This window comes from Dermacentor variabilis, chromosome 1 (assembly GCF_050947875.1).
Source record: "Dermacentor variabilis isolate Ectoservices chromosome 1, ASM5094787v1, whole genome shotgun sequence".
Lineage (NCBI taxonomy): Eukaryota > Metazoa > Arthropoda > Arachnida > Ixodida > Ixodidae > Dermacentor > Dermacentor variabilis.
In genome coordinates, this window is record NC_134568.1 from 269,999,614 (window position 1) to 270,111,939 (window position 112,326).

Consider the following 112,326-nt stretch of genomic DNA (forward strand, 5'->3'; position numbering starts at 1 on the left):
TGATAATCCGACAAAAAATGTCCGTTTTATCCGAGGTCCATAATATCGAGAAACGCCTCACTTCAGAAACTTTGGTCGCGATGTGCAACAACGTTATTGCAAAGAGTGAGTGACGAACGTCCAAAGTAAAAAAAAAAAAAAGTCGCAGTTTCGCTGGAAAGGCGACGCATCGATTGTGATAGCAAATTAGTAGACAGCTTTGAAAAAGTAAGGATATTAGTTTTATCGGTCGTATGAAGTTGCGAACATTAGCTTACTAACTAAATTAACAAGCATATGCACCGTGTCACGCGCGCACGGGTAAACATGAATACATCTCGGTCGATGACCGCGGAAAGCCGCTGTCAGTACGTTGGAGTGAGGAAGCGCGGCAGCAACAGCGAGCAAACTGACCTTCGTGCTATCTCTCAATTCAACGCGAACTTAACGTCGAAAGCACAGCGCATACGAAGGTACGGCACTGCGTGCTTTGTCCACATTGCAGATCGATTTCAAGATACGGCGCCCACATCGCAGATCGCTTTCAAGATACGGCGCCCGCGCGGACGCCTACTTTGTTCACGTCGCAAATCGCGTGGATCGCTTTCAAGATATCGCTTTGATCGCTTTCATCGCTTTCAAGATCGCTTTCAAAAACGGAGTACAACCCCCCTCTCTCTCGCCACCACCCGTGTCTCGCGCGCGAAAGACGGCGCTTGCTTGCGCCCCGCTTTCCTCCCTCCCTCCCGCGCGCACGATATTGAGCCGCGATCGTCGGCTGACCCTCGCAATTCAGTTGCCAGCCCGAGTCGACGCGGCCAAAGTCCATTTTATACGCCCGATTTTGACGAAAATTGCCGCTAATTTCGTCCGCTGTATACGATAGTCAGTTGTAGCGCGGTCCGTTAAAAGCGAACTTCGTTGCATTAGAGCAAACTAAGGTTGAGATATGGTCCATTATATCCAAAAAATCTGTTTTTACGCGGGTCCGTTGTAAGGAGCGTAGACTAGTGCACTCAAACGCGGCATTAAACTGCATCGACTAATGAACCCAACCTTTGTGCGAAATTTTAGTGCCAATGACCTCTAGCGACGAGTTAAAAATGGCATTGACGATGCAGTGAAGCATTGAAAAGGGGAGATATGGTGGCTAGAAGTGGCGTACTAACACTGATGCTTGGGCAGAAAGCTCATCGTCATCATCAGCTACACCGTGTCATCAGCCTTTTTTGTGTCCACTGCAGGACGAAGGCCAATTATTACCCCTGTCCAATTACCCCTGTCCTGTGCCAACCGATTACAACTAGCGCCCGCGAATTTCCTAATTTCATCGGCCCACTTAATTTTCTGCCGTCCTCGACTGCGCTTCCCTTCTCTTGGCACCCATTCTGTAACCCTAATGGTCCAACGGTTATTTAACCTGCACATTACATGAGCTGCCCAGCTCCCATTTTTTTTCTCTTAATATCAATTCCGATTCCGATTCAAACCACTCTCTTTCTGTCTCTCAAGGTTATGCCTAGCATTCTTCGTCCCATTGCACTTTGTGCGGTCCTTAACTTGTTCTCAAGCTTATTTGTCAGTCTCCAAGTCTCTGCCCCATATGTCAGCACCGGTAAAAATGCACTGATTATACACCTTCCTTTTCAACGATAATGGTAAGCTTCCAGTCACGAGCTGACAATGTCTGCCGTGTGCGATCCAACCCACTTTTATTCTTCTATGAATTTCCTTCTAATGATCAGAGTTCCCTGTGATTAATTGACCTAGGTAAACATACACCTTCACAGACTGTAGAGGCTGACTGGTGAGCTGAACACTTGTTCCCTTGCCCCGCTATTGATCATTAACTTAGTCTTCCGCATATTAATCTTAAACCCCACTCTTACACTCTATCTTTTAACGTCCTCAATCCTTTGTTGTAGCTCGTCTCCAGTGTTGCTGAACAGGACAATGTCGTCTGCAAACCGAAGGTTGAGATATTCGCCGTCGATCGTTACTCCGAAGCCTTCTTCCAAGCACACAGCTGTGAATAGCATTAGAGAAATTGCGTCTCCTTGTAAGACCCCTTTCTTTATAGGTATCTTTCTACTTTTCTTGTGGAGAATTAAGGTAGCTGTGGAATCTCTGTAAATATTTCCCTAGATGTTTACATAAGCCTCCTGTACGTAATGCCTCTATGGCGGCTGGTATCTCTACTGAATCACATGCCTTTTCGTAATCTAAGAAAGCTATATAGATAGGATGATTGTAGTCTGCGGATTTCTCGATTACGTGTTTGATGACATGGATGTGATCCATTGTAGAGTATCCCTTCCTGAAGCCAGCCTGTTCCCTTGGTTGACTAAAGTCCTCTGGAAGGCTACAGCGCCAGAAACGACGGTGACAAAGGAGGCACACAATGTACACAGACACAACGCTGTCTTTCACCAAAATGTTTATTCTGCCGGTGCGCAGCTAAACTTAAAGGGAACACTTGGCAAAAAAAAGAAAGAACAAGTAGATCACACATGAGCTCAGAACCTGCTCGTACCGCTATCGCACCCTTCCATTTGAATGAAGGTAGGCCAGCTCTTTTTCACACAAGGCTATCGAGGAACAACTGATACAGTTACTTCCCGCACGTGAAATTGCGACAGCCTCGATAATTTCTATAGTAAGGCTTGATTTTATCATAGATATAATCATGCATTTGTCGAAGAATGGTTTGCACCCACAGTCACGACAGTGCACGCCCAGATGACCTTCAATAGTGTTGCTAACATTGTTGTGGTGTTCTCCAAGCCGATCGTAATGCATCGTCCGGCTTGCCCGTTGTGGACTTTACCACATGAGATAGGTCTCGCATATACGACACACTGGACACCCTGTGTGAAGCGCTTTCTGTGATTAGTTTTACACTGGGCCTTTTCTTGGAAGACAACGCAAGTCTGCTTGCTCAGTGACACCAGTTTTCTAGGCACGGAAAATACAACATCAACGTTTGCACTCCGGCCAATCTTAAGGTTCTGCGAGATTCCATGAAAATATGGAATAACTGCCTTCTTTACGTTGTCATTGCTTTGTCCTTCTGTGAACGGTGTCCTTGCGAGACCAGCTTTTCTAACTTTCTTAAAGGGGTGGAGACATGACAATTTTCGTTCATGCGTTCCTCAATTCAAGCGTTGCGTACTGCTTCAGGAAGCACGATACACAACGCGGGATTCATACATACCCGATAAATAATTTAATAATATCATTATTATGCCGAGCGATTTCGGTTTCGGTTTCGGTTTCTGGGCTCCGGGTGATGCTATGACGTCATAGGAGAGGAAACGCAACACGGCTTGGCCACGTGGGTCACAAAACTAGTGACGTAAAACTATGCTACGTCGTCTGCTCGCGCATACGCGTGCTCTGCCAGTAGATGTAAACAACTGGCGATTTGAAGTGCATGTCGCGATTATTATAATTATTGCGAAGAGCGACAACAACGGTAACAAAATATTGCGGCTTGTGAGAGTCGGTGATTCATTCCTAAGCGCCATAAGCTTTAGCTTTGAAGTGAACCGGGAAAGGCCTAGCGACGATATCGGCGGCGCTGAACGATCAGAGAGGCTGCCGTCGGTGCCAGAGTGACCACTCCTCGGTCGCTGATTGGCCGCTTCGCCGTACGGCTGCCGCACAAATGGGACCCGGGCCCGTCCTCCCTACGGCAAGGAAATCTCGCCGTTTGCGAGCAAAACCGCCGTCGCACGGGGCTTGCGAACGGCAAACGGCGTGTGGCGAGTTTCCGTGCCGGTAACGTGGGCGGGCCTTCACATTGAGAAAGGTCAAGCGAACGAGAGACCGCTCCAAGCTGCCGATCGAACTATGCGACTATGCGAGGAGAGAAGCGGACAACACGGACGCCTCATATCCTGGTCCCTTTCGGAGTCGGCCGGCTACCGCACGGCAACTCGCCGCACGCAGTTTGCCGTTCGCGGGCCGGCGTTGGTGTTGTCCACTTATCTCCTCCTGTGTCCGTGTCTGCACGCCTTACTCCTTCTTTGCATTAAGAAAGGATTTCTATATGCCTGTAGCTCGGTCTTAGTGGCCGAGGACCGAGCATAGCGCTAGGTCGCTCGGCTCAGCAGGCTCCGTAATCGGCATTTCATCGCTACTCATCATACGTCACGTTTTTGTGCTAGTGTGCTATGACGTCAATATTTTCGTTCCTCCTCTGTGACGTCATAACTGCCGCGCTAGCGATTGGTCTCGACCACGAGAAGGAACTTTTAATGACTTTTTGGAGCTGAATTAAAATTATTTTGAAATGTTTGCAGCATCCAATACCTCGTTCTGGGTGTCCTTGCATGCGGAAGCAGCCTACAACATGCTTTTTATAGCCTCAAAATTTGGTGCCCCAACCCCTTTAAGTAAGCGTTCCGCGACACTAACCTGCAAACATAAGGTATATCCAGCTGCGCTGAGGCGGGATACCTGCGACCGAAAGCTTTCTTCCGCCTTGTGCACACAGGATTTCTTCAAGACATTTGAAAGGCAGGAGACAACAATACTTCTCTTCACGAGTTTAGAGTGTGCAGACCCAAATGGAAGTAAAAGCTTGTTCGCACTTGGATCAAAGATCCAGCACACATGCTGTGCCAAAAACTGAAGGCGCAGGTCTAAACACCGAATGTTATTTTTTTCAGAAAGCTCATGCGTCAAAGTTAGGAGACTTAAAACATCTATAGAAACATCAAGCACACTTTTTACTGATACAGTGAATTCACTGTTATTTGGAACGTCAAGAACTAAAATATTGTCGACCTTTCTAAAAACATGAACAACGTTTAAACCATGCAATTGTAAGTAAATATCCCTATCACATTTGGCTAAAAATAAGTCACTGAGTACAGGCGCTATCGAGGAACCAATACAGACATCGTCCTTCTGCAGGTAAGCTGCTTTGTCCCAGGTAGCATAGGTTGACTTCAAGCACACGTTCAACAATTCTAAAAAGCCAGTGGCACTGATATCTGCGTCATTTTGAAAGTAAACAACGCCATGTTTGTCAATTGCCTCTTGTACGCAAGACAAAAGCCCATTGCGGGGCAGTGAATAAAAGAGGTCCTTTGTGTCGACTGAAAAGGCTTTGGCACTAAGATTCTTACGATTTGTCAGGCATCGTACAACGTCGTCCGAACCACGCACTAAAAAAGGATCCTCTACTTTTAATGTATTAAGATTTTGTTTTAAGAAATCCGCAACCACGTTTTGCCATGTACCTTTTTCAGATACAATGAAGCGAAGAGGGGCAATCAATCTTTTGCGTCTTGGCAGTGAAAAACAATTGTAGACTGTCCTTGCTGGCACTATCCATTTTCCGTAGAACACTACTCAGTTCCAGTCTATATAGTCACAAGCTTTTTTGCATCATTCCTGACTTTTCGTAGGGACACCGAATCTTTTTTGTTAAAAATGGACGAAATGGTCTCGGAACCTTTCCTATACGTAGTAGATCATGCGGCAGAACAGCGAACCCACCTTCCGCTGGAACTACACACAGCTTGTGACCCTTAAGGTCATCCAACGTCCTATTTAGCGGCAGTTTGCTCCTTAGACCAACATTACGGTTGAGCACATCAACGCCACGCGAGACACAGCTGTCATTTTCACTTTCCAGCCCACATTTCGCGGCTTCTCTGACAAAAGTCAGGGGATCAGGGCCGTCTTTGTTAGGTTCCACGGCGAGTTCTGGCCCGAGCTGTAAAACTTCACGCCCAACCTCCGGTAGATCCACGTTGTGATAGTTGTGCACGCTGTTCCTTGTGACGAGACCCTTCGGAGGACGGAGTCTCCGGAGCAGAGTCAGTATACGTTTCCAGTACGTAGAATTCCATCGTCTGTGCCAGGATGCGAAGGAAGTCTCTCCTTCTGTTCACTGCGTTTGGGCTGTAGCCGCCCAAGTTTACCCTTGCGTACGAGCAGTCCTTGAAGATACGGGCTTGCCTTCTCCACCAGCCCAGTGAAGTATTTATGTTCCACATATGTCCATAGAACATGCTTTAGACATTGTACACATCCTATGCATATCTATATTTCTCCAAACAACATTACGAATACGTGTCATGGATAATCTAAGTCCCCTCCAGATCACGTTGCTGTAACGTTGAAAGGGTACCACAGCTGGACATATAAGTGACCTCTAACAGATGGCCAATTTAGGGATGCAGAAGGTCCATAGAACATCTAATGGATATTTCCTGTTCACGCTATGATGAACTGCATGCCTGTAAGTTCCGCAGTAGATGTACTATCGAATACAAATGAAATGCTAACAGCAGAGCGTGTGGCCGAAGCATAACTGAAAGCAGTCAGCGGCACTGGCCAGCCATCATTGTACGCACGCACGCGCACGTGGTTTCAACGCAGAGTGCGGGGCTGCTTGTCCTACCGCGATTAGGTCACCTGTATTTTGTATGAAGCTTGTATTCTCACCCCGCCACTGCAGTGCCGTTCCTATCTGCGATTACTGTTAAGGTGGCTAGAACTGTTGTTGCTCCTCCAGTGCAATACATTTTCGGTGCTATTCAAGTTACAATTAGACACTGGCAGCTTTGATGGGGGAAACAAAAGCAAAACAACACACGCTAGGAAACTGGGCGCGTGCCAGCTATATCGTGCAACAGATGCGGAGATGGTGCTAGGAACCATAACAGTGTACTGCCAGGTGGGAATGGCACTGCCGCGGTGGGATGAGAAGACAACTTTCGTACGAAATTCGGGTGGCGTTTAATGGAGTACGGTGAGCGGCGCAGTTCGCATTTCACTTGTCCTCATTTGTCGTGATCAGTATGAATTATTGCAAATATTGCAATGGCTACATGAAAAAAGTGAGTTCAGTAAGCACTAGGTAAAGCATACAGGTGAGACTCACAATGTCATATCAACGTTACTTTTTATTTATACAATTTATACAATTGATAAAGCTTCTTTACAAAAACGATTGGCCCTCAGACAGGCACATGTATGAAAATATTCATTGCAAGTTCTTAATGTACACAAACGGGTTAAACGTAGATGTAAAAAATAAATTAAGAAAAATTATGAACTTCAATAAAAAGAAGTTCTTGAAGATTCAACTACTAAATAAAGTTACTAAAAATGGTGTTAACGCTTAGAAAATGATGAGCAGTCAGAATGCCACAATTATATTTAAAGACATTAAAACTGATTAGTCGGAAGTATACTAATGAATGTCAACAAAAGTACATGGCCTGCATGCCAGCACCTGCTTCTGGGGAAACGAGATTCAAGATAGAAAGCCAGTACTTTCTAGCCATTAAAAATATATATACTAAAAGAAAATCCACGCAAGCAGAATCCAGAGGTCCACCTTGATAGTCAACTTGCTCAGGCAGCTTATCACACCACAAAAATGCCACACACATAACGCAGCCAGATACTTACAAATAAGCATTGCAAATGAGAAATATCCCTGACACTTGAAGAGGAGCTCCAGAAACCAAGTGATACAAATATGTCTGAAAATGAACAACCAAATCGTTGCCCTCATTATATTTCTGTAAGCGCTCCGCAAGGTGAACAAACGTAGAACAAAAAGCAATCAGAAGCGCAACTGTACGGCTATGCCTAGTATATACGTACAGTCACATGACAGTGAACACGGGAGCGCGTGCCGCACGGTGCGTGCAGAACGCTCTGGCGAGCGGCTAGCGCACTATCCTAGTTTGTAGGTTTTGCGGATCCACGCACTGCGAGAGTCCGTGTGGTGGCGGCGGTAGCAGACGACGAGGGAATGGTGCATCCATTGAAATCGCGCTATAGCTGCTCGTTAGGGTGTTCTGCGTGTACTGTGTATGAGAGGAAATTACGTAACCGAAACCGAAAGTTTTGGCTTTTGACGCATGGTGTCAAGAGTGCGTGCAGAAGTCGTGCAAAATTATTACTCATAACCACGTTGCAAAGAATAAATGCGGTCATAACTGTAATTATTGGCTGTAATACCGCAAATTGAATATTTTCAAAATGAACAGATGGATATTTCGCAATTCAGGAACACATTCTGCCTCTCGCAGGTCTCGAAGATGCACAGTGATGTTGATGAAACACACACACACACACACACACACACACACACACACACACACACACACACACACACACACACACACACACACACACACACACACACACACACACACACACACACACACACACACACACACACACACACACACACACACACACACACACACACACACACAAACACACACACACACAAACACACACACACACAAACACACACACACACACACACACACACACACACACACACACACACACACACACACACACACACACACACACACACAACCCGTCGTGGTTGCTCAGTGGCTATGGTGTTGGGCTACTGAGCACGAGGTCGCGGGATCGAATCCCGGCCACGGCGGCCGCATTTCGATGGGGGCGAAATGCGAAAACACCCGTGTGCTTAGATTTAGGCGCACGTTAAAGAACCCCAGGTGGTCGAAATTTCCGGAGTCCCCCACTACGGCGTGCCTCATAATCAGAAAGTGGTTTTGGCACGTAAAACCCCATAAATTATTATTACACACACACACACACACACACACACACACACACACACACACACACACACACACACACACACACACACACACACACACACACACACACACACACACACACACACACACACAGAGAATGCCCCGCCACAGTGCTGTAACAGGCAACAGCGTGACTTTTCCTCTCACAACATCCCATTGTTAGGCATTAGAGACAATTTGCTTATATTTCTGCGGCATGGTGCGTTCATCTAGTCACAACGCACAATGTACAATCAATGCGCGAAAGCTTTGGATATGCAAGATATGTCCAAATCACAAACACATTCGACGTCCTTCATATGTCGCAGTTTGTCTAGAATAAGCACTTGTGCCCCTCGCAAAAGCTGTTTCCTTTAATGTATGGATGAACCTCCGTCCCGCTTTATGTCTGGAGTTCCTAGGCGTAGACCTTGAATTCCTAGAAGATACCGGCTGAATCACAAGGCAACGTCAACTGCGACTTAGTGGCGACTCGAGAGGCTGTCAAGCACATTTATTTTGAGCTTTTCAGACATGGATCATATTATGCGACTAGAAACTAATGCTGCTATTGCTTGAATGTCTAACGAGGAAAAACTCTTATTTTCTGGCTCTGTAGATGTTGCTGAACTACAAAGAGTTGCTGAAAAAAAAAAGAAAGAGAAAACACCGTATTATTTACCAGTGGATCTCTGGACACTGCGCACTGTACGGCAATGATCTTTCTGATGCAACATCAAAAATGGCCCTCAATGACGGCATATACTTGTCACCATCTCGTCATCACTGACACACTGCGTTTCTTTTTTCGCCGAGGCTATGCGAGCGGAAAGCGATAGCAAGACATGGGCACAAGAAAGTCGTCGTCAAAAAAAGTTATTTTGATAGTTCATATTTAAAACAGCTCCAAAAAACACGGACAAGGGAGGATACAGGACGAGCGCTGTCCTCCCTTGTCCGTGTTTTTTTGGCGCTGTTTTAAATATGAATGATCCGTATCAACTTGCTCGCACCCAAACCCTTCTGAGTCATTCTTTGATAGGCTTGATGCCTATAGGAAATTTCGGAGGCCGTGTGGCACCCAACGTAGCCATGCAAGCCTATAGCTCCTGCACAAGCTGCGACTAGGTGTCGTCCTTACGCGACAACATTTGCATTGCGTCCAATGCGCGGTCTCGCCAGACTGTGATACTTGTGTAAAGTGCACGCCTGAGACAGGTGGAGCACATACTTGTTGCTTGTCGCCAACATGACTGCGAACGGCGGGCACTGACATCACAATCAATCAATCAATCAATCAATCAAGCAATCAATCAATCAATCAATCAATCAATCAATCAATCAATCAATCAATCAATCAATCAATCAATCAATCAATCAATCAATCAATCAATCTTTATTCATCTCAAGAAGAGAAAGACGTTGGCGGGAAAAAGCTGCTTAACTGCAACTTGACTATAAGCCCGGTCCCCTGTATTGCAAGTGTGTATTGTAATTGTGCGTCACTGGGTGCATCTGACTGAGAAAAAAGCCCCACTTAAAAAAAAAGTGAGATATCACAGTTCTAGCAACTCTAATTACACAATTTATCTAGACTTCGTGCCGTAGACCATTGGGTTTCCCTGAAATTTCGCTTTTCCCCCTCCTCAAGTGCAGGGTAGCCAACCGGGCACGTCCTTGGTTAACCTCCCTACCTTTCCCTCCTCGTCTCTCTCTCTCTCTCTCTCTCGCAAATGTCCACACGTTGCGACATACTATACGATTAGGCCGCACCTTTGGAGCCTGCTACCAAAGGCAGGCTGCATGTCACATACAGGACATCCGGCTTCGAAAACTTTGTAAACATAATTCACGCACTTAGGACTGAGAATTAAAAAAATTGGGGTAGCAGGATCTACTATCACAATCTGTTTTCAAGATACAATATGATACTAATATGCAGAGTTCCTGATAGAAGACTTCGATATATTACGAAAATATACAATAGGGTTTTCGCTTTATTTTCTCGTTAGGATGCACAAAATATATATTTGCTGCGCCCAAATCAAAATTCGCACCAGAAAGGATGAACAACAGGCCGTTGAGTGTCTTGACCGGACATCATCAGCGAAGCGAACCATCGCGGACTTCTTAAATATGTTCATTAACGCAAGTTTACGTGTATAGCCGATCGCATCTTGCTATGTATATCCTCCATCACTCCTCATACCCCTCTTTTTCTCTTTTTCCCTCCGAGAAGAGACCTTTCCGAGTTTCCTTCAATGAATTCTCCTCTCTTATCTCTAGGCGTCAGTCGGGCATGCGTTAATTGTTGTTGATACGTCTTTATTGAGTTCTTCTCCCACTAGAGGGCTGAGACAAGGGGTACTTGTCGTGAGCTAAGACTTATGACGCGCTGTGTGCCCGTGCCCGACAGGGGATATATATTTTCTGAATTACAGGTTTTTTTTGGACATCTATAGACACTCATACTCGCTAACGCTCAGACTTTTCAATATATGCTGTCTCAGCAAACACGCCTCAAAGTGCTCGAAAGAGTATCGTAAAAGCTTCTCCGTCGGCTTTTCCCTGGATTCACCTTCTATTCTTCAAATCGTCTTTATCCTACCTCCAGCCGCACGAAGATAACATGTTTTCTATTTCCGAGGCCCGACTATCTTCTAGGACCTATAGCTGTGTATCCGTCACTGCTTCTTCCGAAGAAGAGCTGTACGTGTTGTTTCTCGTGTCTCGTCATTGCTTTTGTTTTGCAGCATTGCCATTTGTTGGGCGTGTTGGTAAACTGAAAGCATATTTAGCGCCAGCAAACAAGGACGGAAGGCAGACGACAACACAATGCGCTAACTTCAACAACTTGATTTTCAGGAAGTACACCTATATATAACCCATTCACAGTGGCGCCACCTTATCCAAATCTTACCCACCCAAAAAAGCCGTCTCCTTGTCTAACAAGTCGATTGAAGGGGCACTAACACACGTGTCTCTATTCCGCCAGATAGCCTGAGCTTCGATGATCTCTCGCATGTCTTTATCTTTGTGCTTCGCAAGAACCCGGCAGGATTCATACACCGGCGCACAGCCGCATTCTTGACAGTGGGTTGACAGATGACCGTATTGCTTATTTTTCACAGTTTGGCAATGTTCCCGTAATCGGTCATTAAGACATCTCCCTGTCTGTCCGATGTATTTTTTCCCACAGGACAGCGGAAGCTCATATACAACAGCCTCTACGCACCACTGGCGCTTTTCGATGATTCGTAGAGCATCCGGCAGCTGGCTTACGGTACGGGTCCGTTAATCGACATATTTTTGCCAGCTTTTCTGGTGCGGAAAAGATCACTTTTGTGTCCACCCGGCTAGCCATTTTCTTAAGTTTATGTGCCGTTCTATGCAGGTAGGGCACTACCGCTACCTTCCTTCTACGTTCCGTCCCTTGATTTGCCGTGTCCCGAATTGTGCTATCTGACCTGCACCTTTTTAGCAGCCCCTCGACGACCGAAACTTGCACTGATTCCGGAAACCCTGCTGCTGATAACCTTCCCGATTGATCCATAAGACTCGTATAGATCTTATGGTGGCAAAACTTCTTTAGAGCATTTCCAAAGCATAAGTTGGCAATGCTGTTGAAGTTAAGCATAAGTTGGCAAGTTGTTGAAGTTAGCGCATTGTGTTGTCGTCTCCCTTCCGTCCTTGCTTGCTGGCGCTAAATATGCTTTTGTTTTCTTTTCTTTTTTTGTACGAAACAGAGAGGCGAGGCAGCGGACCAGTGTATTGCACATAAACTGTTAAAGGCACCGCATTGATGATGAAAACGTTTTATTGACAGGAAAAGGGGAGGGGAGTTAGGAGAAGGGTGGCCGGATTCTTATTCCGGAATTCCGTTGGCTAATTAGGCCGCCACCCTGGCTCTTTCCACGGGGGCTCGCTGGTCTTCGAGGGTTGAGCTGGACAGGGCTGCCTCCCATCCTTCCCACGTTAGCTGTTGTATAGTCTCTAAGGCGCTATCAGCCTGGCAGGCCCATAACCTATGGTACAAACCTGCTTTCTGCCCGCAGAATTTACACTCGGCCGAAAAGGATTGCGGCTCAATAGCATGTAGCTTGACTGGGTTATTAAATGACATGGTTTGTAATCTTCGTAAATGACATTCTTCTAATTTATCTAATCCCTTGGTCGGTCCTGGGTTTGGACAAACTTCAGAAAGCGGGTGATGAATATGCATGGCACATTCTGGAGCGTATTTGATGTAAAGCTATACAGTGTTATAAAAAAAAATCTTGCTAAAACAAAATCGGTAGCTTTTTTAGATAGACATAGCCATACCGCAAGCAGTCAACGGGAGATAGCCAAGTACCGAAGCTAGCGAAACCTGCGACGCAGTACGCAGTGTCGTATACGTGTCACGAGGCCAATGTGAACATTTGCGAGGCTAACGGACCACGAATTACCGAACAATCGTACAAAAAAATATTTTGAAGGGTGATCATGGCCTACCTTTCCTTCAACAATAGTTTAATTACTATAGCGCTGTGTTCCATGTCATTCTCGCCGTTTGTCTGTGCATGCGCCCCAGTACTACATCGTCACATTGTACGCTCTTTGGGAGCGCTTGGCGGTGCGATCCACTTGCCCGCTCACGCCACAGCCCACAGTTATGCCGACCACGCACCGCAACTCCGTATCTGCACGTCGCGTTCCAAGCGGCGGCTGCGGCGGCTCCCCGCTCCCCGCCGCGAGCCGGCTTATCTTATCCGCGCAGCCTAACCTAGCGCATGGGCGTCGTTGCCTTCCTCCGGCCGCGAGCATTGTCGTTCTGCTTCGGGAAGCGTTCGCATTCGCAGCAAGCAAGATGGAGCCTTTAAATGTGAGCGTGGCCGCCTTTTTTTCTTTCTTGTCGTGTTGCGTACCGATGTGCTTGGAGTTCGGCTGTTCCAAGAAAGTCTGCCGAATGACTCCAGTGCATAGGCCGTTTATTTATTTTCCTAGTCTTGACCTTTGCGCGACGTGCATACTATGCCTGCTTCGGCATTTCGGCTGCTTGTTAATGAGGTGCAAATGTGCTTTTATACGTGTCTACCAAAATTAATTCGTCTTCGATGGAAAGAAAAAGAAAGAGCGGAGAATAATAATTGTAATATCAGTAATAATAAAAGAAAGCAAGGTGGCGGTACTGTTCACAGCGAGGCACTGACAGCTCGCAAAAGCGGAAGTGTTTTATCAGTTTGGCGAAATTTTGTCGAGGCTTGCTTTGAATGCATCCGGAACTATACCTTACAAGAAGCGCTCGCGCGTTTACTGCAACTGCTTGTTCAAACTGTTCGGCCATAGGCAAATACTACGGGGGGCAGGGGAGGGGCTCCGGGGCCCGAGCCTCTCCCCGGCGATGCCGAAGCCTACTACCTCCCCCCCCCCCCCCACCCCTACAGTGTCATTACCACTTTTGTCACCCACATCATTTGAGGTTTCTTTTGACCCACCTTTACCTTTTCACGTAAAATTTTATTGGGGCTAAAAGCTTTCTGCATCATTGTTGGCGCGGACGTGCACGGCTTCTATTTCATAATTTCGCTTTATTTGTTAAAAACCTGACAACAGGATGTCAAGTGCATTAGAAGCATCAGCGACGGCTGGATCATCTGTATTCTCTCACTTCAGCATTGTTTTAAATTTACACTGTAAACACCATGCACATTGTTGCCACTGGGGGTCCGAAGATGTGGAATATACTCTGATCGGGGAGGAGTAAAGGAACGTGGGGGCTGGACCCGATATCCAAGACGTTTTACAGACAGGTTTATATTTACATATTTACAAGAAAATTCAAAGTAGTACAGGAAAAGCTCATGAAGAAATTGTAGCAGCCGATCACTCTAGCCGTCCGTCGCTCATTTTATCTCCTGCGTGGTCATTGTTCAGTCGCCTCCCCCACACTCCGGCCTCAGGAGACAGATGACCTCAGGTCCCACCAATCCGGAGGCTCGCTGCCCTTTCCCTCCGATGGGTGCTTTCTCGGAAACACGTGCACGCACATCATCGGGCACAAACAGGGGATAGGGGTTAGCACACTGACCCCGTCTCCGGCGTTGACGTGCCAATTGGCGCGGCTGACAGGTGAAGGACCGTAACCTCGCACTGGAAAGTCTTGTCCCGCCGGTGTAGGATACCGAGCAGTATGCGTATGGTTCTCTGTGGACCAAGCGTCTCACGTTTTCTATATTCATTCGGTAGCCACATTAGGTGCCCAAAGTAGGCATTCGATTGTGGCCAACATGTTTTCCTTCGCGTTTTCATATCGGTAACTCTCCCCCCCCCCCCCCACACACAAAGACATTGTTGTGGCGCAGCGAATTGTCGCATGGTGAAAGTTCGATTTTGTTACTTCTTCTTTTGCGCAATGTAATGGGCCATGGGACGCTTCAGTTGCTGGATGTCCTCATTATATTATTACGATAATAATTATATGGACACTCTAGGCGCATTCCTGCCGTCGCCGTCGCCCTCATGTTACGTATCAAGTCCAAGGGCGATAAAAACGTGACCGCGCGCCGCATGCTGTATGTGCGAGTGAAAGGGCGTGGAGGCGGTGGCATGGGTGAGCCGACGATGGTGGCTGTCTTGTGCGCGCAAGGGAGAAAAGCGGGGAGGAAGCGCAGTGCCTTCCGTCGCACGCGATACATAAGGGGTAGTGCATGGAAAGGGGGGAGGGGGCTTTGGATTGTGTGATCTGTGAATATGATTGCGCAACATGTTTATTTGCCTTGTTTGACGCATTATATACCGTGACTTTTTCTTAGATACGTAGATTTTTTGGAGACTTATACGTATATTTAAATATCTTATTGCGAGGTTTTGTGTATACGTGCAGGGAATTTTGTTGCTAGAAACACTTTCTTGCCCTTTATCAAGCTGTTTCTTCGCATTTGTATATTCCATTGTATCTTCGAATTTCTAATGTACGAGGACGAGTCAAATGAAAGTGAGCCAATTAACCCGGCGCAATACTGGTTCTGTTCGTTATCTGCGAAGTGTGCGCGTAGCACACAGACATCTTGCATTTACGGAGGTGACACGTAGGTGTGTGGATAAATGTTCTTTAATGCTCCCATACACAGGGTTGAACATGGTTGCGCGACATGGTGGACACTACAAAAGTTTAGCAGCGTGGTGTCGTGAGGTTTTTGACAGCTGAAGGTGTTTCCCCAAAAGAAATTAGTCGCCGTAGTAGCTGCCGTGCACGTTGAACCTTGCATTTTATTGGCCACTGTGAAGCGTTGAAGTAAACGGTTCAAAGAAGGGCGTGAAAGTTGCAAAGACGATTCAAGACCGGGTCAAAGCCACCGTGCAATTACCCCCAACACAATTGCCCAGGTTGCTGAGCTGATTAGACAATAACGGAGGATAATCATTGATGAACTGGCAGACCGTGTGAACATCAGTCACGGTTCGGTTGACACCATAATTCCTTAACACCGCGGCTATCGGCCCTTGTGTGCGCAATGGATGCCCAAGATTTTGAACCACCGCCAAAAAATGAAGTTCGGCGCTGCCTTGACTCATCTGATCCGGTATTACAATCAGGGTGACGACTCCTTGTCTGCAATTGTGATCGGAGACGAACCATGGTGCCATTACTATGAGACTGAAACACGACGGCAAACCTTCCAGTGGAAACATTCGAATTCACCACCCCCAAAGAAAGCAATGGCTGTCATTTCCGCCGGAATGGTGGTGTCGACTTTTTTTTTTTCGAACGTCAGCGGCCTATACTGATAAAATTTGCTAAACCTATAGAGAGACTATCAATCTTTTCCGATATTTTGAAATGGCGGATCGGCTGCGTGTCGCAATCAAGAACAAACGACGTGGAAAATTGACGAATGCGGTCATCATTCTCCACGACAGTGCCCGTGCCCACGTCGCTGATGTGGTTAATACAAAACTGGCAAAGTTCAAGTTGGAAACGTTGCAACCTCCGTCATACAGCCCAGACCTGTCGCCTTGCGACTTCCTCATTTTGGGGCAACTGAAAATACAGCTTAAGGGAACCAAATTCGTGTCGGACGATGACATGAAAGTCAGACTTTTTGAAGCAGCAACCCAAGGACTTTTATGAGACAGGAATCACGTGGCTCGTTAGTCAGTGGGACAAATGTCTAAATGCTCACTGAGACTATATTTAAATAAAGTACCCCGTTTGTCGTATATTCACATTGGCTCACTTTCATTTGACTCTCCCTCGTATATTTTGCAGAACTCTTGCTTTTTATATCTGCTCTCTGTTGCGACTATAAATCCGGTGCAATTACTCACAATACACGACCGGTGGCAGCTGCCCCTGCGCAATACATTGGAACAAATCACACCGTCATTGAGATTTTTCCCTGGCGGTTGTATACGTACAAAAATGTAAATAAGGTTCTTGGCTGACAGTTTCATTAAAACATTTGTCCTCAACTTGTTCATTTCACGGCATTTACATTTTTCATATCAGCGGCATACACTGCTTTGCTGGTTTCCAACTGATAGAGTTCTAAAGTTCGTGTGATATTTTCTTTACTTGTTAAATAGCAAAAAAAAAAACATGGAAGCATTGATATCAGTTATTTCGGAGACAATTTTTGGGACATGCGAGTGTATTCTTTTATGAAAAAATACATATTTTACTTGTCTTGACAGTACGTAGCGTTCAAGAATTCGTTTGCAGCATCTTTCGCAATGGCAATGCAGTGATTATTCATCAGTGGCGTAGCCAGAAATTTCGTTCAGGGGGGGGGGGGGGCTCACTTTGCAGCTCGGCCTCCCCTTATAGAATTAGTCGAGGAATCAATATATATATATATATATATATATATATATATATATATATATATATATATAATCATTCAACAACCTTGTTTACATTTTCGTACATATGTAACGACCAGGGGAAAATCTCAATGACGCTGTCCTTTGATAGAATGTATTGCGCAGGAGCAGCTGTCACCGGTTGTGTATTGCGAGTAATTGCTCGGAAATTATAGTCGCAACAGAGAGCACATATAAAAAGCAGGAGTTCTGCAAAATATACGAGGGCGAGTCAAATGAAAGTGAGACAATGCGAATATATGACACACGGGGTACTTTATTTAAAAGTAGTCACCATGAGTATTTAGACACTTGTCCTACTAACGAGTCGCGTTATTCCCGTCTCATAAAACTCCTTGGATTGCTGCCTCAAAAATCTGTAAATGACTACACGTCATCTTCCGACACGAATCTGGTTCACTTGAGCAGTTTCTTCAAATTTTACCAAATGTGGAAGACGCAAGGCAACAGGTCTGGGCTGCATGAGGGATGTTGCAGCGTTTCCCACTTGAACTTTGCCAGATTTGTATTAACCACATCAGCGACGTGGGAACGGGCAATGTCGTGAAGCAAGATGTTCCCAATGCTCAATTTTCCACCTCGTTTGTTCTTGATTGCGACACGCAGCCGATACGACCTTTCACAATATCTGAAACGATTTAGTCTCTCCAGGTTTAGAAAATTCGATCAGTAATGGCCCCTAACGATCTAAAAAGAAGTCAACACTTCTCCGGCAGAAATGACGGCCTTTGTTTTCCTTGGGAGTGGTGAATTCAAATGTTTCCACTGTAAGCTTTGCCGTAATGTTTCAGGCTAGTAGTAGCGGCACCATGAGTCATCCCCGGTCACAATTGCAGACAAAGGCGTCACCCTCATCTGGGGTTCTTTGACGTGCACCTAAATCTAAGTACACCGGTGTTTTCGCATTTCGCCTCCATCGAAATGCAGCCGCCGTGACGGGAATTCGATCCTGCGACCTCGTGCTCAGCAGCCCAACACCATAGCCACTGAGCAACCACGGCCTTTTCAATTGTGTTGGGGGTGATTGCACGGTGGCTTTGGCCCGGCCATGGATCGTCTTTGTAGCTTTCATGTCCTTTAAACAGTTTGCTACAACGCTTCACAGTGGCCAATGAAACGCAATGTTCAACGCATATGGCAGCCATACGGCGAATAATTTCTTTTTGGGAAACATCTTCATTTATCAAAAACCTCACGACACCAAGCTGTTCAACTTTTGGAGTGTCCATTATGTCACGCAACCATGTTCAACCCAGTGTATGAGAGCATTAAAGAACATTTAACCTCACCTCTGCATGTCACTTGTAAATGAGATGCGTATGTGCTACGCGCATGCCTCGAAAATAATGAACAGAACCATTATTGCGCGGGGCGGGTTGTCTCACTTTCATTTGACTTGCCTTCGTACATTAGAAATGCGAAGATACAATGGAATACACAAATGTGAAGCTACAGCTTGATTCAGGGCAAAAAATTGTCACTGGAAACAAAGTTCACTGCGCATATACACAAAACCTCGCAACAAGACATTTAGATATACGTATAGGTCTCCAATAAATCTACGTACCTAAGAAAAAGTCAGTATATATAATGCGTCAAACAAGGCAAATAAACAGGTTGCGCAACCACAGATTCACAGATCACAGCACCCCCCCCCCCCTCTTTCCACTCCCAAAATGTATCGCGTGCGAAGGAAGGCGGCGCGCTTCCTCCCCGCTTTTCTCCCTTGCGCACACAAGACTCATCGTCGGCTCCCCCCCTCCTCCTCCCCCCACGCTTTCATTCGCACATAGAGCATGCGGCGCGCGGTCACGATGTTATCGCCCTTGGCCTTTATTTATACGGAACATGAGGGCAACGGCAGGAATGCGCCTGGAGTCTTCATATAGCTTCTATTGCAATAATATAATAGTATCCGGCAATTGAAGCGTCCCGTGGCCCATTACTTTCCGCAAAAGAAGTAACAAAATCGAACTTTCACCATGCGACAATTCGCTGCGCCGCAACAATGTCTTTTTTTCTTTTGTGGGGCGGGGGATGGCGAAATAGAATAACGCAAAGGAAAGCATGTTGGCTACAATCGAATGCCTACTTTGGGCACCTAGTGTGGCTACCGAAGGAATATCGAAGAAAACGTGTGACGCTTGGTCCACAGAAAACCATACGCATACTGCTCGGTATCCTACACCGTCGAGACAAAATTTTCCGGAGAGGTTGCGCTCAAGCGAACGCGTTGCAATCCGTCGAGTCCCCGCAGTGCTGGCGGCGAGCGACTATGCATTGTTTCTTTTTCTCGTCTGCTAGCCAGAAAGCGTCCAAAACTCTGCCGTGCGGAAATGCAGTCGGCCAGAGAAAAACGAACGCGCATCCAAGTGCGCAGCGCGGTTGTCGATGCAGCACGAGAAAAACGCATGCGCTCTGGCTGGATCGGCAGCCCGCGGGTTACAAGAACAAAAGAAAAAAAAAAGAGGCTCAATGTATCCTCGCGAATAAAAGTCTAGGTAGAAAAATAAATAAGAACTTAGTTACAATGGTGGATTTAGTGTCTTGACATGGATGCTTTGGCGCAGGTGGAAAAAAAAATGTTCATATTCTTTTCTGTGACCTGACGGCACAAATGAACCACCACAACGCTTTGTCTCATCGGCCCTCGCTGCGTGCTTTGTCGACTTGTCTGATAGTATGTTGATTTGGCTTGTCTCGTTGTATGGCCCGATGTACGACTTTAGAAAAGTCGATGCACCTTTGGCGTCAAATGTTTACAACTGCTTTAAACCCACAGTTCCGTAATTGAAGATCAAAAGCACGACTTTGGAAATGTCAATGCACCTTTCGCATCAAAATGTTATGAGAACTTTATACCCACAAAGTTTGAGACTTGAAATCCAAGCGCTCCGTAGATTCCGCGGCCTCCGCGAGATGCCGAGACGAGCCCGCTTGCCATCAAAGCGCCCTTGAAATTTTGTGCTCGGTGGGGCTCCTTGCGTTACGATATGTGACTCCCGAAGCATGGGCGTTGCCGCGAAATCCAGCCCGATTTGGCAATGGTCGCGCTAAAATGTCTTTTCGAGCGTGAATTAAGGTCATTCTAGACAAAATCGAGCATGATTTCCGGCGCCGGGAGTTTTTTTGGTCGGCGGCGCATGACAGCACGAAAGTATTTGGGGGGGGGGGGGCTGAAGCCCCATAAGCCCCCCCCCCTGGCTACGCCCCTGTTATTCATGTATTTGATCCCTCGACAAATTTTATAAGGACGAGGCCGGGCTTCTACGTGAGCATATATATATATATATATATATATATATATATATATATATATATATATATTCAGAAAGATGGTCCCCCCCGCCCCTCGAAAAAACTTTCCGCCTTTGTGTGCGGCTCCTCCACATGCGAAAGTGACTATGGTGCACTGGGACGCGATCGGAGATCTTTGTACGGCGCGTTCGTTCGGTTACCGGCGCGCGCGAGTGGCCTACACCGCGCCGACGTCGCCAGCCACGGGGCGCGGCCACGTTTTTGGTGACGTCAAAATGACAACACGCTCCTGTCAATCATCGTGCAACCGAGCACGTAGTCTGCTAGGCGCCGATCCCGGTGGGAGTTGGGAAGTTTGGAGCCACCATCTCTCGTCACGAGACCGCCTTCACATGGCACGTCTGGTGGATTGGATGCTAACGGCGGCTTCGGCAGCTGATTAGCACGTTCGGATCTAATCTATAGTTTAATTTGAGAAAAATGGCGCTTGCGTTGGGAACTTCGGTGTTTCCGCTGCCATTGCTCGAGGAGGACGGAGAGCGGATGGCATTGCGAAACGCGCCTGAAGAAATGGCAGAAACCGATTTCCGGCGTCGCTTTCGTTGCTCGAAACAAATAGTACGTTTGTTGTCCAGCGAAATCATCATCATCATCGGCGCCAGCGAGCCACAGGAATGTGGTTGCTGCCTCTTGAAATGTGCGCCACTACTCCCGTTGTTTCGTTTTTTCTTTCTTTGTTCTCGCTGTGCGCAACACCACGTAGGGACGACGCAGAGAAACTAATAGTTATAAATAGTAGTATTCACATTTACTGCTATTTGGAAACTTGCTTAAGTTTGAAAAGACAAAAATAATTTTTAGATAAAGATTTTATTCATTGGAAGACGAGAAACATTCCGTTTTCTAGTGTACTGTCTGCATGCAGACGACAAACGAGGGAAGTAAACTTCCGGGGAGTTCACCGCTTGCCGATTGGCTGCTCCCTCCGCCGTGTTTTTAGAAATTTTGCATACTGCCACTTTGTGACGTTGCAGCAACCGAACAGAACGTGTATCGAACAAAGATCTCCGATCGCGCCCCTGAAGAGTACTCGTGCACACGTTCAGTGCTCCCATCTTCCGGAATCATTCTAGGAACCGACTTCGCGACTGCATAGTTTAGGATGTTTTACCGATTCGCTGTGTTTCTCTAAGGATGTGTTCATTTGAGCGTGCAACGCCAAAAGAAGGGCATTTGTGATTTCAGTCTTACGCGAAAGTGAAAAAAGGAATGCGGAGCCATTCCACTCTGGGAGGTGGATGACCTGCGGAACTGTATATATATGGCGATGAATATGTTAATAAATATGTTGATTGAAAATAAACGACGCATACCACAATGAATTTCGTTTTGTCACGATTGCTTTTGTTTTATTAAATTGCATACTCAATGCTTTTATGATTCTAACCTTCTTTTGTTTTGTTTTCTGGATTTATTGTTTGGTCACCAAGGTGATATCGCTTTATGATCGCTATGATATACGGCCAGTGGCTCTATGGGGACACTGGCAAGGTTCTTGGCCAATGTGAGGTCTATATACGACCGATGACGCGTCGTGGGCACACTGATACTTGTGTAACATTGAGTGCCGAACCTTTCCAAGAGAAACGCCACGAACCACTTTTCGTCTGGCCGAGACACGTCTATGTTGAAATCACCCACAATTACGATGGGAGTGGAGTCGGTAGGGGTGATCGCCAAGCGTATGCAAAGGTGCATATGCGTGGCGTTTGCGCCACCATCTTCGTCCGTATTACGTGCCACCAGCCGTCGCTGCGCACATTCCCGCTTCTGTTCACGACGGTGTTCTTCGTAAGCGCGCTGTTCTTCCGCAGGCCTCACCGCACGCGGCCTACCCATTTCACGGGTGGAAAGGAACTGAGATTACGTGGTTTAATTGCGTGTAGAACAATTCGGGTCGTTAACAATTGGGGTCGCCTACCATTTTTGCCTACGCACACAAACCGCTAGAACATAGCGTATAACAGCTCCGTTGTCGAAAAAAAAAATAAAATTAAAGGATCTGCATTATGCGTATGTACTATACTATGCACGGGGGGGGGGGGGGGGTGGACTCCGGTTCCCGAGCCACCTCCGAAGTTTTCCCTCTCCCCCCCCCCCCCCCCCGTCCCAGAGGGTGGTTACCAGAGTTTTGTTACCCACATCATTCGCGGTTTTTGAACTGCCTCTATCCTATCCCCTTAAAATTTTACTGTGGCTGAAAGCTCACTGCGTCATCATGGCGTCATTGTCTGTGCAACGTGCAGAGCTGCCGGCTTGGCGCATGCGCTCTCCGCAGCTGGGTCGCCGCCTGACCACGTGACTCGCCGCGCGCCTGGCTAAAGCCTGTTTCACATGCAAGCGATTGAGCGAACGGAGCGAACAGCGGCGCGGCGCTGCGAAGCTTTTCGCGAGGTTTCGTTTCACATGCATTGCCGCCGCGCGTTTTCTGCCGCAGCGAATAGCAATGTTGCTGGAAAAAAACACGGGACTTTCAGCCAGTTTCGGTAGTTTGCGACTACCAACATAAGCATTGCTTTGTCCCTGCCTCTCAAATTTTTATTTTATGAATACATATACTGCGCTTAGCAATTAAAAATTCGTTGAAAAGCTCTCTGGGCATGTTGTTCGTACCCCGTGTAGCAAGTAAATAAACATCGTCCTATGCGCAGGCTTTCCCGCACTAGTCCTCCACTGGTCACGTGTCGAGGCGGGCCGTTCGGAAGCGGTGCTGCCGCTCTGCCGCTGCGATGAAATTCCAACCTGCCCGAACCTCGCCGCTCCCGCCGCTAGTGCCGCCGCCGCCGCTCGAAACAGATTTCTGCGGCGCGGCGGCAGGATTCGCGAGCATTTTCGCTTGCATGTGAAACAGGCTTAAAAGGAGCGCCGCGCTCGCCTAGTCCCTGCGAGCTGGCCATGGGTGAGAGCGAGGCCGAGCCGTCTTCTCCGAGCGTTGCGGGGCAGCCGTTAAGGCACGTTTATAGTCCGACGTTATCGGCGCGCGGGCGAGCGTTGTTCGCGGTCAGTCACGCTACGTCTGTTGCGCTGCGCCAGCCGAGATGCCATCCCCATATATGGCGGCGAGGAGTTACGGAGTCGCCATCTATCGGAAGCGCCTCGCTGGCGTAGTATGAGGGATCACGTGGCGCGCTCCTCATAGGTTTTGCTGTCAGCGCTCACTGAAAACACCACGCGCGAGCTCTCCCGGACATTTCTGTAAGCACTTTAAAAACGAGGGAAGTTTTTTTACTGTCTAAATAATAATCTTGGGCAAACTGAAAGCACACAATCGTTTATAGACGCTGTCTCTTTACCGAATACGTACAGTGAACGCCACTGCGCGCGGTCGCCGCGATGAAGTATCCCGAACCAGCTTCTTGCGGGAAAGGTAGGTAAACGCTGAGAGCAAACTATGTGAAATATGTTCCTATAGTGTTTGTATAACTAAATGGAGCGTAATAGAACGAAGCCTCAATGCAGCGATCGCGCAGATTCGCAGCGACCGACTGCGCGTCTGCATGCTTGTCCGCGCACTGTTTCGCTTTCCCACGCGCGCGTTTTCGCTCCGTGCCATGAGCTTTAGGCCGCAGAATATGAGCATTTGACAGTATACAAGCAACCATTGTTGCGTGGGCGCTATCAGAGCTGTTCAAAAATAATTTCATTGTAGAGACTTCGACGCCTACACGGACTGTGATGTCCCGTCGCGGCGATTCAATATTTTTTTTCTTCTAAGTTCTTTGAACTTTCAATATTATTTCTCGAGTTGCGTCGCACTGTATGTTCATCGGTGTTCTCAGCGTGCAATTTCCCGCTGCTTCTTTTTTGTAATCCGGTGCATTAATTCATAACATAAACAAGACCATATGCCATGCTTTCTTTAAATGTGCTTCTTACCGCTGCCTTTCCACCCCACTGAACTTGCCAGTATCTATACCATCGACAAGTTCATAGACCAAACCATCATGACATTAGTCGAGCAGCGGACTCGGGCGAGCGTCTCAGTGCGCGTTTTCAGAACATCGCAGACCGGGCGCCGTAGCAGAAATCTTCCTCGCGTCTGTGCTTGCTGCATACCCGAGTTGTAGCCGATGACTGTTTGCCGGTTTTATGTTTCGCGAGCCAAGCTTCACGCAGCTTCTTGTCCTGCGGCTACGTGTGAATGAGGCTGACACCGGCCTCCGTTACGTGCATCCGGCCCTGCGGCACCGAGCAGTAGCCTACCATGTTGCGCGCCTTCAAAGGCAGCCACTACCTATTGTAGTGCTTTCAAGCGTTCTAAAGGAGCCACTCGAAGGGGGAAAATTTCACCACTAAATGAGGACCGCAGCGTACGAGGGAATTTAAACTCTTTTTCAGCTCGCTTCGGCGCTCCCGAAGCAGCCGACGCTGCCGCTATGTCCACGTGATCCCTCCTAGCACGTCACGCCGACGGTGGCGCCAGCTTTTCCAGTGGTGGAGCTCGAGGCCAATACTTCAACGCGCGCGCCGTCGGCTGCTATCTTCGGAGCATGCGCAGAACGTTCGCCAACTCGCGCGCCGTCCGCAAAAGCCGTCTGAGGAGTTGTGTTGGCACCTTTTTTCTTCGCGCGCAATGCATTGTGGGTCGACGCGGTCGGCGGCGCCGGCGCGCGAATGGAGCAGGAGCCAAATTTGCGCCGAGCCCGTCGGGGCGCGCTGGCAGCCGCCGGTTGCGTCGGCGCTGCAGTGCGTCGGACTATAGAAGGAGTTGTTTTCGCCAACGTATACCGTAGCGTGCGCGCGCGCGTTACGTCGGTCTATCTTTGGCTTTGAGCCGTCGTCGCCAAGCGGCGTCTGACCACCCCGCAGATATCGCCCGGCGAACTGCTTCATTGGAGAGGGTCCGGAATGCAACAGGCGTCGCACCGTCGAGATCAATATGTAGCGACCGCGCTCACACCCTGTCCATTCGTGCTTCGACGCTGCGCATGTTCGCGGCGTCTCTTTGCATGTAAAAAAAGATTTTGGAGCCCATTGAGGCCGTATCTAGCACTTGCGCTTTCCCTGTGGCACAACAGGCATCGCGCCGTCGAACGATGCGTGTCTGCCCAAGCCTAATCAGTCATGTCTAGGCACAGCCGTCATACTTGGCTTAACGATGACTGTATACCCAAGTATAAGAATTAGTTAAATCAAAGGTTAATCAAGTGAAACCAAGACTTAACCAGGCTAAACCAAGCTTTCGCATTGCATATCCAGGGTTATCTGGACTAAGCTGCAGCCATGTTTTTTTTACTGACACCATGCACAAACAATATATTTACGTACGTACATAGGACAAAATTTATAGTTTTTAAAGAGAAAGAGGTAGCCAGCTAAAATTTTTTTTATGGTATGGATAGCCTATGCCTAGAGAATGGATATGTTGTCTTATCTTCACCTCGTTTCAAACTGCTTCGCGTGCTTTTTCTAGCCTGAAAAAAAAAACCGGCAGACTTAGGTGACCCCTTCTGCAGAGTCTTATCAACCGTATGCAGCTTTTCTGGACACGAGGGTTTAGTTCGTGTGAGTGCCACCACGTGGCGTACTGTCCTTAAACTTTTCAAACTTCCCGCGGTGACGAGTGATGACGTCAACAAAACAAATATAAAATTAGAAGCTATCCCTGCGCATTGAACTTCGCCACAATGCTTGTCCCGCTGGCGTTATCAGTGTTCTTGATAAAACGTAGCCGCTCGTCGTCTGGAAATGGCTTATCATCCTAAGAGCGTTTAGTCGAGACGAGGGACAATTGATTCGGGGCTTTTGACTTTTCCTTTATTTTGGTACTAAGGAGTAAACAAGCTAGGGTAATCGTCGGAAGCACCCCGCAGCAGCGTTTCTTCAGTCGGCACACATTCTTAACGTTCGAACATCGCACAGCGTCTACGAGAGACGCCATCGTGAACTGCTTTTGATTTTGACTTATCGATTTCGTTAAGGTGCCCCCAATTATTTCCCTAGCGACTTTGATATCCGCACACATGGGCTACCGCAGCAGCTGCAAGTCGAGATGTGCATAACTCTTTAGATGGATACATGGATAAGTTGGTTTTGCACCTTGAGGCAGAAGGCACTACACAAGAATTGTACCAGCTGTCTCTGTGTGGTCGTGCGTTAACATGCTATGGCCGAAGCTGCTCACAATATTACGTCCCATTTACTGACCACCGGGCCAGGTACACTTTTGGGTATTACATATATAGTACTTCCGGTTAGTTGTGAAAGTACTGTCATGTCACGGTTATCCACGTGCGTGAAAGAAGACCATTATTGAAGATTATTGTGCAGTAATATATGCGGGATTTGTCTATTCTATATAACATAGCAGCAATGTAGACTAGCAGATATCGAATGCCAAAATGGCTACCCACATACTCAAAGACCTCGCGCACAACTCCTGACACTTACTTGTATTCAAGAGTTGTGCGACTCTCAAGGACATCCTTAAGGAATGGTAAAAAATTAATTATGGGGTTTTATGTGCCACAACCACGATCTGATTATGAGACACGCGGTAGTGGGGGATTCCGTTATAATTTGGTCCAGCTGGGGTTATTTACCGTCCACCTAAATCTAAGTACACGGGTGTTTTCGCATTTCGCCCCCATCAAAATGTGGCCGCCGTGGCTAGGATTGGATTTCGCGGTCTCGTGCTTAGCAGCCCAACACTACGTCCACTAAGGAACTACGGCGGGTAAGGAATGTTGGCAGTTCGAGGAAGGTGACAGTCGGCACGTGAGACAATTTGTTTGCATCGTCATGGCGCGAGAATCGGTACGAGCCGTCGGAGAATGACCATAGAGTGCATTGGCATTTAATGTGATGTAATCCGCGCCCAAAATTTTATCCCCGAATGACCCTGTAACGAATGACGACCAGGCATCTCGCTTATACGTGCAGTAGCTTGACAGTTGCCGGGCGCTGGCGTCGGCCAAAAGACCTACTTGACCTATCTACAACACTTGCCGATGTTATCGCCTTATTTCGCACCATCGAGTTTCGGCTGAACTCCTTCAACAGCCAATTTACTTGTCCGGAATTTTGGCTACCAACTTTAAATTTTTTTATCTTTGTCACCTTTTATGTTTAAGCTAGTACTGTCCTGAGATTTCCAGCGGGTTCACTTTTCCCAAAATGCCTGCAGTTTTGTCTGCCTCTGTTCATATTTTAGGGAATTTTTAATAGACGTTGAAACCATAGCACGGCCCCTTGACGATGCTGCTCAAAAAGTCATCTTATTTTCCCGAGGTCTTGTGCAAGCTTCTGTCTTCTTGCCATTCGCCAACTTCTTGATTTCCCTGTCACTTATATCCCATTTTTGACGACTGCGATCCCACGGAAGTTGGAAATGATGTCATGGCCATGGGATTGAAGCCGTTCTACCGTGGACACTACAGCCGCTTTTCCTCACTGCGAATGAAAATATTGTATTAATGAGCACCAATGTTAAGCATATAAATTCACAGCCTAAAAAATTACGGATCCCACGCACTGTGGGAGTCGATGTAAGCGAAGCTTTTGTGTTGCTTGCTTCTATTGACGGTAATTAGCGGTAATGCTGACTGCGAATGTATAATTTCTTCAGCGTTTAGTGCAATACGAGAGTAGCGAGTTGATGGCAAATGCTACCTTGCGTGCACCACTGCTTTTTGTCTGCACAGTACACAACACAAAGCGAGACGTGTTTGCTTGAGGCGTTGTTGTGCGCTATTTTTTATTTATTATTAGAGGGTTGAGCATTGTCATTGCTTCATATGGCACATCACATCGCGGCAGACGTGTTGGCAGAACTATGAGGCTCTACGTGCTAAAACTATAATAAGGTTATGAGGCACGCCGTAGTGGCGGACTCCAGATTAATTTTTACACCTTGGTGTTCTTTAACGTGCCCATAAATCTAAGTGCACGACTGTTTTTGTATTTAGCTCCCGTCGAAATCCAGCTCCCGCGGTAGGGATTGAAACCACGACATAGAGCGATGCCATAGCCGCACAGCTAGCGCGGCGGGCACAGAAACGTTGATTTGACGTGCGACCGCTTCCTTAGTGTTGTATAGACCCTACGGTTATTTAATGTGGCTTTGAATCTGCAGGCTCTGCGTCAATAGTCCGCTTGACGAATTTGCATTGTGTTTGCTTTTGAAGATAGCAGGAACGTACAGTACCGTACCTTCCATTTGGCCGGCAACTGTTGTCGTGTCTATAGTAGTAGCGTTTCCTTATCTTCGTTTCCTTAACGTAACCTATTCCCTGTCACGACCTTCCCTCTTGTATGGGAACTGCGAGCGAAGAGTGGCAAGACTGTTATTCCCTCCTTTCGCGATTGCGCTGGTTTTACCCATTCTCTGCCTCATCTCCTTGCTCCCTCTCTACCATTCTATTTCCCTCTCCTCAGGACTTGCACATTATAGTAGACCGGTAAGCGCTGCAGTTTCTGCAGTGCTTTTGCGGGGGGTCACAGATAATTACAGCTCTGAAGAGGCTAGTGTAACGACGCCCAGGGAGCTCCAGAGAGCACTGTGAACGTGTGACGCAATGAAAAGCTCCAAACGAGTTTCTCACATCGCCATTCCTCTCTGCTCCGTTCCTTTTATGTATATGCACGCCCCGCCCCCCACGCGGCGTGCAAGGCAGCAGCAGCAGTGGAAAAGTCGAAAGAGGCAAGGAAAGCTTTGCATTAAAAATAGCTTTATTTGTTGGCGCAATGTCGTGTGTCGTCGTGGCGTTATCGCGTCCTTTGCGGGGTTTCATCACTGCGAGAGCCAACTGTCCGATTTGCCCACTAGACTTTTCGCCTTCAGGAGCAACTTGTATCCCGTTGCCAAGACGCGAATGGTCTATCCGGTTTACTACAGACCTACAATACTTTGTTTTCAGTATGTACATTACTTTCGTCATCCACAGGTATACTGTGGAGGCACTTGCTTTTTACTGCACTGTAAGAATAAGTGAACTTGTTTTCGAATTATATTCTCTTATAATGTTGTATTCTTGCTATCACTGTCGTACGTAATCTACACAGAGTACTCAGGCACCCTCTAATCCTTTCCTTATGCCCGCCATTGTAATGCAAATAAACATAGCTTGAACTCATTTTCTCAGAGATAAACGCTGAATAAAACGTTGACGTCATGCTGAACAATATCAACAAGGGCCGTAGTACTCGATTTTCTGATGTCCCTGTTCGCAAGCTCTTTCCTTTTTTTCAGGATGTGATCTTGTATCGTAGAAACGTCCCTCGGACGTCTCTGATGTGCTCGTTTTTATTCTCAAGTACCCAGTGCCCTGTCATCGCCCTAACTCCATGATGTCCTGATGGCAGGCAACCATGGCGTGTCGCGCAAGTATGGCCACGCTGAATCGTTTGGGTTGGCATATTCTATTTAGCTTGAAAAGGCCGTCCATCTAACCTAATTGTCTTCTTCAATCTCTTACACACCACACGAGTTCTCTCATTAAGCCAATTTTCAACTCACCCCGCAGGGGCGTCTGTGTCAGCAGGCGTTTGGTGTGTTGCGACACCACGTACCCGAGCACACGAGGGTTGGACCCTCCCGCGTCTAACCGTGCGCGGCTTAGCCGCGTTCGGGGAAAGGGGGATCCTGGAGGTTGAGCCGATGCTGGGTGTTCGGACCTTTAAAGCCCCCCGGCGGAGGCAACACACCTCTTTGGCCTCTGCTTCACGTAGACGGCACCCCCGGACTGACCCACCCGGGGGAAATCGGTGGTCGCCTCTTCCTCTCTCTCTCCTCAAACCTTCATCTTTATCTCTCACTTTTTTATCTTTGCTATCTTCTTCTCTCTTCCAATTACTTCCTTTCCCCACGGCGGCAAGGGTTAACCTTGTGTGGCTATTGTTACGTTTCGCCTACGACGCGCGGTATAGCCGGCGCCGATGCAACGGACGCCGGGGCTTCGTTCAAAGCGGCGGACATTTTGGCCCGTTCAGCGCTGCCGCAACGCTTCCCGCCAAGCGCATCCCGGCATGTTTCAATGCCACGTGTCTTCGTGTGTGCGTGTGTGTGTGTGTGTGTGTGTGTGTGTGTGTGTGTGTGTGTGTGTGTGTGTGTGTGTGTGTGTGTGTGTGTGTGTGTGTGTGTGTGTGTGTGTGCATGTTGGTGCCCACGCTTGTCAAAGCGCGGCAGCCGGGGAGAGGAGCTCCCCAACTGTGAAGCGAGGAGGTCTGACCGGCGCCGGCCCGGCGGATGCGTCACTTCTCGTCTCAACGTGTCCGCGCGCCGCCGTCACGTGCGCCTCATCCCGAGCCGTTCCTTCTTGCCCTCGACTCCGAGAGTATAAAAGCAGCTGCCCCCGGACGCCAAGAGAGAGGCTTCGAATTCTTCCGTCGAGTAACGTGCTCTCCCGTCTCTCCACTTCGGTCGACCTGACCGGCCGCTCTTTTGCGATGCTAGAATAAACACGTTGTTCTGTTAACAGTCGACACATGCTTTGCCAGGACCTTCGGATGCTTCCAGCTGTGCCCCAGGCCGCCAGGCCAACGCTACCCTTGGGGCTTGCGACCCAGATGCAACAACTGTTTGCCAGCGGTGAGATCGCGACAACGGAGGCCAGCAGCGAAGATATGCGGTCGACTGTATGCTGAGCAGCACAACGACCATCCGGGAGCAGTGCAACGAGCCCTGTGTGATGACTGGTTGCCTGCAGCGGAACGACTGCGCTGAATTCTTGGCTGCGAGGTTTGGTGAGTGCGGGACTTTCTTCTTCTGAGTTTTGCCAGGCTTTTGTTAGTGTCAGAAACAGAGCTGGTAATTGTGGTGTTCGTTGCTGCCGGGTTAGTTTGCGGCAAGACAATAGTAGGCAGTAGAGAAAGCAGCATTCAGAGCAGCCATGGATTGGAAGTCATTGCGCAAACCGAAATTGCTGGAGCTTGCAAGAGAGTTGGGTCTGAATGTCTCAAACTCAGAAAACCAGAACTGCTAAGGGCTATTCTTGAGTTAGAAGCTGAGGATGACGAGCTGTCGGAATGCTTTGAGACCATTGAGGAGAGGGAGACGGCAAAAAGAGAAAGACAGGAGCGCGAACGTCAACACGCTTTGGAAATGAAGCGTCTCGAGGTAGAGATGGAACGCGCTCGTAATGGAAGTCAGGCACACGGTGCAGGAGAACGAGTATCGTTCAAAATGACTGACCTGATGCGGCCGTTTAAGCTTGGAGAGGACATTGGTTTGTTCCTGGTTAACTTTGAGCGAACGTGCGAGAAGCAGGGGTTCTCTCGGGAAACGTGGCCACAGCGCTTGCTCACTTTGTTACCCGGCGAGGCGGCCGACGTAGTCGCTCGCTTGAAGAGAGAGGAGGCAGAGGATTTCGACCAAGTGAAATCGAGTCTGCTAAAAAAGTACAGGCTGTCAGCCGAGGCGTTCCGTCGGAAGTTTCGGGAAAATGAGAAAGGCAGAAGTGAGTCATATACAGAGTTTGCCTACAGGCTAATGTCAAACATGCAGGAGTGGCTCAAAGAAGAGAAAGCGTTTGGTGACCACGAGAAAGTTCTGCAGTGTTTCGGGCTGGAACAGTTTTATATTCGGTTACCTGAGAACGTGCGGTACTGGGTCTTGGATAGGCCAGACGTTCGTACGGTGGCTAAAGCCGCCGAGCTAGCCGAGGAGTTTGTGACGCGTCGGGCTCGCAGAGCTAAGGACGGTCAAAAGGGTGAATTTGGCTCCAAGTTTGAGAGGCCGAAGTTCACACCCATGAGAGCAAGGGGGGACACACGTAGTGCGGATGCGAGTGAAAGCAGTCCGACCGAACGTAAGGAGACGGCGGAAGCCGAACGCAGAAAGCGGTTCGAGACGAGGCAAGCGCGCGTGTGTTACACGTGCCAGAAGCCGGGTCACTTTTCGGCGCAGTGTCCAGAAACAAAAACAAAAGTCGTGTTTTGGTCATTCTGCAGAACTGACTAGAACATGAAGCTTCTCGAGCCTTACATGCGAGACCTCCTTGTGAACGGGAAAGAGTGCCGAGTGCTTCGTGATTCCGCAGCTACAATGGATGCAGTTCACCCCTCTTACGTAGAAACCGATATGTTCACGGGCGAGTGCGCATGGATCAAGCAAGCCGTGGAAGCTCATAGCGTGTGTCTGCCCGTAGCAAAAGTGCTTATTGAAGGACCTTTCGGAGCACTTGAGATGGAGGCCGCAGTGTCATCTATGCTGTCCCCCCCCAGTACCCGTACCTATTTTCGAACAGGTCCGATCACCTCCTGCGCGAGAAGGGGCTTTTATTTGGTGAGGCTAGCGTTCAGGCCTTAACCAGATCGAGAGTTCGGGAGCTCGCTGCAACGGCGGTAGTTGCGGGGCCGACGTTGTCGAACAATGAGGAAGGGTCGGAGGCGCAGCAAGCTGATATTCAGAGCACGTCCGAACTGAATAATATTGAGCCTGTAGCGTTGAAGGCACCAGATACTGGAGAGGAAATGCCCGACACGGGAAAGTTAGAAGAGCTATCTGCAGATTTGCTCATCGCGCCTACGTCAGATGGACTTAATAGGTTGCTAAAAGTCAGCCGGTCGGCTTTGATAGCCCAGCAAAAAAAGGATGGCAGCCTTGAAAACATGCGCTGCAATGTGAAGGAAGGTATCGCCAAGAAAAATGCTCGTTTTGTGGAAAGGAGTGGGGTCCTGTACCGGAAGTATCTAGACCGCAGGGGAGTGGAGTTCGATCAGCTGATCGTACCTCAGTGCTACCGTCAGGATCTGTTGCGCTTGTCGCATGGGGGTTCGTGGTCCGGACACCTAGGAGTTAAGAAGACTAAGGACCGTCTCTTGCAAGAGTACTATTGGCCAGGGTGTTTTCGTGACGCAGAACACTTTGTGAGGACATGTGACACCTGTCAGCGGGTGGGAAAACCAGGGGACAAATCGAGGGCGCCGTTGAAGTTGGTACCTATCATTACGGAGCCTTTTAGACGGCTCGTTATTGATACAGTGGGACCTCTGCCGGTAACAACCACGGGGTACAGACACATTTTGACTGTGATCTGCCCAGCGACAAAGTTCCCTGAAGCAGTGCCGCTTAAAGAACTCAGCTCAGTTGAGATAGTCAATGCATTACTGTCCATATTTGCGCGAGTTGGTTTTCCTGCGGAAATCCAGTCAGATCAGGGCACAGTGTTTACTATCGCTTTGACGACAGCCTTTCTCGGAAGGTGTGGGGTAAAGCTGTTACACAGCTCAGTGTACCACCCACAGTCGAATTCCGTTGAGAAGCTCCACTCCGTCATGAAGCGCGTGTTGAGAGCATTGTGTTTTGAACAACAAACTGACTGGGAGCTGTGTCTGCCTGGGGTGATGTTTGCATTAAGGACCGCGCCGCATGCGGCTACGGGGTTTTCGCCAGCTGAGCTGGTGTACGGTCGCTCGCTGCGGTCTCCGTTTCGCATGCTTCGAGACGGATCACTGCCCTCTCCAATGGCTGCAGACCATCTCTTCCAAAAATGGCCGCCTCCTGCGCTGGAGCCTCGCTTTGCAACAATATTCCTTTGAGGTGCGTTACAAAAAGGGGAGTCTCAACGGTAATGCCGATGGCTTAAGTCGAGGCCCCTAACGTAGGAATCAGCCTCAAAGTTGTTTGTTACTGATGTTTTCTTCCTGAGGCAGGATTTTTAACATATTGCTTTTGTTTAGTGTTTCAAAGTTATGACGTGCTTTCTAGTGCAATTTTCCACTTTGTGGACGCGTTCTGAGTGCTGCTAGACTACTGTATATATGTAAGGAACTAGGCAGTAGTATAAAAGGGGAAAGAGCCTGGCATGGCTTAGTGAGGGTTGTGTCGTGCTTGCTGACTCAGCGGTTGAGTTTCCGCGTAGTTCTAACGCTTGCTGGGAACGAGAGAAAAATGGCAACTCTCCCGAAGACACTTTGCAGTGTCCTGTGTGAACCTGAACGTGAGAACGAGGCCTTCTCTGTGCGCTGCGCTCAAGAAACGCCGAGGGACGACCGACTTCGGTCATGAGCATCATCGAGCGACATCCCTCCGGACAGCGGATGCAGTCCCCTGACCATCGGGATCTCCTTCTCCCGGCGGGGCGGTCTGTTACGTTTCGCCTACGACGCGCGGTATAGCCGGCGCCGATGCAACGGACGCCGGGGCTTCGTTCAAAGCGGCGGACATTTTGGCCCGTTCAGCGCTGCCGCAACGCTTCCCGCCAAGCGCGTCCAGGCATGTTTCAATGCCACGTGTCTTCGTGTGTGTGTGTGTGTGTGTGTGTGCATGTTGGTGCCCACGCTTGTCAAAGCGCGGCAGCCGGGGAGAGGAGCTCCCCAACTGTGAAGCAAGGAGGTCTGACCGGCGCCGGCCCGGCGGATGCGTCACTTCTCGTCTCAACGTGTCCGCGCGCCGCCGTCACGTGCGCCTCATCCCGAGCCGTTCTTTCTGGCCCTCGACTCCGAGAGTATAAAAGCAGCTGCCCCCGGACGCCAAGAGAGAGGCTTCGAATTCTTCCGTCGAGTAACGTGCTCTCCCGTCTCTCCACTTCGGTCGACCTGACCGGCCGTTCTTTTGCGATGCTAGAATAAACAAGTTGTTCTGTTAACAGTCGACTCATGGCTCATGCTTTGCCAGGACCTTCGGATGCTTCCAGCTGTGCCCCAGGCCGCCAGGCCAACGCTACCCTTGGGGCTTGCGACCCAGATGCAACACTATCCTACCTTGGGTACACCATATTTGGTTACAGTGATGGCGTACGACTGGCGTCTGGCAGGCTTGTATGCAAGCTCTGCCACGTCCCCTCGTTGGGCTCCGTGGTGGGCGGTCGGCGTTGTTGCCGAACAAACGAATTTTCTTATGGCAGCGCAAACTTCTGTCTATGATCGGCGTCTGAAAAGATGCCGCACCGAAGCACCGTTCCAGTTCTCCTTTCGGAGCAACGCCCCGTCATTTCCCAAATACTATGTCGTCCGCAGTGAAAATAACATACCAGTAAGAAAGCTATCTCCCTTTCTGGTGGTCAAGTGTCTCAAGGACAAAATCGGAACTACATATAAAGCTTCAAAAATGTCTAGCGGGGACCTACTCTTAGAACTAAGTGATAAAGATCAAGCGCAAATGCTATCGGAACTTACCACTATTGGCGACGCCACCGTGACAATTTCACCGCATAGAACACTGAACACAAGCCGGGGTGTGATATCAGAGGAAGACTTCATTGGCCTGAGCGATGAGGAACGCCTTGAGGGTTTCCAGGAGCAAAACGTGACAAAAGTACAAAGAATAGTCATCCGCAGAAATGACCAAGAGATCCCAACAAAACATGTCATACTTACATTTGGAACAAGCGAAATGCCTACTTCTCTGGATGCAGGCTATGTAAAAGTAAACGTCAGACCATATATCCCGAACCCAAGACGGTGTTTCAAGTGTCAAAGGTTCGGACATGCTTCACATTCATGCCGAGGCCGAAAAACCTGTGCTAAATCCAGCTCAAACGATCATCAATCTGAAAACTGCACTTCTTCCCCACATTGTATTAACTGCAAAGGAGACCATCCAGCCTACTCGCGGTCTTGCCCATGCTGGAAAAAGGAAAAGGAAGTAATCGCATTAACTGTGAAAGAAAAAAATATCGTTCTTTGAAGCCAGAAAGCGGCTATCGTATCTTCCGCGAAGAAGTTACGCCGATGTGACGCAGTCGGGGGCAGCGTCACAGAGGCCTCCGGAGTCCTCCGAGCCCACGCGCAGTGGTGCTGCAGTGACTCCTCCCGCCCCCATGATGGAAGCCGCCGACGCTGCTCCATCCTCTTCCAAGGCCCTGCAAACACCAGTCCCGCAGGGCCCTAAGATCAAGCGAACTCCAAGGCCCGAGGCACGTGTCTCGGCGCCAAACTCTCGGTCCTCCAGCGCCTCAGAGAGCGATGGAGGCCGACACAAAAACTCCGGTGTCATTGACACCGAAGGACAAGCGCTCTCTCGAGCGCGGTAAGAGGGACGAAATCCCAGTAACCATTCAAAATAAGAAAGCGATAACCTAAAGGTTATCGCTCATTTGTATTAGCCTTTTTAATCCATGTCACCTATAATGCCACCTCTTACTTTTCCGTAGTGCCATTTCTGACCTTTCAATTCCAATATGACTTTTATTATCCATTGAAATTGTAGAGGCCTTTTACACAACTTAGGTGACATCAAAGACTTGTTAAGTAACTTCTCTCATGTGGCCTTGTGCTTACAAGAAACAAAACTTAGGCGGAAAGCACAAAAACATTTTAAAAGGATTCACTGTTGTACGGCGCGACCGTACTCAGGCGAACCGGCTTTCGGGTGGCGTAGCTATAGTTCTACGGAACGGCATTGCAGCTAGAGAAGTTGCCATTAATACTCACTTGGAAGCCGTTGCTGTCACGGTTTTAGCACATAAAACCATTACCATTTGTTCAATGTACATTCCACCACGTTCACATTTTGCTGTAGGAGATCTGGAGTTAGCTTTAAACCAGCTACCCAAACCTTTTTTAATAGCAGGTGATTTTAACGCTCATAACATATTACGGGGTAGCAAAACAACTGACACCAGGGGACAAACACTTGAAAATTTTATCCTGACTAACGAAATATGCCTTTTAAACACTGGTGCGCCAACCTACTGCTCCCCAAGCACAGGATCTATGAGCTGTCTTGATCTGGCGCTGTGCACTCCATCTCTGTTAATCGATTTTAAATGGAGTGTTAACAATCCTTATGATAGTGATCATATGCCCGGCATTATTAAAAAAAATATCTCCTTTTCCTACAGTACCATTAAGACCACCCCGTTGGAAACTCCATCTAACAGACTGGCCTCTCTTCAGCGAGAAGGCCAGTCTTGATCACATATCAGATGATCAAACAATAGACGAAATGAATGAAACGATTATTGCCTCCATACTTGCTGCAGCAGAACAGACGATCCCGCAATCCTCCGGCTTCTTAAGGTAAAAAACTAAAACCCTGGTGGATGAATGAATGCACTCAAACTAAAGAAGTACAAAACAAAGCATGGGGTATCTTTCGGCGATATCCAACACAAGATAACCTCCTGTATTTCAAAAAAAGCAAAGACGAAAGCCAGGTACACGCGTAGGCAAGCCGAAAGACAATCTTGGCAAACGTATGTATCCTCCATCAATAGCTCAATAACATCCAAAAGAATGTGGGATCAGCTTCGTAAGTTTAGAAGCGAGTACGCTCCTTATACGATCCCCATACTCTCACCTCCAGGTACACAAACGAATTTAAAAGAACAAGCAGACATACTAGGGCAGCATTTACATAACATATCAAGGTCACTAAACTACTCCACTGAATTTCAAAAGCATAAACAATCAGCAGAAAAACAAAAGCTTCCGACAGCAGGAATTTCCGAGAAACCATATAATGCCCCCCTAACACTTCCCGAAATCAACAGAGTACTCACTACTGGCAAAAAAACAGCGCCAGGTCCGGACAGAATACATTACACAATGCTCGCACACCTATCTTCAAAAGCAGCTAAGACATTGCTCCGCCTTTTTAACATAATCTGGGAAACAGGAAAAATGCCAAATGAGTGGAAAAAAGCCATTATAATCCCTTTCTTGAAAGCTGGAAAGCATCCTACAACAGCTACCAGCTACCGACCTATAGCACTCACAAGCGGTCTTGCCAAGTCCTATGAATCCATTATAAACATCAGATTGCCATACGTCCTCGAAACTGAGAACCTGCTCGATAATCATCAGTGTGGGTACAAGAAAGGCTGCTCCACAACAGATCATCTAGTTCGGTTAGAACACGAGATACGTGCGGCCTTTCTACAAAAGCAATATTGTCTCACAGTTTTCTTTGATCTTGAAAAAGCGTACGACACAACATGGAGGTTCGGTATTTTAAGGGATTTAGCGGATTTAGGGATCCGCGGCAGAATGCTTAAATGTCTAGCTGATTTCATGTCCGATCGAACATTCCAGGTGCGTTTAGGAACGGTGCTGTCCAGCGTATTTATTCAGGAAAACGGAGTACCTCAGGGATGCGTATTGAGCACAACACTGTTTGTGGTAAAAATGAACTCGCTCAATAATGTAATTCCATCTTCTGTAATGCATTCACTATATGTGGATGATCTTCAAATTGCATGTCGTGCATCGAACATGGCAACCTGCGAACGACAAATTCAAATTACACTAAACAAACTAACGCAGTGGGCATCTGAAAACGGCTTTCGCTTCTCAAGTGAAAAACTATTAGTGTTGTCTTCACACAAAAAAGAGGCCTACAACCAGATCCCATCCTTAAACTACAGGATGCCACACTACCCGTGAAACAAGAACACAAGTTTCTGGGTGTTCTGTTTGATAAAAAGTTGAACTTTCTCGCACACATCAATACTATTAAAATCAAAGCGAACAATGCACTTAACATTCTAAAAATCCTCTCCCGGAAACGGTGGGGCTCTGACCGTAAATACCTGCTACACACCTACCGCACTTTGGTGCGTAGCATATTAGACTATGGTAGCATTACATATGGTTCAGCCAGACTATCTTACGTCCGACGACTTGATCCAGTCCACAACTTAGGACTACGACTAGCATGCGGTGCTTACAGAACATCACCTATACAGAGCTTACATGTTGAATGTAATGAACCTCCTTTACAGCATCGCAGAGCGCTACTAACTTTTTCCTACATACTCAGAATCCGATCCTCACCACAACACATATGCTACAACATCGTCACAAAGTGCAGCTCACGCTTACATTACACAAATAAACCAAACATGATTAGGCCGCTTATCTTGCGATACGAGGAATACTGTCGGGATTATGACATCCCTCGGGAAGTCCTCCAGGTTGCCAGAAAGCCAGAACGTTTACCCCCGTGGTGTGATTTCACAGCGTTATGTGATTGGACACTAACAAATCTAAAGAAAAGAGACACACCACATCAACACATTATACAAGATTTCCGCTCTCTTCAAGACAAGTACATAAACTACATAGAATTTTATACTGATGGCTCTAAAACGGAAAAACACGTGGGTGTAGGGGCTGTAACAGAAAATTGGGAAACATGTATTCGATTACCTCAGCATGCCTCTGTCTACACAGCCGAAGTGTATGCGATATGGACGGTAGTTCAAAAGATCATTGCTGACAAACTTGAAAACACTGTCATATACACAGATTCATTAAGCGTACTGAAGGCTCTACACATGAAATCCCAAAGTGAACCCTTGTTAGGCGATATTCTGAATGCATTAACGTCAAACAAATATGGCAGATCAATTAAGTTATGCTGGGTACCAAGCCATGTTGGAATATTGGGTAACGAAGCGGCGGATAGATGCGCATCAATGGCAGCGAAAAACATTCAAAATACAGCACTTCCATATAAAGACAGTGTCAATGCGATTCGGAAGGCCTTGATGTCAAAATGGCAACGCGATTGGGACACTTGTTTAAGCAACAAGCTTCATCTAATTAAACCTGTCATTGGAGAGTGGAAATCATGCAGTCACCGGCAACGATTCTACGAGGTGATCTTGTGTCGACTTCGAATTGGACACACACATCTGACGCACAATTTCCTTCTCCGAAAAGAAAACCCGCCAACTTGAGAAAAATGCAATGAAGCTCTCACAGCCATGCACATCTTAATAACATGTGCACACATCGATACACTGAGACGGAGGTTTTTACACAGCCTGTATAATTTGCACATTCCATTACACCCTGCCCTATTACTAGCAGACGACCCCCTAGTGCCATTTCCTAACCTCTTCGACTTTTTTTAGAAAAAACTGGTTATTTACACCAACTATAATGTAAAGCAGGTTTACCTGCCCTAACTCTCCGTTTTATTTCGTCTTGTGACTGGCGCAGCATGGACTTAGTTGCCTTTGTGCCATTAAACCCCAGCTAACCAACCAACCAATTTTCAACTCACTCTGCCCTATTCCTCTTTTCGTTTGGGCCAAGTGTGTATATCGTTGTGTTTACCAAATACGCCCAACAGTATGCTACCACTCAAACCTTTCTGGCGACCTGAGCAACTGAAGTAGCCGGTTTTATTCAACACGGCGTTGACCTTCAATATGGCTATCTTAAACTACTTTCCGCTGACTTCGCCTCACCGCTTTCTCTTCAGAGTCATCTGTTACACTACTCGCTCGTGCTACACACAACACAAACACGCAACGCCCTTAATGAAGTAACACTTACACGCTAGTTGACATGCTGTTGATGTACATTACCTCTAATTACAGGGATAGGAGCGCTACCCTGCCTTTGGTGACATTATCGGTCTACAACGTCGCTCAACAACAGCGTTCGTTATTCACTTTTTTATTTATCGATAGGAGCGTACTGGGGGTATTTCCTCTGAATATACTTTCGGCTTTCGATGAGACTTTGCACGCCCGCTTATTCTGTTACGCTGACGGCGACCGTTGTCGTCAGGCCGCCACCTCATCCTGAGCTTCGTCATCATCAGAGCACAGAAACGTGTTTTCACAAACAAGCCACGTGATTCGAGCCCCTGTATCCGCAGCGTTCTACATTTGGGAGCTGGGCACGCTAACCACTACGCTACCGCATTCCCCCGCCACCTTCAACTTATCGGCCTTCCCACTTCTCGTTTTCGTCACTGACGCAGGCAGAATGGACGCAGAAACGAAAAAAAAGTGAAGATTGCTTGAGCCGCTAGGTAACACATGACTAACTCTGGCAGGCTACTCTCATCGGAGCGCATGTGGACTTGCGGCTGTGTGCAGATCATCGCCTTAGCTTTATTGTAAATTTCTTCTTTTAATCTTTCCGTCCCCTTTCCCTTTCCCCAGTGTAGGGTAGCCAACCGGGCTCAGTCCTGGTTAACCTCCCTATCTTTCCTTTATCATTTGCTCTCTCTCTCTCTTCTTTCATTGAGTCTTTCCGGTTAAAACTGAAATGCATGCCGGACAAAAATGAGACATACCGTTGTGTTAAAGCCTACGCCTTTAGTGGCCCATGAGTGTCTGGGTGCAGTCCGTGGTGGACGCAGGAAAGCGGTGATCACCGGTGAGGGGAGAAAGGAGAGGAGGCGCCATGGCCAGTAGCGCTGTGCGAGTGGGCGCGTGGGAGAGCGCGGACATGTGCGTGGAGGTGTGCGCACATCGGCGACAAACCTCGCAGCCATATGGGTGTTATTGCATCCCATCTCGCGGCCACGGCAGCGTCCGTTTGCAGAACAGTTCAGACAACAGCAACAGAGACAGTCATAGGCTATCGCAGTTTAGCTCAGCAAAGTGCCCATAGATTTTTTTTTTGCGTATTTTCTAGAGAGAAAAAAAGAACATAATGTCTTTCACAGATTCCGTAATATGTTTTAATGCCACGGCTAACACGTTTTAAGCGGACGCCCCCGTCACTACTAACCACGTGTCTCAACGGGCAGCTCGGGTCGCTCGCGCTGCTTTCCTGTTTTCCTGAAGGAAGCAGAAAAGAAAAAAAGAAAAGCGAGTTACGCATTCCGAGAGTCCTTGTCGCAAAGTTGGGAAAGAGCGTACGTGGGCGTTCTGCGGGGTCTCGCGATGAGCGAGAGCCCGCGCACTCGGCGACCACCTGGTGTGTACACGCGTGATTGTACGTGTACGCAAACGCCCGCGTACCGTGAGGTCGGAGCCCCTATAGCTTCCGGACGGGCGTGTAGCACGCCTGTTCACTCGTGGTGTGACCATAGCGAGTTGCTTGTTTGGTGTGGGGTGGCTCACGTGAACGAGCGATCAGTTTCGACGCAGTTAAAGCTGCACTTTATGCATGTGTGGGGTCTGTTAAAGACAGATTCTATTATTCTGTGCTAATAGCTAGACTCGCTTAACCAATTTAGCCTGATTGTTGAGCTCTGCGTGCGGGCGCGTTTATAGTATGTAGAACATTATTACTTTGGTTGTGCAGCCAGTTTTCAGGTGATTGCGGCGATGAGGAAACAATTCATGGTCTGTGGACGAGCTACCTCTACTGAGCTTCTTGAGATCGACGAGCTTGTGTGAACGCCTGTAATTGGAACGCCCTGTCTGTTATCTGTCCCTGCTCTTTTTTTTCTCTCTCCTTTGCGCTCTTTCCAACCCGTATATGCCCCGCCGACGCGAGGGCAAGTGGTGTTATCCTGGAGATTATGTTAAAGTGGCTACGTCTTGCAAACTCACCGGCTACAATTCATAAATTGGAATTTGTGCCATAAAGTAATTAAGATAATTAGTTGATTTTTGTCAATTAGTTGAAAATGTGTATTGATTTATCGTGCTAGTAATGGCCGCCTCTTCGAATAATCTAGCTCAGTGAGAAAAATTCTGCTGTCAGCCACAGGCGAGCTTTAAAAATCCCGGAAAACTTTAAAACTATCTCCCCGTATAAGTGAGACACACTTGCTGGTGGCGAGTGTTCTGGTTGGAGCGCGGAGGTTCCCCCGACCTTTTGCTCCCTCTCTTTATTTCGCGTGTGCATTCCTCCCTGTTGCGCGCGGCTTCTCGGTCGTCGTCTCGGCAGTCGGTAAACATTTTCTTGGACGCGTTTCTCTATAGAAGTACGAATTGCAACGGCATGCATCCAATAGAATGCTTCTCGCACTACTGCCAATTTGCGATATACGGCGCGCCCACAGGGCGCTGCGCTGCAGAATGGCTGTGAGGTTCGAAGTACCGGTATGCGCGGCCCCTTGTTTGCGTAGCTGCCGCCACTCACAATTAAATGTTGTCTTTCAAACCGAGGATCAGGAAGCACGTTGGCCGCCATGCTCTGCTCCGTTCGTGCAGCTTGTTCACTTGTCTCTTTGCGCTGTTAGATTCTTTTACATAAAACCTCAAGCCATTTAGAAGCCAGTTGCATTTCCTTCTCTAACAAGGAAGCTGCTTCGCGAACTTGTCCGTACTTGTTATATTTCGTTCTTTTGACGTGCGATCTATAACGTGGCGCCGATTTGATAGCAAAAGTGTGCTTTTTCTTCTTGCAGGCACAAATGAAACGCATGGCGGGAATAATTACGGTGAGAGAGAAAAAAAGTCATTGCTTTGTACTTATTTTGTGGCGTTAAGCGCGACTAAGCGTAATTATATACCAAATATTCTTGCAGGAAGATGCTCGACAGTACACCAACGATGGAAAAGTGCGCTGCATTGACGTCGGCATCTTGGCAGTTCTACTGATGAAAATGGGCTGGGATGAAGACAAAGCGCTGTCCGCTGCCAGCAAGCACAAGTCGATCACTCACGCGTTGTCATTCCTCAAGACTGCTGTTTTCATTGATTGCACGGTGTGCACTTTCAGCTTTCCGGAGAGTGTAAGAGTTTGTCTTGCTTTCGTCAAACCTTGCGACGACGCGAGAAGCGGCTTTCTTTTGATAAGCCATCGTGCCAGAGCTGACTGTCTGCCGCGTCGTTTAATATACCGCTTCTTTCGCTTTTCTTCATTTTCCCCAGGCAAACAGTGGAACCTTATTGATGTGATTCTGCATAATACGTTTTTTGGGATGATACGTTTATCTTTTGCCGGCCAACGTCCCATAGGAGCAATGTATTTGCATACGGGTATTGTGATCGCGTTTTCACCTGAAATTGGATAATGAGACTCTAGAAGTGAGCTTTTACTGGCCCTTCTAAAAATAACAGCTTTAAATTCCAGTGCCCTCGCTTAAAGGACATTCCATCGACCCACGAACTTTTTAAGCGCCAGCCACACTGGAGGAATAACGCACGTGGCGCGCCGATGGCGGTAAAATGCATCAGCGGCAGTGCGGCCACACCGACTCGCGATTCGTCGCTGCTCAGTTGAGTGAGCAAATGGCGACTTGTTAATTTAACTTCCAGAAGAACTTTTTTTACTGATACTGAAAAGAAGAAAGTTCAGCACAAACTGACTAGCTAGTTCAACGTTGCTGAATAAAATATGCGTCGGCTGCGGTTCACTTGACGCCACACGAACCTTTGCTATTGAGTTTGGCACCGAGTACGTCTATTTCAGTACTTTATGGAACTTTCTTTGGATAATACGATTTTCGGATGATACATTTGTTTTTCGGTTCCCTTGAAGGTAGCATCAACGAGATTCCATTGTATGTGTGCAGTTGTCCGGTACGCCTTGAAACTGCGCTAATCAGTAGTTCGTGTCGGGCCCGCGTCATCTTTGGCTGTTTTCAGCCGAGTACGTACGCGTGGCTGTGTAATTCCTCCGTCCTGTGGTCGCGCGTGTATAATAATATATCACAAACGCGCTCCAGCTTTTCGACGCTGCCCTCGCAGCTGTGTAAGACATCTGCGAAAGCTGGAGATCATCGTTCAAATTGTGGTCTTCGCAATCTTTGGGAACAGTTTTTCGTGCCTGACAATCGGCCGTGGTTACCTGTGCAGCGATATATGTACGAGTCTCAGGTGCTTTCCGGTGTTACATCCTGGCTCAAACTGTCGCCCTACTTTCAGGACTTGTCTCAAAACAGATTGAAACCTTGCGGGCACGCTGCATGTGCGGTTTGCTTGAAGAAACATTTTGACAGAGAATCATATAAAGGAAAACTCACATGCATGGAATGCACGGCGGAGGTTCCGCAAAACATCAATCTTAAGTTGGTAAGTACGTACACAAAACACGGACTTTGCCCGTGGGGCTGTTTTCTTTCTTCCTTTCTTTCTTCCTTTCTTTCTTTCTTTCTTTCTTTTTTTCTTTCTTTTTGGCCGCTCAAAATTGTGTGTACACGTTAACAATTCTGCTGTTACATTTTACGTGTGCACAGCGATGACTGCGAACAAGTGAAACGAGTACATTTCATTCTGCCTCATCTTCAGTATGTGCTTCCATGTGCAACCCATGCGCAACCAGCTAAGCAAGAAGTTCGCACATTTGTGTGCTGCGAGACAAATAAGAAAGCTTTCAGGAGAATGTTAGGGACTGCCTCCTTTCACTTCGAATTTTATTTTTCATGAGGCCCCTTGCGTCGCCCTCTACATTTGTTGAAATCTTTTACGTCTAAGCATGCCTCTGTTTATCGCCGATCGGCGTACTAGGTAGGGGCACGAAAGGTAATGAATAAGCTTTATTTGATAGGGATTCGCTTTATCTTATTGAAGAATTAGACGGGATAAAAACGGCACGGATACCACATACAACGTTGTATATGAGACGTGGCACGCCGGATTCGCGCGAACGGACGGAAAGGACGAGCGCTCTGACGTCCCACGTACGTTGTTCGCCTATAAAAAAAAAAACCCAAAAGATCGCTGTGTATTACTCGTAACGAATTTAAGTCAGTTTCTCTTAAATTTTCAGCTTTAGAAAGTGTATGTGTATGTCGACATCTGCAAGGAGGCGGGATGCTCGCCAATTTCTATTTAAGCAAAAATTTGCGGCGCACTTGCCTGCACTAAACTTCTTTTGCGCGCCCGACGCTAAGCGCAACGCTTTATATTTCAGCGCAGTTTTAACGTTTATTGTGCAAATGGCAATGCACCGTACAAATGCGTCAATTTAGGGCACTTACATTTATTTAGATGTAATGCGAATCAAATAGTCCTTGCCATTCGATTAGTATTTCATTTAAGAATTCAATATTGGATATTATCGACTATTCGTCCGTGTTCAACTATGAGGCTTAGCAAAATTGAAGGCTGTCCCGAGGGATGGAGGTCGGCGAAAGTGAGGATTGTTCCGAATGATTCGATCTGCTGCGTGAGGGCCGCGATTTTTTTTTTTGCAGAGGCACCAGTTCCTGAGTAAACACACATACTCAATGAATTCTAGTCATTCGATAAGAATGCCTTGCTTTTAGGCAGCCTACTTAGGAATTTGTCTCGGTTAAGGCAATTAATTAATTAGTTAATTAATCTGTTCTTACGACATTTCCATTGCTCTCAGGCAATGTCCGGTGCTCTACTATCTTATGCTCTCCTTCAACGAGCACAGCATTTTAAATGCGTCCGGTGGCCTGCTGTACTCTGATTTCATTAGTCATTGCCAGGGTGCACTATAGAGAACTGAAAGCAGTTGCCCATTTAGAAGCTCCTTAGTTGACCACATGTCCATTTGGTAACAGTATTACTGCATGTATCAATAATGTAAATATGCCTCTTTTTACCAAGCGGACTCCACGCAAAATGTTTATTTTACTTTGGATATCAAACACTTTCTCGTTTTTAAAAACTACAAAAAAATTGGAACCTTTGGGGCGTATCTTGTACCACAATAATCGTCACCTGTCTTGCCCGTATTTGTTTTTTTTTAACGCTGCGAGCCCGGTACTTCCGAATCCCGAACGGCATGCACGTTATCGGCGTGACATAGTATTCTTGACAGGAAAGTAGCTAGCGCAGCGTCTTCAAGAAAGGAAACGCAAGCAAGGCAGATGACGATTATTGTTTTGGGACAAATATACACCCCACAGGGTGCAGTAATCGTATTTTGCTAAAGAGTGCACTCATTGTAGCATTTTTGAAAAGTAAGAGTGTAGAAAGGGTGTTCTCATTATACGTACCCACGAGGGTGTGATATTTTTGGTGTGCATAAACTACGCGGGATGCTTAACAAGTGTTAACACGGGTCAGATTCTGATTGCGAAAAACATTTTCTGGTCGCACTTGCTTCTCAACAGATCACCGACAATACTTCCGCAGATAAAACTCGCCTGAATAACAGGTGTAACTTGAATATGGTAAAGGAACTGACTTGTCCTTTTTCAACAGCTGAAACGCATCTTCGGGAAAGATTACGGTTCGTTTGACGAGTCTTTGCTTCGCCATAGCTTGGAACGTGAAGAAGAGCTCAAGTACTGCGCAAACAAAAAGGTTTGTTTTAATTTCTTCCGTTTTCACCGTTTTCATCATCATCATTGTTGTTAGAAGCGACTGTGCCAGTCTCTCTAGCTATTTTTTAATCTTCAGTCCAACTACACAACTTGGGCAACGGCTTTGATTGCATATCCTTCCTGGTTCACATCGTGTTAAAAAAAAAAGAACATTGTGGCCTTACTTTGCCGCCCGTGGCTCAACTCTTGGGTTCGCCAACGCCCACACTCTTAATGTTTACACCCTTTGGGCCTTGTTCCACAACGATAATGGTCATCTGCCTTGCTTGCGTTTCCTTTCTTGAAAACTCGGCGCTCGCTACTTTCCTGTCGAGAATGCATGCCTTGTCACGCTGATAACGCGCAAGCCGTTCGCTACTTGGAAGTATCGAGCTCGCAGCGCTGAAGAAAGGAAATGCGGGCACCACAGATGACGATTATCGTTGTGGGACAAAATACGACCCACAGGGTGCAAACTTTCTAAAGTGTATTCCTTCTTAAGTGGCGCATTTTTAAAAAAGAAGCACACCTTTGGGGCATATCTTGTCCCAAAATGATCATCATGTGTATTGCCCAGATTTCCTTTCTTTAACGCTGCGAGCCCGGCATTTCCAAGTCACGAACGGCTGACGTGACACAACATTCTTGTGATGTGGGACGAAATAAGCCCCAAAAGGTGTAAACTTTAAGAGCGTAGCGCGAATGCAAGTGCACTCTAAAAACAGTTGCACCCTTTGGAGTGTATATTTGCCACACAACGGTAATCGTCGCCTGTCTTGGAGGAATTTCCTTTCTTTAACGCTACGAGCCCGGTACTTCCAAGTCACGAACGGCATGCGTATCATCAGCATGACGGAGCATTCTCGACAGGAAAGTAACGAGCGCAGCGTTTTCAAGACAGGAAACGCAAGCGAGACAGATGATGATCATCGTTGTGTGGCAAATATACATCCCAAAGGGTGTAACTGTTTTTAAAGTGTGGCGTGACAGCCATCTCGGTTGTCTTCTCATTTGCCTTTCCTTTCCGCCCGCGTAGGACCAACTATCAGGGTGTTTACATGAACCCGTAAGAAATGGGTCGAGTCGGCTTTCCGGGGTGAAATTGGCCTATCGAGTTCATGTAAAAACCAATTCACTTTATTTTCCTTAAAGACCCCTGTTGGAGTGTTACATAAGGGGTGGGTTTTACATAAAACGCTTGTCGGGTCAGGCTAAACGAGCATCGAGTCGGACTGAGTCAGCCCGACTGCATGGGTTAGGTTGACACAGCCCAACCCGCTTGCAGCTTGCATGTAAACGGGGACGGGTCACGACGGCTAGCGCTGAGACTTGCACGGGACCCCTGTGACGTCAGCGTTTTATGCACTGGCAGTGGGAATGGTATCAGGACAAGGCAAAGACAACCAATCTGCAGTGCAGCGTCTTTCTAACAATAATCGCCATGAAATAGAGCTGTTCCAGATGGCTACGCGAACGAGAAGCTTGTTTCGAACCCGATGTCTTCTCTCGACACTGCGTGCCACCATTTCCCAGACGCGTCAGATGCCAGTTCATGTAGATGCGGTCACATCGGGCTCAGCTAGCCCGATTTCTGACTCGATTAGCTAGAATCATTTAAACGTAGCCTACTCTCAATCCTGGTTAACCCTCCCGACTGTCCTTTATCCTTTACATTGTGAGTGAAAGCGCGAATGATAGAACAGAAACGGTATATAGGTTTTGTTTAATGCTTGCTATATTTCTTTATTTTTCACATGATGCTCTTTCCTGGGGATGAAAGCTTCTTCGTATTAGCCGCTGAATGGTGTGGGAGGCGGAACTCTTTCAACAGTGTGCATCCTTTACTCAGAAATGCCTTGTTTCTCTCTGAGAAAAAGAGAAGACAGGCTCTCCTTCAACAATTTTGCATGTCATGTCTAACTACGGAAACCTGGGGGTATTCTGTAAGAGTCCACCTAGTGGACACGTCCATTTTGTCTGCTGCTCAAGTTCTGATTGGCTGAGCTGGGGCACGCGTCAGGAGGAGACTGGCGCATCCCGCCAATCAGAACATGAGCAGCACACGAAATGGACATGTCCACCAGGTGGACACTTACAGAATACCCCCTCCCCCACTGTTGTGGCGTTCGTAGGCTGCTTTGCTCTAGCATGACTTGTGACATCTGATCTTGAGATAAAGTGGTCATGGTATGCGAGCCCCTGTAATACTAAATGCGGCAGAACAGGGTCCTGGTAATACCGGAGACTTTAAAATGGAACAGGCGTGCGCATTTACAAGTGGGGACGCGAATAAATAGAAGCCTTTGTTGACATGGGAAGCGTACAAGTTGTATTCAGAGAACCATTTCTAATTTCAATAAATTTTATTTTACTTTGTTTGCCGGAAGGTTTGTTTCAACGCTAATCTTTCTTTCTTTCTTTCTTTCTTTCTTTCTTTCTTTCTTTCTTTCTTTCTTTCTTTCTTTCTTTCTTTCTTTCTTTCTTTCTTTCTTTCTTTGCCTAATCTCATAAATGCAGTGTGGAGCCAGCTTCAGCGTGCCGAGAGACCTGAGGAAGATGCATTGCCCTTACTGCAAAACACTTGCATGTGCGAAATGCGGGTTCCCAGTGAGTGCTACATTTTAATGTTATATCATTACAGGCGGACTTCACCCACATTGGAGGTACGTAACAGAAAATATGGGCAGACCCCGTAGGTAGTGCAGTCTCATACAGGGTCTCAAAGCGCTCGCTGTCCCGAGGAAAGAATGCGGAAACGTGAATGCGTGACGCTCATGCCAGACGTTTCAGACGCAGACTTTGACACGAGCGGAGCATGCGTGCGATCGTGACCTAATGATTACGAGTATGAGGCTGGTGTATTGCAAGACAGGTTCGATCCCGTCGTCGGTCACGCATTTCTTTATTGCATTATAGGATCAGTGCGTTATAGGCATTTCTTTATTGCATCATAGGATATTGCATTAATTGCATAAAGGTATCTGGGTTTATATCTTGACAGCGACCTTCCTTAGAATACCCACCTTGCTTACGTTTGCAAAAAACTTCGCGCCTTGTCTGATGTACAATACAATATATTACCTGCCATTATTGGTAAGAAAAATGGTAACACACGCTTTAGGCTACAGTCTGCTGCGACATGGAATAACTCTTTAAGGGCACTGTGGTGTTCGCTGGCTCAACAGAATAAATGCTATACTGCGCTCCCTCTTAAAGAACATATGAGCCTGAATGCTGACGCACACCGTTTTCAAAATACTTTCGATGTCCAATTTCAATGATATTTCGATGTAAACGACTGTTTTAAAACAGTTCTGGTGTAGTGAACTCCTAGTTGCGAGCGTTTCTTCCCGCTGTAAAGCCCAAAGACCGCTTTTGGAGGCCACGTTGTTCCACATGGTACGACACTAGAGCACGCACTAATTATGTTACAACCTCAATAAATTACCCTCCAACACCTTCTATACAAAAGCTAAATAAAAGGTGCAGAGGCTGCTAAGGCATATCTGGGTGTAAAGGCGTATTTGCTTCTTTTTTTGCTGTTATTGCTTGTGTTTGTGCATGTGCAATACTTTTGTACCATTTTGTTCACACGCATTGCTGTGTTTCTGTGTTTCATTATGGTCAATGAAAATTATTTTCATAGACAGTGTATAAATATAATTTTTTTTCTTGTCTGCTATAGTCGAGCTCATTGCTTAATATTATTCAATTGCAGACCAATTGCACTCACTAGCTGTTTACTTAAAGTATTTGAAAAATTATTAACCGTCGCCTTGTGTTCTTTTTGGAATATAATAGTATCTTGGACCCTCATCACCTACCCGCCGTGGTTGCGGAGTGGCTATGGTGTTGGGCTGCTGAGCACGAGGTCGCGGGATCGAGTCCCAGCCACGGCGGCCGCATTTCGATGGGGGCGAAATGCGAAAACACCCGTGGTGCTTAGATTTAGGTGCACGTTAAAGAACCCCGGGTGGTCAAAATTTCCTGAGTCCTCCACTACGGCGTGCCTCATAATAAAGTGGTTTTGGGACGTAAAACCCCATAATTTAATTTAACTTTTTTTTGGACCCTCATCAATCTGGCTTCCGAAGAGCAAGGTCTACAACCGATAATCTTGTTCTCCTTGAGTCATATATACGTGATGCATTTGTACACAGCCAATATTGTCTATCTGTATTCTTTGATCTTGAGAAGGCATATGATACTGCCTGACGATACGGTATTCTGCAAGGCCTGTCGTCCTATGAAATTTGTGGTTATATGCTGAACATCTTGCGAAATTACCTATCTGAAAGGAAGTTCCGCGTAAGAATTGGCAATGTACTATTGCGCACTTTTGTTCAAGAAAACGGCGTACCGCAGGGAGGAGTGCTAAGTTGCACACTTTTCCTAATTAAAATGAACTCTCTCCGCTCTGCTATACCATCCATGGTGTCTTATTCTGTCTATGTGGACAACATCCAAGTCAGTTTTAAATCATGCAATCTGTCCATATGTGAACGCCAGATACAGTTGTGTTAATCGGCTCGCGTAATGGGCAGACGAAAACGGGTTTAGATTCAGTGCAGAGAAGACTACCTGTGTGCTGTTTTCCTGACGAAGAGGGGTATGTCCTGACCCATGCATTACGATGAATGGAAGAACCCTGGTAATTAGAAAAGAACAAAAATTTCTGGGCGTAATCTTTGATAGTAAGCTAACCTTCATGCAGCATATAAAACAGTTGAAGCTGAAATGTCTTAAAACAATGAACCTTTTAAAGATTTTACCTCACCAGTCGTGGGGAACAGATAGGTATTGTCTCCTATCTCTTTTTAATAGCCTTGTGTTGTCACGCATAGACTATGGATGTATTGTTTACCAGTCTGCTTCAAAGACAGCACTTAAGCTACTCGATCCTATCTATCACTTAGGTATCCGCCTAGCACTTGGTGCCTTTCGTACGAGCCCTGTCCAAAGTCTCTATGCAGAGTCGGATCAGTGGCCACTGGATTATCAGCACACATATCTCGGAGTCACCTATGCAATAAGAACGATGTCGCTGAAACAACATCCATGCAAAGCGTTCATAAATGATCAGTCCACAAACCAGTTGTATTTCAACCGGCCTTCTCACGCCCCGCTGTTCCCATTAGCAGTAAAGTCTGTTGCGGAAAAACTTGTAATCGTTTTCACAGATCTACAGGAAAGTGACTATGCTGAACCCATCCCACCTAGGGAGGAATGTTCAGTCACTTGTGACTTGTCCTTTACGGAGCTTAACAAAAAGAGTTGTCCAAGTGCCCTCATCCAGCTACATTTCATGGCTCTTGAAGACAAGTAAAGATCTATTGCATTTTTCACTGATGCTTCGAAGTCTGAAAATTCGGTATCATGTGCAGCCCCATGGCCCAGACTTCTCCAACTCTAAAACATTGCATAAACATAGCAGCATCTTTACAGCGGAAGCGTACGCTATTCTGATCCCTGTTGAGTATATAGTACAGCGCAAGATACAAAAGTCTATAATATACACAGATTCTTTAAGCGTTGTCACAGCCCTGTACTGTGGCAAAGCAAGCCGAAACCCTGTATTAAACAAGTTCCTTCAAACCATTCAAGTAGCGTATAAACATCTTGTTCTTGTTGTATGCTGGGTGCCAGGCCAATCTGGGATCGCAGGCAATGGAATGGCGGATAAAAATGCTGGACCAGCGGCTCATCGGGATACAATTGATGTAATCTGGGTACCTGGTGTAGACATGAAACCTTCGGTACGGAAGGCCCTCCGTAATCATTGGCAAGCTGAATGGGACAAGCAAGTTGAAAATAAGCTGCACCTGCTTAAACCGAAGTTAACCAAATATTTTCTACTGAAGCTTGATAGACACACCGAAGTCACCCTGGCACGACTCGGAATAAGACACACTTATGGCACACACAAACACCTCTTGACTGCAACTGACCCACCAACGTGCCACGTTGCGGTGAGAACTTAACCGGCCTACATGGCCTCATTCAATGTACTCAACTTCACCGAGAGCGAGTGGCTCATTTTAGGAAACCTCACTCACACCATACACCCCATCCCTCAATGTTCTTATCTGAGGATGCACTTTTTAACTTTAACAGAGTGCTTAATTATCTTGCACAAGTTAACTTTCTAGACATCATCTCATATCATCCTAACCATCAGATTGCACCTCACAGGTGAGATATGGTCTGAGCTCTCGCTCTTCTTGTGTAAGCAAGAATTGTACAGCTAGGGACTCGGACACTCCACAGTAATTTACCATGTGTGCCTGTAACCAATGCATTTAAGGCCTTAATAATTATTTGAGAATTGATGCACAAGTACTTATAGACATATCTTACGTGTAGGCCTCTTTACAGCCTTTATTTTAAGTCATAGTCCTAAACTCACAATTTTGCTAAACGTTAAACGTGTGGTAAATTTTACCACACGGTAAAGAACCTCAAGTGGTCAAAATCAAACCAGAATTTCCTACTACGGTGTGCCTCATAATCATATCGTGGCTTTGACGCACAAAACCACAGATTTTTTTTCACAAGGTTCTTTTATGTCGCGCTGCGTTGGCGGTATAGCGCACCGCATTTTGAGCATTATTTTGACTTCAGAAATATATGGCTCTCACACTAACCTTCTTTGCCTCAAATTTTAAGATGGAACTTTGACTTGAAAGGAAGTAGTTTCGTTGGGTAGCGCCTTAATTTGATCCGCATATGAGAAAAAAAGTAAAAGCTTGCCACCCTTGGGGACTTTCTTAAAACAACTTCTCACTCGCCAATGCGCCACTTCATTCGAAATGGTGCTAATTTTCAGAAAGGATAACGCTGACCTGCATCTGGGGCGTAAGTAGTGTTACAAATTTTACGTGTTCTGGAACACAGTGGCATTGTCTTCGCTCTAAATGGCTGAGGGTCTTTTGAAAACGTTCTGTAACGCAACGGTATAGTTAACATTAAAAAGGGGGACACTGTGGCTTGAGGTGAACTTTGTAAAAGCTCGATGGGGGCAGCAAAGTGCTTTGCGATAAGCTAGTAAGTAGAGCAAACAACATAAATCCTGCTGCTAAGACAAATGAAAGGAAAGAGAATGTTTGAAAAGACGGCAACGCAAAAAATAAAAATAGGGACGTATACAAGATGACAAGAACAAGCGCTGATACGGAATATGACTCAAGAGAACGTGCAATTGCTTGTTGCGAATTTATCTATTCGGCAAGGCTCAAGCGTTATTCCAACTATAGTAACTTTTGAAGAAAGTGACGTCACTCAACATACTAAGGGAGACGCATCTCGGCACTCGTTGCGACAGTCATGCACTTTCGTCTGCTTAGACTATAGTCTGAACATACCCTCAGACGCCATGGCATCGAACATTCCTATAGAGTAAATTTTGACCTCTATTTATCAAGATTGATTTGCTATATTCGTCTGTATTAGAGGAACACAGATTGACGCGCCTGCCAATCTGACGTTTATTCATATTCGCATCCACATTTTTCAGTGGCGCAAGGAGCACGAGAACAGATCGTGCGAGGATTTCAAGAAGTGGAAAAGCGAAAATGATCCGAACGATCCTGAATTTCAATCGCAAGACTTGATCAGGAAGACTGCCATCCGTAAGCACTCACTTTGACAGGAAAGTTTTTTGCTGAATCGAGTTGTGTGCGCAACTTTTTCTCCTTCTTTCTTTTTTTATTTACTTCAAGCTTGTCATCTTGAATCACCTATACCTTTTACTCAGGTACATGATAGCCCTGCTACCTTTACACTGGCTAAACTGATTTTCCCTCTTTTTCTTCCTGCCTGCCCTAAGCTATCGGCGTGAAGTAATAACGTGAAGCAAGACTGCCTAGATCCTTACCAAATTCCTCAAATGGAGCTACATGCGGTTCTTTAGCCACCTAAAAACACATCGGTCTTTCGACGGACTCTGAGAAGAAGACGAAGTGTCTTTCAGGCAGAACGCCGGCTCTTCCAGCTCTACTCATTTTGTAAATTTCTTAGACTTTGCCAGTGGACCGCTATTTCCTCCTTAACTACGATGGAGATGGAGCCTCACGCGCGTCCGCCGGACTCGGCAGTGCCCGCGGCGGCTGCCTCCAGGAAGCGCAGCGGCACCGAGAGCGACGCTGACAGCGACGACACCATGCAGTACTATGTCAGCGGTGAAGATTCTTGTGACGACACCTTCGAGCTGGTGCGGAGTCGTAAAGCAAAGCGAAGATTTCTCAGCGCATCATCGAGTTCGAGTGAGTCCACCGTGAGATCTTCGCGGGATACCGAGGAGCTCACCATCCTGTTCTCGCCAGTTCTCGCCACTGACAACCTGAGACGTCTCAACAGGCAAGCCGTGTCTTCTCATCTAGAGGCGCTGGTTCCAAACGAAATCAAAGACATCAGAGTGAACACCCGTAAGAACGTGCTAGCGATTGACGTAAAACACGCGGCTGCGTTGGATTCCTTGCGCAAGGTGACGGAACTTGGCGGGATGAAAGTCCGCACTTATATTCCGCTGGGCAAACAAGTCCGTACTGGCGTAATTTACGATGTTGACGAGACCATTGTCGACTCCGATCTGTCAATCTTAAGCCAGCTACGGAAAACACCATCATCACAAACGCGTTTCGTCTCGGCACGTCACGGTGTGTGAAGATCATATTTAAGGGCGAATCCCTCCCATCGCATGTAAAGGTGGGCCACTTCAGACACGCAGTTCGCCCCTTTATACCAAAACCGCTGCAGTGCTGCAAGTGCATGAAGCTTGGCCATGTGAGTAGTGTGTGCAATAACACTACCGTCTGTTCTCGCTGCACTGGCCCCACACCACAAACACGTGCGAGGCCAGTGTGCTGAAGTGCACAAACTGCAGCGGCCCTCACGATGCATCTTCGAAGGAATGCCCTTTTATTCGAAAGGAAATGCAAATATTGAAGGAAATGGTTAGAGACCACTCGTCTCACTGAGAAGCAGCAGCATCTATTAAGCGACGACGATCACGTCGCCGACGTAGATCAAGAGCCTCCAAAGCCTCTGCAGAACGCCACACACGTATATTACCACCCCCTCTTCCGCCCAGGCCAAACGCAGTCAGCTCAAAGGACAAAGGTGCATCGAACAGCATGGCTGCTGACGCGTGGCCTGCACTCCCGAGGCTACATGCCCCTACTGAGCGAAATGATACTTCTACAGCAGGGGACACTTCGTCTGTTCCTGATAAATTGGTGGACCAAGATCAACAAATTGTTATGATAAGCCCTCTGGTGAGTGCTATTCGTGTTCTTCTGGACAAGCTACAGACACCAACAGCTCGAAGTGCATTGCAAGTGCTGGATGCCATCAGTCCGGTTCTGGCGAGCCTTCGGAAGTCCAGTGCTTGAGAACTTCTATAGCAGAACCATGGCTCATCGACAACAACAACGATCGTTCCGGGATGATGTGAGAAGTGCCTCCATATTCCAATGGAATGCGAGAGGCCTGAGGTCCCGTATTTCGGATTTTCGACAGTTCGTATATGCAAACCATTTTCCTATACTGGTTATCTGTGAACCGAACTTATCAGCCTCCATAAGACTATCGGGATATGAATCTTTTGTTTGAAACACGTGTGTCCGTAGTAGTAAGGTTCTGGTTTACATTCGCAAGGACCTTATGTACTTTTCCCAACACGTAGCGCCACACGACGGTAACCAATACGTCTGTGTTACTGTGAAAAAGAATAAGCTGTCTTTTACTCTTATTGGTGTCTACCTTTCCCCAACAAGTCAGTTTGATTGAAAAAGACTGGATGATATTATGGCTGCTACTCCCGGTCCTTGGATAATAACAGGGGACTTCAAAGCTCACCACCATATATGGGGAAGCCCCAGGATAAATTCGAGGGGCAGGTCACTAGTATCCTTTGCATCAGGCCACAACCTGTGTCTTCTAAATGACGGAAGCCCGACATTTCTGCGAGGAACTACGTACAGTAGCTGCCTTGACTTGACTTTGGTGTCACGTTGCCTGACTTTGAGCGTGCAGTGGTTCACTGATATTGAAACCCATGGAAGTGATCATATTCCGACCTATGTGAGAATCGATGGACTAGACGCCGCATTACCGGTTGTCTCTCGCCAAATCGACTGGTCAGTCTTTCAAGATCGCGTAGAAGACACATGCAAGACACATATTGCACGCAGATTAGAAGACATAATTGCAGGCGCTATGCAAGATTGCACACGCTGCTTCACACATCCATCAAAGCGTACGGAGAATGACATTGAATTGGAAAGGCTTCGTGCACTACGTCGCCGAGCTGAAAGGAGGTACAGGCGCACGAAATCAATTCTTGACCTCAGAGAAGCTCGGTGCATGCAAAAGATCAAACGCCGAATGGATAAGCTAGCGGATCAAAGATGGAAATGTTTTTGTGACTCACTAGACCCCCGCAAGCCATTGTCCTGTGTGTGGCGTACCGTACGGGGTCTTTGCTCAAGTCCCCAGCAACGACACCCATTCAACGCCCTTGCTCTCTATCAAAACCGCCGTGAGATAGACGTCGCAGAGGAATTCTGTGCGAACGTCGCCGGCGGCACAGTTTGTCCCTGATATGGCTCTAGGCAACATCCCCGGCCCACGAGATGCAAGTATGGACGCTCCATTCTCTATGGAAGAGTTAGAAGCTGCTATGGCGCTATGCAGGTGTTCGTCTTCACCAGGGTCCGATGGCATAACATATACTGCTTTGCGCCACCTAGGCAGAGAAGCACGAAGAGAACTCCTCAGCCTTTTTAATAGTTCATGGCAAGATGGTGTCGTCCCACAGGAATGGAAACGCAGCCGCCTGGTACCGCTTCTAAAAGCAGGAAAGTCACCGCTCGAACTGGCATCCTATCGGCCTATAGCTCTTTCCAGCTGCGTCGGGAAGCTCATGGAACATATGATCCTCATGCGTCTCGAATGATACCTTGAACACCACAAAAAAAAAAAAAATACCCTGACTCTATGGCGGGATTTCGACGCGTTCGTTCAGCGATTGACAGTGTCATCGATCTAGTCTCATCTGTGGAACAACAAAAAGCTCGGAAGCGATTATCAGTAGCACTCTTTCTTGACGTGAAAGGCGCTTACGACAACGTTTCCCACCAAACCATTCTAGACGCACTTTTGACAATTGAACTAGGAGGGCGAGTATATCGATGGGTCTGTAACTACTTGACACAAAGGTCCTTGTTCGTACGAACGGAAGATGGTCCGACTACCGACCACTACGTATGCCGAGGCGTTCCACAAGGCGGTGTTCTAAGCCCTATTCTTTTCAACCTCGCGCTTCTTGGGCTGGCCGAATCCCTACCGGAAACAGTGAGTGTTTCAATCTACGCCGACGATATCTGCATCTGGACATCAGCGGTCACTCGCCTGCAGGTTCGCGCACGGCTACAGAAAGCAGCAACACAGGCCCACTTAAAGAAGCTCACATATGTTGTTCACGTCTTCAAGTTCATCGCCGGCAAAACATGGGGATCGTCTCCATGCTACAGTTATATCGAGCACTGTTCATCGGATTCCTACGCTATAGCTCCCCCGTGCTTGCTAAAACATGCAAGTCAAAATCTTCGAGAACTTCAGAGCGTGCAGGCGCAGGCACTACGTGTTTGCCTAGGCCTTCCGCGCAGCGCCTCAACAGCTGGAACCATTATAATGGCTCAAGACCATCCGATCACGACTTACATTAGCACCGAAACGCTTAGAGCCCATGTTCGTCATGTTTCACGGATGCAGTCAAGCTCTCTTGCGTGCCTGCCAGAACGACGACCACAGGCGTCCTTCTCCAACAAGGTCAGCATCCATCGTGCCTCCTTACCATCGGGTTTCACACCCTCTGCACGTTCAACCTCAGCTTTGTGGTGTTTAAAACAACCTCAAGTGCGTCTTACGGTTCCAGGGATAAGAAAGAAGACTGACCTGCCTACCTTGGCCTTGAAGCAAGCAGCTCTGGATTGTTTGCACACTTTCTACTTTGATCCGAGTACACATATATACGGATGGCTCTTCCACTCAAACCAGCTCCACCAGCGCAGTGGTTATACCATCACGATCACTAAGCATCCAATACAAGATTTCTCACTTGACAACATCGACTGGTTCGGAGCTTTTTGCCCTCCGAGGTGCCGTTAATTATATTAATAACCAACCGGCTAATCGGTGGGCTATATTCTGCGATTCGAAGGCGGCCTTACAATGTCTTCTGGCATCTCTTCGTCGCGGGTCATGTGAACAACTCGTGTCGGAGATACGAGAAATGCACCATCACATGATCGCGAAAGGACACGACTTCGTGTTTCAGTGGCTGCCTGGTCATTGCGGTATCTGCGGCAACGACCTCGCTGACGAAGCTGCTAGAAAAGCACACGAAGGAGCAACCCTTGTTTCAATACCTTTATCGCGGACCGACGCAGCCCAACACTTAGGCAAGCTAGCGCACTCTTTGACATTGGAGAAGTGGCACACACCTGAGTTCACTCACCATCGCTTGCATTCCCTCGATCCCTCTATGCAACTGCGGCTGTTACCAGGCCTTCCGCGAAATGAGGAAACAGTGCTGTGCCGCTTACGTTTGGGCGTCGCATTCACCAATGCTTATGCATTTCTGATTGGAATGGCTGATAGCGCCCAGTGCAATGCCTGCGGTGTCGAGGAAACCATAGAGCACCTACTGTGCTACTGCCCATCTTATGAAAATGAAAGACAAGACCTCTGCACAGCTCTCAATCAGCTAGATGGAAAGCCGTTCACCTTGAACAAGATCTTGGGATCATGGCCTCGCATATCACAGCTACAAAAGGCCACAAAAGCGCTGCTGCGATATTTGAAAGCGACCGGATTGAGTCAGCGTCTGTGATCAGGACTGAGTGACCGACTGATATCGCCAGTGGACTTTCTCTTCTTTTAATCTTTCCGTCCCCCTTTCTCTTTCCTCAGTGTAGGGTAGCCAACCGGGCTCAGTCCTGGTTAACCTCCCTACCTTTCATTTATCATTTTCTCTCTCTAAAAACACATCAGAGAGCTGCCATATCTTATTGTAAAAATAAAAGAAATAGCATAAGGTAAAATGAGATGTGTCTGAGAAAAAGAAAAAAAAGCGAGAAGAGACCAAAAGCACAAAGGTTCACCACAGGGAGTACCTGTTCTTTGTGCGAGAAAAAACAACTAGGTATTCTGAAGACTGAATACTTTGTACGCCCTTACTATAGTTTCTCTTAAGAAAAAACCGACAAGGCAATAAGATTTACCGAGTAAACAAACTTTAGCGAACACTAAAAAAGTCGGACGGTAACAACGAGCTTTTATACACGTAGAGGGTATTGAAATTAAGAGTGCTTCTGTTCTATTGTGCAGCGCACAAGTGAGACAGAAACGCAGTTAAATGTTTGGTATTTGCACTGCGATGGGCATACTTACCTGCGGGGGAGGAGGGAGGGGGTTTCTGCTCTTGATAGTGATTTTAAGTTGCAAAGCTACATGTCGCCTGCAAGGTACGCCCTTGGGTAGGACACTGTACCTATAAGCTCAGTACGCAGTCACTTTTGCATTCTCTGCACGCTTGAATGAATCGAACCCATGACCTCGTGTTTAGCAACGGAATACCATAATTGCTGTGCCACTGTGACTGATGATTCTTGAATGTTGCGTAGTCGCAAAAAACACTTGGTTACCTTGAGTTTCATTATTATTAGAAAATGCTATGGCGTGATATGACATGTTTTCTATTCTTAGGTCCACAAAAAAGTTTAAGTGTTTCGAATGGTCACCTTTTGCCCACGTGTAATAATGCTAGCTTTCTTGCGTGTGCGCGTGCGTTCTTTACTGCGACTTACCGCTCAATGCAGGGATTTCTGCGTTCGCCCGTTAGTCTGTTTTGTTACGTCATCGTCTACGTGCCACCTCTTCGTTAGCTATGCTCTCGCTATAGGGAGTCGCAGCTTCGCCCGAAAGGCGAAGCATCGATTGCGATGGCAAATTAGTAGATAGCTATACGAAGTAAGAATAGTAGTTTAACGTTCGTATAAACTTGTAAGCCTTTGTTTACTGAGTCAGTTAACAAGCATGGTGTCACGCGCGCACGCGCAAACATGAACACATTTCATTCGATGACCGCGCAAACCCTTTGTCAAAGCGCTGGAGTGAGGAAGCGCCGCAGCACTAGCGAGCGAATTGACCTTCGTGCTGCCTCTCTCTTCAACGTCAAATAAGCGGCGAAAAACCAGCACACATGAAGCTATCAGCACTCGGCGCACTCTGCATCAATCGCAGATCGCTTCCTAGATAGGGCACGCGCGGCCTCGCCATATGTAGCAGCCACCGGAGTAGAACCCCTCCTCCCCCCCGGCCCTCCCCTCCCTCCGGTGCCTTGCGCACGACAGAAGACAGTTCAGCCTCGCACGCTTTCGCTCGTACATACAGCATGCCTCTCGCGACGAGGGTGTTAACGCCCTTGGAATTTATGCAGAACGTCACGGTGACGGCGACTTTGATGGCCATGGCAGAAATGCGCCTGGAGTGTCCATATAAGTGCTATCGCAATAAAGCAAAAGTTTGCCCACCAGCGCCACTGAACATTAAACTCGTAACAATGCGGCAGTGTGCAGTTGAGAGTAGGACCATGCTAAGGCATTCAGCTATCACTCGTTAATTTGGCCGCTTCGCAGGCACCTGCGCATGTATGTTGATGCCACAGAAGACAACACTGTAGTGCACGAAGACGACGTTATGCGCATCGCGGTGAAGTTGGTGGCGCCACTGTGCGTGACTGCTGCTGTTGTAGGAAATGATTTCAGAGCTGGGAATCGTTGCAATCTGCTGTTTTTTTAATCTTGCGTCCAGTCAAACCTAATTCATCTTTACAAGATCGAGATTGGAAGCCTTATTTTATTCGCTGGACTTTGAATTTAAGATAAAACAACCTGAATCGGACTCGTAAGACTTTGCTAGTCTGCTGAATTTTGCAAGTACTGTTGGGCAGAAAATGCGAAAAGATACAACTACTAGGTTACATCAAGCGCTGGCTCAATGTGGCGAGAACATGCGAGAATAAGACAAGAAAGCGAAGAGACAGTATTTTCCGTGTTTCTTGAATGCTTTTTGTGCTACTAGCACGAGGTCGCGGGTTCGATTATCGGTCGTGGTGGCTGCATTCCTTTGGGGCCGGAATGCAAAAAACGCTCGTTTGCTTAATTTTGGTGCACGGTAAAGCACCCCAGGTGGTGGAAATTCTTTAGAAGCCCCCACCCCCTCCTTTCCTCTTACACATACACGCACGCGCACAAAAAACGGTTTCCCTGACAACGGCAAGCACCAGTTTTTTCCTCTGCTTGCTCGCTTTGCCCTTAGACATTTAACGTGCTTAGACACAATCACGAACTAGCCGAGCAGAGAGTGTCTGCTAATAAACAGTTAATTGAAAGCGTGGCACCATACCATATCAAGTTAGGCTAATCATACATTACTTAAACAGGTTCCGAAGACTGTCTTGCTAAAGGTCTTTGCAAATTTTGGACTGTTCAGTACCGAGTGACTGGCTATAGTCAACTGTCTGGCCTTGGTGATATTTCCAGCGCAAAGACGGGATAACCGAATAGACCAGACAGTGCTCTGTCTTGCTTTGTCTTTTCGTTGTTGTGCTGGAAATGGCACTGTCTAACCAACTCGCCTACTCGTATGTTCTTACAGCTCTCTGGCTTCTTGAGTACATCTCATTCCCTTTATGGGGTCTTGGCACGCATTATAATCTTCCCTGGAGGTGCACACTTGCGTATTTGTTGTCAGTGTGAATAAAATAAAATTACAGCGACATCACCTAAAATATTTATTTTTTCTTTCCACGATTTCAGTGTGCCCCAATTGCAAAATGCCGTACTTTAAAGCCAGAGGCGGCTGTGCCCACTTCACATGCGGCAAGTGCAAGAAAGAGTTTTGCGAATGCTGCAAGACAGAATTCTGGAAGGGACAGGTGAGGCAGTGTTGCTTATATTTTGTGGATGCGTGTATGCGACACTTGAGCACAATACTGTCATATTCATCATAGTTTTCTTCACGTGAAAGTACATTGAATGTATTTTATGCGTGGAAATTGTTTTGATGGCACCGAAACAGCGCGATATATATACCTTTATTCGGGAAGTTGTAAAAGCTTATTTAGCGAAGAACTTCTACAAGTGCCCGAGAAGAGTATGAATCCAGTTTCGTACAAACGAAGAAATAGGTTGTCTTCGCACGCCGAACCCGCCGTTGTTGCTTCGTGGCTATGGTGTTGACCTGCTAAGCACGAGCGGGATCAAATCCCGACAAAGGCGGCCGCATTTAAATGGGAATGAAATGCGAAAACACCTGTGTACTTAGGTTTAGGTGCACTTTAAAGAGCCCGAGCTGGTCCAAATTATTCGGGAGTCCTCCACTACCGCGTGCCTCATAATCAGATCGTGGTTTTGGCACGTAAAACCCCATGATTCATTTTTTTTTCGCACGCCGAATATTGCACGTTGATGTTTATCGGTGGTCTCAATGCTAAAGCGTATTGAATAACAGAGTTTGTTAGCAATATAATACATGAGCTTGACCACAGTAAAAAGATTCTCTTTGATGCACTCGATAATTTTGCGCTTGTACCCAATTTCCGAGAAACTTTTTTTTTCATGCTTTCCCAGCTTAGAAACAGGTGTAACCACTAAGATGGTTAAAGTCGAAGCCGTTTATAATGATCAAGTTATGTGCTAAATATAGTTAGATATATCAGGTAACTAAATATAGTCAAACTCAGCTATAACAAATTTGAAATTCTGTGCACGGTGTGTTCGTTATATACATAAAAATCTTAGCGCAGAAAATGAGCAAGGAAGGTATGTATTTTTTGAGGAAAGACCTCGCCTTAAACAGCTTGTAGGCGTCCCTAAGAATGGGGATTCAATAGGATCTCGATATTCCAATTCGTTTCTGACACGCTCTCGAGCGTTATTTGAGCGCATGCTCAAAAATAAATGCATGAAAAAAAAAAGAAACAAGCGCAAAAAGCGGTTAATGGCGCTGGCAGCGGACGTCTAGAGTTGGATATATTCAATGTCCTGTTCGTTATGAGCGAGGTATTTTGCATGAAAATTGGTCAACAAGTTTCGCGTGTTCAATACAGGTAATTCGCCTTTCGACTGTAGATATGATATATATGTTATGTATGGTTCGACTGTAGATATAGTATATAAAAGGACTGAACGCGTACTGGGATACTTCAGCGTTAAGCATACCTTACTTTTTTTTTTCGCAGATCACGTACCACAAACGAGGCCATGGTCTCACTTACACCGCCCCCGCATACAACCTTTCACATATTAGATCAGTCTGTGCCATCTCCTTTCGATTGCACATAGTTGAATTTGATGATACAATTGCAGTTGACACGCATTTGTGTAGGATGAGAAAGTTCAATTCTTCGTCAGAACGAATGATGTGGAACGCATTACGTTTGGGAGTCTCGAATAATTCATCAGACAATATGAAATATGTAACTTGCGGGCTGGCGAGTGTCGGGAAGCGTCACCGGCTACATTGCGGCGCCACCAGCGCAATGCATGGCAAGAATGATTTCAGTGGCTAGAAGCTGCGCTGGCGACTTGTAGGAAGTCATCATCGCCAGGGCCCAACGAAGTCACATGCAAGGCACTTGGAAACCTTAGCCAAGAGCCCGTAGTGTACTCTTGAAGAGATACGACGAATCCTGGCGCGAAGGATTGATTCCTTGTGAGTGGAAGACCAGTCGTCTAGTATGCCTTTACTTAAGAGTTCTCAATCTTCATTAGACTTGGCATCGTACCGTCCCATCGCTCTTGCCAGTTGCATTAGGAAACTAATTGAGGGGATGGTGTTGACGTGCCTTGAATGGTATACTTAGAGCATAATGAGGTATATCCGAACGCAATGGCGTGCTTCCGGCGCGGTTGGGCATTCACCAATAACGTGATTGATTTCGTAACACCTATTCAACATCAAAGGAGCATGGAGCAGTTAACGGTGACGATGTTTCTTGATGTCAAAGGCGCATATGATACTCTATAAACAGTGGCACCCTTAGGAGTGCATATTTGTCGCCCAACAATAATCATCTGCCTTGCTCGCGTTTTCTTTCTTTAAGACGCTGCGCTCGCTACTTTCCTGTCGAGAACGCTATGTCACGCTGATAACGCGCATGCTGTTCGTGACTTGGCAGTACCGGGCTCGCAGTGTTACAGAAAGAAAATGCGGGCAAGGTAGATGATGATTATTGTTGTGGGACAAGATATGCCCCAAAGGATGCAAATGCAAATTTGTAAGAGTGTAGCGTAGCACAGCGAGCAATCCTCGATGCTTTGACTGCTGTGGGCATTGGTGGCCGTGCACTTCGCTGGATACACAGCTATCTGGAGGATAGATCCTTCGGGCTTACCGAAGATGGAATGGCATCCCACCATCTAACCAGCAAAGGTGGGCCGCAAAGCGGAGTGTTAAGCCCCACGCTCTTCAACATAGCACTGTTAGCCCTTGTTAGGTCATTGCCAAGGACGGTCCAGATATCCATCTATACAGTTGATATCTGCGTCTGGGCGTCCGGCATGACACGTCCGCAGATACGAGCGAGTCTGCAGAAGGCGGTCCCACAAACGGCTTCTTACCTACATACGAAAGGCCTAGAACTCTCCTCAGAAAAGTGCCGATTAGTCGTATTTACACGCAAAACATTGACTCCATATTTTACATGCATAAATGGACAAGTAATTGCTTACAACCCAAAGCACTGTTTGGAGTCATTATCGACCGTGATGTGTCTTGGACGCCACTTATTACATAATTATTTATTTATTTATTTATTTACATATACTGCAGCCAAATATAGGGCTATAACAGGAGTGGGAACATTATACATTACTATACATTACACATTAAAAACACACATAAACACAAAAAAGATGAATGATCAAAAAGAAGTGCTTTACATGTTAGCGAAGTGCCTACCGGTGGCAGCTGTGAAATTTTTTGGTGATAGTGAACCAATGTTACCGGGTATAGTGAATTCCAAAGCTCCATTGTACATGAAAAAAAAAAACTGTACTTGAATGTGTTAGCGTACGGGCATAAATAGGTCTTATGTTCAAGACGTGGGAGCTACGGGTACAACTTGCGTTAATAAATGTGATATAGTTACAGTCAGAAAGACCAGAGGTGGAGTTATTAATTGCATATAAAAGTTTTAAGGCTTCAATGTGATAACGTGAATGTAATGGTTCAATGTTCAGATTGTTGAGCCTATGTTGGTGAGAAAGTACGGCTGTAATTTTGGCAAATGAAACGGATAGATTTTCGTCGAACGTTAGTGAGCAAGCTCATTTCGCATTGTTCGTAGGGGAACCAAACGACAGATGCATATTCTAGAACAGGGCGAATGAGCGTTTTATATAATAGCAGTTTAGTCTCGCGGGGGGTCTTAGCTAAAGTGAGGCACAAATAACCAAAATTTTTTAGGGCTTTCCCGTTTGCATATTCAATATGTTTAGACCATGAAAGATGTTCGGTTAGAATGACACCTAAGTATGTGAAGTTTGCGGGCGCAAACATAAGTTAGCGCACCTTCTGTGGGAAGTTAGCGCACCTTCTGTGGGATTGGCGTCATTTCAATGCACAAAGAAGAGTCCTCAGCACTACGCTTGACAAGACTGACAACCATATCCTTACGAAAGCCAGAATTCTTGGACCCTGGTCTGAGCCGACGTCAGCACGAACTGCTTTAAAAGCGCTAGTGTGCTTTTTGAAGAAAACTGGATTCACTGAAAAACTGTAGAATGCGCAAACCGATGCGCTCCTTCTTTTAGCTTGTTTTCTTATCTTTTCTGCCCTTACACCATCCCCCTGTGCAGTAGCCAACCGGACACTTAATTTGGTTGAGCTCACTGCCTTTTACCTCTTGTTTTCCTTACTTTCTTCAGTGGAATTTTATTTCGATGTTTTCTTAAGAAAATGACCAAGCAAGATACGTGAAGTTAAGCATCCTGTATACAATCAAGTTTACAGCTACGTCATGGTATAGCGTAAATGCAGCCGGGCTTCTTTACGCTCAGAAAAACTTTTATGTGGCACTTATTGAGCAACAGAAAGCTGAGCAGAAAGCTGTCTATGGCTTGGAGTAGCATTTTCAAATGCCTACTCTTTCCTTGTCAGAATGGCCAACAGCCGACTTTGTGACTTCTGCGGGTGCAATGAAAGAATCGCGCACCTTATTTGTCAGTGCTCTCGTTTGAACCCGCAAAGAGCAGTCCTCTCAGCCACCCTAGACAAACTGGACAAGCGCCCAATGACAGAAAACAAGTTCCTTGGAAACTGGCCTACGCGAACATCAGCGCGATCCGCTGTGAAGGCGCTGCTGCGGTACTTAAAAGACACGGGACTTTCTGACAGATTTTAACTGTACACTGTGGGACGTAGGATTGTACGGTGACACTGTGTAAGACTATAGTAATATCAATTCTGCCGGCATGCCTTGCTAGCATCAATAACACTGTTTTTGTTTAGAGTTAGGCTTGTTGCACCCTCACCAGTCGTCGTACGAGAATGCTGTGCAGGCGTTAGTGACGTTCCTTAACTGAACAGGCTTGTACATGGGCAATTAAGGCATGCTCTGCGTACTCCCATGCGCCTGACCTATCAGTTCCTGCCTCCTCCCAATGCATATTGTACCTTGTGTCCCTCTTAACGAATGACCATAGGAGCGTATCTTTATAAGCGCGATAGGAATACAATGATCTTCTTGTGATGTTCAAGCGACTGATCTGGTCGATCTCGACCACTGGCCAAATATTCCGCAGTGGACGGACATCCACTAAGAGATAGCTTTGTGACTTTGTTTCCCGTGGTGATGCAGCTCCATTATTTCTACCAACTGTTGACAGACAGACGGACAAACGGACACTTTTATTAAAATAGTAATCAGAAGAATCGCTATTGGTCGGGGCCCCTAGTCCACTGAGAAGATCCACTGAGAAGGCGAGTCCACTGAGAAGGCTGAGAAGATGGCTCTTGCCATCTTCTCAGCCCTCCGTATCAGCATGAGCTGGTCGTCGAGGGCTAAGCTGGACAGCTGTGCCTCCCATTGCTCCCTCGTGATGTTCGTGTCGGGGTGTTCTATGTTGTGTACTGTGCACTCCCACGTAATGTGGTATAGCGTTGGTGTGGCCCCGCACCACGGGCATTCGTCCCAGTAGGCTGTGGGGTGTATGCGATGTAATATGTGTAGGTACTTACACAGGCACACGAACCAACTGTTGTTGGTAGCCGCGTCGGAGGGATGGCTGTAGACACTGTGAAACTTGTTTGGAATTTCAAAATATGACCCGTTGCTTCGAACGTTTTAGATCAATAAAATGAGAAGTCAGGATTCCCGCATTTTTTCAACGTCGTACGTAGCATGTGAAATAATTACTCGTATTATCATTGATCTTGTCGGGTCAACCACAGCAGAGTCTGACCTATAAGATCCGTCGATACTTCTGTGCGTGTGGTCACTGTACTTTTAATTGAAAGGGAACAAACGCAATATTTGAATTGCAGCAGTGGGTTATAGGTCATATTTGAATCGTACGGTATGCTTGATGACCTTCTCGACGGGAGGCAACTCTCATGTGTAGGCTTTGACTCGAAGTTGCATTTATGGACGCCTATTACGTTCGTATCGAAATGGCTGACAGTGCTCCGTGCGCTGTCCGGTTGCACCAGAACCATCCATCACCTATTGCGTGACTGTTTTCAGTTTAAAGGTAAGAAACTCGTTTTCTATCGCATTAGCACGATTGTACGACCGGCCTTTGTCGGCAGACAAAATAATGTAACACCGACCGCGCTTTTCATCGTCGCGAGAATCTCTGAAGGCTCTGAAAACTGACTGCCCTGTGGGATTGCATTTGACAACTTAACTTTTTCGTTGTGCTAGCATGCGTTCAGGGAACCAGTTCTTTCATCCATCTATTATGCTAATTCTCCTAGTAGGCAAGGCAATTGTATGCTTCTCGGGTTATCTTTCTCGCTTTCTCTGTTGATAATTTCTTTCTTCTGCCCACCTTTAACCGTGTACAGTACGTCAGAAAACATTCCTGCCTTTCATTTTTTTCTTCTTGCTTTTTACAGCGGAGCTCATATACGCTAGTTTCCAGCGGATCACTGGAAACTAGCGTAGACGGTGCGTACACCGTGCGCGTGCACGAAAAAAAAAGAGACAAACGTCGTAGCTTTGATAACAAAGCAAACGCGTAATCGCCGGTGCACCCTCTCCACTCCTGTGCGTCGTCGGCGCTCGCCTCACAGCTGCGGCGCATCCTCGCCACTCGCCACCTGTGCGTCGCCCGTAGATGACACTATAATGACGTCTACCTACAAACGAAATAACAAATAAAATAAAACTACAACAACAAACTGAAAATAGCCAATGGGTGTGTCTCTTTGTATGGTGACGTCACGCAGTGCATAGGCACGTTATCTCAGCTGCGTTCCGGCCGTGTAATGGGTTGTTCGCGTATTGTGCGGGCCGAGGAAGAATAGCGTGCCTTCGAAGAACGACGGCGTGAGCAGAAGCGGGGATTGGCGCGAAGGGGGCGGGAGGCTTCTAACGCGGAGTCTAGCATATCGACCACGAAGCTATAGTCACCTTAGTGACGAAATAATAAAGACCGTAAGAAATGACAATTCACGTGGTATTTGTCTTTATTTGGATCAATATAGTTATACACTATATACAGCTACTCTGGTCATCCACCTTCACGGAATGGAATAGCACTGAGTTTCTCTATTTTCTTTTTGTTTCCATATTACTCGTGATCTCTAGAATTCGTTCGTTCTAGACTATGTTGTCTATCCTTCTCTAGATTTTGTTTTACTTTTATTTTGTTCCCAAATTGGTTCTCATGGCTGGTGGTATTTTTTCTTCGACAGGCATGCGGCAACGAAGGTTGCAAGAGCCTAGGCATGCACGGTCACCACCCAAGGAATTGCTTTTTCTACACTAGAGATTACTCGCATGAAGATCTCGTTAAACTCCTCAAGGTATATGTATCTCCGCAACGAATTGTTTATTATATATTTTATTCACCTAAATGTGGGGCGCAGTTGAAGAAAAATATGATCTGTTATTAAAATAAACATTGCTTGCGTTTTTTTTTTCACGATAACATTGTTTGCTGCTGTTGGATAAATTGATCACTTCTGGCTCTGTGATGTTGATGGCATAACGACACGTTTGTGGGCACGGCCTCTGGAAAGCACGTCTTCGGAACATTATATTGCTTTGTGTTGCACAGTAAGAGCCGAACCCGTTACATTTATCATGAATTAACAATATTTTATTGCAATTACTATTACTGATATGTGAAAAGATGTAGCGGCCACTATTTTATAGTGGCTAACTCTTTCTTCTTTTGATTTTAATTAAAGAAGAGCGGAAGCGGGGAGAACATCTGCCGCAACTTGCTATAACTGAAAGGATTGAAACGTATAGCGCGCGCGCACGCACGCGTTATATCTGGGGTTCAGCGTTCTCAGTTTTCCCTCAAATTCAGTGCGTGCACATTTTTTTCGGTTTGTTTCCAGCCGGAAATTCTTTTTCTTCAGTTGTATAATTCTTCTAGATAGAATTGCCACCGGCTCTTTCCGGTGGACAACATTTCGTAAAATGCGCGTGGATGAATTACTGCCTTTGTAAAAGATTCCCTAAGTGCTGGTTATTAGCGCCATGTGCGGCCAATGCTTCCGACGAAGTACAGGGGCAACCTCGTGGGATGCATGGGCGCCCACTTCCTCCCGCATGCTCACGCCGGCGCCGATCGCAAGTTGTGATCGCGTCGAGAACCGGCGGGCAGGCAAGGCGCGCTCCGCCCTCCCCGGTTTCCCCGTCGCTCTTGCGGCGAGTGCGCCCCGTCCCCCGGACTCGCGGGAAAAGGAACAAGTATTCAACACGCGAACATGACATTCACCTCGCGAAGGTAAAAAAAAAACAACCCATAAAAGCGTCTGCCTCCCTGAATCCACGACTTTGGGCTGGTGCATTAATTTTGTCGGCGCTGAAATGGGCTGTGTGAGTGTGAATACTGCAGTTAAACACTTTGCTTGCATCCAACACACGGAATTATAAAAGTTTTCCAGACACAATGGCATAAGTAGTTGTCACTATGCAGGAATTAGATGTGCGTGCATTTGATTTTTGAGCACGAAATGAATGATACTTCATTTGTAACATTACGCGGGTATACAGAGATCCAGCAGAAAAAAAAGCAATGACTAGGCAGATGAGACCCTGCGTCAGCATCATTGAGCTTGCCCAATCCAACCGCCGCAGTGGCCACTGCGTGAAGCCTACATGAACCCGGGCCAGGCAAAATGAAACGATTGCTTGGCCGGCAGGCAATAGCGTGTGCTTGACCTCACCAAGCTCCTTGCATCGGAGCGCATGTAGGCTCGTAGCAGCGTGCCTATCGCAGTCTTGTAAATTTGGTTTCGGAGAACCTTTTCGCTTGAAACCGTAACTGAGGTTTTTTTTAGCGCACGAAAAGGGACGAAAGACAGTGGCAAGACGCGGACACAGCGCTAACTTCCAACAATTGTTTTATTCCACGACGCGGTACACATATATATGGGTAACACACACCACCGTACGCATGCGCATATGTACTGATTTCTAGTCAAATGAGACAGCAACGAGACATGTGTAATGGAAATTTAAGATGATATCAAAGATGAAAGAACTACCATGCATAGCCAATTCTAGGAAATATTAAGCATACGCTTTTCGGTTTAAAAGAAAAACACTGAAGCCGACCTACAGCCACCGGCATCAATCACGCTGACAAAAGTTGCGTGATAGTATTACGTTCGATTGTTTGATGTGTTCTGTACCCGGAATATTTCATTCATTTTCATTCAGTATTTATTTACAATATATTCTACAAAATAAAAAAAAGCATTACAGGACCCTTAGACATTGCCTACGGCATTTGAATTGGCATTTGAATTGGCATTTGAATTGGCATTTGAATGTACATAAAAAGCCTATGCGTTATATTTGCGTTACTGAACTACCTGGTACTGGCTATTTCCAGGACGCGAATGTTGCTATCGACGAAACGGTCCCAGAAGATTCAACGGCCACATGCTCTGTTGGTGTCACCAATGATGACTATCGTGACTCACCATGTGGAGTCCAAGTACTGAAGGCGGGAAAGTGCGAGTATGTACATATATATGTATAGCTTTGTTTTTTCTTCTTTTTTACCCGCTCAAGGCAGCTGCAGCCTTGAAGAGGGGGTTGTATTGACATAATATTTGGGGTCGCGCACTCGCTCCTAAAACGGGTCTGCTGTAGCGTAAATCGCGCTCGGTATATTACATGACTCGGCACAGACGGAAACAAAATTGTGTCGGATCTGCGAAACTATATATACCGAACTAAACCACCTGAATGCCTAGTGAGGGGGCTTATGTCAAATTAAATTCTTACACACTCTAACAGAACAAACTCCTGGCTTCGAGACATGGCACATCGCATGCGCTACCTTTCGTGCTCGTGTGCCTGCAAATTTCGCCATTTCCAGCCAGCATACTGTCTAAATAGCAAACACCCCAGTGTTCCCTACAATGTGCTTCTAGGAAACTCTATGGCAACACTGCAGACGATAACGCTTGGTGCCGAATGCGGTATTTGCTCAGCCGACCTGATGTGTGAAAACGCCACTCATGCGCTGCAGGCTGCTCATGTTGCGCATGCCTATATGCGAGAGCCGAGGAGACTGTTATTGTGCACTTCGTACGCGAAAGTGGGCGGTGCATTGCACTTTCTTGGGAAACGGTACTTCACGTCATAGAACAATGAAGCATACCTAAATACTTCCTATTATACCGGTTGGGCCTCAAAATGTGTGTGCAGTAGATTCTCGCTAAGGCGAGCTCGAAGGGACCGTGGAAATCTGTTCGCCCTATCAGAAGTTTGTCTGAGCATAACTGATCCTCAAAACTCGAAGGCTGCTATTCTCGGTGTACCAAACATCCCCCAGAAAAATAATAAATGAAACAGCTTTAAAACTAAGAATACAGATAAGAAAACAAGTCATTAGATCTGCATGATGCGAAGTATTGCTCGCTGCTCTTCTAATTGAATTCTTGTTGCTCTCCGGTTCTCTGCAAACCTCCTGTGCGCTGTCACAAATGCTCATATTTACCCTAGGTTCAATTCTTCAGTGGATTCATATGGTCGCGCAAAAAAAGAGACCTAGATATTCAAGGCGTTCCGAGCTGCATCGTTTGTAAATATAGCTGGTTCTTGTAGTTCCTGCCATAATTATCCGCCTGCGGAGATGCCCGAAAATAATAATTATAGGTAGTACGGTACGAACGCTGCAAGTTTCCATGTCATCGTAGCTGGTATAGATGTTTATGCCCTCAGAAACACCATTTGCGTCTCCTGTGGCTAGCAGAGCTATCTGCTCCAAGTCGGCCGATCCAAGCCTCTCGCCGAGCCAAGTATTAGGCATCAATGGTGGCTGCAGATGTTCGGCTTAACTGGCTTCGTTTTAATGGGACTTTACTGCTACACAATGCTGGCGGAACCATCCTGCTTGCAGGTCCTGTAGGCACAAGTGCCAGAGTTCCGTCTAGTAATTTTTGTAGCAGACGCTGCGGTGAATGAAGCGGCCATGCTGCTAGGCCGGTGAGCATTGTCAAGCAAATGGGAAGGGGTCGCTCAATGCTCTCTCGAGTATTCTTTTTTTTTTTTGCCAATTATTTGAAACAGTTGCAAACATGCGACTTAAAAATAAACACCTATACTAAAAATAACATTCGATGTGTGTTCGATAATTTTGAACATTCGCATCTGGGTACTTTTCATGAAACGAGTGATGTCTTATTTCTGGGGTGTCTCGCCTCTCTGTTACATTAAGTTTCGTATTGCCGAATAGAGTACCTGCACTGCAAGTAGGGTTTAGTAAGAAGTACTATAGAAGCACGTTTCGCGTACGCACGAAGCTAGACCAACTCAGTGTTGTTTCTTTTGCTTTAGTAACATTGCATTATGTACGGCTTTATTATGAAACAAAGTAGCCCTATGATATAATTATACATAATATGCTTTCAGCCTGAGTTTTCCGTAAGGCTCGGCGACTTGTACAAAGTCGTAAAACTTTTGACAGACTTGAATAGTGCTCAACGATTCATTTTATACTGCCACCGCTTCTCTTTACAGGAAGCACTACAAGGAGTATCTCTGCGATTTGATTTTCCGTGATCGCGTAGACGTTCTGAAATCTTGGACTATGGACAAGCTGGTAAACGAACTCCGGAAACACAACAAAGAGGTTCCCGAGTTCTCCCCGATGCCTAGTAATGAACGTTTAGAACGCCTCCGCGAGGTAAGTCGCCTCGCTGGTGTGGTCGCAAGAAAGCGTCGCCGGGTGCCATCTCACTTTCCAAACTTGTGTCTAATAAGTGTTGCACTGAACTGTAATGTTTTTTTTGCGTTAGTTTTGTTGCGGATGAGCGAACGATAAAGCATTTAAATATTAAGAGGAAGCTTTAGCTCGGGCCCAACTGCGACGTGGCCTATTCAAATACATGTAAAACGCAAGCACGCTTTTCTGGGATAACCCCTGGACCGATTTTAATAAAATTTGTTGCAGTTGAAGGAGAAAGTTAAATTCCGGTGACTGTTGGATGCGGAATTTCGATTGAGGGCGTGAGTTTTGTTGAAAGAATTTTCAAAAAGTCGAAAGTTCGAAAAGAAAATAGAAGCGCGAAATTTTCGAATTAATAGCTCTCCGTCAAAAACAGATATCACAGTTCTGTAAACGGTATTCATTAGATCATTCAAAGCGGACAAATTGCATATGTCAATTTATATATATATATATATAACCCCGCAGGGGCGTCTGCGTCAGCAGGCGTTTGGTGTGTTGCGACACCACGTACCTGAGCACACGAGGGTTGGACCCTCCCGCGCGTAGCCGTGCGGGGCTTAGCCGTGTCTGGGGAAAGGGGATCCTGGGGGTTGAGCCGATGCCGGGTGTTTGGACCTTTAAGGCCCCCCGGCGGAGGCAACACACCTCTTCGGCCTCGGCTTCACATAGACGGCACCTTGAGACTGACCCACCTGGAGGAAATCGGCAGTCGCGTTTTCCTGTCCTCCTCTCCAATCTTCGTCTTTCTCTCCCACTTTTCCATCTTTCCTGTCTTCTCTTCACTTCTTATTACTTCCGTATTTCCTGGCGGCAAGGGTTAACCGTGTTTAGTATATCCTGTCTTGGGTATACATATATTAGGTTATAGCGGCGATGCATGGCTGGCGTCTGCAGGTATTATTCCCAACCTTGTAGCGTCCCCTAGTTGGGCTCGGTGGTGGGTGGCTACCATCCCCGCCGAACTTTCCAGTGTTTACATGGCAAACGCTTTTCCCCCCTCCAAGATCGCCCTCAAAAACGAGGGCGCACCGAAGCAACATTTCAGTTCCTATGAAAGCCAAACCATGACACCTTCCCAAAGTTCCATGTCCTTCACAGTGAAGACAACACAACTATTAGAAAACTATCACCTTTCATAGTATCCAAATGCCTATCAAACATGATCGGGATCAGGCTACAAAGCATAAAAGATGGCAAGCGGAGACCTCCTCCTCGATCTGACAAAGAAAGAACAAGTCAAAAAAATCGGTGAACTCAAAAGCATCGGTGAGATTAATGTCACAATTTCCCCACATCGCTCGCTCAACACCAGCAGAGGAGTAATATCAGATTTCTTGAACCTCAGTGACGAAGAGCTCTTTGAGGGATTCCAGAAGCAACATGTAATCAAGGTACAAAGGATAACACTTAGACGAAACGACCAACAGATCCCCACAAAACACGTAATATTTACATTTGGCTCCAGTACTGTGCCAAGTTCACTCGACGCAGGCTACCTGAAAATCATCGTCCGACCGTATATACCGAACCCGAGGCGGTGCTTCAAGTGCCAGAGGTTCGGACATGCATCACAATCATGCAGAGGAAAGGAAACATGCGCAAAGTGTAGTGCCAACGACCATTCATCTGACAACTGCAATGCTCCCGCACAATGTGTCAATTGCAAGGGCGATCATCCAGCTTACTCACGGAGCTGCCATTGCTGGAAAAGAGAAAAAGAAATAATCGCAATAACTGTAAAGGAAAATATTTCATTCCATGAAGCGAGGAAAAGGCTAGCGCACTTACCTCAAGTAAGCTGTGCCAGTGTGACGCGGCAGGGGGCAGCGCCCCACCGGTCTCGGGAATCTACAGGGTCCACGTCCGGTACTCCTGTAGAAACCCCAACCGCCCCTTTGATGGCTGCAGCCAGTGCTGCTCCATCAGCAACGAAGACGGGCCCGCAGACAACAGTGCCGCAGGGCCCGAAGTTGAAGCGTACCCTACGGCCCGAGACGCGTGTCTCAGCGCCTGGATCCCGATCGTCCAGTGCCTCGGAAAAGGCGATGGAGGTCGATCCAAAAACCCCGGCGTCATTGACTCCAAAAGACCCGCGCTCCTTGGAGCGCTCACAGGAGAAACTTATAACTCCTGTGAGAAAGGGAAAGGTAGTCTGAACGGTTACTGCCCTTCATAAGAGTAATCAGCTTTTAAATACATGTCACCTACACTTTGTAAGCTCACACACAAGTAATTTTTTTCCCAATTCCAATAAGATGGCTTTTATCATTCATTGGAACTGCAGAGGCCTAATTCACAATCTAGGTGACATCAAAGACATCATAAATAAGTTATCATCAGTAGCATTCTGCCTTCAAGAAAGGAACCTGGGACCCAAACATACACATTTTCTTAAAGGTTTTACAGTCATAAGAAAGGACCGCGAGCACTCCAGCCGTCTATCAGGAGGTGTCGCTATTATCGTCCAAGGCGGCATCCCCACACGGAACGTTTCATTAAATACTCCGTACGAGGCAGTAGCTGTCACCGTTCTATCTTTTAAGACTGTTACCACTTGTTCGTTGTACATTCCTCTTCATAGCCATTTCACAACTCGAGACCTGGAGGGAGGGAGGAAAGAGAAAAGTAGAAGGCAGGGAGGTTAACCAGAATAACGTCCGGTTGGCTACCCTACACCGGGGGAATGGGAAAGGGGAAAGCAAAGATCACAGGGAGAGAGAGGAGGGAAGGAAAGAAGGAAATTACGGCAAGTTCGCTGACGCGTGTGGTTTTACAGAAATTGCATTAAGTCACAGGTGGTCGCACAAACCCGTCGTCCTTAAGAAATACAAAAGCGCCTTCACCGCTTTATGGGCCGACGGGCGATGGGGGCGGTGTTCCAACAGCACCTGCACAGAAAGCGGCCGATTGTCCAGTTTTTGGAAAGCTTTGGCAAGTTCTTGTCTCTCTAGGGCATATGCTGGACAGTGGCACAGCAGGTGGTCGATGTTTTCTTCGGTGCCACAGACCTCGCATGCTGCACTGTCAGCCACTCCAATTAATCTAGAGTATGCCTTTGTGAAGGCAACTCCTAACCAAAGGCGACAGAGAAGCGTAGCTTCACTTCGAGGAAGTCCGAGTGGAGGTCGGAGTTGCAGGGAGGAGTTTAGTCGATGTAGTCGTGTAAGTCGTAAGTTTGGCGAGTTCCACTCGGTCACTGTGAGACTGCGTGCCAGGTTTCGAAGCTGCCTTGCAGCGTCAGTCCTCGAAAGCGGAATTGGAACGCTGTGCTCTTCTTGATGTGCTGTGCGAGCAGCGTTATCGGCGGAATCATTGCCACTGATTCCACAGTGGCCAGGTACCCATTGAAAAACGACCTCGTGGCATTTTTGTTGGACATCATGGTAAAGTTTCACGACTTCGTATGTCAATTGGTCATGACATCAATATCGGAGAACTGACTGCGTGCACTGTAATGCAATGTAATGTAAAATTTAATTGGCCAGCTGCCGGAGCCTTTCGTTTTAGTTGGAGATTTTAATGCTCATTGCACTCTTTGGGGCAGCGATAAGAATGACCAAAGAGGACAACTTATCGAAGATAGTATTTTGACAAATAACATGTCTTTTGAATTCAGGTGCACGAACTCATTTTTCACCGAATTCACGTAATTTTAGCTGCCTCGATTTAGCATTTTGCTCTCCGAACATTTTTACCGATTTTAAATGGGATGTACTCGAGACTTCACATGGCAGTGATCATCTACCTGCCATAATCAACCTCACCTCAACACTACCCATTATATCCTACAAACCACGCCAATGGAAGTTACAAATGGCAGACTGGGCTGTTTTTACAGAAAGTGCCAGGCTGGAGGAGCTTATTTTAACAGACTTAAAGGGAAGCTGAAACACTTTTCGAAAAAAAAAAATGAGTTCTCTGCGGCATTATACAGTTTTGAGTCCCCTGAACACGAATATCTGGTTCAAAAAGGGCGGAAACAAACGCAAGCGGCTGTTTTTTCAAGAAAACGCGCACGAGCGCCTCAGGGCATCGAGAGAACGCCGCTGTTGCCCGTGATTGGTCGGGGCCGCGGTGACGTCAATCGCGGCAGTCGCCGGTCGGCGCCGCCGCACGCCGCCGTTTCAGAGCGTAGCACGCTGTTCTGTTCTGGCTTCATAGCTGAGTTGTAAGCATTATGGAACGTTCTCGCTGTCTCGGACAGCTTGTATTTTCGCCGTACATGTTCGAACCGAAAGCCGATACGGAAAACGATGGCGGCAATGGCAGTAACGGTGGCAACAACGATGTTGAGTGTGCCAACAGCGAGAGCTATTTGTGCACCTTCTCGCGCGTTGGAAATCTTAGCTGGTACCTATGTTTTTTTTTTCATGTAGCTGCACGTTCCAATGACGGGATAAAAAATGCGCGAAAGTGTCACTGGGAACTTGCTGCTGGAAGAATGCCGAAGCACTAACTTCTCATTAGATTGTAAACACGGGTGCAATTCCGCGATGTCAAGCACCTTGCCGCTGCTTGTCTAAAGCCCCGTGGTTTTTTAGTGTTGATACACGATCGCGAACATAAGTGCCGCGTTTCAAACCGAGCACATGCAGTGCTGCGACGTACAGTCATGGAAGTTGCTTATCATGCACATCCAGAGATGGCCAGAGGTATTATATGTGCAATATTCATGCTATGGTTCGACGACTTTGCGATTGTGGCTCGATCAAGAATCGGTATGCGTGCTCCATGCTAGTGTTGACATAAAGATATTAGGCAGTTTTAGCACCGCCATGTGGTAAACACTATAACTGCAACCGTACGTCGAATGTCACTAGGCAAGCCTATATTCCATTTCATACCTCAGGTGCAACGCTGTGGAAGCTACGCACGAAGTCCGGCCACTAAAATTTATTTCTGCGCGCGTTTCCGTCTATGCTTCGCAGCGTGCCAGCGACATTTGCTCGCGCAAGCATGCACGTCAACCTGCCGCGACGGGCAGCTTCACGAAAGAACATTTTACGAAAATCGCAAAAGAAAACAAACATGAGCGGCCGCGGCAGCAGATCTCTCGTAGCGTCGTTCAGTAAAGCGCAGGACGGAAAGAGGCATGCCAGTACATGCCAGCATGCCGGTCCGGCAGCTCGGTCGCCGCGAATGACGTCACTCTCGCCGGTTCTCTCCTCTGGCAACCACGTCACCCGGCGCTTCGGGAAGCGATGGGGGCGTGTCCGCGAAGGTGATTTAGGAAGCGATTTCCGCCCCTTATATTAACAAAACGAAGAAAAAAATTCGGAACCGTAAATTATTATGTCTGTTGTTCCCAATCCCAGCAATTCATGGTAATTGAAAACCGTTTCAGCTTCCCTTTAAGCATTGTCGAAATTAATGAAAAATTTACTAACTGTATTATTTCTGCAGCCGAAAAGGCCATTCCGCAATCTTCTGGCGTTGTTCGGAAAAAGCTTAATCCTTGGTGGACACATGAAGGCACCGTAGCAAAAAAAAGCAGCAAAATAAGGCCTGGGGAATCTTACGCAGGTACCCAACATAAAACAACCTTCTAAATTTTAAACAAGCCAAAGCGTAATCTCGATATATCCGGAGACAGGCAGAAAAATGTTCCTGGCAGAAATATGTATTTACAATTAATAGCACCATTACATCCAAAAGGATGTGGGACCAGGTCAGGAAGTTTAAGGGGGACTACTCACCATACACGATACCCCATACTTACACGTTCAGGCACTCAAACAACACTACAAGAACAAGCGAATATACATGGGGAGCATTTCTACAACGTCTCCAGCTCGGCTAACTATTCAAACACGTTCCTAAAATACAAACTGTCGGCAGAAAAGGAGAAACTACCAACTGCTAGCATGTCGAGCGACGAATACAACGCTCCATTCATGGTACAAGAACTTAACAGGGTTCTCTGTGCTGGCAAGAAAACTGCAGTAGGTCCTGACCGGATTCATTATTCCATGCTCGTACACCTGTCCCAAGCATTCGTAGATGCTCTCCTTAAATTTTTAACAAAGTATTTGAATCCGGAAGCATGTCAAAAAGTTGGAAAAACGCAATAGTTGAGCCTTTGTTAAAAAAAGGTAAATCCCCCACATCCCCAAGCAGCATTCGACCCATTGCCCTGACAAGCTGTTTGGCGAAATCATATGAAAGTATCGTAAATGCCAGATTAACTTTCACGCTTCATATACGGAACTCCATTGATTCTCATCAGTGCGGATATAAAAAAGGGTGTTCAACGACAGACCACCTCGTCCGACTTGAACACGAAATACGTGATACATTCGTACACAAACAGCACTGCCTGGCAGTGTTCTTCGATTTAGAAAAAGCGTATGACACTACGTGGAGATTCGGGATCTTACGTGACCTCGCTGCGTTAAGAATCCGCGGCAAAATGCTAAACTGTCTCGCTGATTTTATATCCAACAGAACATTCCAAATCCGTCTAAGCAATGTGCTCTCGCGCACATTTATCCAGGAAAACGGCGTGCCACAAGGTTGCGTACTAACCACAACACTCTTTATAGTAAAAATGAACTCTGTTAACAAAATCATTCCCTCCTCTGTTATGCACTCCATATACGTCGATGATCTGCAAATAGCGTGCCGCGCCTCAAACTTACGAACATGTGAAATGTAGCTCCAGATAACAATAAACTAATGGAGTGGGCCGAGAAAAATGGCTTTCGCTTCTCTACTCAAAAAACTCTTACGGTGCTATTCTCGCAAAAATGAGGGTTGTACTTAGACCCGGATTTAAAATTGAATGATGTCGCGCTGCCGGTAAAACAAGAATATAAATTCTTGGGAGTAGTCTTTGACAAAAAACTAAACTTCCTATCCCACATTAAAACACTAAAGATTAAGGCAAATAATGTATTGAATATCCTGAAAGTTTTATCTCATAAGCACTGGGGTTCCGCCCGAACCTGTCTTTTACGTATTTACCGGTCTCTTGTGCGTAGCCTTTTAGACTACGGCTCCGTGGTTTACGGCTCAGCCAGACAGTCCTATATCCAACGACTTGATCCAGTACATAACCTTGGATTGGGACTGGCAAGTGGTGCCTACAGAACGTCACCTATTCAAAGCTTATATGTTGAGTGTAATGAACCCTCATTACAGCAGAGCAGAGCATTACTAACATTCTCTTACGTACTCGGAATTCAGTCATCACCACAACAGATATGCTACAACATCGTCACACAGTGCAACTCACGCTTACACTACACAAATAAACCGAACATGGTTAAGCCGCTTGTGCTGCGATATGAGCAATGTTGCTGGGAGTATTACATCCCTCGCGAAGTCCTCCAAGTTGCCAAAAAACCACGACAATTGCCCCCGTGGTACGATTTCACACAGTTGTGCGACTGGACAGTAACACATTTAAAGAAAAGAGACACTCCACACGAACACATTATACAAGAATTCCGTGCTCTTCAGGACAAATATCAAAATCACATGCAATTCTACACTGATGGCTCCAAAACAAAAGAACGCGTGGGTGTAGGGGCCGTAACAGAAAATTGGGAAAGAAGTATTCGTCTACCAAAACATGCCTCTGTTTTCACTGCTGAAGTTTATGCTGTATGGGTTGTAGTTAAAAAAGATTATCACTGGCAAGCACAAAAACAGTCATATACATTGATTCCTTAAGTACACTGAAGGCTCTAAATCTGAAATCTGAGTGTGAACCCCTGCTGGGGGATATACTAAACATGGTTGCGCTTAATACGGGAGATCAATCCGCTTCTGCTGGGTACCAAGTCATGTTGGGATACCGCGTAACGAAGCAGCCGATAGATGTGCTTCGTTGGCAGCGTACAAAGAGATAACAAACACAACACTTCCATACAAAGATAGCATCCGTGCGATTAGAAAAGCCTTAACGGCAAAATGGCAACGCGAATGGGACCGTTCTGCCGACAACAAGCTACATCTCACTAAACCCATAGTTGGCGAGTGGAAGTCATGTTACCATCAGGAGCGGTTCATCGAAGTAGTTTTTTGCCGACTACGCATTGGGCACACACACCTCACACACAATTATTTACTCGCGAAAGAGGACACACCAACATGCGAGAAATGTCAAGAGCCACTGACAGTTATGCACATATTACTGACATGTACGCATATTGAAACACACAGACGAGGATGTTTGCATATATTATATCAACTACACATACCTTTGCACCCTGCTCTAATTTTAGGCGATAATCCGCTAGTTCCATTATGTGACGTCCGTAAATTTCTAGATGACACGGGATTTTTACATAAAATATAGATTATTACCACAGCGTTTTCCTTCATAAACTGGATTTTAAAACACCTCGTGTTTGGCGCAGCATAGCCTTAGCCGCTTTTGCGCCATCAAACCCCATTTAACTAACTCAATTTATATATTTCATGACTTTGTTGCGCTGTGTACAAGGATTCTGCAAAGGCTGTATTTACACATTACAAAATTTTTTGAGGTTCATGTGTAACATGTCAGTTTTGTTCCCGCTTTAGATGTACTATCATATGCAATTAACAGAATTGTGGTATAATTTTACATTGCTGAGTTACGGAGTTGTAAACCTGATAGTTTCGTTTTCTGAAAAATTGCCATTTTAGCCAATTTTTCGAAAAAATTGACGACCTAAATCAAGAATTCGAAACCAACAGTCACTGGTAAGCTGGTAGTTGTGGTAACATACGCATGGAAGGGATGTATTTGTGTAGCTGTCATATCTCATTTTTTTAAAGGAATGTTGCTGTCAGCATACTAATAGGCGGTGTGCCTTTGCTTATAGGATGGAATGTTTCAGTGAGGCCACACGGCCCTGTGTAAACCATTTAATCGGCTGATATAAAGGGCATATAGACTTTGTGACATGAGATAGTACTATTTAAAAGAACCGCCACTCACCCGTGGTGGCTGTAGTAAACCATTAGTACAGCACTGTAGGCATGTGCTTTAAGATAAGTGGTACACACGAACAGTGTGAGTCGTTTCATGACATGCTTTACGATGACTGCAACAGGTAACCCAGGAGGAATCAGACCAATTATTAGAGAATTTTAGATGAGGGATTGCAAGCGGCTTGCGTATATACGCAAGAAATACGGACAGCAGAACTGCGCATGCGCCGAACTAGACGGGTGCTTGTGTCCTTGTGGAGGCTGGCTCGTAATAAGCATCGCTGCCCCAAAGACGTCTCCTTGCTCTTGCCATAATGGTTCCAGAGATGCGTAATGAGACGAGTCCAGCCAAGACAAGCCTTCAAAGAAAGCACAATAGGTGTTGTTGCACGTGGAACACGGCGACGCCGTCATTTCGTGGTGGATGTTGTCGTCATCCTCCTCTGGAAAGTGAGCGCGTCAAACCGCCGACCACAAGGGAAGCCGATGACAATGGACGTATCCAGCCAACCCATTCCTTCCTCCATGGCTGTACCATACGTATAGCGACCATACCAGACGCTATAGACGTTTTGGATTTCTTCTGCTCGGCTACAGTTGCAGCCCACGCACGTACATGCATTGTGCTTTTTTCGGCACAGACCCTCTGGCGTGTAAATTGAATATCTTTTATAAAAAGTATTTCGTTATTTGGCTTTTCATGGTTAGTTTTATATTTCAGGAAATGCAAACGCAACTGTGACTACATCTTGAAGGCGCTGCGAGTGTGTGCGCCCTGCTTTTCGAGACGTCAAACCGCAGTCGTACCCAAGCGCCAGGGGGCCACAATATATTTGGTTACCCTAACCTAAAGCTCACTATTAGATAATGCTTGGTACTCGCGGAATATAGATGTGAGGATGGTAGTGATAAGACCAATCTTTTAGTTTATTTTATTCTTCTTTTCAGGTTGTGGCCCAGGTTCTGCCACTTGCGCCTTAAATCGCTGGAAAAAGAGCAAGCTCACAAATAATGATTTTCTAACTGTGATGGCCTTGGAATGTGTGATTTGCTGTGTGCCGTGCTTTTCAATAAAACGGAATAAAAAATATATGCTGAATGTTGCTGCAAATCGAATAATTGGTTTTAGCCACGCTTTTTTTTCCCGCCATGACGTATACTTGCAGATACACATGAAACGACATTCAGCTTTACGCTCACAAATCGTATACTTTATTGCAAGTATTCTGATTACACACATCAATAAATTCGGAAGAGACAAGGAACTATAAAACAGGCAGCTTGTCCTTGCAGCCATTCACGATGTTTTAGAAGAGTAGCACTGATTTGCCAACTGTGCTCTGATGGTTAGAGATAACTTCGAAATGAATGAATTTGCAAAGAAAGTGTGCAGTCGTCGTCAAAATGTGCACGATGTGGGTATCGCGAGGATGCCGAATCTCAGCCTAAGTTTAGCATGCAGCCAGTAAATTATCGCAGCGCTATGGTGGTCGCGTTCACTACTATACAAGTAGCAAAAGCTGAAATACAAGCTGTGCGTGCCAAGGTTTAGGAAATCTTTAGCTTTTTCGCTGATCCCGCGCCTCGTAAACATTTGACCGCGACTGTACGTTGTTACAATTCTAATTGTCGCGAAGGATGCGTCGAACCAAACATACGCTCACCGATTCTATACGCGCAATCTTACGCGAAAAAAAAACACTTTCTAAAAACTTTATTTAGCCAGTGATTTGCTTGTAACAGTAATTACAAAGTTCTCCCGTGAGTTACAGCTCCTACGAAGTGATACTGTTGTACCACATGTGATGGCCTGGTGCTTACACATCGCAACAGTTACATTATTTGATGTTGCGTAGTGTCAATATTTTTTCCTTGCCGTAGAAAAGTGGGAGCACGACATTTTTTCCAGTATCTGGATATTTGAAGGCTAGGCCGAAATAATTCAATGGGCGATTACTGTGATAGTGCCTTTTCTCGGCCTTATTCGAGCAAGGCGTCGTGTGGTGAGCACAGACTCGCGATGAGCAGCACACACACCTTTGGTGTGATTAAAGCTTCTCTATTCTGGCTCCGCATCCGCGTACATGAACCCGAAGGCAGCCACTATGACGGCGACTCTTCACTTTGTTCGCTCAAGCACAACAAAAATACGCTATGCACAAAGAATTTTCGTTTCCTTAAGGCCCAAGCTTTAACTATATATACTCCGCCTCGCCAGTTCCGTGCAGTAGGGTGGAAACGCAGACCACGACATGCAGGTCAGCTGCTGATCGCTACAAGTCTATAACGTTATAATGTCCTTATGATGGGTATATTCTTCCGTTCTTCTCATTACATTTCTTAATGCGATTTCTCTGCAATTATCTTCGTAACAAGCAGCGTATGAACGAACGAGAAAAAAAAAAGTGAATAGAGGGTTGATACACGAGGCTTAGCGTGTTCTTCCTCCAGGTTGAACATACGGCACCTTTATACAACATATACCACTGCACGGAATTTGTGAGGCGCAGTCGATTGGGAGTAGTACAGCGCTCTTTCAACGCAGACCGCAAAAATATACAGGCTCGTATGTACAAGATATATGTTATGATATGAATGAGATGAAATGTACGAAGAAGTGCGGCATCAGGGCAAATGAGTATGAGCGTAAAGCCACAGAGAACATTTGACAGGAGTCCCGCAGAGCTTGCTCGGTTTTCATTTTTGTAACAAGCAATTCCAACAAATGAAAGAAACCGCATTTACGAGACACTGAAAAAAAAAAAGACTGCCACAAGGCAGCTTTTTCAAAACATGCGTGCAGTCTTGCCGACACGCAGTTGAAGCTTCCCCTTCTTTTTTCTTTCTTAGATATCTCTTCACTATTTATTAAGCTATCTTTGAGTAACCGTATTCTTCTGCTTCAACACTCAAGTACAAAAGCAGCAACGGATCGGATACAGCATTCTCATATCCACATTCAGGCAGCATGACTCTTGCGTATACTATAGCTTTACCGTGCAACTGAACTTGTTGGAAGGAATGGGCAGTAGTCTTTTATTGACTCGACTTCATAGTTTGATTTCTTCGCTCAGTTAGGTCACGCTCTGAACTCCCAGCAAACACCAATGAAGTGCTTTATGTCCGCCGTTTAATGTTTCCGGTTAAACCTTTCGATGCACCGTCAAAGTCACTATTATTTCCTTCGGGGCATTAAAAAGGTGAACAGATGGAACTTACGATATGCGCAGCCCCGCACGAGGTATGCGGGCGCTCTAAATTTCTCTTTTTAGACACTATTGAAATCATTTCGTAAACTGCGCAGATAGGAGCGCGCTACCGGTAATCTCGTTACCTTCCTGCTCGTGCCTTGCGCTTTCCCGCGCTCGTTCGGCTACATAGAGGGGCTATTTGCTCGGAGTTAAGCTGACGCCTAACTGTAAGTACTGTACCTTTGGCCTGTAAGGTAATATTCATGCTCCAAAGTCTCGTAGTGCTCTTTCTGACCGACTTTTTATCAGCTTCAGCGCTGGCATCACAGGTGTGACAGCGGGAATGTGTGAGCAGCACAAATAAGCGCGCAACACGTTGTCTTTATGGAAACTTCAGCTCGTGAAGTTGACAGCTCGTCTCGCGAACAAATCTTTTCGGTCTTTTCGCGAGCACAGTAATTATTAGCCCCGTTAAAATGCTAGCGGAATGATATCCGCTACAATGCCGATAGCAAGCTTGAAATGATTCGCTATCAACAAGTAAAGTTAACACAATGGCAACGCATGTACCGTTCTTGCTAGTTAAGTATCCATCTGTCTCGCAGTCATCTACCATCCGTGCGCTCGGCACGGCTGCATAAGTCGTCAACGCGAACAGGACATTCGGGTGACGTTGCTTTCAATGCCCAACTTGGACGTGTCCCGCGGAGCAAGCGCGCATGTCACCTATCTCGTGAAACGATAGTTGTTACAAAAGCGAACCGGTGAATAGCAGTTGTCTGTCCTGTTCTCCGAAATACATTTTCTTTTTCGCACTTCACGTTTTCTCTTTCGCAAAACTGCTGCGAATTAAAATTGAAGCCGCTGTAATCATGAAAAGTGTTCAGTCCAAAGGGGATGTCCTTGCAGTACTCTTCGGAATTTCTTAAAAGTGCCTGAAAACGTAGCCTAAGCATTACGCGAGTGTAAAAAACTCGTCATTAATCGAGCCCCTGTACCGAAGCATGGTGAGGCGCAGAATCGTGCCCTCACCTGCGCCCCCCCCCCCCCAAGTATTCACTGACGTTTGGAGTTATACGCATACCAGATTTGCCAGTATGTCGCATTCGGAAGCACGCGTTCGCTGTCCTTGTAACGCTCCGAAATGTGGTGACAGTGTGCACAGAGGCGAACTTGCGCGAATGATAAGGCTGCGAAAATTGCAAGCTTGGGCACAGACTGTGTAAGCACTCCGGTCCCTCTCCATAATCCTCATGTTTCTTGTCTTTCGTAATTCTTTACCAAGCTTTCGTTGCCTTGATTGGGGTTAAATATGTTCTACGTTGCGTCACTGAACACAAGAGAAGCCACACATTTGGCGTTGCCGTTCTTTTTTTTTTGTGTGTGTGTGGTTAAATAGATAACGGGCGTATGCTCATTGGCTCAAGCGAGCGTGCGAAAAAGTGTCGGCGTGGTTAAACGTGACTCGCTCGATTCGCAGGCTTTGCGCGGAGTGCACGGATGTTGAGGGATCCTGAGCGCTCGCACTGACGACATGGCACGGGAAAACATCGGATGCTTACGAAACAGCGTCTTCGATGAGAGGTCTTTTCCGTGTGACAAAGCTTATGCAGATTTCTGCATGACAGCGCAGCTACGCTGAAGTGGACAGCTCAGTTCGGCCGCGAGGGGGATGTGGAATCTCGCCAAACGTGGAAAACTCCATTTGCAGTTTGCAACGGCTTGGCATGGGTGAGGAGTAGCATCACCTGGATGGCGGCTTGAAGCAAACTTCTGGAAATTAGGGGAAGCGCTCATAAGAGACCCATTTGCGTTAGTATAAAGCTGTCTGGATGAAATTTATGCAAAACGTGAAATTTAATCTGCTATTTTCGAATGCTTTGTTTTGGTAATATGTTATCCAGTTATTTTTCTGTGCCTCTTAGAAGTGGATCTGGACTTCGTACCAAGCTTAGGAGTGTTCCAATGTAGCCTATATTGCTCGTAGGCAAGATTGAAAATAAGCTCAAATATTAATTTTCGTTTAATGTTAATATTTCAACAAATATTTAATTTCGAGTATTATTATTGAGAACGTTGGTGAGTTACCTAAAATGGGGGGGGGGGGGCGTGACCAAAATTGTTTTTCATTACAACTGGACCGAGATATTTGTATTTTACATGTCCTTGTTCATGTGCTTGCAAAAGTTGGCTGATAAACGAGTCATGTTAAGCTAAGCACAATACCTTTAAGCGCGATAATTTTTGTGCATAAGCAATAAAAAAAAAGCCTAAAACTGAAAAAGGAGAAAAATTGAAAGTTTCCAAAATGCTTATTGCTATTTCAGGTGATCAAATTGCATGAAGTTTGGCTGGAATGCAGACCAATTTTTCCAAGAGAAGTGAATCACTTCCAAATTCGCCTGCTGCGTAGGTAGTACTCTCATAACCCTTGCGAGCGTCCTCTTCAAGGCGCTCTTTCATTGCTGCCCTGCGACGAGGAAATTTAGCTACAGCTGTCGTTTTTCCAGATATTCTTTTAATTCTTCTCTGATCTCTCTGGTTGATCGGAGCGATCAACTGCCGAGTTGGAGGACGGCCAACTTCATTAGAGCGCCCTCAAATCTTTCGTGGTCTTTCTTGAAGCAAAGTATGGCTACTTCGACAGCCATACAGAATATTTTTTGGGGGCAGAGCTACCGAATCTTGTTGTTCAGACTCAACCGCGTCTTGTGTTTTGACGAGAACACGACGAGACAACAGCTATTCGCCTGCCAGCTGCTCATAAACCGGAAGCCGGGCTTTCGCTTCAGCGATACTGGTGGAAATTGAAGAATGAGCGAATGCTGGCTTAGCCACTGGTAGTGCTCGCTTGCACACACACACACACACACACACACACACACACACACACACACACACACACACACACACACACACACACGCACACGCACACGCACACGCACACACGCACACGCACACACACACACACACAGATATATATATATATATAACGCAACTTTTCCGGCCCACATTTCACCTCAAATGTTTTAGCCATGAAATTGATGATTTACAACAAGACGATTTGCGCTTGAAGGCAGACCGCCGGGTATTTTCTTCCTGAAGGGCAGAGGGAAGCCAAGTGCGTGTGTGCGCTGTAATTTGACTTTCCGCGCACTAATAAAATACTACGACGTTTCTTTGGAGAAAGCCTGCGCGGCGTCTTAATTGAGATTAATTTCTTTCATGCACCTTCTGCGCACGCAAAAGGAAGACCTTTGCATAATTTTGAACTTCCAGATTTTTTTTGAATTTCCGGAAAACGTTTTTGTTCCTTTGATGTTTAGAAGTTTGCCAAGAACAGAGTTAAAGCGTTCTGTTCTGAATAAAGAGGCAACACATTAGATCCCCAACTTTGGCGCTGCAAACGGCAAAAAGAAAAAAAAGAAAAAAAAGAGAAACTCTCTTCTTGTTTGGTCTCGGTGCACGATATGTATATAGAACTCTGCTTCGGTAGAAAACTGTTATTGAGAGCTTTGGCGCCGGCACCGAGCATGGTGTTACTTTACAGCGTAATCCTGCAGGCATTTACGATGAAGTAAAATTGGTCCTTTAGGAGACCTTCTGGTTAGTGTAGTCATTTTTCCGTCAAGATTTACACCCGTGAGCAAAAGTATACGGACCAGGGATTGCGCGATGAAACTCATTTTCTCCTGTCTGTGAACGCAACTAGAAATTAAAGATTGCAGTCCATACTTGGCATCACAAATTTTCTGATGCAGTCATCAGTTTCCGCTTACGCGTGTTAATTACATGTAAATTCTATTTCTTCGGCGACCTTATGGTCCGTATACTTTTGCTCACGGGTGTACGCGCCTCACAGCGGCGGACGCCTGGTGTACCAAATTGTTTCTCTAGGTCCAAGTCTGGTCCGACCGCTTTCTTTTTAAGAAATCTTCATCATTCGCTCTTTGCAAGTTCATTTTCTTTCTCGTGTTTATCTTGCTATATATAATTTAGGTGGATCGCGCTTGCAGATATCGTTTTTGGGCATCCCAGTTTAAACACACCTTTATGCTTGCAAAAGAAACTTCCAATGTCGCATCACTGACGCAGTCTATCCGACGTGCTCTGCTCGAGCCCTGAATCGACGTCGCAGCTTTGTGCTTCGCTCCGCTACTCATCGCGCGTGTCAGACTTCCTCTTCCGGAACCTTGAACGTCGACGGGCAACTATTAGGGTCGGAACAAAGCGCAAGGCAGTTAGAAAAGGTAGATAATCTGACAGGTGCTCGCAATGCGCTTTAATTGAGTTTGTGTAATCTTAGCGTGAGTGTGTTCGCTTTCTTATTCATTTCTGTGCACCCAGCAACTTGCACCGCACAGATTTACTGTAACTCACCCAAGAATACAGCCTTAATGCTTTGTTTTTTGGTCCACGCGCCATTGCAGACAACCTTTACGACACGTGCGGCAACAACTCGTAACAGAATGAGAAACTTGGTACACTGTGATAGGCTCATCTGTTGTAAGTTGTGTTAACGCTGTTGTATTATAAGCTTAGTACACTGGGTATATTGGCGGGCGTTCAATTCCTGTTGCCCATCGTGGTTGCTTAGCGGTTGGGGTGTTTCGCTGCCAAGCGCGAAGTCGCGAGATCAAATCCCGGCCGCGGCAGCCGGATTTCGAGGGGAGCGAAATGCAAGAACGCCCGTGCCCCGTGCATTAAAGATTCCCAGGTGGTCAAATTTAATCCGGAGACTGCCGCTACGGCGTGCCGCATAACCAGATTGTGGGTTTGACACGTAAATTCCCAGAATTTAAGTGTGAAATTGATGTTCGTGGTAAGGCAGAGAATAAGACTTTGGATATGGTCCCGAGTTTGACAATAAAGAAAAAAAAAGTCGAGATAATTCCGACACTGCACATTCTTACTGACGTGCCCTTCTCTCGAACAAACAGGCAAACGGCAATCACCGAGGCGAAATATTTGCCACGTCAACGCCTATCTTTTGTTTGTTTGTTTCTACTATCCGCAACTGTTTTGACAAGCGGTGCAATATTTTCTCATAGCTTCACGTGGCCTTAGAACGTCACTATCACAGCCCCGTGCTGCTCACAAACATTGATGTACATATACACACAGTACCGCGTACATATATGTTATATAATACACTTCAGCGGAAGCATCCTAGGCGAAAGACACCGGACCCCCGCGAGACACTGCAGACGCACTTTATGCTGAGTGGCCTAGAGGTCCGACTGAAATGTGTGACGTCGGGTGCTGGCACAGCGTTTCTGCGCATGGAAGCGCGGTAACGACTCGTGTACAGGATGCACGCCGGCTGCTTTTCTTTCGCTTGTTGAATTCGCGCGGACAGCGTCACCCAGCCCGGGCCGCCATTTGGCGCATGCGTCGCTGGGCGCGCAGCGGAAGGTAATAAAGACCCGGCGGGCATAGCGTGCCTAGTGGTCAGGCAGTTTATAATGTGTGCCTTCGTCTTGCTCTGACTGGAGAATATCATGAGAACGTACGATAAGCCTTTCTTTAATCTAATCCGCTATATGCGAGATTACACCACGGCGAAAGAGAAAAGAATATAAGTGGTAGAGGGGGGTGTAGGGAAGAGGCTGAAGGCTGCTGGCTGCACGGGCTACACAGAAAAAAAGATAAGTAGACTTTCTTTCAACTATTCTTAATTTACATTGGCTGCGACCTTTGAAACCTTAGAAAAACGTAGTAGTTGCGCTAAAATCGCTTTTTTTGGTGACGTAAAAAGAAGGCGAATTGGTTACCGTACTTAGGCGACAATTACATCTTTGCATTCTGGCTGATGTAAAGAACGAATAAAAATGAAAATAGTTCTCGAAGATGTAGCGAAATTGCTTTGTTCTCTGAAACGGGCTGCCTGCATTACTGAACGCACTATGGCAAAGCGCGGCTACAACGTTGGACGCTTGATTCACCTGTCTAAAGGAATTCCACGTGGCGCTGACCGCAGGTACTGCGCCCAAGACGAAGATGCAGTTTCCATTAGCGCCGGCTAAGTGTCAATTTCTACCTTCACAGTGCAAAAAAAAAGTTTATTATTCTCCATGAAGAGTATGCTTTAAGTTTTCTTAGTGGAATGGTAACATAAGTATGACGAGAAGGCTATGTCATCTACACTATAGCCTATGGAGTGCCAAGACGCTGAAGTGCCTCAATTGCCGTTAAGTCTCGCGTCCGCCTGCAGCCAACAGCGCCGTACTCCTATGATGTGACCCAATGAATATTTTCCTGCAAAGCTGGAACAGGAAGTCGGCAAACTAGGTGCACTGCAAGTAATCTGAAAAGACTTCGAGAACCTCCCTCGCTTTCTTATCTCTTTTGCTCTTGCATCTTTTACCCCTTACTGCGCACAGAAAGTAGAAAAAAAATGGAAAGAAATGGAAGGGGAAGCTTATCCGTAACCACCACGGGGCTCGCCGTACTAATGAACTCAATAAACACATTTACAGGAAACAATATTTGACCCACGGTCGTTTAAGAGAAAGTATAAGCAACTTCGATATTAGCGTACTGATTTAAGTCCGGCACGATTCACGCACATAGCTTGAAAGCCTCCACCTGTGAGAACTCTCGCATGTTGGAAGTGTCGGTTGTGAGGACGACATGTAATACGCGACGGCCTTTACTTATTATTGCTGAACCTGTTGGAAATTATTACAAAAATTGTAGGTGCTTTCCATGCGGGCCTACACATAGAAAACTTAGCTTGAGAGACGCAAGAACGAAGCGTTTCGACTGCAAGCTGAGCAGAATGTACAGTCGGCCAAAAATATTGCGGAGTTTGTTACTGTAATCTCAGCCTAAAGTGTTATAGGCTACAGCCACGCGTATTCTACAGCGAAATTGCGTAATGGACTTGAGCGAAAACAGCGCAAAATAACAGGACGTGAGAAAACGACAGATAACTGCGCTGTTGTCTGTCCTTTTCTCGCGTCCTGTTATATTGCGCTGTTCCCACTCAAGTCGTGAACGAACCGGCGCAAATGCGTACGCTACTGCAGTGCATAAGGGAGTTCCACACCAGTTTTCCGGCGGCGGCGGTGTGGTCGTTATCGAGGAGGCACTGGCGAAGTAGAGCCGGTGCCGCATACGGGAATATGTGTCGGATATAACGTAGAGTATAGAACTGTACTGATGTAGTAGTTCTGCGGAAACCCGCAAGGTGGAGAGAAGTAATTGTGGCGCTTTGTAGCAGTTGCTACGAACCGGTGGATGTCTGATTTTCCCTTTATCAAGAACTGTATATGCTTTCAGCATATCAAGAACGGATATGCCGAAACGTTTGGAAAAACGTGGAACTCGCCGCGATAGCTCGGTGGCCACGGCGTTGTGCGGCTGAGCGCGAGGTCGCGAGTGCGACCATGGCCGCGGCGGCCGCATTCCTATGCGACGGAGTGCAAAAACGCTCGTGTACCGTGCATTGCGGGGCACGTTAAAGAACCCCGGGTGGTCAAAATTAACGCGCAGTCCCCCACTACGGCGTGCCTCATAATAAGATCGTAGTTTTGGCATATAAAACTCCAGAATTTACTTTTTGTAATTGAAAAGACTCGGCTATAACGATATAATTGCACCGGATTGGGTCTCTCAATGTCTTTGGTAAATTTCGGGTAGTGTAAAGGCAGAACCTTAGAAAAGGTGTGAGAAGCCCCTTATACAGTTTCGCTGTAACATGTATGAATCGCTCGGATTTGCATACATATGCAACAATCGTTGCCATAGCAACGTGCTCGGTTACACACACTCCAAATGCCTCCTCTTTTCGCGCAATTGCCTGTTATTCGAGAGAAATGTGTGGAAGCAGGCTTCTCTCAAGTTCACTTGTAGTGGAGAAGGCAGCTTTGACGACTGCTCTTTAGTGAGCTGTGGAAAACACAGGGAAGGCGGGAGATGCAAATTCAAGACGATGAGCAAAACGAGAACAAGGTGAAAGCAGGAGCCAACGTTTCGACAAGGGGACTTTTCTTCATAGTGAGCTGCGCACACAGGCACCAAGTGACAGCTTTGGAGGCGCGCTGTAAGTGCGAAAAAAAAAATTGCTGTCGCTCATATTGAGACGCGGTTACTATACGGCTGGTGGAAAAATTCAGAGCTCGTATTTATAAAACAATTTGTGCACTACAGTGCAATATCCTCTGTGTGCCTACACATAAAAGAACTTTGCTTGATAGACGAAGTGGCGTCCAAGCGAATTTTGTAGGGCCCCTTGCTTCTCCAACGAACAAGAATTTGCTAACGGCACTGGTGACCATATAGCGTAGACATAGCGTGACAATGCAGCTTGTAACCTGCAGTTTTAATCGGGTTTTCTTTTTGGCCGACTGTACAATTGGTATGACATGAGTTGAATGTTATTGCCAAACGCAATTTCAAGGCGGCGCGTTCGTTGGTGGTTTCTGAGGTCATGAGTAAAGAGAACTAAATGTAGTAGCACGACTATAATACCATCGGAAAACGAGACCACGCTGCAAAAAATTCCAAGCGAGAACTACCATATTGCAGTCTTAACGTTTCCTGCAGCCTTTGACCTTTCCAATTTAGTTTAAGGGTGCGTGCTCTAGTAGTAGAAATGGACCAAAAAGAATGCACCGGTGGTTACCATACTCCCTAATGCGAAATTTGAGCGCAGCTCTATACGTGTTTTCATTTCGCGATAATTGAGGCAAAGAATTTGAGCTAGACATGCAGCAGAGTCGGCAGTCGTCGAAAGTCTGACCTGCGCGTCAAGCTCATCGACTTCTATACATGACTCGTCGAAGGTTTCAGTGTAATGGTTGGTGCCTCGTGGCGCAATTCGTGTCACGCATACAATCAGATTACAAAACAATCGCAAACTGTGGCAACTGAAACAAGCGCGAACGAGACCAAACCACGCAAACCAAAGAAGCGCGAGTAAGAGCTGACGCGAGCAAGAGCTGACGCAAGCAGACGATAGCATAAAATGAGCGGTCCGGCTGAAACCAGATACGATTACGCATCGAGCGGTCGGGCGGCTCCGCATGACACCAGTTTCCCACGCGCACGTCACTGAACGGGCCGCTCTCATTGGTCTCCGCCGTTCGAGGCTCGCGTCTTTCATCTCCCGCTCCGCGTTCGCTCTTTCACCTTTCGCTGTGCTCGTTCGCTCGGTTACGCCGCTGACGCCGACGGTCGCCGTAGGAACGGGCACCTAAGAGCTGCGCTCTAAAAAAAAAAAACACTGTCACGCAAGAATCACGTTCAACCAGCGATCTTGCACGTGCAAGTAATGACAGCCAAAGCTTCGGTACTCTCGAACAAAATGCACATAACCCATGAATATTGACAAACCTCAGTGTGCTGACGATGTGAAAGAAATGATTTGTCTTTGCTTCATGCCAGCTGTGAACTATACCAGCCTGCGCTAATTCGCACTGTGTCGGAACAGCTGAAAGGATGCTTTGAAGCAAATTGCTTTTGCTTTCTTTGGCAGATGCTTCTGCCCCGAAGCAAACACAATTAGTGCGGCCGCCTGCATCGTTTACATCGTTCTATGCCAAGCTCTCGACGAGGCTCGTGTGCACGTGGCTCCCGTACTTTCGCTGTCGGCACTCGGCGCCTCGAAGAACGAGTCCACCGTGAAACAAGACGGCACCTTGCCGAGAAGTTCTGGCCGGTGGTCGGTGGCCCGGTGGCGGCGGCGTGATGAGTGCGCGGGAGCTGCTGTCGCTCGGAGTCAAATGGGAGTATCGAGGTGCTCGCACAGCAGGCTCTGGCGTCTCAGGAACTCCTCGTGCAGGCCCAGCTTGGTGAAGTTGTTCTTGATTGGGTGCGGCGAGCCCTTCTGTGTGCGGTTCGACAGCTCGGTGGTCTGGCGCGACGTGCTGCTGTTGTCCTTGTTGCGCAGCAGGCGATTGGTGGGCGTCGTATGCCAGGACGAGGTGTACTTGAGCATGCGGCGCGTGCAAACGCCCCGCGTGGACAGCAGCGCCGACAGGTCGCGCCGGTACTGCTTGGTCAGGATGGCGTAGAGGAACGGGTTGGCGCACGAGTTGAGGGGGTAGAAGAAGACAAGCAGGATCTTGGACTTTGGCACATCGATGAGCGGGTAGCCGGCCACTGCGGTTAGCCCGAAGAAAGCGATGGGCGCCCAGCAGGCGAAATCGGTGAATACGAGCATGGCCATGCGCTTGGCCACCGACGTGTCCTTGTTGCCGCAGTGAGAACGCGGTCGCTGACCCGATATGGCCAAGTACATCTTGGCGTAGCAGGCGCATATGAGCAGGAAGGCGAGGCCGTTCATCGACAGCAGGGTGAGAAGGTAGAGCAGGTCAGGAACCGTGCTGTTCTCCATGGGCAGGCATATGGACGTCTTGCTGTAGCTGCTGATGCCGAGGAGTGGCAGGGAGGCTGCCAGCAGCGCGTAGCCCCAGCCGCACGCCATGATACGCGCGGCGGTGCGCAGTCGTAGCCTCCTGTTCAGATGCACGGCGTACGTGATGGCGTACCAGCGCTCGAGGGTGATCACCGTGAGCGTGTAGATTGAAAGCTCGGACGCAAACACAGTCAGGAATCCCGCCACTTTGCAGCCGGCACCTGCGTTCAACGAAACATGCGCATCATACAGCCACAGCGAATAAACATTACTCAAATAGCGCTGGAACAGAAATGGCACAGAATGTGACGACGAAAAGAGGGCTACGCTAACCACTACTTTAGTCAGTACCTCGGGCCGACGCTGCGAAACAACTTCGCATTCTAGCACGCACGCTCTCCTTGGCAAAATGGAACACCGCACATACAAAGCGCACAAGGCTGCCCAGACTAAACCTTTTACTGCAACTCAGAGCTCCGGCCTGACTGTACCGACGCGAAGCGTCTCTTTTTTGTCGGTTGTAGCTTGGAGTTGCTTTCACGAATGCCTACTCAACACTAATTGGAATTTGCTGATAGTCCTGCATGTGATGCTTGCGGATGCGAGGAGAACATTGACCACTTTTTGTGCCACTGTCCTCAATTTCAAGCGCAAAGACATTCTTTGTCCAACATATTGAGGATATTAGGTGATCGTTCTCTGAGTGAACAGATGGTACTAGAGCACAAGTCCACACCGATTATCGGCTCAGAAGGCCGTGAAGGAATGTTTGTGCTTTCTCAGAACGTCTGGTTTGTGCGAGCGGCTTTAACTCAAGTACTGTCCGTGCACTCTCTGTACCTTCTCTCTCCCTTCTTTCTCTTCTCCTTCTTTTTCTTCTCCTTCTCCCTTCCCCAAGCGTAGGGCAGCCAACCGCTCTTGATTGGTTAACATCCCTGCTTTCCTTATACTCCGCCCTCTCTCTCTCTCTCTCGGAACGGCCGCGGCGGCCTCATTTCGATGTGGGGGAAATGCGAAAACACCCGTGTACTTATATTTCGGTGCACGTTAAAGAACCCCAGGTGGTCGACATTTCCGGAGTCTTCCACTATGGCGTGCCTCATAATCAGAAAGTGGTTTTGGCACGTTAAACCCTATAAATTATTTTAACTTAATTTTTCTCTCTCTCGGATATATAAAAATTAAGACCGCCTATATATGGCCTAAAGGGCCCACATATGCGATGAGCAGGTTATTAGGACAGCAGTGAAAGTTGTTTTTTTCCCAAAGGGGCGCGTCTTGAAAGCGGAAATGCATGCGACAATCCTCTTTCCTCGTTTTCTTCTCATGCATTCTTCACACTAGCGTTGCATACCCGGTTCGCGAGCAAGAAACATTGGTTCTTGTTTTACGGGGTAAGTTGAATTCAGTTCTCTTACTGTACTGCATACGTTTTGCTGATGCATGGCGGTTGTTTAGCCTGAGCTGCATTCAGGCAAGCGTTAGAAAATGAGAGCTGCTCACTGCATACTGAAACGAGGCGCCGAAATGGTTTAGGCCTTCCGATGGGAGAGCGGCTGAAAGGAAGCTGCGTTCCCGTGGGCGTGCAACCATCTGCAGCCGCGCGAAGTGCCTAAAAAGTTCAAGGACTGCGCGGTTTTCCGGCGACAAGCAAAAGCTTTTGCCACAGCTTATTATTCTGCTGTTTCCGGGGAAGAATGCAACCACCATAAATAAATGATTAGGTTTGGTGCCATGCTGTTACGCCGCTGAATGAATACTGATGATGTGTGGCGTGGAAGTGATAGCAGGAGAAAAGGCGTGCCGTCAAAATTCGTTTCAGCGGTGAAGCAGCATGCGGAATGACACGGGAGTGTGAGTTTCACAACTGGCGCGACATTTACCAGCCACACTTGAGCTGCGTGAGTAGCGTAGACGGGCAACGTGGTAGCTGAGGCGGCTTTCGCGCTCGCGTGCCGTCAGCACTTAATCAATGGCACGACCGATGGATGAAGGTCAAGCGTACCGTGCTGCCACAGGATGGCGTGGCTGAAGTACCGGCCGCGCGTGTGCAGGTCTTCGGAGGCGATGACCAGCAGGTAGGCGCCCATGCAGAGGTCGGCGAAGGCTAGGTTGCACATCAGGAACTTGGACACAGTCAGACGGCCGCTGAGCAGCACCAGAAGCACGGCCAGGTTTCCGAACACCGCGGCTACAACCACGAACCACACGGCTACGCGCAGCACCATGGTGCCCATAACGTCCTCGCACGGGTTGAACGCGTCCGGCGCCGGAAGACACTGCACCCGCCGGCTGGCTAGCTTGCCGCACGTCACCTGCGATGCACAAAACGCCGGTGTTGGTATCACGCTGGTACAACACTTCACTAGCTTGTGGCACACAGTGGTTGTAGTGCACTCGGCGGATACTCAGTATGGCAGTCTATCAGTGGACATATGGACTTTTCGGTGGTCAATTAAGTGATACAGCGAAAGTGATAGTGATGCCATTACAAAAAAGTGTGGGAAAACTAAGTACAAGACAGCACTACTACCGTATCATCTTTAATTGACATACCGCCTCTCAACATGCGAACGCGGGGAGACCCGATAGAAACCTACTACGGAAACGCTTGGTCACTGCCTTCGGAAGCTGGTTAGGTAATTTTGGCGATAAAAGTCAAGGCAAGCTTCTGAAAACTGATTTTATGACTTTCATGCAGTCGATTTTCTTTGAAAACGCTGGAATAGACTTATCTTTCCTCTGTCCGAAATGTCTTCATCCACTCATGTCTGGAATCATATTGATGTGTCCCAAGTCCATCTTAACTGCAAAGAGCGCTTCTTCAAGAATTCCAGGGTCCTTTATTTTTTTCTACCTCACTTTCCGTGCATGTGTGCATGTGAGTAGCACATGTGCGTACCCACGCAACGTACTCCTTATTTCACAAAAGAACTGGACTTTTGAAGATATTTTACACGCGCTTAATTATTGCAGTGCATTTTTAAGTGCTTAACATTACGCTTGAATGTTAATGCGAGAGGGGAAGTGAGAGAGATAGAAAAAAATACAAAGTTAAATGCAAATATTCTTGCCTATTCTTTGCGCATAGCCCTAGACTGTGGGCTACCATTGTGCGCTAAGATGCGGAGTGGAGCCAGAAGGACCATTGGAGGAGTATCATGGGAGGAGTGTGAGAACGAAAATCAAGCAATATAATAGAGTCATAATGATATTGTAGAGGTCAGACTATGAAAAAACACACACACACACTTCGAAGGCGGACAACCTAATACTGTGCATTTAATCGCAGATGATTCGGGAGAAAATCTTTCATTGTACGATCATGAGAAGTTTGTTTTAGTCTAACATTTCCATCGCTAGGGAAAAAAAAGAATAATCCTATTTTTATTATATGCCACGAGATGATGGTGCCTGTTAAACGGCGCGGGCTACTTCTCTTAATTCGTAGATAAGGTTAAAAAAAAGTCAGACTAAAGAAGACTACAGTAACAACAGTACTACACTTCACATACACAACTAAAACAATGGCTTTTGATCAGTTCCTCAAGCGATCACCTTAAGGTATCGCAATGATGAGCGTTTTAAATGGCAGATATATATTGCTTCCTTTAAACTGAACTTTAAAATATTTGGTTGGCACTAGCATCATCCAAAGAAAAAAGAAGAAAAAAAGACTAAATATTGTTCGCACTTCTGTTTACTTATAAGATCTGCAGGATTAATATTTTTTTGTTCGCCGATATGACAAAGAACGTCATAAAATGTGAGGTTCAGATTGCTGGAAATACATGTACAATAAGCTATAAATGTTTCACTGTAAATTGTTGAGTAGTTTTCTGGAAACAGTACAGTACTCGGGAAATGAAACGTGACAGGAAAACATTAAGTACAACACCCTGTATTTACTCTCGATTGCTCGAGAGTACTACGTCATGGTGCTACAAATCTGGTCACTAATGGTGATGCGGACTTTGATTTAAATTTACGAGTCAAGAAGTACGTCGATGTGACAAGAACTGCACATGGTGGAAACGAATGTATGCGCATTAGTAAGCCCTAGGTTGACATGCTTCATTCTGTGAGCACTACACGCCAAAGACAAAATAGAATAAAAAAAATTTAAAAAGCTGTTTTGTTTCAGTGTTTACCTCAAGGGTTAAAAAGGCTCCAGCAGAATGCACACAAATTCTTGTTTTCTTTTCATCATTCCAAAAGTCTTTCATCAGGTCTCTTTTCACTTTTCGTCATTCATGGCTTTCTGTGGAGCTGCAGAACTCCGCTTCGTCAACGCTCCCCTTACCAAGACAGGTGAGAGAGATCTAAAAGCACACACGTGGTTTGATCTCGAGTGCCCTGAGAAGAGCCCGTCGTGCTTAATTTTGGTCATTGGCCAGTTTGAATGCGCTTTTCGCATATTCGGGCACAGCAACATAGAGAAATACGCGGGTAAAATCGGGCAAATATCAACAGAACGGTCACGTGGACGCAATACACTACAGCTGCCAGTTCACTATGAAAATGTCAAGCGATAACTAACAAACACGTCATAAACTGAATATATTCTACATATCAAGTCACGTTATTCAGCAAATACACTGACCAAAACCGGTAATATGACATGTAAGCACAATCCGCGTCCGTTCAAACAGCTTGGTTCGCTGCTTTTTTGGCTCCACTGGTCTGTAATAGTTTATAGAGTTGTTGTGCATCGTTTGCCATTGCATGCAATACAATTCGTTGACTCATTGTAGCTGCTGTATGGGCTTGTCGGAAGGCTGGATTACAATAAAATAAGGAAATGAGCATTACTCACCAGCGCGTAGAGAGGTCTTGCACTGGCTTAACTTAAAGAGGCGAGCTGAACTGTAACATTGAGAAGAAACATTATGAAACTGGCGCTCAAGCTAGTTTAAATGAGTCGTTTGGTCCTGGTGCTGCTTGCATAGAGAATTTCGCCCATGGGTAAATTTACCGCCACTTGAAGTACCGCGCAGGATAACGTTGAGCAAAAATAATAATAGAAATGTGCGGACGGGTCACTAGACAACTTTCTGTGCGGCAACTTATGTCGCTTGTGCGAAGTCCCTCACTCATGCATAAGTTTGCCAAAGCGTGAAATTCTTCTCATAAGCAGCCCCTAGGAAATGATAGCTACGATACCGTAATATAAAGTTAATCAGCAACGACAGCCACGTTTCTGCAATAACCACGCAATAACCACCTTTCTGTTAGAAGCTTTATCCGCTTGCGAAAGCTAAGTACAGCTAATAAGCCATGGAAAAATAGTGGTTTCTTGTAAAGACCAGTCAAATGTAAACAGTAATTCGGAATAAAATTCACAATTTCGCGCCGTTGTACTGTAAGCTGAGAGAAAGATTGCTAGCAGTGTAAAATATATCCAGCAGGTGGCAGAAAACTGCATTTGAACAAATGTCGCCATAGTATCATTATAAAAATGGCCACCCTATACTTGAGACATGCACCAAAGAATAACTTAATGTTATCGAAATTTTTTAAAGTGAAAGAGTGACACTTATAAAATGATCGTAGATTGAAAGTTAAGTATGCTAAGGCATGTTTGTCACGTGAGAAAGCGTACGAGTGCTCTAGAAAATTCACAAATGGTGCGACACCTGCGAAAGAGGCCTCTCGCCAGGGTCAAGCACATCGAGTTATGAGGCAAGGGTTGTGGAAGCGGTAATAAGCAAGCCAAGTAACTTTTGATTAGCAAAGCCATGCGTATCCCCCGCACTTTGGGGATCGGTCTAAGCGAAGCTTTTTTTTTTCTTTCTTTTAGTGTTTGCGGTGATTGGCGCTAAGTGGCTCGCAAATCTAAGTTTGGCAGAGCACAACAAACTGCTCCGCACTGGATCGCAGCGCTAGCTATCGCGGGGACAGGCTACGGAAGTGGGATCTCGCTTTCGCTCGGTGTGTTCCGATGGTTAGCGAACTCGCTGTCCCAGAGCGTGTGTTTTGTCTTCGTGAGCTGTGGCCTGCGTGTGCTCGACTTTGGGGTTTAATTCGCAAGAATCAGCATGAATGCTAGCATGGAGGTCAGGCCGAATGCTCTGACGCTTGAAACCATCGCCGCTATCGCGCACAGACGCCGCTATCGCGATAACAAAACTCCTCCTGTCTCTACCGCTCCTATCAGCAGACGGAAGTGACGTGCGACACACACTTGGAAGTTCCGGCAGAATCCGTACCTCTACGGCGGAGCAAGAGAGAGCGCTCTTCCACGAAGCGAGTCGATCCGAAACGACCAGTGGAACACGCGAAGCCTTCATAGTAAAAGCAGCGCAAAAAATCACGGCAACAAGACGGAGAAGTACACAGGACAGGCGGGAACCTCTCCAAATCACACCAGAGGAATACGGACTCTTGGTCGCGGAACAAGAAAAATTTGCTCCCAGTCTACCAGGGGAATCCGCTAAAAGTTAGTGAGCATAGAATCTCGTCATTACTCATCCCCAAAACAAAACCAAAAACAGAAAAAATAAACGTTTTGGACACAGCCATTTGAAGGATAGATAATGTTTATTCTTTACTGGATTTCCAATGTCATCAGAATAAATCACTCCCACTAATTAAGTGAAATTTCACTTTAAGGCAAGTAGAGAGTATGAAGACTCGGAAGATGGTATTTTTTTTGTGGCACCTTCGTCATTATGCGCTGTTTTATTTACCATTTCACCCTATAGCAGCAAATTTTCAGCAAAGTCAATTACGCAACCAAGGGTCGGAATACTTCCTCATGCAAGGGAACAAACGAAGCGTAAGTTAATTGCCGATAAAAAGAATGCGTGTGTCCGTGCGTCAGCGGCTGCGCTTTCCGCAGCCTGTCATATAGGAAGGGTTGGAGCAGAATATTTTAGCGAGCTAATTACATGATTCTTACAGAGTTGATGCTCTGTGCTTTTGCGAGTCTCGTCGATGGTGGAAATTAGGCGAATGGCTGAACGAAGGGAATTGTTTGCTCTAAGTTATTTGTATAAGAACGGTGCCAAGCGCAACCGGCGCTGAAACTGTAGCCTAGTATGAAAGAGAGTGAGAGATTGACAGAAGGAAACTTGCGATGTTTACTTATCGCGGCCGCCACAGGTGGCCACAGGTGGCTGAGGTGTACACTGCATTATACTATGCAAACGTTTCACTGAGTTTCCAGACCACAAACAAAGAGCTCATAGTAGCGGTTTTTGTATGGTCCTTGCGATTTAAAACTTGAAAGATTGCATAGCGATGGGTTTATCACGGCTTGCATATTTTGGAAACTTTCCTCTCGACCATACCTATCATCATCATCATCAGCCTGGTTACGCCCACTGCAGGGCAAAGGCCTCTCCCATACTTCTCCAACTACCCCGGTCATGTACTAATTGTGGCCATGTTGTCCCTGCAAATTTCTTAATCTCATCCGCCCACCTAACTTTCTGCCGCCCTCTGCTACGCTTCCCTTCCCTTGGACCATACTATCGTTAGCAGTCAAAACGTAGAGAACAGCTAACTTGTTGACTAAAAATGCAGAAAGCTGAAGTATATATGTGGTAGTTCTATAGTTCTATTATATTAACAAAAAGTTTCCAGTAATCTCTTGACACATTTAGTCTTCCAACAGACCGGAAAATTGGGAAGGTGGTTCCGTTCCATAAGCCCGGCAGTAAAACTTCACCCTTTAATTATCGCCCCATTTCGCTCACTAGCACATGCTGCAAACTACTTGAGCGTGTAATATTTATATCATTAGTTAGTTTTCTTGAAGATAATGCATTTTTTCACATCTGCACAACATGGCTTTCGTAGAACATACTCATGTGAAACTCAGGTATTGTAATTGGCTCATAAATTACACCATATTCTTGATGAATCATCCTGCGCGGACTGCGTATTCCTGGACTTCTCGAAGGCATTCGACAAAGTGTGTCGCCAGCTGCTACTGCACAAGCTAAGTTTCCTTAACCCTGACCCTAACCTTTTCAAGTGGATTGAACCCTTCCTTCTTAACCGATTGCAATTTGTTAGTGCTAATGACCATAACTCATCCTTTACTAACGTACATTCCGGCGTTCCACAAAGGTCCGTCCTTGGACCCATTCTGTTCTTAATTTACATTAATTATCTGGCTTCCGTTGATTCCTTTGACATTCTTCTTTTCCCCGACGACTGTGTAATTTTTCGTGAAATTAATACCGGTAGGGATACTAACACTCTCCATACTGACATAGTTGCTGTACATAAATAGTGAAAAATATGGCGAATGGAACTAAACGTAAAAAAAAAATAAGATTATGCGTGTCGTACGAAACACTGAACAGTCCTCCTATTTATCTTTTCAACAGCGTTCCACTAGAATCCGTCACATCTTATAAGTACTTAGGTGTTCACACATCATGTAAGCTAAATTGGCGAGTGCACACAGAAAACGTTAACAATGCTAACCGTATGCTAGGATACTTACGTCGCAACTTTTCCACTGTTCTTTCTTCATTTAAATTGACACTTTACAAAACCTTAATATGACCAAAGCTTGAATACGCTGCTTCTGTCTGGGATCCTATGCATGTAAAATTAATCACTCTCCTGGAACTAGTTCAGAATAACTCGACTAGTTTCATTCTCTCTAACTACAATCCCACTGCTAGCATAACAACCATGAAAGCCAGCTTTTCTCTTCCGTCTCTAGCCACGCGTCGAAAACTTAGCCGCTTGAATTTATTTCATAGCATATACTACCATACCGTTCTTCACGACAAATTTGTTTTATCACCGCAATATATGTCCCATCGCATTGATCATCGCCGTAAGGTAGGTATTCCATTTTGTAAAACGAAAACTTTTTCCGAATCTTCCGCGCACAGCACTCGAGTGGAACCACCTTCCTGCTGACATTGCATCAATCATTGATAAACAACGTTTTTGCGACGCGTTAACCACCATTGTTTATGTTCATGCCTGTTTGAAATTGTTATTGTAACTCACTGTATCTTGTTATCTTTATGATTGTATTTTTTTACACTCCCCTCTTTAATGCCATTGGCCTTGAGGGTAAATAAATTAGTAAATACGCGAAGCTCACGCGCTTCACTAACCAGTAACTGTCGCAGTCACATGTAAGAGGCAAGACCTGCCTTTACTGCTGTTTCAATAAAGAAATCCCGAAATGACGTAAAGAAATAGTTTGCGCTTTGGAAAAGGCAAAACTGCGACCCGGCAAATACAATTCTGTAGACTTTTATGCGGCCTATATGTCAGGCCCTAAATTTTTTTTTATAATCTTAGACTGGGAAGCTGCGGTCGGATTCCGAGTGGATTCGCTTTGGTCGTTTGCCTTTCTTTCTTTGTATGTGCAGTCTGAAACAAAGTCACATTGAAAAATATCGAGGTTGAAAAATCTTTCGGGCAATGTTCATTGCCAGCAAACTTCTTCGTCAATTTCTTGATGTGCTACGCAGTAGTATTCGCGTGAGTAGCATGTTTAGGTCAAGGGCATGTTGCTCTTATTAGTTTACCGTTTGATTTTAGCGCCAAATACTCGAAGAGGGAGTCCTAGGAAACTGGTCCGGGACCGAGCTCAGCCCTTAAGGCTATAAACTCGTTGCTCCGACACTTAAGGAATTGGGGATTCTGTGACTGACTCTGAAAGTTGTATTGCGTTGCATCACGTTAGTGTGTGCATCTTTCTCTATTGTTATCTTTTCTTTCCTCCTATCAATTTCCATTCCCTTTGCACCTTTCTCCAACGCAGGGAAGCCAGCCGCCATTTACGCTGGCTAACCTCTCTGTATATCTCGCTCTTTTTTCTCCTCCTCCTTCACGCAAAATAGATTCAGCTACAGGCTAACAAAATGCCGTATTACTGCTACTTATATCCAGTGAATTCCTAAGGCATTTCAAGGCGTAATAAGAGTAATTTATTTCTTTTTTTAAATGCATGTATGAAAAATACTACATGTTACAAGTATCTTTATTCAAGTCCGTTTGACGTTGTGTGCTTTGCTTTACAATAGTTTTTCATCGAAGCTCTGAATCGGCATGCATACGCATCCAGGGCAAGTTTTTTTTTCGTTAGAACTGCAGAATCTACACTCGTCACTTGTCGGGTAATTCGACATCACAAGGGCAGCGTCACTGCCTAAGTGTGACAGAAAGTTGCGCATGATAAGTCGTGGAATGACAATAGGAAAAAGCTTCGCTTCAGTGAAGCTTCTTCACCGGCAACTTGGTGCGCGGCAGCTTTCTGTTACACACGAGGAGCTTTTTACTGGCGGACGAATTTACCGACGTGTAAAATGCTTCCTTCAATCTGTCCCCTGCTTGCGTTTAAACATATTTGGCCTAGTTGGTCGAGCTGAATCACTCCTACCCTGTGCAAGACCCCGAACCCTGCACTCGTTTAGATCGACCGTCCAGCGTTCATATTAGTATGAGTGCAGATTTCCAGTCTGACAAGTCGACTCGAACCTTTTTTTGTCGACAGGACACCATGTTCTGACTGTAGTACTGTGTATGCTCTGGCTGGCCTGCAAAGCCGCGTCCCAACGCAACTGTCGGTCGATGGCTCGCATGGCAGTCACGTTGCGATCGACGTTGGTGAACGCGAGATCGGATCTCCCGACGGAACCGTCGATAAGGACGACAACGGGGACCATGGGCCGCAAACCAGCAAGATTAATGATGTCAAATGTAGATTAGCTGGCGGCGGTTGCACATATTGTATGAACACGAGCAGGAGCACGGCGTGGAAATGTGTAGTGTGCGAGCGTGTCAGTGCGTCAGTGCAAGCGCAGATAAGGTCAAAAATAGTCTGTTCAGGGCACCTTCCGCGAGTCTTTTCACGCTAATGAGCTAGATGTACTGGCGATGGCTAAGACCCTGAGACCCATTTGACCTTCATTCGGGATGAATATCAAACGCTGCCGCACACACAACACTTCGTTCTTATGCAGCCGCATATGCAAGAAAATATAATGAAACGTCTTTTAAAACTTGTATTTACGCGTTTACGCCATTTGGAAACCAACCATGCCCTATAAGTGAAATTCGTATAAAATGTATCTTTTTTCATGTGATGATGCTCTAGTCATTCACTGGCCGACTAACACAGCAGATGCAAGTGATCCGTCAACTAGGTATCGCCAATAAAAAAAAACAAATTCCACTAAGGAACGATGCGGAGTAAGGGAACGGCTGAACTGGGCAAGTCTGTATGGTACAGCAGCTATGTTTATTTTCAGAAAATATGGCACAAGGAAAAAAGAAACATGCGGATCCCAGGCGTTGTCTGTTTAAGCAAAGCTTTCATTGTTGTTCGCGAGTGGTAATGTTCCGGTTTAGAGACCATTTGCATGATACGGAACACACGACCAAGTTGGACACATTTTCACCGGGAAACGTCTCACTCAAGATAAACGTGTGGCGTTCAAACATGCAGATCCCACGCATGACAGTGAAGTAATGATGACGACAGAATGATGAAGACAGTATGATGATGCATGAAGGCGTGACAACAATGAGATGACGACGACCGTGTGACGATGACGAAATGGCCGCGACAGAAAGACGGCCACATTATGACGGCGACACCACGACGATGACGGAATGATGACGAAGGCATGATGAGGATGGAATGAAGATGACGGAATGGTGATGATGGTGTGACGATGGTGGCGCGATGGTGAGAAGAAAACGCAATGGTGGCGACATAGGGAAGACAACGGAATAATGACGACGGCATGACAACGAAGGGGTGAACACTACGGAAGGAAAGCATAAAAATTAAAATGACGGAATCATAATGACGACATGACGATCACGCCTCGTTTGTATTGGAGCTCACGTCCGCGCTACGTACACCCAGGGCCAGGGATGGCGCGATAAAGCTGATTTTCTCCTCCGCCTGTGAATGCAACTTGAAATTGAGGACTGCAGTCCAAACTTGGCATTGCGATATTTGCAGTGCACGTGTCAGTTTTAGTTTATGCATGTTAATTATGAAGAAATTCAGTTTTTTCGGCAATCCTGTGTACCGCATACCTTTACTCACAGGAGTACACCACTTGCCGCCCCGGGACGCTTCGTTTAGAACTATATTCGGTGTCAGTTTGCAGTCCGGTACCGGGCCATCGTGCAAGACAGTAGCAGCCAGGAGCCGCGAAGCGTATGAAGGGGCGGGGGAGTCAAAGAACGCTTCGCTTTAAGGATAAATAGCACGTATATGTTCAGTGCTGCAGAAAGTCGGCTCTAATATGTCTACAGCTAGATCATTTTGCACCGTCTATAGTGATAAGCGTCGATGACCTTGGCGGAAAAGCTGATAAACTGGTCCCATCTGAGTATTGTGTATTTTGATCAACTTTCGGCTGCAAGGCAAACTCTCCTTTCCTGTTAGTACAGGTAATGGCCACCCATGGGAATGCCTCCTCGCCAGTGTTGTTTTCCCAAATTACATATTTGGCGCAACTGTCACAAACTATATATACAAGCAAATTTGAGTTGCTCGTGAATGATAGCAGCTAAAGGGCACGTTATTATCGTGCTAAGGGTGTGAATTCGAGGCAACAAGAAGGCACTTGCTTTAGAACAGACTCAAACAAGCGGCAAGGCTTGCCGAAAAATATCACTGCAAGAGCAGCAAAATTTATTCAAAACTCTCTTGGGAAGTCCAGCTCGCTTGTGTCAAAAATACAATTTGAGCATTATAATATTTTAATACGGATTTCGAGCCATGTCTCGATTTGCCGAAAGCATTGACGTTTCCAAAGAGTTGAATGTTTGTTCATAATGAGCCAATTTGGACATTTGACTATACGAAAGGGCTCTTCAATGCGAGAATAATGACTTACAGCTTTTCATTTAAGAAGCTCTACCGGCAGCCAGCATCATATCCTTGCTCGTCCCCAACACACCTTTATCGGAGAAGAGAAATATCTTCGACAAGCGACTGGAAATTTTATAAGCGGCTCGTCGAAGAAAACGAGTGCAAGTCTGCTCATAATAAGTGAGATTGTTCGTCCTTGTTAGTGCTCCATGTTCGAGGGCACTCTCGTAAGGTGACCAGAACAATTCCAGTATTTTGCGATGCTCGTGCCTTTGGATACATCCTTCGTGAACGTTGTGATCAAAGGTCCCTAATTATGGAAACTGAAAGCCCGAAGCCCGCTACTATGCGGCTGCAGAATGCAGCTTACGTGCCGGCCTGCTGTATTGCTCCTCTTCCTCTTTCACTCAGTCAGCTTTGTAATCCTCTGGGATCTCTCATGCGCAGTTTTCCGGAGGCTCTTAGCACCTAATGAGATAGGCTGAGCGGAGAAAATTTTGAAATTGAGCGGCTGGCCCGTATGCGCCTGGAAGATAAAGATGCAAAAATTTCTGACTACTCGAAGGCGCGAAAAAAAGTAAAAAAAAATCACGAAAAGTTTGGAAACGTTGGAACAATATTAAAGAAAAAGTGTTATAGCATAGCGAATTAAAATTAACTGCTGCGGGGGTTCATGCACGAAGGTGTTTTCGCCATGGTTACAGCAAGACATTGACACTGTGTAATAATTACCTCAATTTTTTTCAATCGCTCAGACATTCTTAGTGAGATTCAGAATTTTCTTCTGCCGACTGTGAATGCTGCTTTTTTTTTTCCTTTTAGGAAATGGAAGCTGGCATGCTGCCTGCACGCTCGCAGAACAGCAGTGCAAGAAATTTTTTAGCGGTGTGTGCGGGCGTAGGGTGCGTTGATATCCGTCGTCAATTTTAGGAGCACGAGGAGGAAGAGGATGTAGGCTGCAGGCGGATCTAGCCTCACTGGAATTACTTGCAGGGGCAGCAAGGTCTGCCTTTCAGAAGAGATTAAGAAGCCTGAAATGCACAGATACGCCTTCCAGTGCGTCCTCATTCAAAGCGCATCGCGAGACGGGCGAACGGGGCCACACACCCAGTCACGTGGAACAGAATGAATGCCGTATACTTGCTTGTGAACCATCCAGCGCACGATGTTGCGCCACCCCGCGCACCCTCACGGCAGAATGCCCAAAATATGAGTCCACTAAACGTTACCAATCACAATCTAGGTCTACGTCACTTAATAACTTCAGTACGACCCAGAACATTTCTCTCCTGAAAGCTCAATGTCCTCGCGAAAGCATGTGTTATACGTTAGCATGTTGGGGGGGCGCCCCGACGCTGAAGTGCTTCAAACAAAGAATTGCGGTCTGGAGCGAGTCTAGGACGCCGTAAAAAATAATGTTCAACATCTACTTGAGTCAGAAGGGTTTGGGTGCGAGCTAGTTGGTACGCATCATTCATATTTAAAACAGCGCCAAAAACACGGACAAGGGAGGACACAGGACAGCGCTCGTCCTGTGTCCTCCCTTGTCCGTGTTTTTTGCGCTGGTTTAAATATGAATAATCTACTTGAGCCTTACAGATACACAAGGGCGACGCCGTAAGTACGATCTTGTTTAGCCATGCAGGTGTACGCCCTGGCCTCGTGCAGACGCGATACATCAGGGAGGCTTGTAGCTTGTATAGTCCCTTCGTCACACAGGACCGATGAAGTGGTGACCATAAAGACTGAAAATTACTGGCGAAGACTTGTTCTAGAAGATGTCAAGGCGTCTCTAGGAGCCTTCTTTGTCGGCCTAAGGTCCAATGCATCGCGAGCAAGTCTATCAGCCACCTTGTCGTCTGGTACGCCTACATGCAAGCTGAGCCATTGAAACTCTATAGTAAACCCAGGGCGACGCAGTTCTTTGAGAAGGCATAACGAACCTTGTGCGTACTCCTCAAAAGGAATCCCCTGCTGTGACAACTGCATAACAGGCTTTCTGTCTGACAGCACACCCACGCGGTCGATGCTGTT

General features: G+C 46.5%; 2 protein-coding genes across 2 annotated transcripts in view; one reads left to right on the plus strand and one right to left on the minus strand.

Annotated features, from left to right (window-relative positions):
• The first annotated feature begins 13,296 nt into the window (after positions 1–13,296).
• On the plus strand, positions 13,297–85,020 carry LOC142564577 (E3 ubiquitin-protein ligase RNF31-like). Its single transcript, XM_075675634.1, has 12 exons — positions 13,297–13,437; positions 43,690–43,722; positions 43,810–44,016; positions 45,152–45,298; positions 47,405–47,506; positions 50,023–50,112; positions 55,019–55,133; positions 63,387–63,505; positions 70,492–70,602; positions 72,651–72,778; positions 74,789–74,954; positions 84,870–85,020. The coding sequence occupies exons 1-12, from the start codon at positions 13,423–13,425 to the stop codon at positions 84,900–84,902; spliced, it is 1,266 nt and encodes a 421-aa protein (XP_075531749.1). The 5' UTR covers positions 13,297–13,422; the 3' UTR covers positions 84,903–85,020.
• An 11,537-nt stretch (positions 85,021–96,557) lies between these two features.
• Positions 96,558–112,326, minus strand: part of Lgr1 (Leucine-rich repeat-containing G protein-coupled receptor 1) — a 49,133-nt gene continuing 33,364 nt past the window's right edge. Inside the window, exons 4-5 of the mRNA XM_075677837.1 lie at positions 99,481–99,882; positions 96,558–97,696 (exon numbers count right to left, since the gene is read on the minus strand). Of these exons, the coding sequence (XP_075533952.1) occupies positions 96,837–97,696; positions 99,481–99,882 (1,262 nt within the window). The 3' untranslated portion in view covers positions 96,558–96,836. The remainder of the gene's footprint in view (positions 97,697–99,480; positions 99,883–112,326) is intronic.

What these genes read in the sequence shown, in the direction of transcription:
- LOC142564577 (XM_075675634.1), top strand. An exon ending in AAAACATCAATCTTAAGTTG is followed by an intron (nt 45,299 to 47,404) that starts GTAAGTACGTAC and finishes CTTTTTCAACAG; the next exon opens with CTGAAACGCATCTTCGGGAA. An exon ending in GTGCGAAATGCGGGTTCCCA is followed by an intron (nt 50,113 to 55,018) that starts GTGAGTGCTACA and finishes CACATTTTTCAG; the next exon opens with TGGCGCAAGGAGCACGAGAA.